The following is a 136,895-nucleotide window of genomic DNA, read 5'->3' on the forward strand; positions in this document are numbered from 1 at the left end:
CAGCAGCAGCATGTACTGTCGCGGCTCCAGCAGCCGCTGAATCTTGAAGCGGATCTCTAGGAAGTCGTGCGACACGTGCCGATACAGGCGGCACAGGGAGGTGTCCGCCGTGCCCTCGGCATCGTCTGGGCCGGGGGCTGTGGCCGGGGAGTCGGCCGGGGGTGGCTCCGGGGGCCCGTCCGGCCCGCGGTTCTGGAGAAAGAAGAGTTGGCCCGGAGGCGGCGGCTCCTCCGGGCTGACCGTCAGGCACACAGTCTCCTCCTTCACGTTCTTGGTGCCGTCCTTGCCAAAGAAGATGCACTCATCTACCACGCCCGTCACCACCACGTCCACGTGGAAGCCTGACGCTCCGCAGTCCCGGGCAGGGGGCGGAGGGGGCGCCGGCGGAGTGTCCTCCGGCCTGGCGGGCGCCGGGCTGTCACCCTCGCTGGCCTCATCCGCCCTGGCCAGCAGGAACTCCACGTTGCTGGGGAGAGCATCCCGCGAGGGGCTGATGAGCTGGTATAAGTCACATGTGATCTTGTCCTTGGCTCGAGCCCCAGGACCTGGGCTGCCAGGGTGGGCACAACCAGGCCTGCCCCCACCCCCACTGGGCAGGCTGCTGTCTGGTGCACGGGGCTCCCGGCCGTTGGAGATGCGGAAGGCGATGCGCACCTCCCCAGGGCCTGGCCAGGGCCGCTCTTCCTTGCGGAGGCCCTTGGTAGGAGGGCTGTCCCTCTGCGCTTCAAAGTGGGCCACAGCCTCAGCTACACGGCTGCAGTCCCCACCACCGGACCGCCGTTCAGATCCCACCCCCTTGGCCGGTCCACCTTGCTCGGCGGACACAAAGACTACAGGCGCTGGGGTGGTCGGTCGTGGGTAGCTCTGCAGGGCCAGGGCTGCCCGCTGTTCCACCAGGGCCACCATCTCGGCCACAGAGAGCAGGTCCACGTCCTCACCAGCTGAGGCAGGGCCCTCCTCAGTAGCAGGGGGGCCCTCCCGGCCCCCTGGGTCAGGAGGAGCCTTGGTGGGGTCAAGACAGCGCCTCCGCCGCTTGGCCTTGGAGCTATCGCTGCCCCAGTGTCCCTTGACCTTCATGGAGCTGGCCCGGCTGCCCCCACCACACTGGTGGGCCACAAAGAAGGCCACCTTCTCCTTTGTATTCCCGGGCTTGATGACATACCACGTGTCCAGGAGGACTCGACCCTCATCACCAGCAGCTGCTGCTGAGAGGAGTGGAGCGGGCTGGGAGGCAGGGACCTCGGTGGCCAAGGCGGGTGGTGTGTTCTCTGAGTGGGCAGGCCCATGATCTGGCTCGGCCCCGCCACCAGGCTCAGGGCAGGCTGATGGCTTGAGGGCCGCAGAAGGCGGGCGCGGCTGGTTCTGTGAGTAGGTGCCAAAGGGCCGGGGGCACCATAGCTGGAAGGGCAGGAGGCTTCCGCGGTCCATGCTGGGGGATGATGGCAGACAGGCTGGGCTTCACCGCATCTCAGGACCCAGGTGGTGGTGGGGGGCTCCACATGCCACCTGGAGACAGGAAGAGGAGGTTGGGGAGCTAGGGGGACAGCCTTTCTTCCCAGGACCACCCCAACCTCCACCTCTCCTTAGACCAAACCAGACCATCAAGAACTCTATTCCTGGCCGGGCGCGGTGGCTCACACCTGTAATCCCAGCACTTTGGGAGGCTGAGGCGGGCAGATCACGATCACCTGAGGTCAGGAGTTTGAGACTAGCCTGGCTAACATGGTGAAACCCCATCTCTATTAAAAATACAAAAATGTGCTGGGCGTGATGGTCCACGCCTGTAATCCAAGCTACTCGGGAGGCTGAGGCACGAGAATCGCTTGAACCTGGGAGTGGAGGTTGCAGCGAGACGAGATGGCACCAATACACTCCAGCCTGGATGACAAGAGCGAAACTCTGTCTCAAAATAAAAAAAAAAAAAGAACTCTATTTCCACTGCCATGCTCAGGTGAGCAGACAGAGGTTGCAGAGGGGATGAGAGATGCCCTTTTAACTTGCAGAGTACGACCCTAACTGGCAGCATGCTCCAACCCCATAGATCGTACCTCACTGCCCAACTGCCTTCGCCCACAATCCAGAGGACTTTAAACTGCCATAACTTTTACACTTAAGTGAAAGGACCACTGACAGACAAGGTCCTTTTTCTATTTGCTCACTCAGTAGCTCGTTCCTGAAAAGACAGAAATTCCCAGCCCCACCCACAACTATGGCTGCTTAAACCCACAGAGAGAGGAACAAAACGGGCTGGGATGGGGAAGAAAATCTGAGGTCAGATTCAGACAAGCACTTAAGAAATCGGCTTTTCTAGGCCGGGCGCGGTGGCTCACGCCTGTAATCCTAGCACTTTGGGAGGCCGAGGTGGACGGATCACGAGGTCAGGAGATCAAGACCATCTTGGCTAACACGGTGAAACCCCGTCTCTACTAAAAATAAAAAAAAAAATTAGTCGGGCGCGGTGGCGGGCGCCTGTAATCCCAGCTACTTAGGAGGCTGAGGCAGGAGAATGGCGTGAGCCTGGGAGGCGGAGCTTGCAGTGAGCCGAGATAGTGCCACTGCAGTCCGGCCTGGGCAAAAGAGCGAGACTCCGTCTCAAAAAAAAAAAAAAAAAAAAAAAGAAATCGGCTTTTCTTTTTTTTTAGGTGGTGGGGCTTAATGAGAATTTATTAAAGCTGTGTGTCCTCAGTCAGAAAAATGCACACTCTTGCAAAGACAGTACAGGTGATTCCCTAAAGCACAGCCATGGGCCCGTGGAGTAAGAGAGCCTAGGAGGAGTTCCAGGCTGCAGGGAGCAATGATGGCACCACTGCACTCCAACCTGGGTGACAGAGTGAGACCCTCTAAAAAACAGAGAACAAAGCCGGGTGTGGTGGCTTGTGCCTGTAATCTTAGCACTTTGGGAGGCTGAGGTGGGCAGATTGCTTGAGTCCAGGAGTTTGAGACCAGCCTGGGCAAAACCCATCTCTACGAAAAAAGATACAAAAATTAGCCGGGTGGGGCCGGGCGCGGTGGCTCAACCTTGTAATCCCAGCACTTTGGGAGGCCGAAGCGGGCGGATCACGAGGTCAGGAGATCGAGACCACGATGAAACCCCGTCTCTACTAAAAATACAAAAAAAAAAAAAAATTAGCCGGGCGTGGTGGCGGGCGCCTATAGTCCCAGCTACTCGGAGAGGCTGAGGCAGGAGAATGGCGTGAACCCGGGAGGCGGAGCTTGCAGTGAGCCGAGATTGTGCCACTGCACTCTAGCCTGGGCGACAGAGCGAGACTCCGTCTCAAAAAAAAAAAAAAAAAAAAATTAGCCGGGTGGGGTGGGGTGCACCTGTAGTCGCAGCTACTTGGGAGGCTGAGGTGGGAGGATCGCTTGAGGAGGTCGAGGCTGCAGTGAGCTGTGATGCTGTGATGATACCACTGCACTCCAGCCTGGGTGACTGAGAGAGAACCCATCTCGGGGGGGGCAGGGAAGAAAGAAAGAAAAAACGAGGGGGCCTGTTCTAGCCTAGCTTTCTCCTCAAGCTGCACACAGATAAACAGAGGCTCAGAGTGGGGAAGGGTGACATAGCTAAGATTACAGTGGGTCCAGAGCAAAAAGAGGCTCTCAACTTGATTTCTGGACTCTTCAATTTAGGGCTCTGTTAATGACTATTTTATTTTGGAATGACTTGATGTGAATGACCTAATCTGGAGGCAATCTTGCGCATAAGTCCGTTATGATCACTCTCACTGCAGTTTGAACCTACTAAGTAACATATGCCTCAATCTTTCTCTGGCTCATCTACCTCCAGACAGCTCAAAACCACAATGACCCTTTAATCCCTGAAACTTCCACATGCCTACAGGCCAGAGAGGTCAGCAAACTATGGCCCAGAAGCCAAATCCAGCTCGCTGTCTTTGTAAATAAAGTTTTATTGAAACATGCTCATTTGTTTATGGATGCTTTCATCTTCAACAGCAGAGCTGAATAGCAGAACAAAGACCACATGGCCTGCAAAGCTTAAAATACCCATTATCTGGCTCTTTATGGAAAAAGTTTGCCAACTCCTGTAGTACAGACTGTCCCTCTAAATTCAAGCAATTCCAGGCCGGGCGCGGTGGCTCACGCCTGTAATCCCAGCACTTTGGGAGGCCGACGCAGGCGGATCATCTGAGGTCAGGAATTCGAGATCAGCCTGGCTAACATGGCAAAACCCTGTCTCTACTAAAAATACAAAAATTAGCCAGGCGTGGTGGTGCGCGCCTGTAGTTCCATCTACTCAGGAGGCTGAGGCAGGAGAATAGCTTGAACCGGGAGGCGGAGGTTGCAGTGAGCTGAGATCTTGCCATTGCACTCCAGCCTGGGCGACAAGAGCTAAACTCCGTCTCAAAAAAAAAAAAAAAAGGAACACAAAACAAAATCCAGACAGCCTCCAAGCACTCACAAGTACCAGTAAACACAGAGAATCCCCATGTCAAGAATCTTTATCTCCACTCCATAATCCCCAATCCCACCTACCCCTCAAATACTTACAGTCCCTGCTGCAATCTCAGCCTCAGTGTTAAAAATATCACTCCACAGCCTCCAAAACCTATAGATGGCTGTTTACCAACCACCAATTCACATACATGTTGAGTATCTCAAATCTGAAAATCCAAAATGCTCCCAAATTCAGAACTTTTTGAGTGCCAAGATGACACTGATAGGATATGCTCATTAGAGCATTTCAGATTTTCAGACTTGGCATACTCAACTGATAAGTGTAATGCAAATACTCAAAATCCGAAGAAATCCAAAATCCGAAACACTTTTGGTCCCAAGATTTTCGGGTAAGGGATACTTGACCTGTATATCCAACTGCCCAGGGAGGCAGGCTAACACAGCAAAAGCCAGTCTCTACAGATGCCATCCTGCTACAACCTGGCCACCCCCTCAAGTCCCCTAATCAGTTCCAACCTTACCCCCAGCATCTCAATGTCCTCCCCCAAATATCGAAAACCTTTCAAATACTACTTTAAACCACCGAACCTAAAAATATCCTCTCCAGCACTGAAGGTCCGAATCTCAGTCAATCTCTCACAGATCCCAACACAGCAATTCCCCAACCTATGTCATAAACAACCACTCTCCCGGAATCCTATACTCCCCCCCCAACCCTCCTCCATTATCTCCTAATTCCACTAGAAGCCTCCAACAGCAGACGAACTCTTTGAAAACACAAAAGCTCCCTAACACTTTAAGATGAATCTTAAACCATAAAAATGTTTCACAAAGCCAAAAAAAAAAAAAAAAAACCAAAGAAACCTCACAAATGTTACAATAGCAGACATGTGCTTACTGCATGCTCGCTGCGAGCTTACTAGGTACTGCGCTAACAATTCCTAATCCTCCTCGGTCCCTAGGAAGCAGGTAGTGTTATTAATGCCTAGTTCCCGATGAGACACAGGTGAAATCTCCTGTCCGGGTTCAGACAGGTAGGAAGTCAAGACGCAAGCCCAGACATTCCAGCTCCAGGACTGGTACTCTTCGAGCTCTTTGCTTCTGTCTCTCCGGGAGCTCCCTAAATCCTATGCCCAACAAACACTCCAAAACACAAAGGGAACCCGATCCCGAAAACATAACGGAACCTTCCGCATTACAAACGAACCCAAACTCCAAGGTGCCCCTTAAGCGCAAGGGAACCCCAAAAGTATCCCCTAAACCCACGTTAAAACTTCCCCAAGCCCCAGAACATTTTGCAAATGGAAAAGGAACCCCCAAATCTTGTAACCGCCCCCCAAATAAACCTTCCAGACCCCTCAAGTGACCCTCGAAACCTATACACGCCCCCAAAGAGCCCTCACCCGCAGCCCCCCCAGGCGGCGGGAGAAGGCTGCAGCCCACACGCATGCGCGCGAAAGGTAAGAGGGCCCGCCCCCTCGCCCCTTCCCTCCCACCACCGCGCTGGCAGACAAGCAACTAGCTTCCCTCCGCCCCTTTGTTGACAGACGCGCGCGTGACGGTCTCAGCCAATGAGCGGCCGCCATTCGGGGCCGTGCCCATATAAGGCAGGCCTTGGCGAAAGGGCCCAACTTCGAAATAGGGAGGAGTAGGCGAGAGGTGACGGGAGTGGGTGGTGGGGTAGACACAGCCGGATGCAAGGGAGCGTGGAACAACTCCCAACGTCCAGCTAAACGGAACAAGGTCAGGGCAAAGGCCACGACACGCCAGGGGAGGCTTATTACACCACGTTCCCTCGAACAGAAGCCCTGATTGACGCTTGAGACTTAAAGGGCCAGGCAGACCGGGGATTAAGAACACCAAGGCGGAAGGAAGCAGGCGGAGAGATCAGAGTATCCAGCTTTGGTTGGGAACTATGGGGCCGGGCGGCGGGGGGGGGGGGGGTTATCCCGGATTCCGGAGGGGGGGGGGGGGGGGGAGGGGGCGGAACCGCGGCGGGCCGGGGGGGGGGGGGCGGGGCGGGGGGGGGGGGGGGGGGGGCGCTGAAGATTTCCGCGGGGGGAATTGGGCATCGGGATAACCCCACCCTGAAAAATAAATGGACAGAACCCTACGAAGGTTCCCACGGCAACTGAAAACAAGCCTCTAGGCCTGGCATTCATTCGGAGCTGCCAGTTCAGCCTTTCCAAACAGGCGCCCCAAACCTGCCTCACTCAGTACAAAAGAGCAGCCAGAAAAGTCCTGTTAAAGCACAGTCCTATAAACCTGAACCCGCCCCTATCCTGGTGAGAACCTGCCACGGTTTCCCAGTGCCCTCTGGAAAACACCCAGGTACCCCACCTGTCCAGTCGCATCCCTCCCCATTCCTCCGCCCCGCAGGCAATACCCCAATGCACCCTGGTGGGCACCTGATCTGGCATACATAGAATACTCAGGCCCCATCTGATCCCAGGTAGGAGTGATCGTCTCCACAGTATGGATGAAGAAACTGACGCAGGGCAGGTCTCCTGACCACAAGGTCACACAGAGCTGGAGTGTGAGCTGGGGCAGGGATATGAAGCCAGGGAATCTGATTTCCCAGTCACTGTGCCCTACTGTTTCACTATATATTCCCTGGGGTTTCAGCTCGACCACCCCTCCTCTAGGTAGCTGACACCCCCAATCCCCCTAGGCCAGGTCGGGCTTCACCCAGGGCATCCATGCGGTGGGCTCATTGCTATCTGTTCCTCAAAGTCACCCGGCTCTTGCCTTCCCTCGTCTCTGCATTTGCTGTTCCTACCAACTGCAATACATTCCCCCTCTGCAAGGCTCAATTCCTTACTTCATTCAGGTCTGTGTTCAAATGCAGTTTTAATAGAGAGGCCTTCTCCAACTCCCTTCCTGGAAATCACCCACCTGCCCAGAAGGGACCCTCCGGGTTCCCTCTTCCCTGCCTACTCTGGGTCATCATTGTCTGGGGTGGGTCTCTCTCCCCCACTGTGATCCTCCTGTGAAGGTTGGGGCAGGAAGGGGAGAAGGGCCTGAGACAGGATCTTCTAACTCCCCCCACACTGAGCCCAGCATAGGGCCCTACACTATGTCAGCCTTCAGCAGCTACTCCATGAAAATCTATTCATTGTAAAACATTGTGAACCAAAAATATGGAAAATCAAAAGATGGCAAAAAACTGGCTGGGAAAACACGAACCAAGAGACAAGTAGAGAAGTAACATTACCCCTTAAAAAAAAAAAAAGAAAGAAACTTGGCCAGGCACGGTGGCTCACATCTGTAATCCCAGCACTTTGGGAGGCAGAGGGGGGAAGATCCCTTGAGCTCAGGAGTCTGTGACCAGCCTGGGCAACACGGTGAAACCCCATTACTACAAAAAATACACAAATTAGCAGGGTGTGGTGGCGAGTGCCTGTAGTCCCAGGTAGGAGGCTGAGGTGGGAGGATTGCTTGAGCCCAGGAGGTAGAGGCTGCAGTGAGCTGAGATCGGGCCACTGCACTCCACTCTGGGTGACAGCATGAGACTGTCTTAAATTAAATTAAAAATAAATTAATTAAATAAATAAAAAACAAATAAACTGACAAAAGCAATGGATGATGACAAAACAAAATGACCCATTATTTACTTCTCTACATGAGTCCCTAGGGCTGGGCGAGGGAGGTGGAAGTGACCCATTATACACAAAAGTTCTCAATATACATGATCCAAATACTATGGCCTCCAAATAATAAAGCAAAAAACGACCATCTCTACACATGACAGCCATAAACTTATAAAATGACAAGGGAAAGTTTGTTAAATCCACAATTGATATGGGAAAACTTAACATATTTCTAAGAAAAGACTGCTTGGGAAAATTAGTAAGGACCTGAACCACGCAATCTACACCCTTGGTTGAACGCCCCCAACAATTAAATAATCCACATCTTTACATCCCTAGCATACATACATGGTGCATTTGCAAAAGCTTGTCTCTGACATTCACTGTGGTCCTGCATGCTGGCCATTGTTGGGCACTGGAACACACAGGTGACACTGAGCTCCCCAGGAATGGCTCATGGGAAAGGGGTCAGACATCCAAATAAACAGTCAGAACCAACATGAATATATTAGAAAATGATAATCACAACAGCAGTCAATACTCGAGCGCTCTACAAATATGAACTTGTTCTATCTCCTATTTTTAATTTCGTGTTGAAGATAAGGAAACTGAGGCAGAGAATGGCTAAGTAATTGCCCTCATTTACAGCTTCGTGGCAGAACTCTGTTTTTGTGAGTGTGTGTTTTGTTTTTTGTTGTTTTCTGAGATGGTCTCACTGTCACCCAGGCTGGAGTGCAATCTCACCTCACCGTGGCCTCAATCTTCTGGGCTCAAGTGATCCTCCCATCTCAGCTGCCTTCTTTTTTTTTTTTTTTTTTTTTTGAGACGGAGTCTTGCTCTGTTGCCCAGGCTGGAGTACAATGGTGCGATCTTGGCTCACTGCAATCACTGCAACCTCTGCCTCCCGGTTCAAGTGATTTGCTTGCCTAAGCCACCCAAGTAGCTGGGACTACAGGTGCGCGCCACCATGTCCAGCTAATTTTTTTTTTTTTTTTTTTTTTTTTTGAGATGGAGTCTTTCTCTGTCCCCCAGGCTGGAGTACAGTGGCGCAATCTCGGCTCACTGCAAGCTCCGCCTCCCGGGTTCACGCCATTCTCCTGCCTCAGCCTCCCGAGTAGCTGGGACTACAGGCGCCCGCCAACACGCCCGGCTAATTTTTTGTATTTTTAGTAGAGACGGGGTTTCACCGTGTTAGCCAGGATAGTCTCGATCTCCTGACCTCGTGATCCGCCCGCCTCGGCCTCCCAAAGTGCTGGGATTACAGGCTTGAGCCAGCGCCTGGCCGAATTTTTTTATTTTTAGTAGAGATGGGGTTTTGCCATGTTGGCCAGACTGGTCTCGAACTGACCTCAGGTGATCCACCCCACCTTGGCCTCCCAAAGTGTTGAGATTACAAGCGTGAGCCAATGCACCTGGCCTAATATTTGTATTTTTAGTAGAGACAGGGTTTCACCATGTTGATCAGGCTGGTATTGAACTCCTTACCTCAAGTGACCCACCTGCCTCAGCCTCCCAAAGTGCTAGGATTACAGGTGTGAGCCACTGCGCCCAGCCTTTTGAGGAGCTGAAACCACAGGCGTATACCACCACCCCCAGCTAATTTTTACATTTTTTTGTACAGATGAGGTCTCACTATGTTGCCTAGGCCAGTCTTGAACTCTTAAGCTCAAGCAGTCCTCCACCTTGGCCTCCCCAAGTGCTGGGACTACAGGCAGGAGCAACTACACCAAGTCAGAACTTAAAATCAAAGATCAGCTGACTCCAGAGCTCAAGGTCTAAACTACAATATAAACATCATCCTGGCTGGGCACAGTGGCTCACGCCTGTAATGTGGTGGCAGGCTCCTGTAATCCCAGCTACTCAGGAGCTTGAGGCAGGAGAATCGGAGAATTGCTTGAACCCAGGAGGCGTGGCTGCAATGAGCCGAGATTGCACCACTGCACTCCAGCCTGGGTGACAGAGCAAGACTCTCAGAAAAAAAAAAAAAAGAAGTGAAGGGGGGAGAAAAACAACAGAATAAACCAAACAAATAAGGAAAAATAGGCCAGGTGTGGTGGCTCACACCTGTAATCCCAGCACTTTGGGAAGCCGAGGCAGACAGATCGCTTAAGCCAATGAATTTGAGACCAGCCTGGGCAACATGGCAAAACCCTGTCTCTACTAAAAATACAAAAATTAGCCAGCATGTGCCTGCAGTCACAGCTACTCAGGAGGCTGAAGTGGGAGGATCGCTTGAGCCCAGAAGTGGAGGGTGCAGTGAGCTGAGATTGTGCCACTGCACTCCAGCCTGGGTGACAAAGCGAGACCCTGGCTCAAAAACACCAAAACAGAAATAATGATAAATGGTAAAGTGTAGATGTCTGACCCCACCCCACTTCCCCATCCCCACCCCTAGTCAGATGACCCTGCTCCCCATCACAGGGCCAGGGTCACACCCAGCACAAGGCACTTGCCCAGTTACATGGGAATTGGTGGCAGGACACCAGGGTTTCATTCCTGGTCCTGTTCCTTTTTTTTTTTTTTTTTGACAGGGTCTCACTCTGTCACCCAGGCTGGAGTGCAGTGGCACAATCTCGGCTCACTCGAACCTCTGCCTCGTGGGTTCACGAAATTCTCCTGCCTCAGCCTCCCAAGTAGCTGGGACTACAGGCGCCCGCCACCACACCTGGCTAATTTTTTATATTTTTAGTAGAGACGGAGTTTCACCATGTTAGCTAGGATGGTCTCGGTCTCCTGACCTCATGATCCGCCCAAAGTGCTGGGATTATAGGCCTGAGCCATCACGTCCACCACCCCCACCTTTTTTTTCTTTTTTTGAGATGGAGTCGTGCTGTTGCCCAAGCTGGAGTGCAGTAACACGATCTCGTCTCACTGTAACCTCCACCTCCCCTGCCTCAGCCTCCTGAGTAGCTGGGATTATAGGCACCTGCCACCATGCCCGGCTAATTTTTGTATTTTTAGTAGTAGAGACAGGATTTCACCATGTTGGCCAGGCTGGTCTTGAACTCCTGATCTCAGATGATCCACCCACTTCCCATAGTGCTGGGATTACAGGCATGATGCACTGCGCCCGGTCCCTGTTCCTTCTATGCCCTACCCTGCTGCTCCTTTGTCCAGAATCCTGACTCATCCGTATCTTACCCGTGGCTTTTTGGCCTTAGAGTCCACTGGGTCCCCTCCCTTTTAAGTTTTCCTTTCTGACTAATGCTCCCTGAAGGTAGGAATCATCCAAGCCCTGAGATCCTGGAAGCAGACAGGAACCAGACAGGGCCTACTGGATCCCAGCTTTCCCACTTCTGGCAGTATGATCTCAGGTAGGTTTTTCAGCCCCATGTGCCTCAGTTTCCCCCACTGTAAAATGGCAATAATGACAGCACCCACCCATGGGCTGGCTGACCATCCGCTGAAACAAACCCAGCAGAGCACCTGGTACCAGTTTGGCACTGAGGAGTAGCTCACGCCTGTAATCCCAGCACTTTGGGAGGCCGAGGCGGGTGGATCACAAGGTCAGGAGATCGAGACCATCCTGGCTAACATGGTGAAACCCCGTTTCTACTAAAAATACAAAAAATTAGCTGGGTGTGGTGGCGGGCGCCTGTAGTCCCAGCTACTCAGGAGGCTAAGGCAGGAGAATGGCGTGAACCCGGAAGGCGGAGCTTGCAGTGAGCCGAGATTGCACCACTGCACCCCAGCCTGGGCAACAGAGGTGGGCCCTGTCTCTAAGTAAATAAATGAATCAAACACTTGTGGATTACTTAAGGAATGAACGCTAATTTTCCAGAGGAGGAAACTAACGTCCAACGGGATCAAGTCACTTACCCTAGGTCACACAGCTGATGAGAGAAGAAGCCAGGACTCAAAGTTGGGCACTCTGGCTTTTTCATTTTATTTTTGTTTTGTTTTTTGTTTGAGATGATCTCACGCTGTCACCCAGGCTGGAGTGCAGTGGTGCTGTCACAGCTCAATAGAGCTTCAACCTCCTTGGCCGCCAAGCCCAACTAATTCTTCTTTTTTTTTTTAGACGCAGTCTCACTCTGTCACCCAGGCTAGAGTGCAGTGGCACGATCTCAGCTCACTGCAACCTCTGCCTCCCAGGTTCAAGCAATTCTTCTGCTTCAGCCTCCCGAGTAGCTGGGACTACAGGCGTGCGCCACCACGCCCAGTTAATTTTTGTATTTTTAGTAGAGACAGGGTTTCACCACGTTGGCCAGGCTGGTCTCGAACTCCTGATCTCAGGAGTTTAAGAAAAAAAAAAAGAAAACTTGTGCTTTTGGGAGTAAGACAGCTTTACCATAGCAGTTAGAAATACATCATTAAACGTGGTAAAAAAATACAATTTTTTTCGTTTCCTAGTACATGTCACAGGTTTTGAAATAAAGATGGTAAAAATACCATTTTGTATGAGTAAGCTTCAGACAAGCACAGGCTGAAAACAAATTTAAGGTTTTAAGAAAAGGCAAAATAACTTGGAAAGCAGACAAATGCTCTAAGACAAGTAAATGAAGGCAACGGAAAACAAAAAAGTGTCAGATCACCCCAGGGTGGCCAGATGTGACACATAGGATCGGGGACAAGTGAGAGATTGGCAACTTTTCCCCAAACCAACAGGTTTTCAGATAATTCAATGAGGGCTGGAGACAGAATGTTAAAAAATCCATGAAAGCAGTGACAAGCAGGCCAAGCTGGCATAAGGGGCTGAAAATGAATCCGGAATAGAGAAACCCAAACTTGAAAATGAGCACAAATGCCCGCATACTTGCAGAACTGCCCTACCATTATGACAACAGCGAGTTCCCCAATGGCAGGGTCGAGTCTGCACCCAATACAGGCGCTGGCGCATGGTAAATGCTCCTATTAACACTTGTGGGCTGGGCTTTGTGGCTCATGCCTGTAATCCCAGCACTTTGGAAGGCTGAAGTGGGAGGATCACTTGAGACCAGCCTGGGCAATAATAGCAAGACCCTGTCTCTACAAAAAAAAATTTCTTTTTTTTTTTTGTTCGAGACAGAGGCTTGCTCGTTACCCAGGCTGGGGTGCAGTGGTGCAATCTCAGGTCACTGCAACCTTCGCCTCCCAGGGTTCAAGTGATTCTTGTGCCTCAGCCTCCCGAGTAGCTGGGACTAGAAGCGCATGCCACCATGCCTGGCTAATTTGTATTTTTAGTAGAGATGGGGTTTCACCGTGTGGGCCAGGCTGGTCACAAGCTCCTGACCTCGTAGGCCTCCCAAAGTGCTGGGATTACAGGCATGAGGCCACTGAGCCCCATCAACAACAAAAAATTTTTTTTATTTAGCTGGGCATGGTGGCAAGCACCCGCAGTCCCAGATACTCTGGAGGCTGAGGCAGGAGGATCACTTGAGGCCAGAAGGTTGAGGCTGCAGTAAGCTGTGATTGCACCACTGTACTCCAGCCTGGGCAACAGAGACAGGCCCTGTCTCTAAATAAATAAATAGGATGGGCTTGGTGGCTCAACCCTGTAATTCTAGCGCTTTGGAAGGCTGAAGCGGGTAGATCACTTGAGCTCAGGAGATCGAGACCAGCCTTGGCAGCATGTATTTTTCATCTCTACAAAAATTACAAAAATTAGCCAGGTGTGGTGGCATGTCCCTGTAGTCCCAGCTATTTTGGAGGCTGAGGTGAGAGGATGGCTTAAGCTCAGGAGGTGGAAGTCACAGTGAGCCAAGACAGTGCCACTGCATTCCAGCCCGGGCAACAGAGCCAGACCCTGTCTCAAAAAATAAATGAACAAATAAATAAATAACTAAAATACTTGTAAGCCAGGTGCGGTGGCTCACGCCTGTAATCCCAGCAGTCTGGGCAGGTCGACAGCTTGAGTCTCGTTGTTCAGGACCAGCCTAGGCAACATGGCAAAACCCTGTCTCTACAAAAAATTTTTAAAAAACTAACCGGGCATGGTGGTGTGCGCCTGCAGTCCCAGCTACTTGGAAGGCTGAGGTGGGAGGATGGCTTGAGCCCAGGAGGTAGAGGTTGCAGTGAGCCTCTGTCGAGCAAGCCTCTGTCTCGAACAAAAAAAAAAAAAAAGAAATTTTTTTTTGTAGAGACAGGGTCTTGCTATTATTGCCCAGGCTGGTCTCAAACTCCTGGACTCAAGTGATCCTCCCACTTCAGCCTTCCAAAGTGCTGGGATTACAGGCATGAGCCACAAAGCCCAGCCCACAAGTGTATCTCTACAAAAAAGATACAAAAATTAGCTGTGTGTAGTGGCATGCAACTGTAGTCCCAGCTACTCAGGAGGCTGAGGTGAGAGGATCATTTGAGCCCGGGAAGTTGAGGCTGCAGTGAGCTGAGATTGCACCACCGCACTCCAGCCTGGGAGGCAGAGCAAGACTCCGTCTAAAAAAAAAAAAAAAAAAAAAAAGGCCAGGCACGGTGGCTCACACCTGTAATTCTAGCACTTTGGAAGGTTGAGGCGGGTGGATCACTTGAGGCCAGGAGTTTGGCACCAGCCTGGCCAACACGACGAAATCTCGTCTCTACTAAAAATATAAAAATTAGCGGGGCATAGAGGTGTACACCTGTAATCCCAGCTACTTGGGAGGCTGAGGCAGGAGAATTGCTTGAACCCAAGAGGCAGAGGGTGCAATGAGCCAAGATCATGCCACTGTACTCCAGCCTGGGCAACAAAAGGAGACTGTCTAAAAAAAAAAATTGTTTGTAGAGATGAATTTTCCCTGTGTTGCCCAGGCTGGTCCCAAACTCCTGAGTTCCACTGATCCTGCCACCCTGTTAATCCCAGCCTCCCACCTTGGCCTCCCAAAGTGCTAAGATTATAAGCATGAGCCACCTTGCCCAGCCTCAGTACCTTTTCTTGAAAGAATAAAAATCATAGAACAATCTCACACTTATTGGGAGCATAACACACCCCAGGCATTTTATATATGCCACCTCATCAGTTACCATGTCATCTCCTTACGAGAAGCTCAGAGTTTAAATGTGGTCCCATTTTTACATGAGCGTACTGAGGCTGACTGGGCACTGGGGCTCATGCCTGTAACCCCAGCACTTTGGGAGGCCGAGGCGGGTGGATCACTTGAGGTCAGGAGTTCAAGATCAGGCTGGGCAACGTGGTGAAACGCTGACTCTACAAAAATTAGGCAGGTGTGGTGACACACACTTGTAGTCCCAGCTACTCAGGAGGCTGAAGTGGGAGGATCCCTTGATCCTGGGAGGTGGAAGTTGCAGTGAGCCAAGATGACGCCCCTGCATGCCAGCCAGGGCAACAAAGTGAGACCCTGGTTCAAAACAAAAAAAAAAGGAAAAAAAAAGAGGTTGGAGCAGTGGCTCACGCCTGTAATCCCAACACTTTTGGAAGTGGAGGAGGGTGGATCACCTGAGGTCAGGAGTTCGAGACCAGTCTGGCCAAGATAGTGAAACTTCATCTCTACTAAAAATACAAAAATTAGCTGGGCGTGGTGACACAAGCCTGTAATCTCAGCTATGCAGGAGGCTGAGGCAGAAGACATCATTTGAACCCGGGAGGCGGAGATTGCAGTGAGCCGAGATCACACCACTGCCCTCCAGCCTGGACAAGAGTGAGACTCTGTCTCAAAAAAAAAAGGGGGGGAAAGAAAACTGAGGCCCAGAGTGGGAATGCAGCTTGGCCAAGGACACACAGCAACAGAAGCAGGGTTTTGACCCTGGGCCTCTCTGAAGCCAATATTTTCAACCGTAAGCTTACTATCACAGCCCATGAATTAAGCCCTGAAAGCTCACAATAAATAAACCAAACTGTTTCAAGGTGAATTTACAGAGTTGTCAAACTGCCCAGTGAGGCCTTAATAACCCAAAAGTTAAACGAACAAAAGCAAACTAACAACAACAACAAGAAAAACCTAGTTAGAAATATTTTCTCTTCACTGAAACACCTGGAGTAAGGCCAGACTGGGTATTTGGTGGGGACAGGAATGGGAATGGGGACACATTGAGTTTCTTTGTTCTTTTTTTTTTTTTTTGAGACAGTCTTACTCTGTCGCCCAGGCTGGAGTGCAGTGGCACAATCTTGGCTCACTGCAACCTCCACCTCCTGGGTTCAGGAGATTCTCCTGCCTCAGCCTCCTGAGTAGGTGGGACTACAGGCGCCTGCCACCACGCCCAGCTAATAGAGATGGGGTTTTGCCATGTTGGCCAGGCTGGTCTTGATCAAACTCTTGGCCTCGGGCAATCTGCCCGCGACGGCCTCCCAAAGTGTTGGGATTACAGGCATGAGCCACCATGCCCAGCCCACAGATTGAGTTTGTAAGCACCCTTTCCACAAGTCATAATTGAATTTAGGAGCCCAGAGGTGGAGGGCAGGGACATGGTGACAACATGAGAGAGAAAGGAGACAGCCTGACATCTTCCCTCTCGGTTCCTCTCTACTGCCTTCTCTTTCCCACTGACATTCAAAAACAACAACTCACATGTACTGAGCCCTTCCATAAGTATTGGAGTAAGGGCTCACAAAGTAAGTTCCACTACACTGCATTATCTTCCCAAAACTTCTCACCTTCCTAGGGTTACTGATCCCATTTTATAGGTGAGAAGAACCCAAAAGAAACTTTGCCCAGGGCCAGGCGTGGTGGCTCATGCCTGCAATCCCAACACTTTTGGAGTTTGAAGCAGGAAGACCCTTTAAGCCTAGGAATTTGAGACCAGCCTGGGCAACAAAGTAAGACCCGCATCTCTACAAAAATAAAAATAAAAAAAATTAGCCGTGTGTAATAAAAAATTAGTCCAGCTACTTGGGAGGCTGAGGTGGGAGGATCACCTGAGCCCAGGAGGTTGAGGCTGCAGTGAGTCATGATTGCGCCACTGCATTCCGGCCTGTCTGGGCAACAGAGCAAGACCCTGTCTTTAAAAAAATAAAAAGGCCGGGCGCGGTGGCTCATGCCTGTCATCCCAGCACTTTGGGATGCTGGGGCGGGCAGATCACCTGAGGTCGGGAGTTCGAGACCAGCCTGTCCAACATGCAGAAACCCTGTCTCTACTAAAAATACAAAATTAACTGGACGTGGTGGCACATGCCTGCAATCTCAGCTACTCAGGAGGCTGAGCAAGAGAATTGCTTGAACCCGGGAGGCGGAGGTTGCAGTGAGCCGAGATTGCACCATTGCACTCCGCCTGGGCAACAAGAGCGAAACTCCACCTCAAAAAAAAAAAGAACAAAACAAAAAAACCATAAAAATAAAAATAAAAATAGGGCCAGGTGCAGTGGCTCATGCCTGTTAATCCCAGCACGTTGGGAGGCCAAGGCGGGTGGATCACCTGAGGCCGGGAGTTCAAGACCAGCCTGACCAACATGCAGAAACCCTGTCTCTATTAAAACTACAAAAATTAGCCAGGGCGTGGTGGCACATGCCTGTAATCCCAACTACTCAGGAGGCTGAGGCAGGAGAATCGCTTGAACCTGGGAGGCGGAGGTTGCAGTGAGCCGAGATCGTGCCATTGCACTCCAGCCTGGGCAACAAGAGTGAAACTCTGTCTCAAAAAAAAAAAAAAATACTTAAAATTAAAAAAATAAAAATAGGCCAGACACTTGGCTCATGCCTATAATCCTAGCGCTCTGGGAGGCCGGGGCCAGTGGATCGCTTGAGGTCAGGAGTTCGAGACCAGCCTGGCCAACTGGTGAAGCCCCATCTCTACTAAAAATGCAAAAATTAGCCAGGCATAGTGGCGTAAGCCTGTAGTCCCAGCTACTCAGGAGACTGAGGCAGGAGAATTGCTTGAATCCGGGAGGCAGAAGCTACAGTGAGCCATACCACTGCACTGCAGCCTGGGTGACAGAGGGAGACTGTCTCTAAATAAATAAATAAATAAAAATAAAAGACTTGCCTAAGGTGATATAGCAAGTAAATGGCAGAACTAATATTCTAGACTGCTTTGTTCTCTGTCTCTACTCATCACATTGTATATTTCAGTATGGAGAGGGGACTAAATTATAGTGCTGAAAGCACAGATTCTGAGCTAGACTGCCAAGCTCGGAATCCTGAGTCTAGCAATTAATGCTGGATAGCCTTGGGAAAGTTGCTTAATTTCTCTGTACTTCTGCTTCCTTTCTGTAAAATGGAGAAAATAACAGCACCTACCCCTCAGGGGTGTTATCAGAATTAAATGAGTTAATGTGTACAAACAGCTAAGGACAGGGCCAGGCATTTTGTAAAACAATAAGCATTAGCTGTGATCCACAGTGGGGAGCCCCTACATGCTTCTGAGCTGGGGTGTGTGCCCAGATCAGTGTCAGCTTTTGAGAAAACGCCTCTGGGACTGGACTGGAAAGGAGGAAATCCATTAGCACCTGTAACCCAGTCACATTCCGGGGGCGGAGAACTTCCCACCAACAGCTCTGAGGCTGAAACTTCACAGCCCAGCTCTCCCACTAATAGTAACGATTTTAATGACTCCTTTTAACCCTGTTCTCAGAGGCATGCTTGCTGTTCCCATACTACAGATAAGGGCACTGAAGCTCACAGATTTGTCCATGGCACAAAGGGGTGGGAGAATAGGGGATGTGAATGCTGTACTTCTCATAGGGATAAACCATTACACTCTTCTTAATTCCACTGGGGAAGTGAGGGTGCGAAAGCCTGTCTCGATGGCCCTTTCTGGCCATATTATCCTACAATTCTGTGCCTGTCCAGCTTACCGGGAGTCTCTGGCGGGACTAGGGAAATTATCACTACATCCAGACCCCTAATTTCACGCTCCTTACCCCACCCTCAGTCCTGGAGCCTAAACCCACACTCTATCCTACCACTGATTTCTCCCTCCCACCTCCTCAACTTGCCTTCCTGCCCCCAATCCGATCCAGAGGCCCCAACCCATTGCGTCCACCGTTCGCCTGTCCGTTGGAGCTTCCAGACCCCCTCACTCATCCTAACCCTGATCCTCATACCCTCGCCGCAGGTTAACCCCCCATCGAAATCGACCCCTTCAGGGCCTCTACCTGGATGTCCAGCCCCGTCTCCAACTCGGGGCCCACTTCCCCAGCTCTGAGCCCCTTTACAACCAATTCCAAAGCTCCAATCCCACCCCACCTCCAAGACCCCTCCCCAAGCCACCATTCTTCTACTACTACCTCCGGCTCCCATTCCTCCCAATCCTCTCCCCCAGGCAATCTCCCTTCACCCAGCCCCTTCTTTCGCCCCTGCCTCTTCCCCCTCGTCACCCGGTCCCGAACCCCCGTCCCGACTCTCCAGCGCCCCCGGCCCGCGCCTGGGCTCTCACCATCGCCGCGCGCTGCATCTCCCTCGGCTACGCGGGTTTCCCCCACTCGCTCCTCTCCAGCCTCCCCTTCCGGGTTCTCGTCCCGAAGCCCGCTGGGAATTGAAGTCCGGGCAGCCACGGACTACATCCCCCAGAAGGCAGCACGGTCAAGCTTGGAGGTGGGGTGGGAAGCAAATCAGGCGGGCGGAGGAAAAGAACGACTCGAACTCCCGGGAGACAAAGCCGGGGAGGACTTGGCAGCGCAAGCGCAGGGCGCTTCCCCGCGGGGCGCGCTGGGAGATGGAGTGTAGCCAGGAGGGCTCCATTTTTGCCCGAGGCCCTTGGGAAGGGAATTGAGAATATTGCAATAGGGTGTTGGTGAGGGGTGGAGAGTTGGGAAAGAGCAAATTTATTGATTCATTTGTGCCGATCAACACAATAGCTAACAGGTCCTTGTACTTTTCCAAACTCCTTCCCATCCATCCCCTTCCTTCCTTTTTTTTTTTTTTTTTGAGACGGAGTCTTGCTCTGTCACCCAGGCTGGAGTGCAGTGGTGCAATCTCAGCTCACTGCAACCTCCGCCTCCTGGGTTCAAGCGATTCTCCTGCCTGAGCCTCCTGAGTAGCTGGGATTACAGGAGCCCGCCACCACGCCCGGCTAGTTTTTGTATTTTTAGTAAAAAAGGAGTTTCACCATGTTGGTCAGGCTGGTCTTGAACTCCTGACCTCGTGATCCACCCGCCTCGGCCTCCCAAAGTGTTGGGATTACAGGCGTGAGCCACCGCGCCCAGCCCGTCCCCTCCCTTCTTACCTCCTGATTTACAAATGAGAAAATTAAGCCTTAGGAGGAAGGAAAGTCCCATACATTAGGAGTTAGTCCACATCATAGAATAGCAGCTCCATATCGCTCGAGCCCAGGAGTTCGAGGCAGTGAGCTAGTGTTACACCACCGCCCTCCATGCAGTTCAGCCTGGGCGACAGAATGAGACCCTGCTGTCTCTTAAAAAAAAAGGCCGGGCGCAGTGGCTCACACCTGTAGTCACAGCACTTTGGGAGGCCGAGGCGGGCTGATCACAAGGTCAGGAGATCAAGACCATCCTGGCTAACACACTGAAACCCCATCTCTACTAAAAGTACAAAAAATTAGCCGGGCTTGGTGGCGGGTGCCTGTAGTCCCAGCTACTCGGGAGTCTGAGGCAAGAGAATGGCGTGAACCCAGGAGGTGGAGCTTGCAGTGAGCCGAGATCGCTCCACTGCACTCCAGCCTGGGAGACAGAGCGAGATTCCGTCTCAAAAAAAAAAAAAAAAAAGAAGCTCCACGAGGGCAGAGATCTTTGTGTACCTTGTTCAAGCACCTAGAACAGCGTAAACATGTGTTCAGTAAATATTTATTGCATCGGAACTATATGCCAGACACCCTGCAGACAACCCTAGTAAGAATTACAATCCCAAATTTATAAGGCAGAAAGAGATTAAGCCTCTTGTCGCTGGCAACACAGCCAAGAAAACGATTTGAACTGAAATGTATTGGATTTCAGGGCTTCTACTCTTGACTAGGTCGTTAGATCACCTCCCCTTAAGACATATTTTCCAGGCTGGGTGCGGTGGCTCATGCTTATAATCTCAGATGGGAGACTGGCTTTAGTCCAGGAGTTTAAGACCAAACTGGGCAACAAAGTGAGACCCTCGTCTCTACAAAAAAAACAAACAAACAAACAAACAAAACAAAAAAAACAGCTCAAATCTTTTATTATTTTTTTCTTTTTTTTTTTTTTTTTTGAGACAGAGTCTTGCTCTGTCGCCCAGGCTAGAGTGCAGTGGCGATACCAGCTCATTCAACTTCCGCCTCCCGGGTTCAAGTGATTCTCTTGCCTCAGCCTCTGGAGTAGTTGGGACTACAGGCGCGCCCCACCACGCCCGGCTAATTTTTGTATTTTTAGCAGAGACGGGGTTTCACCATTGGCCAGGCTGGTCTAGAACTCCTGACCTCAAGTGATCCGCCCGCCTCGTCCGCCCAAGAAGGCCCAATTCAAATGGCCCTCCTCTTTGAATCCTTTCCTAACATATTGTTCTCTGCATTAACCGAGTTCCCGTCTCACCAGATTCTCATGGTCTCGGAGGTTCTCATGGTCTTCTCAATTGCACTGGGAAGACAGTGGCTAAGTTCCCACCATCCAGCCTGGTGCTTCGCACACAGGAGGCCCTCATGAATCACGAACTGAAGGGAAAAGGTGGAAATGGGACACCATAGGGCCAGAAGGGACACAGGCGAGCTCTCTCTCTCTCTCTTCCTGAGAGTTGGCAGTTGGGGAAACCCAGCCTACGTGGGATGCAACGGCCCTGGACCACGGGGGTGGTGCAGGGGCGTGACCGCTTAAAAAGGCGGGTGGCTGAGCAGGCGCTGATTGGCCACCTAGCGGCTCACGCCGACCAAGGCCTCGTCAGAAGGCTCGAGGCCGAACTCACGCTGTGCAAGACGACGGGGCCCTTCCTGAGGCGCGCGTGCGCACGGCCACTTGCACCCTGCCCTTTCAACCCCGGCGTCTCGTGCCCAGCACACCTTGGCTGGAACTGGTGGGGGCGTGGCCTGGCCTCAGGAACGCACTCTTGCTCTGCGCCTCACGCCTTGCGCAGGATCCTCGCGCTGGGAGGATTCGCACCCAACCCCAAGCCCGGTTGGGAACGTGGTGTCCGAGACCGTCTGGGATCCCCGCGCGCACGGCCGGCTTCCCGGGACCCGCGCGAGACGCTGTCTGATCGGACTCCCTAGAGTGGGGCCCGGAGAAACCAGGACGGCGGGGGCAGCCTCACGCCATTTTGCACGCCCTGAGGCGGGTGCTGAAGGCCAAGGGGAATGGGGCGCGGGGCAGGGGGCCTCCCCCAGCACTAGCTGGGCTTAGGGGAACCCGGGATCCCCACAGGAGCCTCCCCTGGGGGGGCTCAGGGGAATAGAACATGCTCTGAGTGCAGGGCCACGGGCGACGGAATTTGGGTTTGAAGCCGGGGGAGCAGGTTTGAATTTGAGGAACGGAAAACTCTGTTTGTGTTGGGGATCCGGGCTCTCGAGTTCCGATCTGGGATCTCGGGATTTGTGTCTAGGGGTGACTAGTTCTGGAATCTGAAGAGCTCGGATTTTGTGACTGGAAGCTTTCTCCTTGGAATCCAGAGATCCCAATTTGGGGATCTGGAAGTCTTAGTTCTGAGTTACGATGTAACATTTTGAGAGTCTGGAGCCTGATTTGGGGCAATTGAAGCCTCAGTATAGATTTAGGGCCTAAATCCCAATGTAAAGTATGAAGCTTTAGAATCTGGAGTCGCAATTCAAGTCTTTGGAAGCACGTTTTAGGGCCTGGAGTGCCCACATTGAGTACGGGAGTTCCAGTTTTAGGGTCTGGGGTTTCAGAGTAGGACCCACATTCGAGATCTCAGTTTTAGGGTTGGGGCCACAATTTGAGGGACAGTTTGGGCATCTAAGAGGTCAATCTGGAGGAGTGAGGTTTGTTTCGTAGGGGCCTGGATTTCTTAGGATATAGGTTCATAGTGTTAACAGCTTGAGGTCTGTAATCTTAGTATTAGGATCATATTCGAAGATCAGAAGTTGACAGTTTGAGGGTCTAGGGTATCTCAATATTAGAATTTAGGGTTTGTAGGTTTGGGAGGGCTCCTTTTTTTTGTTTTTGAGACAAGGTCTCACTTTGTCACCCAGGCTGGAGTGCAGTGGTGCGATTTTAGCTCACTGCAGCCTTGACCTCCTGGGCTCAAACCATCCCCTCACCTCAGCCTCCCAAGTAGCTGGGACTACAAGCATGTGCCACTATACCCAGGTAATTTTTTTTTTTTTTTTGTAGACGTGGAGTTTTGTCATATTGCCAGGCTGGTCTCAAACTCCTGAGATCAAGCAATCCTCCCGCCGTGGCCTCCCAAAGTGCTAGGATTACAGGCGTGAGCCACTGTGCCTGGCTTTGGGAGGGCTCCAAAGTGAGGATTTAGATCCTCATTTTGGGACTCCAAAGTATTAGTTTTAGTGTCTTTTTTTTTTTTTTTTGAGACAGAGTCTCCCTATCTCACCCAGGCTGGAGTGCAGTGGTGCAATCTCAGCTAACTGCAGCCTCTGCCTCCCGGGTTCAAGTGATTCTCCTGTCTCAGCCTCCCAGGTAGCTGGGACTACAAGCGTGTGCCACCACACACAGCTAATTTTTGTATTTTCAGTAGAGATGGGTTTCACCATGTTGGCCAGGCTGGTCTCGAATTCCTGACCTCAAGTGATCCACCTGCCTTGGCCTCCCAAAGTGCTGAGATTACAGGCATGAGCCACCACCCCCGGCCGGTTTTAGTGTCTTAAAATCACAGTCTGTAGGTCTGAAGCCACACTTTTAAGGCCTGGTAGTCTCTGTTTCAGAGTCTGGCATCTCACTATTAACGTCTAAGTTCTGGGGTCAAAGTTTAGGGGTTTGCTGGTTTTAGTTTTAAGTCTGGATCATGATTTAAGGCCCAGATTTACAATTTGGAATTCACAGATTTGAGTTTAGAGGTTTAGGGGTTTGTTTTTGTTTTTGTTTTTTGAGACACAGTCTCACTCTGTTGTCCAGGCTGAAGTACAGTGACTTAATCCTGGCTCACTGCAACCTCCGCCTCCCGAGTTCAAGCGATTCTCCTGCCTCAGCCTCCCGAGTAGCTGGGATTACAGTCGTACACCACCACGCCCGGCTAATTTTTGTATTTTTAGTAGAGACGGGGTTTCACCATGTTGGCCAGGCTGGTCTCAAACTCCTGACCTCGAGTGATTTGCCTGCCTCAGCCTCCCAGAATGCTGGGATTACAGGCGTGAGCTACCACTCCTGGCCAAGGTTTAGCTGTTTAATTTGGGTCTCTGGGCCCATAATTTATTGGGGCTAGGGACTCTTATTTTGGAATCTCTGGGTGCTCAAAGGAGCATCATAGGGAAGATGAAGGGTGCCCATCAGGGTTCCTGCCCATCCTTCCTGCAATCCCAGAGGTCACTAATCCATTCTTTTTCTCTCTTTGCAGATGTTTGGTTCTAGCAGATACTTGGGTTCCTCTGAACAGCCCAGAGCTAATTCACTGGGTCCCAGTGACAGGTAAGGGCTTGCCCCATCTCTCTTATAACCCCAGCCACTCTCATTGAATAATAATAACAAAAACAGGCCGGGCGCCGTGGCTCACGCCTGTAATCCCAGCACTTTGGGAGGCCGAGGCGGGCGGATCACAAGATCAGGAGATCGAGACCATCCTGGCTAACACGGTGAAACCCTGTCTCTACTAAAAATACAAAAAATTAGCCGGGCGCGGTTGCAGGCGCCTGTAGTCCCAGCTACTTGGGAGGCTGAGGCAGGAGATTGGCGTGAATCCGGGAGGTGGAGCTTGCAGTGAGCCGAGATCACACCACTGCACTCCAGCCTGGGTGACAGAGCGAGACTCCATCTAAAAAAAAAAAAACAAAAAACCATTTGCTTAGCATTTGCCATTTGCTAGACTCTTTGCCAAACCTTTTGTTTGTATGATAACTGTTGATCCATACAACAATCTCATGAGGAAGTGTGTACAAAGATGCTTACCATTTTCCAGATGAGAGTACTCTGAGGTGATCGGCGAAGATCATTTCTTATTTATTTATTTATTTATTTATTTATTTATTTATTTATTTATTTATTTATTTATTTTTGAGACAGGGTTTCCCTCTCGTTGCCCAGGCTGGAGTGCAGTGGTGCGATCCCAGCTCACTGCAACCTCCGCCTCCTGAACTCAAGTGATTCTCCTGCCTCAGCCTCCTGAGTAGCTGGGACTACAGGCGCATGCCTCGATGCCTGGCTAATTTTTGTATTTTTTGTAAAGACAGGTTTTGCCATTTTCCCCAGGCTAGTCTTCAACTCCTGGCTTCAGATGATCTCTCTGTCTCAGCCTCCCAAAGTGCTGGGATTACAGGTGTAAGCCACCATGCCCGGCCCATTTCTTTTTTTATTTTTAGGGCAAAGATAACTTCTAAGGTCCTTGCAGCCTGTGACATTCTGAGTTTGTTTGTTTTCAGAGTTAGGGTCTCACCCTGTTGCCCACGCTAGAGTGCAGTGGTGGCATCATAGCTCACTATAGCCTCGGACTCCTGGGTTTGACCTGGGGCTTGATCCTCCTGCTTCAGCCTTCCGAACAGCTAAGATTACAGGCACATGCCACCACACCCAGCCAGTTTTTCTATTTGTTGTAGTGACAGGGTCTTGCTATGTTGCTCAGGCCTGTCTTGAACTTCTGGCCTCAAGTGATCCTCCTGTCTTATCCTCCCAAAGTGCTGGAATTACTAAGCCACCACGCCCAACTGACATTCTGAGTGTCTTTCTTTCTTTCCTTTTTTTTTTAAGACAGAGTCTGACTCTGATGCCCAGGCTGTAGAGTGCAGTGGTGCGATCTTGGCTCACTGCAACCTCCGCCTCCCAGGCTCAAGCGATTCTCCTGCCTTAGCCTCCCAAGTAGCTGGGATTACAGGTGCCCGCCACCATGCTCAGCTAAATTTTTTTTGTATTTTTAGTAGAGACAGGGTTTCACTGTCTTGGCCAGGCTGGTCTTGGACTCCTGACCTCGAGATCTGCCCGCTGGAGTGCAGTGGCGCGATCTCGGCTCGCTGCAAGCTCCACCTCCTGGATTCACGCCATTCTCCTGCCTCAGCCTCCCGCGTAGCTGGGACTACAGGCACCCGCCACCGTGCCTGGCTAATTTTTTGTATTTTTTTTAGTAGAGACGGGGTTTCACCATGTTAGCCAGAATGGTCTCAATCTCCTGACCTCGTGATCCGCCCGCCTCAGCCTCCCAAAATGCTGGGATTACAGGCGTGAGCCACTGCGCCCAGCCTTTTTTTTTTTTTGAGACGGAGTTTCACTCTTGCTGCCTAGGCTGGAGTGCAATGGCATGATCTCGGCTCTCTACAACCTCTGCCTCCCGGGTTCAAGCGATTCTCCTGCCTCAGCCTCCCAAGTAGCTGGGACTACAGGCGCATGCCACCACACCCAGCCAATTTTTGTATTTTTAGTAGAGATAGGATTTCACCATGTTGTTCAGGCTGGTCTCGAACTCCTGATCTCAGGTGATTCACCCACCTCGGCCTCCCAAAGTGCTGGGATTACAGGTGTGAGTCACCTCTTTCCTTTTTTTTTTTTTTTGAAACAAGGTCTTGCTCTGTCACCTAGGCTGGAATGTGGAATGCAGTGGTGCAATCCCAGCTGACTGCAGCCTCGACCTTCTGGGCTTAAACAATCTTCCCACCTCAGCCCCCTGAGTAGCTGGGACCATAGGCGTGCACCACCACGCCTGGCTAATTTTTGTATTTTTCGTAGAAATGGGTTTTTGCCATGTTGCCGAGGCTGGTCTCAAACTCCTGGGATCCAGTGATCCACTCAGCCTCCCAAAGTGCTGGGGTTACAGGCATGAGCCACCACGCCTGGCTCTTTCTTTTTAGACCGGGTCTTGCTCTGTTCCCCAGGCTGGAGTGCAGTGACAGGATCACAGTTCACTGCAGCTTTGACCTCCCAGACTGAAGCAGTCCTCCCACATCAGCCTCCCAAGTATGCAGGACCACAGGCACACGCCACTATGCTCAACTAATTAAAAAAAAAAAAAAATTGGCCAGGTGTGGTGGCTCACGCCTATAATCCCAGCACTTTGGGAGGCCAAGGTGGGCGGATCACCTGAGGCCAGGAGTTTGAGTCCAGCCTGGCCAACGTGGTGAAACTCCATCTCTACTAAAAATACAAAAATTAGCTGGGCATGGTATAATCCCAGCTACTTGGGAGGCTGAGACAGGAGAATCGCTTGAACCCAGGAGGCAGAGGTTGCAGTGAGCTGAGATCGTGCCATTGCACTCCAGCCTGGGCGACGAGAGAAACTCTGTCTCAAAAAAATATATATATATTGGACAGGGTCTCACTATGCTGCCTACACTGGTCTGAAAGTCCTAGGCTCAAGTGATCTTCCTGCCTCAGCCTCCAAAAGTGCTGGGATTACAGGCGTGAGCCTGGTGGCTTTCCTTTCTTTTATTCACGCATTCATTCATCTATCAAGCACCTACCAAGTGTAATGAATCTTATAGAGGGGATTTTCACAGCAGATTGGAGGTTGGATCAGATTTCTCCCTCCCTCCAAAGTCTGGATAAAGAAAAAATAAGGCCAAAGTTCGTGTTAACCTCTACCATCTCCCTCCGTGACTTTCCATCCAACTATCTCTTCATTAACTCCAAAATTAAGCATCTATGGAGTTATGTCCTGATAAACCCATGATAAATTGAAAATATTTTATGTCAAAAATGCATGGTTGATGGCTCAGGCCTGTAATCCCAACACTTGGCGAAGCCAAGGTGGGCTGATCACTTGAGGTCAGGAGTTTGAGACCAGCCTGGCCAACAGGGCAAAACCCCATCTCTACTAAAGATACAAAAATTAGCCAGGCATGGTGGTGACTGCCTATAATCCCAGCTACTCAGGTGGCGGAAGCAGGAGAATCACTTGAACCTGGGAGGCGGAGGTTGCAGTGAGCTGAGATCGTGCCACTGCACTCCAGCAACTGAGCAAGACTCAGTCTAAAAAAAGAAAAGAAAAGCATAGCTGATTGGGAGCTGTGGCCCAGTGTTGCTGCCCAGCACAGTAAGAGAAGTATGGCTTCTACTGAATTTGTATGGCTTTCACACCATCATAAAGTCGAAAAATGTTAAGTCCGACCATTGTAAGACGAGGACTGTGTGCTTTGTTTAGGTTCTCTACCTAGATACTATGCTCAGAAGAAGCACCATGACGAAAATGAAGAATGCCTATCCCGCTGCCCATTCCTCCTGGAATTTTAGACTTGCCCACAATTCATACTTTCATCCCCCTTTCTAGATGTGGGGGTCCTTGCATTGATAAAGACTCTTAGTTGCAATGAACGGAAACCTAGCAAAAACTGACTTAAGCATAAAAAGGGATTTATTGGATCATTTAAACAAAAAATTCAGGGATGTCGGCCTTGGCTGGTTCCAGGATGGAGGTTAAATGATGTTGCCAGGAATCTGCATCTCTTGGCTCTGGTATTGTCTGTTTTGGCTTCTGTCTCAAGCAGGTTCTCCCTTTGCTTTATTTATTTATTTTATCTTATTGTTTGTTTGTTTGAGATGGAGTCTCGCTCTGTCGCCCAGGCTGGAGTGCAGTGGCTTCATAGCTCAGTGCAACCTCCGCCTCCTGGGTTCAAGGGATTCTCCTGCCTCAGCCTCCCGAGTAGCTGAGATTACAGACATGTGCTACCAGGTCTGGCTAATTTTCTTGTAGTTTTAGTGAAAACGGGGTTTCACCATGTTGGTCAGGCTGGTCTCGAACCCCTGACCTCAAGTGATCTGCCTGTCTCGACCTCCCAAAGTGCTGGGATTACAGGCGTGAGTCATCGTGCCCAGCTGCAGGTTGTCCCTTTGGAAGGGCAAGATGGTTCTCAGCAGTTCCAGGTCCATATCTTGCCAACTCCGTATACCCAGAAGAGAAAGCCTCTTTCTAAGATTGATTGACTCTGATTGGCCAAACCTAGGATTACCACTCCAACCTTGAACCAATCACTGTGACTATTCTTGGCAGGACCTTGGTTTTGTGCTCCCTAGTGGAAGGGGAAGATAAGGTCAGCCCCTCTGAACCACATGGACTGAGAATGGAGGAGAAATTGTTGCTCAAAGGAAAATTAAGGTACTGTTAACAGAAAAGGGGAGATTGGATGTTGGTCAAGCAAAAACATAGCCCATTCTTAAACACCTCTTACCCCTAAAATCATTCTGACAGATGACTCTACACACACGCTTTCTTTTTTTTTTTTTTTTTGAGATGGAGCTTTGCTCTTGTTGCCCAAGCTGGAGTGCAGTGGCACAATCTCGGCTCACTGCAACCTCCGCCTCCAGGGTTCAAGTGATTCTCCTGCCTCAACCTCCTGAGTAGCTGGGATTGCAAGCGCATGCCACCACAGCCAGCTAATTTTTTGTATTTTTAGTAGAAACGGGGTTTCACCATGTTAGTCAGGCTGGTCTTGAACTCCTGACCTCAGGTCATCTGCCCACCTCGGCTTCCCAAGGTGCTGGGATGCAGGCATGAGCCACCGCACCCGGCCCCACACGCTTTCTTGAACTAACATTTCATGAACACTCCCTGTGTACCAGGCACTATATGAAACACATTCCAGACAAGATCAAGGTTTTCCTAGCCACCTCCATTTTGTAAAGGAGGAAGAAACAGGCACAGAGAAGTTAAAGCAGTTGCCCAAAATCACACAGCAAGTGGCGGAACTAGGATTTGAATCCCAGTCTTTCTGCTTCAAAAACTGGAGCTTATATATCAACCTTTATGCCACCTCCCAGGACTGTCCCCTACTTTGTTCCACTTTGGGGCAGCTCTGACTCTTACATCCCTACACACTATTAAAACAAATGAAGGGCTGGGCGCGGTGGCTCACGCCTGTAATCCCAGCACTTTGGGAGGCTGAAGTGGGCGGATCACGAGGTCGAGAGATCGAGATCACCCTGGCCATCATGGTGAAACCCCATCTCTACTAAAAATACAAAAAAAGCCGGACATGGTGGCAGGCGCCTGTAATCCCAGCTACTTGGGAGGCTGAGGCAGGAGAATCGCTTGAACCTGGGAGGCGGAGGTTGCAGTGAGCCAAGATCATGCCATGGCACTCCAGCCTGGGCGAAAAGAGTGAAACTGTGTCTCAAAAATAAATAAATAAATAAAACAAATGAAGGCCGGGCACGGTGGCTCACGCCTGTAATTCTGGCACTTTGGGAGGCCAAGGTGGGCGGATCACGAGGTCAGGAAATTGAGATCATCCTGGCCGACATGGTGAAACCCCGTCTCTACTAAAAATACAAAAAAATTAGCCAGGTGTGGTGGCACATGCCTGTAATCTCAGCTACTCAGGAGGCTGAGGCAGGAGAATCGCTTGAACCCAGGAGACAGAGGTTGCAGTGAGCTGAGATCGTGCCACTGCACTCCAGCCTGGACAACAAGGTGAGACTCCATCTCAATAATAATAATAACAATAATAATTAAGTAGGGTATGTTCAGGTTGATTAGCTCAGGGAAAAGGAAACTTGAGAATTAGGTTCATATGCCACTTCAGAAGTCTGAGATGATATCCCCAGACCTCTCAGTATTCATTAATTCAATAATTTTTTATTGAGCACCCACTAAGTGTTAAGCATTATTCCAGGACTTAAGGGATATAACCAGGGCAGCATTATGGCTTCTGTGGGCCCTATACAATTTTGCCTTCTTGATCCCCTTCCTCCATAGAAAAATATTAACGCAGGGTGCAGTGGCTCATGCCTGTAATCCCAGCACTTTGGAAGGCCAAGGCGGGGGGATCACGAGGTCAGGAGTTCGAGACCAGTGTGGCCAACATTGTGAAACCTGTCTCTACTAAAAATACAAAAATTAGGAGGTGTGGTGGTGGGCACCTTCAATCCCAGCTGCTTGGGTTGCTGATGCAGGAGAATTGCTTGAATCCGGGAGGCGGAGGTTTCAGTGAGCCGAGATCGCGCCACTGCACTCCAGCCTGGACAACAAGAGTGAGACTCTGTCTTGGGGGAAAAAAAAAAAAAAATATATATATATATATATATTAACAATTGCGGTTTATGATAGTATTGATATGAAGACATGTATACTACAGATGAGGTGATATTTATTTTTTGTTTTAATTTAAAAGGAATTAGAATATTTTCATGAGACCCTAAAAGTATCATGGGTTCCAAGTACTGTGCTTTCTGCATTTTATGGATAAATCGGCCTGGGACATAGCAATAAATAAGACAAAAACTCTTGCCCTGTGGCGTGTGCCTGTAATCTCAGCTACTTGGGAGGCTGAGGTAGCAGAATCACTCTAGCCCAGGAGGTGGAGGTTGCGGTGAGCCAAGAGCCCGCCACTGCACTCCGTCCTGGGCAACAGGGCAAGACTCTGCCTCAAAAACAAACCAACCCACCAACCAACCAACCAATTCTTGCCCTCATGGAGTTCATATTTATAATTAATAAATAAATAATGAAAGAAATGAGATTTCACAGCCTGTAGAATATAGAGAGACCCTGTCTCCAAAAAAATTTTTATTTTAAAATTTACTTTATTTTATTTATTTTTTATTTATTTATTTTTTGAGACAGAGCTTTTGCTCTTGTTGCCCAGGCTAAAGTGCAATGGCGCGATCTCAGTTGCTAACTGCAACCTCCACCTGCTGGGTTCAAGTGATTCTCCTGCCTCAGCCTCCCAAGTAGCTGAGATTACAGGCACCCGCCACCACACTTGGCTAATTTTTGTATTTTTAGTAGAGACAAGATTTCACCATGTTGATCAGGCTGGTCTTGAACTCCTGACCTCAGGTGATCCACCTGCCTCGGCCTCCCAAAGTGCTGGGATTATAGGTGTGAACCACCGCGCCCAGCTTAAAATTTATTTTTGAAAGTTTTTTGTAGAGTCAGGGTCTCACTATGTTGCCCAGGCTGGACTCAAACTCCTGGGCTCAAGGGGTCAACCTGCCTCGGCCTCCAAAGTGCTGGGATGACAGGTGTGAGCCACCATGCCCGGCCTCCTTTTACAAGCTTCTATAACACCAAGCAACACTTTTTTCTTTATCATGGCCAGCTTCATAGACATGTGACCTGGGCAGTCACATAGGCCCTGTGCTTAGGATGGTCCAATGTTTGGTTTAATGCTCTGCTCTCACCATCTTTTTGTTTTGTTTTGTTTTTGACACGGAGTTTTGCTCTTGTTGCCCAGGCTGGAGTGCAATGGCACGATCTCCGCTCACTGCAACCTCCGCTTCCCAGGTTCAAGCTATTCTTCTGCCTCAGCCTCCCTAGTAGCTGGGATTACAGGCATGTGCCACCACGCCTGGCTAATTGTGTATTTTTAGTAGAGACAGGGTTTCTCCATGTTGGTCAGGCTGGTCTCACACTCCTGACCTCAGGTGATCTGCCTGCCTCGGCCTCCCAAAGTGCTGAGATTGCAGGCATGAGCCACCTCACCTGACCTGCTCTCACCATTTTGAAATTCTCAATTTTTGAACAAGAGGCTCCACATTTTCGTTTACAATGGCCCCTGAACCCAGTAAATTATGTAGCTTTTTCTGGTCTTACTTGCAATTTTGTTTGTGTGACAATTTGATTAATTACTTTAGCCCCAACTGTACTGTAATCTCCAGAAGAAGGGGCTGTATTTGTTCTTGGTGTTTTTTGTTTTATTTTTCAAGACAGGATCTCATTCTTTTTTTTTTTTTTTTTTTTTTTTTTTTTTTGTGGGTCTCGGTGTTTGCCGGCTTGTGGGGGGGGGGGGGGGTTGTTGGTGGCCGCTGTTTGTTCTTTGTGGTTTGCCGTCTGGAGTGCAGTGGCGCGATCTCCGCTCACTGCAAGCTCTGCCTCCCGGGTTCACGCTATTCTCCTGCCTCAGCCTCTCCGAGTAGCTGGGACTACAGGCGCCCGCCACCACGCCCGGCTAATTTTTTGTATTTTTAGTAGAGACGGGGTTTCACCGTGGTCTCGATCTCCCGACCTCGTGATCCGCCCGCCTCGGCCTCCCAAAGTGCTGGGATTACAAGCGTGAGCCACCGCGCCCGGCCAATTTTTTTGTATTTTTAGTAGAGACGAGGTTTCACCGTGGTCTCGATCTCCTGACCTCATGATCCACCCGCCTCGGCCTCCCAAAGTGCTGGGATTACAAGCGTGAGCCACCACGCCCGGCCTAGGACAGGATCTCATTCTTTCACCCAGACTAGAGGATAATGGAGTGATCACGGCTCACTGCAACCTCAACCTCCGTGGCTGAAGTGATCCTCCTGCCTCAGCCCCCCAAGTAGCTGGGACTATAGGCACACACCACCGGCATGGTGGAGCGCATTTCTTTTTTTTTTTTTTCTTTTTTTTGAGACGGAGTCTCACTCTGTCGCCCAGGCTGGAGTGCAGTGGCGCGATCTCGGCTCACTGAAATCTCTGTCTCCTGGGTTCAAGCTGTTCTCCTGCCTCAGCCTCCCGAGTAGCTGGGACTACAGGTGCCAGCCACCACGCCTGGTCTAATTTTTGTATTTTTAGTAGAGATGGGGTTTCACCATTTTCACCAGGCTGATCTCGAACTCCTGACCTTGTGATCTGCATACCTCGGCCTCCCAAACTGCTGGGATTACAGGCGTGAACCACCGCACCCAGCTGGTGGAGCACACTTCTACAAAATATGAAAAAAATTAGCCAGCCAGCGATTCTCCTGTCTCAGCCTCCCAAGTAGCTGGGATTACAGGCTCCCACCACCATGCCCGGGGAATTTTTTGTATTTTTAGTAGAGACAGGGTTTCACCATGTTGGCCAGGATGGTCTCGAGCTCCTGAGCTCAAGTGATCCACCCACCTCAGCCTCCCCAAATGCTAGGATTACAGTCGTGAGCCACCATGCCCAGCCGAGACAACTTATTTCATGTCCTTTTTTATTAATTCACTTAGCAAATACACAGTGAGTCATCACAATATGCCAGACCCTGTTCTAGGTGCTAGGGGTACATTGGTACCCTCGACACAGGTGACAGCCTGGTGAAGTGATCAGAGGTGTGTGAGCACCGGGGTGAGGGGACCTTAGCAGAGCTACCTCACCCATCCTGTGGAATGATGATCAGTTGATGGGAGAGAGACAAAGAAGCAAAAGAGGACACCAGAATGGTCAGCTGGGGCAGGATGCAAATGATAAGCCACATTAGGAACTTTTCTTTCTTGAGATAGAGTCTCACTCTGTCACCCAGGCTGGAGTGCAGTGGTGTGATCTCAGCTCACTGCAACCTCCACCTACCGGGTTCAAGAGATTCTCCTGCCTCAGGCTCCCCAGTAGCTGGGATTACAGGTGCCTGCCACCACACCTGGCTAATTTTTGTATTTTTTATTATTATTTATTTATTTTTTTTTTTTTTGAGACGGAGTGTCACTTTGTCTCCCAGGCTGGAGTGCAGTGACGCAATCTTGGCTTACTGCAACCTCCACCTTCCGGCTTCAAGGGATTCGCCTGCCTCAGCCTCCCAAAGTGCTGAGATTACAGGCATCAGCCACTGCACCCACCCCACATTAGGAACTTAAACTTGATCCTTAACAATGGGATGGCACGGAGAGGTTTGAAGCAAGAGAGCGACATGGTCAGATTTGTGTTTCAGAAAGGTCACCCTGACTCTAGCAGAGAGTAGGGATGGAAGAGGCCAAATGGCAGGGTTGAGTGAACTATCAGGATGTTAACACATGGACTAGGGCAGGGTTGTGGGGTTAAAGAGAAGGCGACTGAAGAGGAGTGGGTAAGGTTTGGTGACTGACTGATGATAAGGGCTAAGGGAAAGTAACAAGTACGGATGATGCCTGGGATTCTGTCTTGGGTGTCCAGGGTGGGGTGCAGGCGGCCCTAAAATGAGTAACACAGACAGGAGGTTTGCGGGTTAGATGTGGAATTCAGTTTTGGATGTCCTAACCAAAACCAGCTCCTGTCCCCAAACAGGAATCAGAGGAACCAAAACCAGCTCCTGTCCCCAAACAAGAAGCAGAGAAAAAACCACACTAGCAAGCTGCAAGAGTTGGCACTGCTGCTGCCCATAGCCCTGAAGACGGGGACCAAGAAGCTCACAAAGGTACGGGGGCTAGAGGAGAGGGGCCAGATTTGGGAGGCAGGTCTTTAAGTAGCAGCAAGTGCGTCACCCTCTCCTGGGACATCTAGACAGATCCTTTCAGTGGCAGCATTCAAATGGGAATGGTGTTGCTCTGAATGGGAATTTCCGGGAGTCTGTGATCCCATAACTAGGTGCCTAGAGGATTCTTTTTTGCAAAGGAGAAACCGGGCTGGGGAAATAGAGATAGCACAAAGATCATTGTTCCAGGAATCAAATAGCCATGGGTTTGAGCCCTCTAGCTTCACAGCTGCAGAACTCTGGGCAGTTCCTCAGGCTACCCAGACTTTCTTTTTTTCTTTTTTCGTTTTCATTTTTTGAGAGGGAGTCTCGCTCTGTCGTTCAGGCTGGAGTGCAATCTCGGCTGATCGCAACCTCCACCTTCTGGGTTCAAGCAATTCTCCTGCCTCAGCCTCCCGAGTAGCTGGGATTACAGACGCCCACCACCACGCCCGGCTAATTTTTGTATTTTTAGTAGAGACAGTTTCACCATGTTGGCCAGGCTGGTATAAAACTCTTGACCTCGTTATCCTCCCACCTTGGCCTTCCAAAGTGCTAGGATTACACGCATGAGCCACTGTGCCCAGCCAACTTTCTAAGCTTCAGTTTTCTCAACTGTCAAAACGAGGGAAAAGAACTCTTGGAGCCGGACGCAGTGGCTCACGCCTGTAATCCCAGCACTTTGGGAGGCCGAGGTGGGCGGATAACCAGAGGTTAGGAGTTCGAGACCAGCAGTGCCAACATGGTGAAACAGCATCTCTACCAAAAAAGACAAAACTTGGGCAGGGTGCTGTGGCTCATGCCTGTAATCCCAGCACTTTGGGAGGCCGAGGTGGGCAGATCACGAGGTCAAGAGATCGCGACCATCCTGACCAACATGGGGAAACCCCATCTCTACTAAAAATACAAAAATTAGCTGGGCATGCTGGCACGTGCCTGTAGTCCCAGCTACTCAGGGGGCTGAGGCAGGAGAATCGCTGGAACCCGGGAGGCAGAGGTTGCAGTGAGCCCACATCATGCCACTGCACTCCAGCCTGGCAACAGTGCAAGACTCCATCTCAAAAAAAAATTAAATTAAAAAAAAAAAAGACAAAAGGTAGCCGGGTGTAGTGGTGGGTGCCTGTAGTCCCAGCTACTCAGGAGGCTGAGGCACGAGAATCACATGAACCTGGGAGGTGGAGGTTGCAGTGAGCCAAGATTGCACCACTGCACTCCTACCCAGAGACACTGTGAGACCAAAATGACAGTATAGCTATGACAGGCCCAGTGCATAGCATGCCTCAAGTAAATGTCAGTTTCCCCTCTAGCACCTTGTTTTGACCTATGGGTATCATCTCTATTAAGCAGGAATAGATAAGGTTTCCCTCTGTGTCCCCATAGGCTACTTCATAAATGCATATAGTGCTAAGCTAACACGTTGTGCCCAGTGGGACTACCTTAATATGAAATTCAGATCTTGAAGCCTTGGTAGGATGTTTTCCTGCTCTGTTTCCTCTCATTCATTCATCAACTCATTCATTCATCAGGCATTATGAAAGACTGTTGGATGCAGGCAGCTGTTCTGTTGCAATAGGGAGAGGCAAGGAAATTTGAGACTCAGCGCCCATCCCCTGGAAACTTAGAATCTGGTCAGGAAGATGAAGATTTGAATACAGGGGCCAGGCACGGTGGCTCACACCGGTAATCCCAGCACTTTGGGAGGCCGAGGTGGGTGGATCACCCACTCCTGAGGTCAGGAGTTCAGGACCAGCCTGGCCAACATGGTGAAACCCCATCTCTACTAAAAACACAAAAAAATTAGCTGGGCATTGTGGCGTGTGCCTGTAATCCCAGCAACTCAGGAGGCTGAGGCAGAAGAATTGCTTGAACCCAGAAGGCGGAGGTTTCAGTGAGCCGAGATCGTGCCACTGCACTCCAGCCTAGACAACAGAGCAAGAATCCATCTCAAAAAAAAAAAAAATTAGCTGGGTGTGATGACATGTGCCTATAATCCCAGCTGCTTGGGAGGCTGAGGCATGAGAATCACATGAGACTGGGAGGTGGAGGTTGCAGTGAACTGAGATCACACTACTGCACTCCAGCCTGGGCAGCAGAGCAAGACTCCGTCTCAAAGCAAAAAAAAAAAAAAAGATTTGGCTGGGCCCAGTGGGTCATGCCTGTAATCCCAGCACTTTGGGAGGCCGAGGTGGGTGGATCGCTTGAGGTCGGGAGTGTGAGACCAGCCTGACCAACATGGAGAAACTCTGTCTCTACTAAAAATACAAAAAATTAACCAGGCATGGTGGTGCGTGCCTGTAGTCCCAGCTACTCGGGAGGCTGAGGCAGGAGAATCACTTGAACTTGGAAGGCGGAGGTTGTAGTGAGCTGAGATCGCGCAGTTGCTCTCCAGCCTGGGCAACAAGAGTGAAACTCCGCCTAAAAAAAAAAAAAGATTTAAACACAGGAAAAACTGATCCCAGCTAGAGTGTGTGACTTGCCTGTAGAGAGGTTCAGAGGAGTGGGTGTTTGGGACAGATTTGCCTGACCCTGACCCTAACCCTGACCCTTATCCTGCCTACCACATCTGTCAACTACCAGGTCATGTGGATTCTCCTAAATCTCCCTCACTAGTAGGTACTTATATATATAAAGCACCTACTGCTATATTAAATCCCTGAGTTTCCTATGGTAACAAATCACCCCAGACTTCAGTGGCCTAAAACAACACAAATTTATTCTGCCTTTTTTTTTTTTTTTTTTTGAGATGGAGTCTCACTCTGTTGCCTAGGCTGGAGTGCAGTGGCGTGATCTCGGCTCACTGCAACCTCCACCTCCCAGGTTCAAGTGATTCTCCTGTCTCAGCCTCCCAAGTAGCTGGGACTACAGGCACAGGTCACCATGCCCAGCTAATTGTTTTTTTGTATTTTTAGTAGAGACAGGGTTTCACCATATTGGTCAGGCTGGTCTCAAATTCCTGACCTCAGGCGATCCACCCGCCTTGGCCTCCCAAAGTGCTGGGATTACAGGCGTTAGCCACCAAGGCCGGCCAAATTTATTCTCTTACGGTTCTGGAGTTCAAAAGTCCAATATCAGTCTCAGTGGCTTTTTCACTTGTTTGGTTATTTTGGGGTTTTTAGGTTTTGTTTTTGTTTTGTTTTGTTTTTGAGACAGGATCTCGCTTTCTCACCCAGGCTGCAGTGTAGTGGCTCGACCTCGGCTCACTGCAGCCTCTGCTTCCCAGGCTCAAGCAATCCTCCCACCTCAGCCTCCCAAGTAGCTGAGACTACAGGCTCATGCCACACTTGGCTAACTTTTTGTATTTTTGGTAGAGACAAGGTTTCGCCATGTTGCCCAGGCTAGTCTCAAACTCCTCACCTCAAGTGATCCGCCCACCTTAGGCCTCCCAAAGTTCAGGGATTACAGGCATAAGCCACTGCGCCTGGCCAGTCTCACTGGTTTAAAGTCAAGTTGTCAGCAGGGTTGGTTCCTCTTAGAAGCTCTAGAGAGTTTGTTTCCTTTCTCTTTGCCAACTTCTGGGGGCTGCCTGCATTCCTTGACTCATCATGGTCCCTCAAAGCCAGCATGGAAGCATCTTCAAACGTCTTTCCTGTCCTACCGCTTCTGTTGTCACATTGCCTTCCCTGCCTTTGACATTCCTGCCTCTATAAGATTATATGTGATTACACTGGGCCCACCCAGATAAACAGGAATAATCACGCCATCTCAAGATCCTTAACACGGCCAGTCACGGTAGCTCACGCCTATAATCTCAGCAGTTTGGGAGGCCGAGGCGGGTGGATCACCTGAAGTCAAGAGTTTGAGACCAGCCTAGCCAACATGGTGAAACCTCGTCTCTACTAAAAATACAACAAATTAGCCAGGAGTGGTGGCGCGTGCCTATAATCCCAGCTACTCAGGAGGCTGAGGAGGGAGAATCACTTGAACCCGGGAGGCAGAGGTTGCAGTGATCCGAGATCACACCATTGCACTCCAGCCTAGGCGACAGAGCAAGACTGTCTCAAAAAAAAAAAAAGTCCTTAACTCAATCGTATCTGCAAAGTCCTTTCTGCCATACAAGGCAACATATTCATAGGTTCTGGGGACTAGGACATGTACATCTTTGGAACTCTGGGGGGATGCATTATGCAGTCCACCATGGTGCTAAAAATATTTGAGGAATGTGAGTTTTTGGCATGAATAGGTGCTGGAATAGCCCTTGGGGAGCCAGAGATGACTATGACCCAGTCCCTGCCCTCGAGGAATGGCAGTCTCGTCAGGAGACTGGCAATATTTCATAAATGACCGGATGGCCACATCTCTTGGAATTTTCCCCAGGCCTCAGCCTACTTATTTACCATGTATCCTCTGCTGTCTTCAGAACCCCTCTTCTCCCGCCTCTTCATCCTTCCCTCAACTGCATCATGGGGTCCTGCTCCACAGACAACCCGCATCCCGGGGTCGTGGGACATGCTCAGTCCAGTGCTCCGTGCCATAGCGGGAGCTGTGATGAATTGCCTCTCCTGTGTTAGAGACTTGGGGTGCAGCTTCAATTCAGAGCGTCCTTCCTCACCACTCTGGCTGGTGAATTGCCCCCTGCCCCTCTGATCCTGTAGGTTCTCCCTCTGACCATGAACACCCCCAGCGTATCACTGCAATTACTTCCTTGTTTCCGACCTCCTTTAGGTGGAGTTCTGCGAGAGCCATAAAGGAGACATCTCTGTCCGCTTTGCCCACAGGGCCTAGCATAGAGCAGAGAGCAGTAACAACCGTTCCCAACTTACTGAGAGTTCCAGGTGTCAGACCTTGAGTGCTGAGTGTCTTGGATACATTTTTCTCATTTAACTCTCCCGCAAGGCTTGTGAGAGATGTATGGCTATGGTCATTTTTTGGTCTGAGGAAACTGAAGTGCAGAGAAGGGTCACATTGCCCACAGGCACAGAGTTGAGATGGAGAGAGAGAGAGAAAGAGAGAGGGAGGGATTCAGATGTGGCCAGGCACAGTGGCTCACGCCTGTAATACCAGCACTTTGGGAGGCTAAAGCAGGCAGATTGCTTGAGTTTAGGAGTTTGAGGCCAGCCTGGGCAATGTGGCAAAACTCTATCTCTACAAAAAATACAAAAATTAGCCAGCCGTGGTCCCCGCTACCCAGGAGGCTGAAGCAGGAGGATAGCTTGAGCCTGGGAAGTGAAGGTTGCAATGAGCCGAGATTGTACCACTGCACTCTAGCCTGAGCAACAGAGTGAGACCTCGTCTTTTTTTTTTTTTTTTTTTTTGAGACAGAGTCTCGCTCTGTAGCCCAGGCTAGAGTGCAGTGGCGCCATCTCGACTCACTGCAAGCTCTGCCTCCTAGGTTCACACCATTCTCCTGCCTCAGCCTCCCGAGTAGCTGGGACTATAGGTGCCCGCCACCACGCCCGGCCAATTAGTTTTTGTATTTTTAGTAGAGACGGGGTTTCACCATGTTAGCCAGGATGACCTCGATCTCCTGACTTCGTGATCTGCCTGCCTCGGCCTCCGAAAGTGCTGGGATTACAGGTGTGAGCCACCGCGCCTGGCCATGAGACCCCATCTTAAAAGAGATAGAGTCAGATGTATCTCACTCCAAAGGCTTTTGCCTTCAACCATTCTGTCACTCAAGGTTCAATAGATGTTTGTTGAATGACTGAATGAGCTCCCTTGGTTGGGACAGTTACAGGACCTGTTGATCTTACCTTCAGAAGGTCTTTGAGAGTTCAGACTCTGGTGTAGCCCCCAAGCTAACCTTTCTGAAGTTTCAATTACTGAGGCATCTGTCTTGAAATCTGGGATGATGCCCAATTACTTTCTACATAAAACCTTTATACTAGTAATAATAAATAACATTTATATATTACTTCGTGGTTTATAAGGACTTTTTCTTAGCAAGTGCCAACCATATGCTCCAAGCCTGGTATTAGAGATAATAACCTTAAAAAGACTGAGGCTGGCCAGGTGCAGTGGCTCACGCATGTAATGAGGCCGAGGCGGGCGGATCACTTGAGGTCGGTAGTTCGAGACCAACCTGGCCAACATGGTGAAACCTTGTCTCTACTAAAAATACAAAAATCAGCCAAGCGTGGTGGCACATTCCTGTAGCCCCAGCTACTTAGGAGGTTGAAGTGGGAGAATCGCTTGAACCCGGGAGTCAGAGGCTGCAGTGAGCTGAGATCGTACCACTGCACTTCAGACTGGGCAACAGACCGAGACTCCCTCTCAAAAAAAAAAAAAAAAGACCGAGGCCAGGTGTGGTGGCTCATGCCTATAATCCCAGGACTTTGGGAGGCCAAGGCGGGTGGATCACTTGAGCCCAGGAGTTTGAGACCAGCCTGAACAACATGGCAAAACCTCATCTCAATAAAAAATACAAAAAATTAGCTGGGCATGGTGGCATGCGCCTGTAGTCCCAGCTACTTGTGGGGCTGAGACGGGAGGATTGCTCGAGCCTGGGAGGTGGAGGTTGAAGTGAGCTGAGATGGTGCCACTCATCCTGGTGACATGTAAGACCCTGTCTCAAAAAAAAAAATAAAAAATATAACCAAAGTGGCTCGGGCCTGTAATCATTTTGGAGGCATCGTGCCTGGGAGGCGGAGCTTGCAGTGAGCCTAGATCACGCCACTGCACTCCAGCCTGGGCGACAGAACAAGACTCTGTCTCAAAAAAAAAAAAAAGCTAAAAAGACTATTGGCCGGGCATGGTGGCTCACACCTGGAATCCCAGCACTTTGGGAGACCAAGGCGGGCGGATCACAAGGTCAGGAGTTCGTGACCAGCCTAGCCAGCATAGTGAAACCCCGTCTTTACTAAAAATACAAAACATTAGCTGGGCCTGGTGGCCCGCACCTCTAGTCCCAGCTACTCAGGAGGCTGAGGCAGGAGAATTGCTTGAACCTGGCAGGCAGAAGTTGCAGTGAGCTGAGATCATGCCATTGCACTCCAGCCTGGGCAACATAGCGAGACTCTGTCTCAAAAAAAAAAAAAAGAAGAAAGAAAGAAAGGGTTGAGCACAACAGCCAGGGCTCGAGACAACGTGGGGCTGCTGGGGACCAGAGACACAGAGGCTCCAGGACCCCATTCCCCACCCACCCCAACAATTCTTCAGTCAGCAGAGACCTGTTCTGCTATCTAGCCCTCACTGCAGCCCAGTGAGACAGGGGCTGCAGCTACAGGCTGGAGTGCGGTGGCATAATCTCAGCTCACTGCAACCTTTGCTTCCTGGGTTCTAGTGATTCTCCTGCCTCAGCCTCCCGAGTAGCTGGGATTACAGGTGCGCCCAACCACACCCAGCTAATTTTTGTATTTTAGTAGAGATGGGGTTTCACCATGTTGGCCAGGCTGGTCTCGAACTCCTGACCTCAGGTCAGGTGATCCGGCCGCCTTGGCCTCCCAAAGTGCTGGGATTACAAGCATGAGCCACTGTGCCTGGCCAATATAGGCCGTTTTTGAATCCCTTGTTATACTCTTTTATTTATAATGCTTATCACACAGACTCTGCTGGGTGATTTCACATACCCCAATTTATTTAGTTCTAATGATAATCATCTGACCTGGAATTAATATCCTCACACAGATGAGAAGAACGAAGCTCAAAGAAATAAAAATGCCCTGTTGCCAATACACAGCGGGAAGTGGCAGATTGGCCCCAGGTTCTCCAAAACCAGTGTCCTCTCGGCTGGGTCACCTCTGTCTCTTAGATCACAGGGTTAGATTATAGCTTCCTTCTTTTCTTTTTTTTTTTTTTTTTTTTTTTTTTTTTTTTTTTTGAGACAGAGTCTCGCTCTGTCGCCCAGGCTGGACTGCAGTGGCATGATCTTGGCTCACTGCAACTTCCGCCTCCCGGGTTCACACCATTCTCCTGCCTCAGCCTCCCAAGTAGCTGCGACTACAGGCACCCACCACCGTGCCCAGCTAATTCTTTATCTTTTTAGTAGAGACAGGGTTTCACCATGTTAGCCAGGATGGTCTGGATCTCCTGACCTCGTGATCCTCCAGCCTCGGCCTCCCAAAGTGCTGGGATTACAGGTGTGAGCCACCACGCCCGGCCTATAGCTTCCTTCTGTGGACCACACTGAATCATTTCAGTGACTGACTGTGTTTTATACAACAGCTTCACATGAGTCCCTTCATCAGACCATGTTTCCTGATTTGGAGTTTGGAAGATTATTGCTGTTGTCTTATTTTTCTAGGGATCTAGTTTGATTCAAAAAGTACTTCCTGGTGTTCTTCCCTCACCATTTCCCCAGGATAACTCCTTCTACTCTTCAGATCTCAGTTTATTTATTTATTTGAGGCAGAGTCTCTCTCTGTTGCCCAGACTAGAGTGCAGTGGCATGACCTCGGCTCACTGTAACCTCCACCGCCTGGGTTCAGGTGATTCTCTTGCCTCAGCTTCCCAAGTAGCTGAGACTACAGGCGTGCACCACTACACCTGGCTAATTTTTGTATTTTTAGTAGAGACTGGGTTTTGCCATCTTGGCTGGGATGGTCTTGAACTCTTGACTCAAGTGATCCACCTGCCTCGGCCTCCCAAAATGCTGGGATTACAGGCACGAGCCACCACGCCCGGCCCAGATCTCAGTTTAAATGCTACTTATTCAGAGACACCTTTTCAGACACCCTAATTTTGGAACCCCTTGTTACACTCTTTTATTTGTAATGCTTATCACACAGTCGATCATTTTCGATGATTTGTGAGTTTATTAAGATGTGTTGCTCTCAGTAGATTGTAAGCTCCATGAAGTCGAACAAAAGCATGTCCAGTTTACCCTGACACACCTAGCCCCTAGTCAGTCGTAGTATCTTTTAGCTTTGTGACTCCAGTACCAACTCAGGAGGTATTTGGTGGCTGCATGGATGACGCCTGCAAGGCAGGAGGCATCCTTCTTGGTACTTTGGGGAGACTCATTCCTTCGACAATCCCTGGCTTAGTGACCTCTCAATTCTGTGTGCTTGGGATGGGAAACCAATTTGCTACAGTCTCACCCTTAACTAGTTCACGGTCAGTGGCAGAGAATAAACAATGATTATAAAACAGTGTGGCAAGTGCCTTGGTGGAGGTAGGCCCAGGGTGTCACAAGAGTGCAGGAGGGGGCCAGGTGAGGTGGCTCATGCCTGATCCCAGCATTTTGGGAGACTGAGGCGGGCGGATCATCTGAGGTCAAGAGTTCAAGACCAGCCTGACCAACATGGTGAAACCCCATCTCTACTAAAAATACAAAATTCCTCAGGCATGGTAGTGCATGCCTGTAATCCTAGCTTCTTGGGAGGCTAAGGCAGGAGAATCGAATCGCTTGAACCCGGGAAGTGGAGGTTGCAGTGAGCTGAGACTGCGCATTGCACTCCAGCCTGGGTGACAAGGGCAAACCTCTGTCTCAAAAAAAAAAAAAAAAAGAGTGCGGGAGGGAACAGCTGACCCATCCTGGGTGAGAGGGGCAGACAGGCGGCACTTCTGGAGGAGGAGACCACTGTGCAGAGGCTCAGAGGAGGAGAAGCCTGTGAGGGAGTTCATGGGGAGAAGAGGAGGGCTTTGCAGATAGAGAATACAGCATGAGCCAGGGGCCAGGAAAGACGCCAGTGAGTGTGCGCCAAAAACTGCACCAGGAGGCAGGCGGACCTGGATTGAGATTCCAGCTCTGCTGCTCCATCTCTGCAGCCTTTATTTGAGACAGTCTTGCTCTGTTGCCCAGGCTGGAATGCCATGGCACGATCTCAGCTCACTACAACCTCCACCTCTTGGGTTCAAGCGATTCTCCTGCTTCAGCCTCCTGAGTAGCTGGGACTACCGGCATGTACCACCATGCCTGGCTTATTTTTGTATTTTTATTAGAGACAGGGTTTTGCTCTGTTGGCCAGGCTGGTCTTGAACTCTTAACTTCAAGTGATCCATCTGCTTCGGCCTCCCAAAGTGCCGGGATTACAGGTGTGAACCACCGCGGCCAATCTCTGTAACCGTAGCAAGCCCCTTAGCACTTTGAGCCTCCGTTTCTGTAGTTGTAGCCCCTGTCTCACTGGGCTGCAGTGAGGGCTAGAGAGCAGAACAGGAAGGTCTCTGCCAACTGAAGAATTGTTGGGGTGGGTGGGGAATGGGGTCCTGGAGCCTCTGTGTCTCTGGTCCCCAGCAGCCTCACGTTGTCTCGAGCCCTGGCTATTGTGCTTAACCCTGTCTTTCTTTCTTTCTTTTTTTTTTTTTTTTGAGACAGAGTCTCGCTCTGTTTCCCAGGCTGGAGTGCAACGGCGTGATCTTGGCTCACTGCAACCTCCGCCTGACGGGTTCAAGCAATTCTCCTGCCTCAGCCTCCCGAGTAGCTGTCATTACAGGCATACGCCACCACACCCAGCTAATTTTTTGTATTTTTAGTAGAGACGGGGCTTCACCTTGCTGGCCAGGCTGGTCTCGAACTCCTGACCTCATGATCCGCCCATCTCAGACTCCCAAAGTGCTGGGATTACAGGCGTGAGCTTGGCCAACCCTGTCTTTCTTTTGAGGCAGAAGGAGATTCTGGTGCATGTCCTGCAGTACATTCAGTACCTCCAGAGAAACATCGATGCCGCCAAGGCCTTGTTCAAAGGCCACATCACCACTGGGGAAGGTGGACTTGCAGGTAAGTAGTTCCGCCAGTGTTTCCTGGTGCCTGCGATGTGCCAAGTGTTGTTCCAGCCATCAGGGATACCGAGTGACCCTTGTGTCAAGGCCTGGTATAGGGGACAAAGAGAGATATGCAAGATGCCTCAGAGAAGAGGGGCCTTGGAGCTGGGCCTTTAGGACTGTAGGAGTTGCAGGGAAGCCTAGCCAGGCAGAAGAAACAGGCCAGGCACAGTGGCTGACGCCTGTAATCCCAGCACTTTGGGAGGCCAAGGCGGGCGGATCACTTGAGGTCAGGAGTTCGAGACCAGCCTGGCCAACATGGCAAAACCCCATCTCTACTAAAAATACAAAACTTAGCTGGCGTGGTGGCGGGTGCCTGTAATCCCAGCTACTTGGGAGGTTGAGACAGGAGAATCACTTGAACCTGGGAGGTGGAGCTTGCTATGAGCCGAGATCACTCCACTGCACCCTAGCCTGGGTGACAGAGCAAGACTCTGTCTCAAATAATAATAATAATAATAATAATAAATATATAAATAAAATAAATCTGATCATGACCTTCCCCTGGCATAAAATCCCTCAGTAATTTTCATCTTCTTCACTTCCCTCCATAGCCAGGTGCTGGAAGCCCTTTGGGATCTCATCTCTGCCTTCCTAGTCCCTGCCGGACCTCCCTAGCCTCATCTTCTACCATTCTGCCAGCGTATTTTATTTATTTATTTGTGTTTTTTGTTTTTTTTTTTTGTTTTTTGTGTTTTTTTTGAGATGGAGTATCACTCTGTCACCCAGGCTGGAGTGCAATGCTGTGATCTCTGCTCACTGCAACCTCTGCCTCCTGGGTTCAAGCGATTCTCTTGCCTCGGCCTTCCAAGTAGCTGGGACCACAGGCATGTGCCACCACACCCGGCTAATTTTTGTATTTTTAGTAGAGATGGGGTTTCACCATATTGGCCAGGCTTATTTATTTATTTATTTATTTTTTTGAGACGAAGTATTCTGTCACCCAGGCTGGAGTGCAGTGACACCATCTCGGCTCACTGCAATCTCTGCCTGCCAGGCCTCTGCCAGTATATTTTACACTACAGTAACAGCGACAGCACCCAGCTCATCTAGCCTTAGGGGACTGGTATGTCCCAGGTGCTGTGGTATGTTTCTTTTTCTTTTTTTTTTTTTTTTTTTGAGGCGGAGTTTCGCTCTTGTTGTCCAGGCTGGAGTGCAGTGGCGTGATCTCAGCTCACCACAACCTCTGCCTCCCAGGTTCAAGTGATTCTCCTGCCTCAGCCTCCCGAGTAGCTGGGATTACAGGCACCCACCACCACACCCGGCTAATTTTTTTGTATTTTTAGTAGAGACGGTGTTTTGCTGTATTGGCCAGGCTGGTCTCGAACTCCTGACCTCAGGTGATCCACCCACCTCAGCCTCCCAAAGTGCTGGGATTACAGCTGTGAGCCACCACTCCCAGCCTCTTTTTTTTTGAGGCAGGGTCTCACTCTGTCACCCAGGCTGGAGTGCAGTGGCATGATCATGTCTCACTGTAACCTCAAACTCGCAGGACTCAGACTCCAGGGGTCAAGCAATCCTCCTGCCGCAGACTTCTAAGTAGCTTGTACTACAGGCACGTGCCACCAACATCCAGATAATGTCTTTTTTTTTTTGAGATGGAGTTTCTCTCTGTCGCCCAGGCTAGAGTGCAGTGGCGTGATCTCAGCTCACTGCAAGCTCCGCCTCCCGGGTTCAAGCCATTCTCCTGCCTCAGCCTCCCAAGTAGCTGGGACTACAGGCGCCCACCACCACACCCAGCTAATTTTTATATTTTTAGTAGAGACAGGATTTTGCCATGGTCGCCAAGCTGGTATCACCTCAAGTGATCCACCCGTCTCAGCCTCCTAAAGTGTTGGGATGACAGATGTGAGCCATCGTGCCTGGCTCTGGCTAATATTTTTGTTTGTTTTTTTGTAGAGACAGAGTCTCACTATGTTGCCCAAGCTGGTCTTAAACTCCTGGGCTCAAGCAATCCTCCCACCTTGGCCTCCCAAAGTGCTGGGATTATAGGAGTGGGCCACCAAGCCTGACTTGTTTCTATGTATTAACTCACATTTAATTGTCAGGACAAATACCGAAGGGAAAAGCTAATGTGGTCCCGTTTTGCAGGTGATGGAACTGAAGCCCAGAGAGGTTAAGGTCACAGAGATGAGCCTGAGTCAGGGCCTGGCTCAGAGCCCACACACATCATCTCCATGCCACGCAGACCTCCAATCACACCCAATGACTTGCCTGTCCCCACACACCCCGCGCGTGTCTTCTCATGCCTGCAAGCTCTTACTCAGATAGCTGCTGCTTCTTCTTCTTTTTTGTTTGTTTTGTTTTTTTTTTGAGGCGGAGTCTCGCTCTTTCACCCAGGCTGGAGTGAAGTGGCGCAATTTCGGATCACTGCAAGCTCCGCCCCCTGGGTTCAAGCGATCCTCCTGCCTCAGCCTCCCGAGTAACTGGGATTACAGGCACCCGCCACCATGCCCAGCTAATTTTTGTCCCTGACATGTAGTGTAGAGGACTGGTCATGAAGTGAGAGACTGGAGTCAGGGAGTTGAGGAAAGACACTGTTCGGAGTGATCTAGACGGGACAATTAGGCCCCAGCTAGCGCTGTAGCTGAGAATGTGGATAGAAGTGAGTAAACCTAGGAGATGTTAATGAGGAAGAATAGAGAGGCCAGAGGGAAAGGCCCCAGTGACCTTGGGGGGGTGGGGTAGGGGACCCTCACTGTGTTGAGGAAGGTGGGAGGAGGTACTGGTGTGGGCGGGGAGAGGGTGAAGCATCCTCAAGGTGCCCAGTCTGGGGAAGTGTTGATTCCGTTCTCCCACTGAGCCAAGGCCCAAAACAGCCCTGAAGAAACCTGAGTTCTTGCCCTCTACTTTCACAGTCCTGACTGAGCGGCCTTGGATAAGCCCTCAGTTTCCAAACTGTAAAGTCAGCCTGGGGGCCCACGCTGACCCAGGACTGAGGAGCATTGTCTGGAAGGCAGGAACTGCAGTTGGGTGCAGATGGGGTGGGGGATCTGATCTGTTTCCCTCTCCATCCCTGCAGGGCTGGATCAGAATCCAGCCTGGGGCCCAGCCAGGCGGAGGAGACACTCTACCCCCTCCAGCTCCCCAAGTTCTCAGAAGTCCCATCTCCAGGGAGCATGCCAGAAGCCTCGGAAGAAGAAGCTGACCCAGGCATCAGGTACAAGCTGTCGCTGGAGGCGGAACCAGAAGCCCAGGTCACCCGGGAGCAGGGCGTCTTCTCCAGGGATGTCCTTACTCTGGGGGCCTTCTCAGCACCCTGTGCCTGGGTTCAACTCCCAGCTCTTCCTTGTATTAGCACTGAGGCCTCACACCCAGAAACTTGGGGTTCACTGGTCTATGGCAGAACCTGGGCATCAGTATTTTTTTTTTTTTTTTTTTGAGACAGAGTCTCGCTCTGTCCACCAAGCTGGAGTGCAGTGGCACATCTCGGCTCACTGCCACCTCTGCCTCCCAGGTTGAAGCGATTCTCCTGCCTCAGCCTCCCAAGTTGAAGCGATTCTCCTGCCTCAGCCTCCCGAGTAGCTGGGATTACAGGCAAATGCCACCATGCTCAGCTAATTTTTATATTTTTAGTAGAGACAGCGTTTCGCCATGTTGGCCAGGCTGGTCTTGAACTCCTGACCTCAAGTAATCTGCCTGCCTCGGCCTCCCAAAGTGCTGGGATTACAAGCATGAGCCACTACGCCTGGCCAGTGTTTTTTAAAGGTCGCAAGATGATTCTGACATGTGGACAGGGGTTGAACAAACAGGCCTGTGATTGAGAATCTGGGCATACCCACACCAGGCCAGGCATAGCTTTGACATCGACAAGGACGTTTCCCACCTGAACCCTATTCTGGTGACAGGCAGGTGACTCCCAGGCCCCTCTGACATCTGAACCTCTGCTCCCCCAGAAAGCCAGACTCGGACCCCGAAGCCTCGCCGCTCCCTGGCCCTGAACAAGCCTGAGAAGCTGATGACCCTATCCCCAGACCAGAAAGGAAGCAGCACAGAGAGGATCACCACCCCTCCAAGGTGCCCTGATTTCTGCAGTCACCTGAGGCCTGCATCATCCTCACCTCCAGGTGACAGAAAAGGAGGACAGTCCCAGCTGATGCTGTTGGATCTGGCCGAGGACACCATCCACTGTGACATCTCAAGTGGGTCTCTTTCCTCACTCTAAACTTAGTCTTTCATTGAGATGCCACTTTGGGGGCACCTGCTGTGTCCCAGGCACAGTACCAGTAGTGGGGGCTGCAGCAGTGAATAGGAAACACCGCCTCTCACTTCTCAAGCTTGTGGCCTTGCCCTGGTGGTCTTCATCGCAGGCTGTGTCATGGCTGTAAGTGGGGGACGAGATCAGCATCATCGTCTTGTGTGGGCTTCCCATCACAGAACCGGGGAGGAGGGCAGGGCCTCTGCCTCAGGCCTCACTTGGATCTCCTGTGCCCCGGTCACTGCACTGGTTTGGAAAAGGTGTGGTGATGCTTTCAAGCAGAGAGCTAGGCCAGAGGGAGGGAGGTCGGAGCTCGAGGTTTTGAGGCCTCAAGTCATCTCTTTCCTCTATTTGTTCATTCAGCCTTTTCCTTTTTTTTTTTGAGATGGAGTCTTGCTCTGTCGCCCAGGCTGGAGTGCAGTGGTACAATCTCGGCTCACTGCAACCTCTGCCTCCTGGATTCAAGCGACTCTCCTGCCTCAGTCTCACGAGTAGCTGGGATTACAGGCACACACCACCACGTCCAGCTAATTTTTGTATTTTTAGTACAAACAGGGTTTTGCCATGTTGACCAGGCTGGTCTTGAACTCCTGATCTCAGATGATCGCCCACCTTGGCCTCCCAAAGTGCTGGGATTACAGGTGTGAGGCACTGTGCTGGGCCCATTAGAGTTTTTTGTTTGTTTGTTTTGAGACAAAGTCTTGCTCTGTTGCCCATGCTGGAGTGCAGTGGTGCAATCTTGGCTACTGCAACCTCCACCTCCCAGGTTCAAGCAATTCTCTGCCTCAACCTCCTGAGTAGCTGGGACAGGTGCCCACCCCCATGCCCGGCTAATTTTTGTATTTTTAGTAGAGACGGGGTTTCACCGTCTTGGCCAGGCTGGTCTTAAACTCCTGACCTCGTGATCCACCGCCTCAGCCTCCCAAAGTGCAGGGGTTACAGGTATGAGCCACTGTGCCTGGCCCCCATTACAGCTTCTGATGGGGATGTGGGATTCAAAAAACCCAGGGGTGATTTGGGGCATCCCTCACCCTCACACTGACGCAACACCCTGCATCCTGAGGTTTGGGCTAGGATTGGGGAGTGAGAGGGTGTGTGGCAGAAGCTGGCACCCCTTTGTCCCCTGCTTTTGGGCTTCCTGGAATTTGGCCCAGTCCCCAGGCATGGTCATCCTGATCTGCCCCTTAGGCTGCTGGTGCCAGGGCAGTGTCCAGGATGAGGCACCTTTCCCTGCGCTCCTGGCTCAGGAAGATGTGGCGAGGATCCATTTTCTCAACAAGACCCAGCCCCATCCCAGGTAAGGGAGTCCCCAGGGCACTGAGTGGGCGGTGCTGAGGGGTTTGGTCTGGCGTGGGTGAGGGGTAGTGGGAAGAGGGGCCAAGTCGCGTCCTCTGCCGGTGCCCCTTGAGCACGAATGGGGGCCCAGCTTTGTGCCTGCCACCGTGAGCTCACAGGAAAGCCTGACTTCCCATTTCCCGGACGTGGTCACAGCTTCCTCACCAGTCTCTTTGCCTCGCCTGTGGCCCTCCATCCCATCCTCATGTGCCCACATGGCTTTTCCAACACAGAGACCTTGACCACAGAGGTTGTGGCTTAAAGCCCTTCCTCAGTGCCTGCAGCATAGAGTCCAATATCTTTTTTGTTTATTTGTTTGTTTTTGAGACAGGGTCTCACTCTGTTGCCCAGGCCAGAGAGCAGTGGCACAATCATAGGTCACTGCAGCCTCAACCTTCAGGGCTCAGGCAGTCCTCCTGCCTCAGCTTCCTGAGTAGCTGGGACCACAGGTGCACACCAGCACGCCCAGCTAATTTTTTTATGTTTATTTTTTGTAGAAATGAGGTCCCCCTATGTTGCCTAGGCTGGTCTTGAACTCCTGGGCTCAAGCAATCCTCCCACCTCAGCCTCCCAAAGTGCTGGGATTACAGGTATGGGCCACTGCGCCCGGCCCTGATATTTTACCTGGCCTTTGAGACCTTCAGTGGCCCCCAACTCACCTTGTCAGCCCTCTCTCCAGCCCTTCACCCATGACTCTTACACTTCACACCACCACACATTCGCCATTCCCCAGAAGCCCTGCGCCAGCCCCTCTGAGCTTCTCACATTCCAGTACTTCTTCCTGGATAGCCTGCTTCCCTGTGCCCCTGGAAAACTGCCCATCCCTCAGGCTGAACCCACTGCTCTCCACTGGCTCATCCTCCTCCAACGCCCTCGGTCACAGCACTGCCCCGTCGTCTGCAGTGCCTGCTTATGGGCTGGGCTCTCCTCATGAGACTGTAAGCTCCCTGAGGATGGGAGCCTCAACTGACTGAGGTTTATGCCCCCAGCACTCCCCCAGGGGCCAGTGCAGAGTGCCAAAGGGGCCCCATAGCAGTTTCTAGCCCAGGGCCTGTGTATCTGACTCTGAAACTCCACCTTTTGCAGGCAGAAGCTGGTATTCTATGATTCCAGCGAGGATGTGGACAAAGGGTCCCTAGATGCTGACCCTTGGCTTCCTGCCTGGACCCCAGAGAACAGCCCCCAAGGTGACTGCAACTCTTGTCTCTCCTCCTTGTAGGCTGGTGTGGGCCTTCCCATACTTTCAGTCTGAGGATTTCTATGAAAGAGGGGAGGCAGGAAAGGGAATGGAGATCCCCTAAGCACAGGGAAGGCAAACACACAGTGCACCGGCCAGCTCTCCACCACCGCTGCCATGGAGACTTGCTAATCAATCACCACTCTTCCCTTGAGCCCAGACACTACCTCAGAATCATTCTGGGTCTTTTTGGTTTGTTTGTTTTATTTTATTTTATTTTATTTTATTATTATTTTTAAGACAGAGTCTCGCTGTCGCCCAGGCTGGAGTGCAGTGGCGCGATCTCGGCTCACTGCAGGCTCCACCCCCCCGGGGTTCACGCCATTCTCCTGCCTCAGCCTCCCGAGTAGCTGGGACTACAGGCGCCTGCCACCTCGCCCGGCTAATTTTTTGTATTTTTAGTAGAGACGGGGTTTCACTGTGTTAGCCAGGATGGTCTCCATCTCCTGACCTCCTAATCTGCCTGCCTCGGCCTCCCAAAGTGCTGGGATTACAGGCGTGAGCCACCGCGCCCAGCCTGTTTTATTTTTTGAGATAGGGTTTCACTCTGTTGTCCAGGCTGGAGTACAGTGGTGAAATCTCAGCTCACTTCAACCTCTGTCTCCTGGGTTCAAGTGATTCTCCTGCCTCAGCCTCCCGAGTAGCTGGGATTACAGGTGCCCACCACCATGACCGGCTAATTTCTGTATTTTTAGTAGAGATGCGGTTTCACCATGTTGGCCAGGCTGGTCTCAAACTCCTGACCTAAGGTGATCCGCCCGCCTCAGCCTCCCAAAGTGTTGGGATTACAGGCGTGAGCCACTGCGCCCAGCCAGCCAGGCTGGTCTTGAACTCCTGACCTCAAATGATCCGCCCACCTCGGCCTCCCAAAGTGGTGGGGTTACAGGCGTGAGCCATCGCAGCCGGCTGCCTCTTCATTTCTCCCATCAAGAATTCAAAATGAGAAGCTGAGATTCGCTTTCCGTAGCATCAGGCACTATCTCCTCAATGCCAGCTGCTGTGCTAGGGCAGAGGGTGATCTCTGGCCACACCCCTGAGTCTGCTGTTTCCTTTCCAGGGAGCCCACTGCTCCTGGGGCCTCCCCAGATTGATGTCTGGAGTGGAACAGGCCACCCAAGTGAGATCCTCAGGCTCAGCCCTGGCCTTTTCAGCTCCCCAGGGAAACTGCTGCCAGACGAGATCTTGGAGGATGACATGGAGTACCTGACCCAAGGTGAGGCCCAGGCCTGGCCCTGATGCTTAGTTCATTCGGGAAACATACGGTGCCCAGGCCTGCGCTGGGCCATCCTGGGTGCCCGGGGTGAATCCTGCCCTGGCCCTGCCTCAAGGAGCCCACAGCCTAGTGGGGGAGCAGCCAGAGGCTGGTGTGGTGCATGGGTGGCTTTAGAAGCCCATAGCAGGACTTGAGCTCACTCTGTGTGTTGGAGGTGACCCAGGGGAGTGGGCTGTGAGCGGGATTTGGACATAGGGTGGGAGATCCTGAAGAATGCCAGAGATGGGGACTCCGGCTAGCAGGGACAGTGTGGCCGAAGCTTGGCGGTGTGGGAGAAGCATTTCTGCTCTGGCTGCCCCTCTGGTCTCCCTCCCTAGCGGCTTTCTTTGAAGAAGTGTGCTTAGATTTGGAGTCTTCACCTTCAGCCCACATGCAGGAGGCTCCACAGGAAAAGGTAAACATCCTCTGCCCCTCGGTCCACAGACACATCCATCTGCCTTTCCACACACGCCACTCACGGCTTCATTCACTCATCCACTCTCTCACCCTTTCAGCCACCATCTACCCATCTGTCCTTCCACTCATGCTTCTCCTCATCCTTAAAACCACCCCCTGACCCTCTTTGCGTTCACCAGTGGCCACCAGATGCTGGCTCTGTGCTGGGCACGTGGAATGAATTGGACAAAAAGGATAAAAAAGGATAAAAGCTGCCAGGTGCCCGTAGAAAAGAAAACCCACATCATTTTATTTATTTATTTTATTTTATTTAGACTGAGTTTCCCTGTTGTCGCCCAGGCTGGGGTGCAGTGGCGCGATCTCGGCTCACTGTAACCTCCGCCTCCCGGGTTCAAACAATTCTCCTGCCTCAGCCCCCCTAGTAGCTGGGATTACAGGTGCCTGCCACCACACCCGGCTAATTTTTGTATTTTTAGTAGAGACGGGGTTTCACCATGTTGGCCAGGCTGGTCTCGAACTCCTGACCTCGAGTGATCCGCCCACCCCAGCCTCCCAGAGTGCTGGGATTACAGGTGTGAGCCACCGCGTCCAGTTTCCCACATCATTTTACAACTACTCTATGAAGCAGGGTCTCCTGTAGCCCCATTTTACAGATAAGGAAATTGAAATCAAAAGACTAGGCTGGGCGTGGTGGCTCACACCTGTAATCCCAGCACTTTGAGAGGCTGAAGTAGGCAGACCACCTGAGGTCAGGAGTTCGAGACCAGCCTGGCCAACATGGGGAAACCCCATCTCTACTAAAAATAGGAAAATTGTCTGGGTGTGGTGGCTCACGCCTGTAATCCCACTATTTTGGGAGGCTGAGGAGGGCAGATCACCTGAAGTCAGGAATTGGAGACCAACCAGTCTGGCCATCATGGCAAAATACCAACTCTACTAAAAATACAAAATTAGCCGGGTGTGGTGGTGCACACCTGTAATCCCAGTTACTCAGGAGGCTGAGGCAGGAGAATTGCTTAAACCTGGGAGGCGGAGGTTGCAGTGAGCCGAGATGGCACCATTGGACTGCAGCCTGGGCAACAAGAGTGAAACCCAGTCTCAAAAAAGAAAAAGAAAAAGAAATGATCAGGGTATGGCCAGGTGTGGTGGTTCATGCCTATAATTCCAGCACTTTGGGAGGCTGAGGCGGGCAGATCACCTGCGGTCAGGAGTTTGAAACTAGCCTGACCAATATGATGAAACCCCCCTCTACTAAAAATACAAAATTAGCTGGGCGTGGTGGTGGGCACTTGTAACCCCGGCTACTCAGGAGGCTGAGGCAGGAGAATCACTTGAACCCAAGAGGTGGAGTTTGGAGCCGAGATGGTGCCATTGCACTCCAGCCTGAGGGACAAGAGCAAGACTCCGTCTCAAAAAAAAAAAAAAAAAAAAAAAGAAAGAAAGAAAGAAAGACAGGGTCTTGCTTTGTTGCCCAGGCTGGAGTGCAGTGTCACCATCATAGATCAGTGCCTTGAACTCCTGGGCTCAAATGACCCTCCCACACCACCATGCCCAGCTGTTTTTTTAAATTATTTTAAAATTTAACTTAATTTCTTTCTTTTTTTTTTTTTGAGACAGAATCTCACTCTGTCGCCCAGGCTGGAGTGCAGTGATGCGATCTCGGCTCACCACAACCTCCACCTCCTGGATTTAAGCGATTCTTGTGCCTCAGCCTCCAGAGTAGCTGGGACTACAGGCACCCACCACCACACCTGGCTCATTTTTTAGTATTTTTAGACAAAGTTTCGCCATGTTGGCCAGGCTGGTTTTGAACTCCTGACCTCAGGTGATCCTCCTGCCTCAGCCTCCGAAAGTGCTGAGATTACAGGCATGAGCCACTGTGCCTGGCCTTTTTTTTTTTTTTTTAATTTTTTGTAGAACGAGGTCTCGCTATGTTGCCCAGGCTGGTCTGTAACTCTTGGCCTCAAGCAGTCCTCCTGCCTCAGCCTCCCAGAGTGTTGGGGTTACAGGCGTGAGCCACCACACCCTGCCAATCTGAGCTGCTGCTAATGCTCATGTTATGTCCTAGAAAAGCAGTATTGGGGGGATGAAGGGGCACCACTTGTCTCCCCTCCCATCTTTCTCCCTCATCATGCCCCAGGACACAGCCTCCAGGGCCCCCAAAGACCCTCCTGAGTCCCACAGCCTGCACCGGTCCTCAGTCTCGCTGGACCACTGCTACCTCTCGCTGAGTGGGAACAGCAAGGCGCCATCCAGCTCCAGGTCCAGCTCCAGCTCCAGCTCCAGCTCCAGCTCCAGCTCAGAGGACAGCGACTCGGAGCCCCTGTGGAAGCAGCGAGAGGTGAGAGACACGGCCACATGCCAGGGCTGGCAGGACCTCCTTCCTCTCTCACCACCCTCTCCCTCCCCCAGGATATGCAGGCCAACACTGTGGGCACCCCCGGCTCCAGCGAAGAGGACGAAGACACCACATGGACCCCCACCCGGCTGGCCTCACCCCTGCCGGCAGCCAAGAAAAAGGCCAGGAAGGGCCAAGTAGCCAGGGCCCCCGTGAAGCCCAAGGAGAAGAAGAAAGGTCCCTGCCCACCCCAGATGAAGAAGAAGTGCGTCAACGGCTTCATCATGTTCTGCAGGATGAACCGGAAGCAGTACATCCGGTGGGTAGAGGGTCGTCTTTGGCCCTGGGGAAGGCCCTGGCTTCGTTCTCCACCCGCAGCCTGGCTGTGCCGCTCCTCACAGCTGTCTGACACTTTTTCTTCCTCCGAGACCCCACAAACCCTTCGTGGACCACAGTTCTTCCCCAGAACTGAACCCGGCCCCATTGTATTGGACAGGGTCCATCCATTGTCAGCACTGAAACCCAATTCAGACTTTAGACTTCAGAAAAAAAGGAGTTTTTTTTTTTTTTGAGACAGTCTCACTCTATCACCCAGGCTGTAGTGCAGTGGCATAATCACAGCTCACTGCAACCTCTGCCTCCCAGATTCTCCTGCCTCAGCCTCCTGAGTAGCTGGGATTACAGGCGCGCCACCCGGCTAATTTTTGTATTTTTAGTAGAGACAGGGTTTCACCATGTTGGCCAGGCTGGTCTTGAATACCTCACCTCAAGTGATCTGCCTGCCTCGGCCTCTCAAATTGCTGGGATTACAGGTGTGAGCCATCAGGCCCAGCAAGAAAAGAAAATGAATTGGCTTATATAACCTAGAAAACAAGGGCAGGTATAGACTGCCTTGAGACGTAGCTGGTTTTAGGGCTCACACAGGCTGTCTGGAATCTTTGTCCTTTTCGCTCAGTTCCGCTGTCTTCCGGGCTGGCTTTATTCTCTGGCAGGTGGGGTCACCCCAGGAGGCACAGGCTCGGGTCCTGTCCCCCACCCAAGCGACCCCAGGGGGAGAAGAGGTCTCTAAGGTTTTAAGCAGAGTCCTTGGGACTGACTTTGGTAGATCTAGTGCCAACCCTGAACCAGTCACTGCCAGGCCTGGAGCCAGGGGATGGGGAGGCCCTCCCAAGCCACAGTGGAGAAGAGCTGGTTCCTTTACAGGAAGACCCAGATATGGGGGCCAGGAGCGGTGGCCACAGGTCCCCTGTACTCTCCTGGGACACCAGGTGCCCCCTTGTGAACAGCCACTGAGTCCAGCTCCCTCTGCCTCCTCAGCTCCAGAGGGTGGTCTTGGAGGCCTTGTAGACCCACAAGGCTAGGAAGGGTCCGAGTTCTCAGTCGGGGTGTCCTGCAGGCCTCCCCTTACCTCCTCCTCCTTCCTGTCCCAGATCCTGCCCTGGAACCGCTTCCACAGCTGCCACCAAGGAGCTGGCCCAGCTGTGGCGGGTGATGACCCAGCAGGAGCGGAGGCCATACTGGTGAGAGGCCCCGGCCCTGAGGTGTGGGTAGGGGGTCGAAGGGCCTCCCTACCCCAGAACCCTGCTCTGTCTCTGGAGCCTTGGGTGTCATGGCATGGGAGACTGCGCTGAAGAATTTGCGTGTTGCCCCTTCTTATGAAACCCTTGGGGGTGACACAGGTGTGGGGGTGACACAGGTGTAGGGTTGCCCCACCACAGCTAAGCTGGGGAACAGCTGAGCCCAGACATGGACCCCCTGTCTCAATTCCTTTGCTGTCTCTGCCACACGAATTTCTCGGGGCATGGTCTGATTTTCCTGTCACTTGGCCACCTCGACTCCCCTGAATCCTGTCCCCTCCACCTTCAAGGAGCTGCCACCTGCCCTGGCTCCTGACTTTGAACACATCCCAGAGCCCTTGGCTGAGTCCCGTCTCACAGATCGGGACTTGGTGGACCCAAGGCTCGCCCAATAGAGGCTAAAACAGTGGCCCAGGCCCCTGCGGGGGCCACAGGATTGGGGGTGGGACAGGGATGCCCGGGAGGCAAGTGAGGAAGCCGGGCCATCCTGCCACCGTCTCCCCAGCACCAAGGCTCGCAGGTTCAGCCGCCAGCACAACCGCATTGTGAAGCAGGACGGCTCCAGCAGCGAGGCTGAGGACTGGGAGACGCCCAAACCCTTCTACCAGCTGCTGGCCGAGAAGGCCTTGCCGCTTCCCCCGCACCTCCAGTAGAGAGGGCGGCCCCCTCGCCTCGCTGCCCTCACCCCTCATGGCAACTGCGGCTCTTGCTGGAAGCCAGGACCCATCGATGAATTTGTCCCTCCTGGGCCTCCAGCCCCTGAGAATGCAGGTCCCATGGGACTGGGGAGTTGGGGGGACACTGATTGGCCCCAACTGCTGGGCACGTTTGTCTGGAGCACCAGAGTCACCCGCAGCTGCCTTGATTCTCCCCCGGGCTTAGGAAGGAAACCCAAAATGAAATGCGGGGTGTTGGAAGGTGAAGTTTACCCACCCCTCTCCCCTTCCCTTCCCCACCCCAGAGCTACTTGGTTGCAACCCTGTTCATGCTCACCTCACCCTACTCCTCCCTCTCCTGTTCTATTTTTAGACTATTTATTGTTTTAAATAAAGCAAGTGGAACCTTTGTTACCAGCAAGAGAGACAAGGGCAAGCCCTCCTGCATCCCCTTGCTGCCCCGCTGGGGTGCTCCGTCCACCCTCATCTCGAGGCCTGTGACTTGTAAGAGGCCTCATTGCCACCCCGTCCCCAGCCACCCTGTGCATCTGAATGCAAACCCCTCTTCCCCCTCGGGAGGCAGCAATGGGAAGGCCGGGTCTCTAGGTGGGCTCTGTGTTCAGCGCTGCTTTGGACAGCTCCTGGAAGGCACCCCAAACCTCTGGTGGTGGTGTAATCCGGTAACTTTATTTTAATTGAAAATGGAGGCATAACATGTCCTAGAAAAATAAAGATTTAGGATACAAAGGAGACACAGCGACAGGGCTGCCCCCAGGGATGAGGGAATCTTTGGTCTGGGCCGGATATGAGGACAAGGGCTTGAGTCCAGGGGAGCTGGTGAGGAAGACCCCCACCTCCCCACAGCTGCCCCACCCCCCACCCCTGGCAGGAAATGCCACACTGGGGAGGGTCTCCAGTCTCAGGGGCGCGGGGCTGCCTGTCCTCCACCTTCGGATTCCAGGCAGTTGTGACAACACTGGCTATCGGCAGAGCTATTAATTGTGTTTCAGGGAGTGACGGGGAGAGGGCTCTGGGGGCTGGAAGTCCGGCCCTGGGGCAGGGTGTTCCGCTCACAGCTAGTACCAAGTAGAGGGGGCAGGGCCCCTGAGTCAGGACCCTGAGTCCCCCACGTATATGGCAGGGCACAGCATGGGGAGGGCTGTAACAGAGAGGCCTCCCATCCAGAGGGGGATGGAGACCTGGACAGGAGGTGGCCGGGGGTGCAACCCCCAGCACCACCAGGGCTTGGAGAGGCCACCCGGGCAGAAGGATGTGGTGACTGGGGTCTTCAGCAACCGTGTTTCTGGGGCTCCCCCCTCCCACTCCTGTCCCTGTGTCTTCAGCACCATTGTTGGGAGAGGCCACAGGGCCACAATGGGTCACAGTTCCAAGGGCTCCTCCACAGGCACTGACTGGAGCTGGGTCAGAACCTTGGCCTCAGCTTCCAACCCCTCGTCAACCTCACCCCCTGCGGTGGCCCCCAGAAGCAGCCCCTCAGGGTCGGGGTCCGGCAGCCTCAGCACGGTGTGGGGGGCCTGTGTCCCCAGCCCCTTTTCCGCCTCCAGCAGCCCTTCTGTTCCTGCGCTTAGTTCCAGCCCTGCTGACCAGACAGGCACAGCTGCGGGTGACAGCATCAGCCCCTCTGGTGGGGGCGCCGGGAAGTTGGGCAGGAGGCCAGAGGAGTCAGGGGAGAAAGGCAGGCTGGTGCTGGAGGTGGTGGCAGCAGCGGGGGGTGGCTGCTGTGCAGAAAGGGTGCCTAGGGCGTGAGCCTCTGGGAGCGCAGGGCTGGGGGCCACCGGGAGGCCTCCCTCAGGCACGGAGATGGCCGTCTCTGGCTTCAGTGGCAGGGCCAGGCCGGGGGCTGGTGGCAGGACCTGGGAGACGAGCATGCTGGTGGGGAAGGTGGCGGTGAGGATGATCTTGCCCTGCTGCACGGCCACACCCGTCACGATAGGGCTGCCAGACACAGGGTTGGCCAGGAGGAAGTTTCCTGTGGGCAGAGAGGGACCGAGCACGGGTGAGAGCCAGGAGAGCAGGCCAAGCCAGACAGAGGTGGAGACTGCGCAGCTGGAGGGCGGGCGGAGGGAGCCTTTCAGTGGGCCTTGGGGCACTGGGACTTGCCAGGGATGAGATGCCCCCCAGGAGCCCAGGAACAGCCCCTCCCTCTCTGAGATGACTGCACCCCTCCCCGGCTCTCACCCAGGCCTGAGGGAGGGAGATTGGGGTACCTGGGGAAGTGGCCGAAGGCAGCTGCAGGGCAGTCACGCCCACCCCGGAGTTGATGAGGTGCACGTTGGCAGGGCCTGCTGCAGCTGCCACCTTCACAGGGCTGCCTGGCCCGGCTGCCAACAGCTGCAGGGGCCCCACAGCCTGGGGCAGGGTCACCACCTGCGAGGTAGGCACTACCTGGGGCAGGTTCAATAGTGGGGAGGTGGGGCTCAGGCCCGTGGGGTACCCGGGGGGTGGGGAGAGCGGTACCACTTGTGGGGCAGCCACAGCAGGCACTGGCCCCGGGGGCAGAGGAAAGGTGGCAGCCGGCGGGGGGCCAGGCACCACTTGGGCCAGGGGCCCCGGGACCTCCTCTCCAAGGACTGGTCCCGGAGCAGCCACCTGGGCCCCTTTGGTCTCAGGGGCCTCCGACTGAGCCTCCTCCAGCCGCACCTCCCCTGTCTGAGGATCCAGGACCAGGGAGGTCTTGGCCTCGCTGGCCCCCTGAGGGCTGGGCTGCAGTGGAGGGGCACCCCCGCCCCCAGTGAGCAGCAGCGGGCCCAGGCTGGAGGCCTCGCCCAGGGCCAGGCCGTTGATGATGACGGGGCCCCCGTTGAGGAGCACTGCTGGGGAGCTGCTGGCTGCCAGAAAGCTCCCGTTCACCAGGATGGAGGAGGAGGCTGGGCATGGCGCGGGAGGGCTGGTCCCTGCCAAGAATAGGGAGCCCTGGGCAGCGGCCTCGGCGGAAACTGGGGCCGCCCCTCTCTCCAGGTCCTCAGGACTTCGGCTGGACTCGTCCTCAGTCGTGGGATTCCCATCAGACTCGCTGGCCGGAGAAATGGCTGTCAGCTGGGGTCCCTTAGCCTGTGGGGCCTCCCGCATAGCCAGCCGGCTGCTCCCCCACCTTTCCCTGGCCCAAGTTTCGGTGGGTCATTCCAGGGGTTATGAAGCCTCTCTCAGACCACCCCAAACTCCAGGGCCTTTTGCAAGCCCTGTGTGGACACCACTGAAGACAAGCGCTGGGGAGGGAAGAGGCCCTTGCTCTGCTCCTGCCTCGGCCTCGGGTCCCCGGAGGCTGAGCTCCCAGGTTGCCCTAAAAGTTCCTTGGTTGGGCGGAAGCCGGCGAGTGGCCTGGAGAGAGGGAGCAGCAGCCGCCAGCCCAGTTCCCGGTGCCCTCCCCGCGGGGCGTCAGAGAAGGGAGAGGCCGGCGCTCAGGGTGGGAGGGGAAGGGTTTGAGTTACAAGGAAACCGGAGCTGGGAAAGGTTCACGTTTCACAACAAAGGCAGACGACGGACCACGCCGTCCGGGCCCGGAGGGAGTGTGGGGGCGGGTGGATAAGAGTAACGGTCAGTGAAGAAAGGGGCTGGGAAGCAGCCCCTACGCAGAGTGGGGTGGCCACAGGCCCTGCCCCCTTTCCGCAGTCCCTCTAGTGCCCCCCGCAGTGTGGTTCCCCAGCACCGATGGGATTTGGGCAGGAGCTCGGAATGGAGCCGCTGGAAGAGACGCGTGCGGGGAGAGGACCCGGGCGGGTGCCTGTCCCGTCCACGCATAGTCCCCGCGCCCCGCGGGCGCCCGGGGTTGTGAGCGGGAGATGTCCGAGGACCTCGGCGCGCCGGCTCCAGCAGTGGGCACGGGGGAGGAGGGCTGGTGGACGGGATGTCCCCGGGAGAGCTGGACTTGCGTCGCCCGAGGCCCCTCACCTCTTGCAGGGCGCGCCGCCTCCGGCCCCGGTCCGGTCGCGCTGTCGCCGGTTCTTGAACCAGTTGCTGACCTGCGTGAGCGACAGGCCGGTGAGTGTGGCCAGGCGGCGCTTCTCGTCCGGCGTGGGGTAGCGGTTGCCGCGGTAGCAGGCCTTGAGGGCTGCGCGGGAGCGCTCCTTGAAGCAGTAGACTGTCTCCTCGCCGTCCCAGATGGTCTTGGGCAGCGGGAACTTCTTGCGCAGTCGATACTTGTCCACTGCGCCCAGCGCGCGGCCGCGGGCCCGCTCGGCCTCATGGTAGCGCGCGCGCAGGTAGAGGTCCTGCAGAAAGGCGTGGTGGGCGGCGGGGAAGGGGCGGCTCTCGAGTAGCCGGTAGAGCTCGGCGTACTCGCCCCGCTGGAAGGCCACCAGGGCCCGCGCGCGCAGCACCGGGTCGCTGCCACGTAGGCGCTCGGCCGGGGGCAGTGCGCCCAGGAAGCGGCTCAAGCGGCCGGCGTGGCCCGCCTGGAGCAGCGCCTCGCAGACGCACGCCACCTGCTCGGGCGAGAAGCGGAGGCCTGTGGACGGTTCGGAAGCGGCCTCGGGGGGCGACCCGGGGACGCCCGGGGATCCCGGGCCCTCAGCTCCCGCAGCCGCCTCGCCCGCCCCGGCCCCAGCCGCCGCCGCCGCCTCACCCTCGGCCGCCTGCAAAGTCTGCAAGAGCTGGCGCGCTTCCTCCTCCTCCTCTTCGGTCGCCGCCGCCGCCACCGCCTCCCCCCCGGCCGCTGGCCCCGCGCTCGGCTCCGCAGGCAAGGTAGCCATGTTTTGCAACTTTGGGAAGTTCCTCCCTCCTTCTCTTCCTCCCTCGGGCTTTCCCCAGCCCCCTCCCCCGCCGGTCCCCCCTTTTCGCCCCCACTCCCCGCTCTTCTCGATCTTCTCCCTGGCCGACCCTGCGCCCCACGCCGGGAAGGCGAGACCCAGCTCTCCACTCAGGTCTCTGTCCCCTTGTGTGTGTCCGTCCCCCTCCCGTCGGTCTGTGATTCTCCCTTTGTTTTCCCTCCGCCTCTGGCCGCGCTTTCTGCCTCCCCCCAGCGTGTGCTTCTGGCTCAGGGCCTCAGTTTCCCCATCGGGACAACGCAGAAGGTAACGGGCTGTCCAGGAAGGCTAAGGGCGCGAAGCCTCCGCCCCGAGACTGAGCTTCTGCACGCCTCCGTCTCCAGGGTCCTCTGCAGGCCCCCACATTCCCCATCTCGGCCTGCGCTCCGCCCCTCGGAATTCCCGGCTCCGCAGGGGGGGCGGGTCTGGCCGGGAGGAGGGGCGGGGAACGGGCTAGAAAGTTTGCAGCAACTTTTCTCAAGCTTGCGTCCCCGGAGCGGATGCGCGTGGCGTGCGCAGGCGCAGTGGAAGGAGGATGGCCGCGCGCGCTGCCAGCCCAGCCCCCCTCTTCTCGACGCTCGGTGGCACAGCTGGGCCACAGCTGGGCGGGGGCGGTGCCTCCGGGTGGCCCGCTCGCCCTCCTATTGGCCGGACGCCAAAGCCCCGCCCCGTGGCTTTTCCTCCCCCAACCCTGATTCGTCGGCTTCGCATCCCGCTAGCTCCTCCCAGACCTTCGGCCGCCTCCACTCGCCTTCGGATTGGCCCGCTGCGCAGCCTCCTGCCCACAACACAAACTGCGGACACTGTGGAGTCCAGAGCTTTGGGCAGATGGAGGGCCTTTTATTCGCGAGGGTCGGGGGTGGGGCTCTAGGTGGGGACAGACAATAAATAGCGAGGAATGTCGGGGTCTCAGTGCATCCAAAACGTGGATTGGGGTGTTGGGGGTCCTGCAGCCTGTCAGCGAGTTGGAGGACGAGGTCAATAAATATCCAAACCGCCGAAGCGGGCGGAGCCGGCTGGGGCTCCGGGAGCAGCGCAAGTGAGGAGGGGGGCGCGGGATCCCCGAAAAAGCGCGTTTGGCAAAAGCAAATTTCCCGAGTAAGCTGGCAGAGATCGCGCCAGACGCTCCCCAGAGCAGGGCGTCATGCACAAGAAAGATTTGCAGTTTGCGAACCGACAATAGGTGGGGGTGCGTGGAGGATGGAACACGGACGGCCCGGCTTGCTGCCTTCTCAGGCCTGCAATTTGCCCATCCACGTCAGGGCCTCAGCCTGGCCAAAAGAAAGAAGTGGTCTGTGATGCCCCCACCAACAGCAGCATTCCTGGCCACAAGGACCCTTCGAGCCCCGTTCCACGGCCGCGGACCCGGCCCCTCCCTCCCCGGCCGCTAGGGGGCGGGCCCGGATCACAGGACTGGAGCTGGGCGGAGACCCACGCTAGGAGCGGTGTGAACTGGAAGGCGGTGGGCGCGGCTTCTGTGCCGTGCCCCGGACGCTCAGTCTTCCAACGGGGCCCCGGAGTCGAAGACAGTTCTAGGGTTCAGGGAGCGCGGGCGGCTCCTGGGCGGCGCCAGACTGCGGTGAGTTGGCCGGCGTGGGCCACCAACCCAACGCAGCCCAGGGCGGCGGCACGAGACAGAGCAACGGCGAAGAGGAGCAGGAAAAGCGCCTCCGATAGGCCAGGCCTAGGGACCTGAGGGGAGAGGACGAGGTCAACACCTGGCACAGGCCTCTGATTGGCTCCTGTGACTCGCCCCGCCTACGCCTATAGGTGGGCCCGCACTCCTCCCTGCGCCCCGCCCCCGCCCCAACAGCCGACAGCTGTTTAGTCCACTCGCACGCCTCGAATCCCGTCCGAACTCGTCATTGGCTGCTTCCTAGCGGCCTGTGTTGATTGGCTGCCCGAGGATCCGCCCTCCCGCCGTGGGCCCAGCCCCGCAAATGCACAGCTAAGCGGGTGGCACGGGGCGGGTGGAGCGAGGGGCGAGACGGCGAAGGGGGGCGTGGGCAGCCGGACGTACCCTGGCAGGGAGCAGCAGGTGGCGGCGGTGCATGGGGCCTGGCCCCACCAGCGGGCACTTGCCCAGAGCCACGGCCGGGGGGCCATCTAGCTGGAGAGAGAAGGGACAGGTGACCCGATCGGAGCCCAGCCCAACCCTCAGCGGTGGGGCAAGAGACACCGAGGGGAATCGAGGCCGGGGAGGTTATCTAGGGAGATCCCGGAGGGAATCTGGTGACGCCTGAACGGAGGGAGATCTGGGGCTGAATGAAGGGCTTCTGCTCTCTAAAGTCGCAAAGACGTAGGGTGAGCCCTGTATCTGGACGGGGAGACCAGGAGCCAGAGAGGGGATCTGCAGAGTGGGCAGCAGGTCTGAGGCAGGGGAAAGAGAGGGGTCTTACATGGGAAGGTGGATCCGTGGCCCGGGGACTGGGGACCCCCGTGACAGCTGGAAGGAGAAGAGAGAGGCATAGGGCGCGTGGAGGGGCGAAGGAGGGCGGTGGCGCGGCGTGCCCCAGCGTGGATCCCTTCCCTCCTCCAGGTGTCTATACACGCCCCGCGGAGCAGACGGCCCACCTCCTCCCGGTCCTCCGGGGAAGGGGACACATGAGGGACTCGCCTGTGGCTCCCTCTGCCTGCAGCAACTCCATCCGCTCCTGCAACTGCCGGACGTGTGCCTCTAGGTCCCGGTTCCGAGCCTCTGCCTCGCGTAGTTGACTGTGGGGAGGTAAGGACGGTGAGTCCGTCCGGGCCGGAGGAGAGGGGCTGCCAAGGGTTGCCACGGGCCCCGCGCCCCGGCCCTGACCCCGACCTGGCGAAGTTCTGGTTGTCCGTGCGGATGGCCTCCATCTCCCGGCTCAAGCTCTGCCGGGTGAGCACCTCCTCCTCCAGGGCCTCCTGGAGCTCCCGCAGCGTCACCTCGGCCTCAGCCTCCACCGCAGGGATAGCCGCTGGAACTGCCACTTCAGCCTGTGTATGGGAACCAGGCTTAAGGCTGCCTGTGGCTCCCGGAGGACTCAGGACTTGGGCACTGGTTCCAGGCTAGGGATCCTTGCTTATCCCCTACTCCTCCGTCCCCTCAAAATTTCTGGAATCCCCATAGCTCCTGCAATGATCCAAGCCCCCTCCCTCCCCTACCTCCCTCAGCCCCATCCCTGAGTCTGGTCCTCTAAATCTACACAGGGACCAGAGCGCTGGTGCTCAAACGCTAACACAACCTATGTCCCTCTGCTGCTCAAAATCCCTCCAGCTCCCTAATGCCCTCATGACAAAAGGCCTTGCTGGGTTTTGTTTCCTGCTGGCCTCTCCAGCCTTCTCAGGAACGATTCCGCCAAACTACCTTTCAGGAAGAAATCAGGATTCCCACCTGCCCAAGGCCTTTGCCCTTGAGGCTCTCACCTGACCACGTGGCACCTTTCCTTCCAAGGCTGGTTTCTTCTTTTTTTTTTTTTTTTTTTTTGAGACGGAGTCTCGCTCTGTCGCCCAGGCTGGAGTGCAGTGGCGCAATCTCGGCTCACTGCAAGCTCCGCCTCCGGGGTTCACGCCATTCTCCTGCCTCAGCCTCTCCGAGTAGCTGGGACTACAGGCGCCCGCCACCACGCCCGGCTGATTTTTTTTTTTTGTTATTTTTAGTAGAGACGGGGTTTCACCGTGGTCTCGATCTCCTGACCTCGTGATCCGCCCACCTCGGCCTCCCAAAGTGCTGGGATTACAAGCGTGAGCCACCGCGCCCGGCCTATCCAAGGCTGGTTTCTCCTTCGGGAGCGCTCAGCTAAAAGATCAACTCCTCAGATCCCCAGCAACACACACACCCTTACTTAATGCCCCACTGTAACTACAGAGACCGTGTCATGTCTGAAGTAACCTCGTCTCTCCGTGGCTTCTGTCTGCTTCTGTTCAGGAAGTCCCTAGAGGGCTCTACAGTGCACGCCACCTGGGAAGCCCTCACCTTTTCTCTCCCGCTTGTCCGATGGACCCCCTCCCCTCCACCAACTTACTGTTTCATCCCGTGGGGACACCGAGGGCTCCAGGCTGGGCGCTTGCACGTGTGGCTCAAGCAGCTGCTCGGCCTCCAGTTCCATGGGTGTGGGGCCTGGGACCTCACTATCCCTGGGGAGAGGAGGAGGGAGTGGGGAGGGAGACAGAATGCTGATTCTCTGGTGGAGAACCAGAACTCCTGGCCTGTGGGTAGGGGCAGCTGCTTCAAAGACCTCCTGCTTTGAGGAAGGGGAGCAGCAGAGCAAAGAGAGTCCCAGGTAGGCCAATAACCCCTCCTCTGCTTAGGAAAAGCCCTGCCCCTCCCCTGGCCTTAGGCCCCTGGGAGCTGCTCTTTCTAAACCTGCAGGGACTTGGGGTCCAGACCCCCATGTTCTAGGGTCAGCTCATCTCCTCCCTTGACATGTGACCTCTGCAGACCCCTCTTCTTAGGGCCTCAGGACAGGGAGGCTGACCTGATGGAGAGACTGCTTGGCTCTGGCCACCTCCACAGATTTGGTCCTAAGACTGGGCATGGGACCCCAAGATGGCAACTTGACGTCAGCACACCCCACTCAGCTGTCGGAAGGGGACAGCTCCTCCCTGGGGTATGAAGTGGCTGTCCCCTCCAACCCAGCAGTCCCTCCTGTGGGAACATGGCTCAGGACCTAGCTATCCTGGACATGCGCCTGGGTTCTAATAGAGGATGGGTTCAATCCTGACCCACCGTTCAGGCCCCATAGCGGTTCAGAATCGCGCTGGAGTTCATTAACAATAAGGTATAGTATTTGTAATGTTGTCTAGTAATAAAAGCTGATTAGAAAACCAACTGTTCTCTTAGACAAAGTAGCATGAGGAAGAAAAAAAAAACAAACCTGTTCTCCAGTATTTAAACATGTGTCAGTGCACGTGTGAGCCAGGGACCACTGCTGTCTGGTGAGCTCACGAGATATCAACTTCCTTTTCCTTATCTGTATTTTCTAATTTACTTGTGATAAGCAATGCATTATTTGTGTAATTAATACTTTTTTTGAAACCAGGTCTCACTCTGTTGCCTAGGCTGGAATCTATCACGGCTTACTGAAGCCTCAAACTCCAGGCTCAAGCGATCCTCCTACTTCAGCCTCCTGAGTAGCTAGGACTGCAGGCACAGACCACCATGCCTGGCAAAATTTTTTCAATTTTTTGTAGAGACAGGGTCTCATTATGTTGCCCAGGCTGGTCTTGAACTCCTGGGCTGAAGCAATCCGTCCACTTCAGCCTCCCAAAGTGCTGGGATTCCAAGCGTGAGCCACCATGCCCAGCCTGTAAATACTTTTTTTTTTTTTTTGAGATGAAGTTTCGCTCTTGTTGCCCAGGCTGGAATGCAATGGCATGATCTCAGCTCACCACAACCGCCCCGTCCTGGGTTCTGATTCTCCTGCCTCAGCCTCCTGAGTAGCTGGGATTACAGGCATACGCCACCACGCCCGGCTAAATTTGTTTTTTAGTAGAGATGAGGTTTCTCCATGTTGGTCAGGCTGGTCTCGAACTCCTGACCTCTGGTGATCCACCCACCTCATCCTCCCAAAGCGCTGGGATTACAGGCGTGAGCCACCACACCCGGCCTAAATTAATACTTTTTTTTTTTTTTTTTTGAGATGGAGTCTTGCTCTGTCGCCCAGGCTGGAATGCAGTGGCATGATCTCGGCTCACTGCAAGCTCCGCCTCCCGGGTTCATGCCATTCTCCTGCCTCGCCTCCCGAGTAGCGGGGACTGCAGGCGCCCGCCACCATGCCCAGCTAATTTTTTTGTATTTTTAGTAGAGACAGGGTTTCACCATGTTAGTCAGGATGGTCTTGATCTCCTGACCTTGTGATCCACCTGCCTCGGCCTCCCAAAATGCTAGGATTACAGGCGTGAGGACCGCGCCCAGCCTAAATTAATACTTTTAAATGGCCTTATTGTTATATGGCTGATTCAAAGAATTTGCATTCTTTTACAACTGATTGTAAAAGTCTAAACTTCATATTTTCCAAGATTCTGAAGTCCTGTGGCTCTGTGTACTACAGACGTAAAAGTTGATGGTTGCAAGATTCTGGGAAGCCCAGTCTGTGACTCTGAGGTTTTAAAATTCAATCTAACATTTTGAAGTACATAGATCTGAAAATTTAAGGTCCTCCAACTCTGGCCTCTTAGGAGTCCTTGGTCCCAAAACAGTAAGGTTCCAAGACTGATCCTGCAACTCCATTGGCTGCCGAGGAGCAGGACCCAGGAAGCTCAAGCAGCCTCGGGGCCCCTGGAGGCCGTCCAGGGCAGTGCTTACCTGAGGGCCATGCAGGAGTAGGAGTAGCCCACGAAAGGCAGGTGGACCCCCAGCGGCGCACCTTCTTGAATGTCCGACAGTGTCTCCTGCGTAAGACACACAGATGTGACCAGCAGTCGTCAGGGAGGGCCCCTCACTGCTTTTTGATCTTGGCTTACATGTTTCTCCCAAACCAGCCCCAACTCAGGGCTTATCTAAAGTGGCCCCTCCAGCATTTTTTCTTTTTTTTTTTTTTTTGACATGGAGTCTCGCTCTGTTGCCCAGGCTGGAGTGCAGTGGCACAATCTCAGCTCACTGCAACCTCCGCCTCCCAGGTTCAGGCGATTCTCCTGCCTCAGCCTCCCGAGTAGCTGAGATTACAGGCGCCCTCTACCACGCCTGGCTAATTTTTTATATTGTTGGTAGAGCCGGGGGTTTCGCCATGCTGGCCAGGCTGGTCTCCATCTCCTGATCTCAAGTGATCCACCCATCTCGGCTGTTCTAGTCCCAAACTCGGCTCAAGCAGTCCTCCAACCTCAGCCTCCCACAGTGCTGGGATTACAAATATAAGCCACTGTACCCAGCCCACTTCTTTTTTTTTTTTTAGATGGAGTCTTGCTGTCTCCCAGCCTAGAGTGCAGTGGCACGATCCCAGCCCACTGCTAACTCTGCCTCCCAGGTTTAATCAAGTGATTCTCCTGCCTCAGCCTCCTGAGTAGCTGGCATTACAGGCAAACGCTTGGCACCAAGCCTGGCTAAGTTTTGTATTTTTAGTAGACACAATATTTCACCATGTTGGCCAGGCTGGTCTTGAACTCCTGACCTCCAGTGATCTGCCTGCCTCAGCCTCCCAAAGTTCTGGGATTATAGGAGTGAACCACCTTGCCCAACCTTTTTGTTTCTTTTTTTTTTTTTCTGAGACGGAGTCTCACTCTGTCACCCAGACTGGAGTGCAGTGGCACGATCTTGGCTCACTACAAACTCTGCCTCCCAGGTTCAAGCAATTCTCCTGCCTCAGCTTCCCCAGTAGCTGGGATTACAGGCACCCACGACCACGCCCAGCTAATTTTCTTGTATTTTTAGTAGAGAAGGGGTTTCACCGTGTTGGCCAGGCTAGTCTCAAAACTCCTGATCCTATGACCCGCCGGCCTTGGACTCCCAAAGTGCTGGGATTACAGGCATGAGCCACAGCACCCGGCCGCAGCCCAGCCTATTTTTTTTTTTTTTTTTTTTTTTTTGAGACGGAGTCTCACTCTGTCGCCCAGGCTGGAGTGCAGTGGCGTGATCTCAGCTCGCTGCAAACTCCGCCTCCCGGGTTCACGCCATTCTCCTGCCTCAGCCTCCTGAGTAGCTGGGACTACAGGCGCCTGCCACCATGCCTGGCTAGTTTTTTGTATTTTTAGTAGAGATGGGGTTTCACCGTGTTAGCCAGGATGGTCTCGATCTCCTGACCTTGTGATCCGCCTGCCTCAGCCTCCCAAAGTGCTGGGATTACAGGCGTGGGCCACCGCGCCCAGCCAGCCCAGCCTATTTTTTAATTTCAATTTATCTTATTTTTGAGACAGAGTCGCTCTCTGTTGCCCAGGCTGGAGTGCAGTGGCACAATCACAGCTCACTGCAGCCTTGACCTCCTGGGCCCAAGCCCACATCGGCCTCCCTAGTAGCTGAGTATACAGGCATGTGCCACCACGCCCAGCCAATTTTTAAAACATTTTTGTAGAGATGGGGTCTCACCACGTTGCTCAGGCTGGTCTCAAACTCCTGGGCTCAAACAACCCACCCGCTTCGGCCTCCCAAATTGCTGGGGTTACAGGCGTGAGCCACCGTGCCTGGCCCCACCATTTTTTCTTGTATCCTGTTGCTTCCCTTCAGGGCACCTGCCACACTCTCCATAATTCTCTAATTCTCTAGACTGCAAGTGGATGAGGGCAGGGACCAGAGCTCATCTGGTCTGTGCTGGATCCCCAGTATTGTTCAGCAAAAGGGTACAGAGCCGAGCAAGCATGCCACGACAGCTTGTTACATGGCGAAAAGAGACCGCCTAAGGGAGGAGGAGTCCTCTCCTGCTTCTCATCCCTCCAAGTCTCAGCTCAGATAGCTCCCCACTCCAGGAAGCCCTCCAGGACCTTCCTTGCTGAGTCAGGAGCCCCCCACCCCCTGCACTCCATTGTCTCAGCCCTGATCACTCTGGGGCCTCACTGTCTGAAGACTGGTCTGTGTTCCCCTACTGGACTGTAAGTCTAGGTCACTGCTGAGTCCTCAGCACTAGATGGGCACAGAGCAAGTGCTCGGGGGAATGAGTGATTCAGGACCCCAGGAGGTAGGCACTGTCCTTACTCCAACTTTATGGAGGGAGCATGGGGAGGTTCCCGCAGCCGAGCAGGGGCCACAGGTACCTACCCCGCCCCCGCTCACCATGGCAGTGAGCCCGTCCTCCACCAAGTCGAAGTTGCATGTGTCGGTGGCACCTTCGAAATCCGGTGTAAAGGGGGGCACGCTGTCTCGGAGACCATCCCAGTCGAGGCCAGAGAAGAAGGGATGTGTCCGGAAGTCGCCTGCTCCACCCCGGCCCAGCCGTGTCTCCGGGGGACACAGCAGCCTCTGAATGAAGTCTCGAGCCTCCTCGGGGACCCCTTCTTCCGCCAGCGGCAGAGAGAGGTGCTCCTGCTCAGAGGGAGAGGAGGCGATAGCCTGGGAGCGCCTACCGGGAGAGGCCAGGGCTCCCTGGGGCCGTGCTCACCTTGTAGTGGACGATCTTGCCATAGGTCTCCGCCGTGGAATCCGCGTAGAAGGGCGTCTGCCCATAGAACATTTCATAGGCGAATACACCCAGCGCCCACCAGTCACACTCGGGCCCGTAGCTGCCTGTCCCGGGCCCACTGCCCACAGCCTGCAGGATCTCGGGGGACAGGTAGTCTGGGGTGCCCACAGCCACTAGCGACCGCACCTGGACCAAAAGGAACAGAGCCAGGCTTGGGCCCACAACTCTGGGCCCACCAGCTCTGGGCCCTCCTTCCAACCACTCCCCAAATGCTTAGCCCCTCCCTCTGCCTGGTCTAATGCTCCGCCACACAGATGCACACTTAAGCCTGGGTCACCACCTCTTTCCCACTCCAAATCCAGTCCCGCTCCCACACTCATCAGCAGCCCGAGTTGCTCTGTGGCCAGGGCACTGGCTCACCGTTCCATCTGCCCGCAGCTTGAGGCAAGAGCCGAAGTCGGCCAGGCGGATGTGGCCGCAGCGGTCCAGCAGGATGTTGTCGGGTTTGATGTCCCTGCACCAAGGAAAGGAGAAGGGTGGGGTAAGTGAACCTCCCTTCTGTGGTCCCACCAGGCTCCGCCCCTCTGGACAGTGCCACTTGGGGCCCCACTTCCGCCCCTGTAGGGATTCTACAGTTCTGGACCGTAATCCCAGGCACCCCCCAGTGGGCCCCAACCAAGGAGGTCCCTCCCTAGGCCTTGGCCTCTCTGGGCTCTGACCTTCCAAGGACCTGGCCAGGGAACAAGCTTGCTATCCCCTCGCCCTAGCCCTCGGCCATGCCGCGCCCACCTGTGCACGTAGCCAAGCCTGTGCACGGAGTCTATGGCCATGACAATCTCCGCCAGGTAGAAGCGCGCCATCTCGGCCGGAATCCGCTCCCCAAACTTGCTCAGCAGTGTCAGCAGGTCCCCGCCCACGTAATACTCCATGACCAGGTACTGAGAAGGGGTTTGTCATGGGTGGTTGGTAGTCCCCTGAGGCCCTGATCCATCACGGATGGCCGGGACAACCCTTCCCAGAGACACCCCATCCCTGGGCAGAGACCTGCAGCCCCAGCCCAGAGATAACCATAGAGATCTGCCGGGTCAAATCAGAGACCACCTGCGGCCCCTGCCCCCTACCCCTCGAAAAAAAACACAAACAAAAAAACTTTCCTGGGATGTCACTGGGCAGATTCACTCCCCCTGAGATGTTCTGGGAAAGAGAACCCAGAGGCCCACCCAACGCCCAGAGAATAGGTCCCAGACACTACCTCCCTAGGCAGTGGCCCCGTTAGAATTCCTGAAGACCTATCCCATTCCAGGTAAGAGACTCCCCGCAACAGAGACGTCTTTATAGGAGTCCCCCAAATCAGCCCAGAAACGGGCAGTGAGGGACACCATCCCCGTCCCAGATAGGGAAGGCCCCTCATCCACCTGACACACCCTCTTACCGCACACAGACTCTCCCACAGACGTTTCCAGGCAGCACCCCCAATTCTAGAGCTTCCTCTCCCCACCTCCTCGTCCAGTGACAGCACGGGCTCTGTCCCTCTTCCTAGTCACCCCGGCCCGGAGCTCACCAGGTAGTTCTCATCCTGGAAGGCGAAGTGCAGCTGCGTGATCCACCGCCGGTCCCCATTCACCAACACGTCCCTCTCCTCACGGAAGCACGACACCTGCAGGGCACCCGGAGCAGCTGCAGCCGGAGACGGGGCGCGGATCCTCAAAGCCCCCCACGCCCACCCAGCCCCTCACCTCGCCCCTCTTCAGCATGTCCCACTTGTTCATGATCTTCATGGCATACACCTGGCCCGTCTGCTTCATCTTCACTACCGCTACCTGAAGTCGAGATAGGCAGGTAGAGTGGAGACGGCGGGAAAACAGAAGGGCTCGCCCAGACCCAACTCCACCCTCTTCTGCACCCAGCCGTGGCCCCGCCCACCTTCCACACCACGCCCATTGGTCCCAAGCCCCGCCTCCAGCCCAGCCCTAGGTTCTAAGGCTCAGTCATTCATCAATTTCTAAGGCCCCGCCCCAACCCCTATGCCCCGCCCACCACAAGTCAAGTCAGGCTCCCGCCCGGTTCGGCTTACCTCGCTGAACGCCCCGCGTCCGATCACCTTCAGAATCTCGAAGTCGTCCCTCTGCAGTCGGACCTCCTTAAGCCTCACCACGATGGGCTCCGCTGGGGGCGTGGTGGGGGAAAAGAACCGAGGGTCACCAGAAAGGGCACTAGAGACAAGGGGAAAAGCCCCACCCTCTGTCTCCCCTTCTCTCTGCCTCTCAGCTTCACCCTAGGACTGTCTGCTTCCCAAGGGCTTCCCCACATAAACACTGTGTAAGGTTCTGGGGACCAAAACTGCCCTCCCGTAGAGGTGAGATGCCTGAGAAGCCCTTTGTGGGACAGGGCATTGGCCCAGAGGGCTCCAAGGGTGTGCAGGATGGTGAGAGTGGGGTAACGAGGTCTGCAGAAGGGCAGACCCTAAAGAACAAGGGGAGAAGGAAATAAGACCCAGTTCTTCCACCTTCCTGGAGTTCCAGCCCTCCACCCTGACTCCAGGTGACAGTTCAGGTGCAGCCAGGGCCCCACCCCCATGTTCTCATGTAGAATGTCCTAGATAATGGCCCAGACGTGGGGTTGTATCCAGTACCTCTAGATTCAGATGCAGGTGGTTCTTGAACCACACTTTAGGAAACCCTGGATTTGGGGCTGGGGGAAGGAACAGGACAGGGAGACAAAGCCAGCATGGTCACACATCCCAGACTCAAGTGCTCCGGTCCAGCCCATCTCTCAGTCCTCCAGGAGGAGTGCTTTAGTCCTACGCCTTATTTACAGATGACAATCAGGCCTCTGGGAAGTCAAGGTCCTATGACTAGGAATGTTAAACAGGGCAGCCTGGGTAGGGGACCAGCTGGGGTGGAGGCTTGTGGCTCAGGGACTGTGGGGACAAGAAGGCCTGGACTCCTGGGGGGTGGAAGAAGTGGAGGCAGGATGGAGAGAGGGATGGGTGTAGGAGGGGAGGGAAGGAGAGGACACAGTGGGTTCTGGAGGAAAGAGAGGGGTTCCGGGGGGGTTCCGGGAGAGTGGGCCAGCAGGGACAAACCAGCCAGGGCTGAGGACGGGGGAGGGAGGAGAGAGCCAAGACACTGAGCCCTTTTAAGGCAGCAGGAACCCTGGCCCCCTCCCCCGCCCCAGGCCTGGCAGGGGAGGGGCCGCAAGATGCAGCTCGGGCCACAAAAGGAGTGCTCCTCCCGGGAGCGCCAGACCCCTACCCCGCCCGGTCTCAGTTTACCCTGCCAGCCCCACATCCTCTGCTAAAGGGAGGCCAGGAGAGTCATTAGGGGCTGTGGGAGGTTGGGAGAAGGTTTTTCCAGAGGCTGAGTGGCCTGGCCCCTCTTGGCCTCCACCTTCCCATCTGTGAAATGGGAGGAGGAGGGAGAAGAACCAAGCCTGGGTCAGAAAGAGATGGACACAAGAAGCAGGGGAAGGTGGAGAAACAGGAAACAAGTGTCACACACTTTGTCACACACAGGCCAAAGACCAAGCACCAGTCGCTGAGGGCCAGAGGGGCAGGGTGCTGGGAATGAAAGAAACCAGTGACCAGTGAGCCCGAGTCCTGGGCTTGGGGAGGAGGTGGGCAGACAAGGCAGCTGGCAGAAGCGGAAGCATCCTCCTTCCAGCCCTGGCCCAAGGCCCTGGAAAGCCCTTGCAAGAAGGGGTTTTGTGGGACAGCTGGAAGGTTGGAGGCCCTGGGCCAGGAGAACTAAAGGACGCAGGGACCCGGGGTGGCGGGAATGGTGGCTGACCCACACGGCTCATAGGGACCGAGACTTTGGGGCTGGGGGTGGGGGTGGGCGCAGAACCTACAAAAGGAGGAGGCACACCCAGAAGAACCCAAAGTTGTCCCTCCTGGATCACAGAGGAGGGGGCGTTGGTGGTGCCTGTCTGCAAAGCTGGTTCTCCCCCAGCGCCCGGGTGAGTCACTGCCCTCCCAGCGCCTGGGCACCTGTTGGGGCAGCTGGAGAGGCTGGCGCCGAACACCTGCCTGTCGGCTGCGCCCCTGGCAGCTGCCCCATGCTGGCCCTCTTGGCTTGCCCCAGTCCGCAGGAAACCAGGGGAGAGGGCCATAGAGCCCACTTTTGGGGGGAGGGTCCTAGGAAAGGGAGCTCCCAGCATGACCCTGACCCTGACTCTGACCCTGAGGCGGGGTGCAGAGAGGCCATGGGAGGCTGTTGGCAGCCTAGCCTGCTGTGACTCCTAAGCCATGGCTCTGAGTCATAGCCACCCTGGCCTCTGCTGACCTTACTCTGCCCCTCCAGGGTGGTGGCATAGGGCAAAGAAATGTTGCCCCAGGACCCAGGTCCACACTGAGCCCCAGGATGGGAGGATCTCCACATGCCCATCCTGCCATCCTGCCCCCCCCAACAGCCAGGCCTTTGTGCCCAGACCTGTCTCCTGCCCCACCCCCACCCCATCTGCAGGAGCCCCGAGGGCAGGCACTCACCCCACTGCAAGAAGTCGGCCACGTACTTGTCCTGGGCCAGTTCGGAGGCGCCCAGCTCCTGGTGGACGCCCAGGAGAAGGTCGAGCAGGGGCTCCAGCCCCAGGAAGCCGGGGTCCAACACCAGCTGCTGGAGCCGCCTCAGCCGCACCTCGGCTGACATGTTGGACAGGCAACACCATGGCCCCTCCCCGGGCCGGGGGCTCGGGGTCCTCCTGTCACAGGGCCTGGCAGCCCCTGTCCAGGCCCTGGAGCCCTGGCTGCATGTCTGCCTGTCCCTGGCTGTCCCCTGGGCCTCTCTGGCCACTTCTCTCTGCTGCCGAGGCCTCCTCCCCTTCTCCCCACCCCTTGGTCCAGCCCCCCTCCCGCCTCCCAGCCTTAACCCCTCACAAGCCAGCCCCCCAAACTCCCTCCTTCCAGGGCCCTTCAGAACCCTTCAGTGCTAGAGTAGGGGGAACAGATGGAGAATCTCAGCTGTCACATTGTCACCCCAATAAAAAGGTAGAGCACAGAGGAAGCCACAAGTGTGATGAATTCCAAGAGGAACCTGCCCATTGCTGAAACGGGGCCAATTGAGGCTGAGTGACCCAGTAGCAACCACCCCCTTGCTCCCGACAAGCTCCAGAGCTGGAGGCTGGAGGCTGGGGGCTGGGGCTGGGGCTGGGTGGGAGAAAGGGGCTGAGGCCTGGGAAGGGGGCGGGAGGCCAGGGCAGCTTCTTGGGTGACTCAGAGATGGATTCCGACTCGGACAGTTAAATTTAGCCCTCAGGCTCTCTGCTTTATACTGGCTTTTTTTTTTTTTTTTCCAGGAGGTGGGGAAGGGGTGGTGAGGAGAGGACCAGGAGGGGGCACCCTCAGAGCCTGAACAGGGGTGACCTGCTGCTCAAAGCCTGGGGGAGGAAAGTGGTGGAGCCAAGCCCTCCCCGGGCAAACGAGACCCCAAAATAGCTCCTTGGCCCCTGGCCGGGGAGCCACATTCCTGCCCAGGCTGGGATTAGAAACAGAAACATTTCGGGGGGTGGAGGGTGGCGCGGGAAGACACACTCCATGCGGCTCCGAGAGCCAAGAGGGATCTGAGCTCTTCTTTCCAGGGTGGACAGTTCTCCAGAGTGGAAGGGCCAGGCCTGAGAAACTAGGAGGCAAGGACCGAGGAGTCCCAGCTGGGCAGGGCCTGGGAAAGACGGTTCTGGGCAGTTCTGACAATTTAAAAAACACCCACTGAGGACTTTGATGAGGGCCCTGGCTGCGGGCGGGAGGCTCTTCTTCCCAAGAGGGTCCTGCTCCAGCCGCTGGTGTGGGTCACCAGTTGTGTGACTCGCAGGTCCGTTCCCTCCCTGGGCTCTGGCTTTTCCTGCTATGAAAAGGGGTGGGAGGCGCTGGGCTGGAAGCAGGCCTGCACTCCTCCTCTGGGGAAAGCGGACTGCCTAGAACCACAGAGCACACACACAGGTCCTCTACATCACCTCCTCTGAAGGGGACAGAGCCGCTGAGAAAACAGGGAACTTTAGTATAAATAAGAGGTCCTGCGGGACAGGGAGGAACCTGAGGGGCTTCCATAATTTAACACTCTTCAAAAGCACAGACAATAGCAAGGGCGGCTGGAGTGGGGGCCGGGCGAGGGCTGGACCACCCCTGTCCCTGCCCACTCAACTGAGGGGCACACTGCAGACCTGGGGCTCTTGTGGCAGGGGTGGGGAGTCTCTCCCCAGGAGTGACCAGTCACATGCTGGGGACAGGGATGAGGGTAACACTGATGTTTCAGAGGAAGAGGTCATTGTACTTGGCAGTGGGTGGGGGACAAGGCTCAGGCCACAAGGGCCATTACATCGCCCCAGTGTCCGGGCCAGTCTGGGGGGCCCCCAAATTTTGTGCAGGTGGGGGGACTGGAGCAGTCCATCCGTCATGGTTAGTCTTGTTAATACGTTGATCCGTGAGGTCAGCGGGGAGGGTTATGGCTAGGAGGCTGGGGGCATGGGGTGGGGGGGCCCGATATCCATGGCTTCACACCACTGTGCCACTCGGGGAGTTGCCTGGTTGGGAGGAGATGCCCTGGGGAAGATGAGAGGGAGAGATGGGAGGGGTTAGAGACAACCTGGGCTTCAGCCAGTGTCAAGGGGAGGGAGCCAGCCCAGAGTCCCCAAAGCTGCTACCACCCTGGCCTTGCCCTTGGGTCCGCCCCAGACCCCCCAGAGGTCACTGCTCTAGGCTGGGAACTTGCATCTTAGCTAGCTTCCTGTCCTGGCAGTCAGCACTTCCATTCAATAATCAAAGTCCTTGGTGGATCCTGAGTGAGACGATGGGATAAGGGTAAGGGTGGGAGGGGAGGGGGAAACTGGAGCTCCCTTCTAACTTGGGAGGGACCCTGAGGTGCTGGGGAAAGAACTCAGGGACAGTCCTACCTCTACCACTGACTTGCTGGGTGACCTGGGCCAACTTCCTTCCCCTGTCTGGGCCTCGGTCTCCTCGTCTGTGAACTAGGGAGACAGAGGGGTGTCTTTTAGGACTCAACCAGACTCCCCAAATCCCACCGCTCTTGCCTCCGAGGCACTCATACTGTGCTCTCAAGTTCTAGGGACTCAAGACTCTATGATTCCAAAACCGAGGATCTGAGGAACCAAGCCACGGCCTCCAGGACCCTGGGCAACTGAGTCTAAGCCCTAAGAAGCTGAGACACCCAAGACGAGCTCTGAACTTACAAGGTGCCAGGCCTGCTTCGCCTACTATGACCTTCCCAACGCCACAGCCCACCCAGGAGGCAAGCGCATCCACCCACTGCCCATCCTACAGGCTCTGTTCTAAGAGGTGATGAGTTGGAGGTCAGAGGGGGCAGTGACTTGTCCGGGGTCACAGAGGGAGTAGGACTGGAACCCAGGCCTGGGATTCCCAGCCTGTGCCTTCAGCAGGAGGCTCGGATCCTGAGTCCCAGACCCAGGCTAGCAGCCACGCCCACAGACTTGAGCTCGCCCCTAGAGTTTTGGCCTGAAGTACTCAAAAATTTTCACCATTTAAAAAACAGATGTTCAATAGAAATAGATTTTGGTTCAAGTGACAGGCAGTAAGACCTGGCCATGTGGGGCCCATCTGCTGCTCTTCAGACGGCCAGCCTTGGACGTTCCAACTCCCAGCTGGCTTTCACACCCACCCCTCTTTCTGCTGCCTGCTGCCTAGGGCTAGACCCCCTCACTCTAAGATCTGAGAAGTCTTGTTCTGAGACACTAAGATTTCCCTGGCTTCCCCTCACCCCACGGAGATAGAGGCTGTGAAAGCAACAAAGCCCTCTCTCTGCCAACGCCTGCCTCTTCCCACCAAGGGTCCTGCCAGGTCCCCGGCAGGCTGGCATGGGGCCACTCACCGCCTTGCCCGGCCGGGCCCAGGTGCAGATGAGGCCCTCCTGGCAGGCAGTGATGATGCAGTCCTCCAGGAACAGGAGGACTGTGAGCCGCTCCTGGGCGATCTTCTTGCACACAAGGGGCTCCAGCAGGGGCACCTCATGGATGCGCGGGCACAGCGCGGTCCCCAGCACCTTGGCGGGGTCCAGGCGACTGCGGGGAACAGGGCCGCTGGGCTTCTCCCCACCGCTGCTGCTGCCGCCACTGCCACCCCGGCTGATGTTGCCCAGGCTGTGGTAGCGCTTGTGCTCCTTCTCGGCCCCCCGGTCCCGCCGCTCCTGCAGTGTGAGCGTAGCGAAGCGGCCGATGCTGAATGGTGTGCCAGGCTCTGCCGCCACACCCGGGCCGCCCGCCTTGCCCCCGCCCGCCGGGTGCGGGAGACTGTTGGAGCGAGACAGCGAGCGAGGCAGGGGGCCTGGGCCAGGCTCGCCACCCCTCGAGCTGCTGGCGGCCGGTGGCGTGGTGCCAGGTGTGCCAGGGAGGGTGCGGGTGCGGGCCAGGGGCGGGTGCGGGTAGAGCACGTCTTCAGTGAGGTCCCACAGACAGAACTGCGTGTCCTGGCCTGCCGAGCCAAAGCGGTAAGTAATGGAGCCAGCCTTGGGCAGTGGAGACAGCGGGGCGCCCCCGGCCGAGCCTGTGCCTGCAGCCTCGGGCTCCTCCTCCTCCTCCTCGCCGCTCCGCTCCCCATCAGCACCGGCTGCTGTCGCCGCCTCCTCTGCCCGTGTGGTGTAGGGGTCAAAGGCCACAGCGTTGACCCAGGACTTGTGGCCATGGCCTCGAGCCACCACGCGGCCCTCGGTGAAGGACCACACGGTGACCAGGTCATCTTCGCCACCCGTCACCACGTAACGGCCGTCGGGGCTCCAGCACACACACAGCAGGCCCCCAAAGTAGCTCTTCATGAGCCCGCGCAGGAGCATGGAGTCGAAGTGGAAGACACGCAGGCAGCCGTCCTGGCTCACACAGGCCAGGTGCCGGCCATCGGGCGAGAAGGCGAACTCGTTGAGGGGCCCCTCACCCACCGCCCACTTGGCCAGCGGGTTGCGGGGTGCCTTGCTCTTGGCAGCATAGACAGAGAAGCCCTCGCCCTGCTTCAGCAGGCTGTACTGGGGCGGGGCCGAGGCGCAGGGGTGGCTGACGTTGTACAGGTACAGGTGGCCACTGGCGTGTGATGCCAGGAACAGGCTCTCCGACTCCGGCAGCCACTTCAGATACGTCACCTTGGTCTTGTCGATCAGCCGCTGCCAGGGGAGACAGGGTGGGGTTGGGAGAAGGCAGTAAAACCCAGGCAGACCTTCTCCCCCACCCAAAGTCCCCAAGAAGGCCGTTGGACATGGCCCCGCTCACACAGCAGGTGCCACACCAGGCCCAGGTCCTCCGCAGAGAGAAGCTCCCAAACTGGGGAAGACAGATGGACACCAGGTCATGGAAACATGGGGAAACAGAGGCTGCTGCAAGGTGGCCACAGGGTGCTCCAAGGAGCCTCGATGTCCCATCTTTGGCGAGGGGACAGTCCTGCTTGCCATAGAATTGTCCTGTATCTCGGGGTCCTCAAGCTCCGGGCCATGGAACAGTAGTGGTCCGTGGCCTGTTAGGAACAAGGCCACGCAGCAGGAGGTGAGTGGTGGGCGAGCAGGCATTACAGCCTGAGCCCGGCCTCCTACCAGAGCAGTGCACCATTCGATCCTCATAAGAGCGCGAACCCCACCATGAACTGCGCATGCGAGGGATCTAGGTGTGTGCTCCTTATTAGAATCTAATACCTGATGATCAGAGGCGGAACGGTTTCATCCCAAAACCATCCCCCCAACAGTCCATGGAAAAACTGTCTTCCATAAGACCAGTCCCTGGTGCCAAAAAGGTTGGGGACCGCTGTATCTGCCTAACCCTCCCCCGATCTTTACTATGTCAGGCTTCAAGTAGGAAATTTCTTCACAGAAAGCCAGCTCCCCAAAGGAAGCAATCTTTGTTTGGTTCGCTGTTCTTTAAAGCAGTGCACACAGAAAGCAGCTTGAAGGTAATTCCTGGACAAATGAGTGACAACCCCCCATCCCGCTAGGTGCTTAGACAAAAAACCTCGGCATCTGCCCCTCTTTTCCTCATCCAATCCTTCCACAAATCCTATGAGCTCGACCTTCAAAACACAACCAGAAGCGGCTGGGCGCGGTGGCTCACGCCTGTAATCCCAGCACTTTGGGAGGCTGAGGCGGGCGGATCACAAAGGCAGGAGTTCCAGACCAGCCTAGCCAATATGGTGAAATACAAGTAGAGATACAAAATCTCTACTAAAAATATAAAAATTAGCCAGGCATGGTGGTGGGCGCCTGTAGTCCCAGCTACTCAGGAGGCTGAGGCAGAATTGCTTGAACCTGGGAGGTGGAGGTTGCAGTGAGCGGAGATCATGCCACTGTACTCCAGCCTGGGCGACAGAGCGAGACTCCATCTCAAAAGAAAAAAAAAAAGAAAAAATACACCCAGAATCCGACCTCCTCTCAGCATCCCATTCAACCACCCCAAGCCTGCAATGCTGTGTGACTGGCCTCAGGCTCCAATGCCTGGGCCTGTCTGTCCTCTGCAGCCGCCACAGCGATGTTCTGTGAAGTATCAGCCAGCACCTGGCACCGTCTTGCTCTGAACACTTCGCAGCCTCTCTCATGCAGGGTTCCAGAGCCCGAGGCCCTAATGCTCTCAGGCAGCCAGCGTATGCAACTAAGGAGCTGCTCTCCCGGGATGAGGCGCCTCCATCTCTTGGGAGAACTGAGCAAATAATCACTCCAGTCACTTCTGCCTTCCAGGGCTCAGGTGAGCCCCAGTGAGAAAGGCTCCTCCACAGGCTTCCAACTAAGAGTAAGGCAAAGTCTCTCCGTGACCTTCCAGACTCTCCATGACCTTCCAGACTCTCCATGAACCGGCCCCTCTGTTATTTCTTGGAACTCATCTACCATCCTCTCTCCCTCAGTAACTGCACTGGCCACACGGCTTCTGTTCAATCCTGCACTTGTCCTAGCTGGCCCCGCTACTCAGAATGTCCTTCTTGGCTGGGTGCGGTGGCTCACGCCTATAATCCCAGCGCTTTGGGAGGCCAAAGCAGAATAGCTTGAGCCCAGGAGTTCGAAACCAGCCTGGGCAACATAAAGAGACCCCATCTCTACAAAAAATACAAAAGTTAGCCAGCTGTGGTGGTGCACACCTGTAGTCCCAGCTACTCAAGAGGCTAATGTGGGAGGATTGCTTGAGCCTGGGAGGCGGAGGTTGCAGTGAACCAAGATCGTACCACTGCACTCCAGCACGAACAACAGAGTGAGACCCTATCTCAGAAAAAAAAAAAAATGCCCTTCCCCAGGCAACTCTTCTCACCTGCCTCCTTCAGGTCTTTATTTCAATATCACCTCTTAGTAAGGGCTTTCCTGACCACCCTACTAAACTCTCCAAGCTTCCCTCAGCCTCTTCCCCACTGCTTCTTCTAAACAGGCCTTAATCACCTGCTGACACAGGAAGACTTAACTTGATTAACTGTCTGTCTCCCCAGCTAGACTGAAAGCTCCAAAAGGGCAGGGCCTCCTGTCCAGGGCCCTGAGATGTGATATCCCTAGTGCTGGGAATGGTGCCTGGCACAGAACGGATGCTCAAAAACTATTTGTGAATGGATGAGCTAATGAATTTTTAATCCACTGACTGTTCCGTTCACTCCCTTCAGCCATTCACTCATTCTGAGAATATTTATGGAACACCTCCTCTGGACCAGAGAGAATGAGACAGAAGCCAAGAGCAGTCCCTGCCCGCGGATAAGGTCGTTTACTGGTATCTCCTCATAGGCCAAGTTGGCCCAGGACTGAGCAATCTCCATGTATGATTCTACAACAGCGGTCCTGCAAGGTAGGAACTGGAATCCCATTTTGCAGAGGAGAAGTGAGGCTCAGAGAATGGTCACCTTCCCAAAGTCACACGGTGAGTAAACGGTGCAGCAGGGCTTTGAATCCAAAGCCTCCAGAGCCCAGAACTCAAACAGCAAGGGCATCAACTAAGTCCTGACTTATTTACTAGCCTCAATTCTGTAATCTGCAAAACGGGCAGCACACTTCTGTATCCACTGGTTGATGAAAACTCAAGGAATGGCCGGGCGCAGTGGCTCACGCCTGTAATCCCACCACTTTGGGAGGCCAAGGTGGGCGGATCACGAGGTCAGGAGATCAAGACCATCCTGACTAACACGGTGAAACCCCGTCTCTACTAAAAATACACAAAATTAGCCGGGCGTGGCGGCGGGCGCCTGAAGTCCCAGGTACTCAGGAGGCTGAGGCAGGAGAATGGCATGAACCCGGGAGGCGGAGCTTGCAGTGAGCGGAGATCGTGCCACACTCCAGTCTGGGTGACAGGGCGAGACTCCATCTCAAAATAAATAAATAAAAGAAAGAAAGAAAGAAAACTCAAGGAGTAAAGTATTCAGCACAGGAGTAACACAGCATAGGGCCTGGGTACAGTAAGTGCAGCCGTCATTAGCTGCTGTCACCCCATTCTCCATCTCTCCCTGGTCCTGCCCCTCTCAGGCCTACACTGTTCCCCAGGCAGCTGCATTCTAATGGCATATAGTGGGTAGGTGAGAAGGCAAAGAAGTTGGGGGCTCTGGGGGCTGCAATCACCTCCTCATTGAACAGCTTGCTGGTGTCCTTTTTGATGAGATCCAGGTACTGCACCTGACCCGCTGAGAAGCCCACCAGCAGCGAGATGGTCTCAGTGGCAGCAGTGAACTGGTTGAAATCATGGCAGGTGGGCTGGGTGCCCTTGTAGATCCGCTTGTCAATTGGCTTGTTGAGGTCAATGGACTTGAGGGGTGGGAGAAAAGGAGTTAATGGTGTATGCCACTGAGGGGAAGGAAGAGGATGTTGAGGTTGGGGGAAACCACTAAGAGGAAGCAGGGTTAGAACCCAGAGGGAAGTGGGGAGGTGAGTAGGTGGATTGGGAAGGAGGGGGCAACCACAGACGGGAAGGGGACCCAAATCACAGACAGAGTAGCAAAAAAGATGGTAAGGATCCCCCTTGACCACAGTGTCTCCCCAAAGTTGGGTCACCTCTAATTCAGAGACACCCTTGTCCACATCATCAGGGTTCTGCGTCCACACAGTTCCTAAGCTCCAATTCCTTTTAGCCTCACCACTCCATCCGATAACCTCAGCAACTCCCTTGGGACCTAGTACCACAATATTCCAAGACCCCCAAACCTCGAGGTCACCCAAATTCCCAGGACTCTAAAGACTAACATCCTAGTATTCTCTTCACTTCGGAGTCGCTAAACCGCCACAGTTCTGGGACCCGTCAAACCTCATGGTCTCCCACATTTTAGGTCCATTTATTACCTCGGGGCTCTGAAGGATCCCCATCATTTCTGGGACCACCATAAAAGGCCAGGGTTCTCACCACATCGCTTTAGAGATGTCCTGAATCCCACCTGCAGATTCCCCTGCCAGGGCCTCTCATCCCCTTGAGACCTCCCATCAGCTTCCAGACGTTCATCTCCTCCAGGACCCTCATGACTTCCAGACCCCAATTTTCTCTAGAATCCCATCCAGCTTCTGGATCCCCTATTACCTTCAAGGCCCCCATCACTTCTAGACTTCTCCTCATTCCTGGGCTCAATCTCAAGACCCCTCTCCAACACCTCCAGGCTGCAATACTGGGTTCTCCATCACCTCTGGGCTTGCATCACCTCATGATTCCCCACTACCTGCAGAATGCCTGCCACCCCAGAACCCGGGGGATCCCACCTCATCTCAGATACCCCATCATGTCCAACAGTCACCATCCCAGAACTCCTACGCATGACGGGGGTAAAGGGGATTTCCCCCATCACCTCCAAGATGCCTGCCCAGCACCCCGCGGGCCTCTCATCACATTTCAGAATCCTGTACTCCCTCCAATGCTGTCGCCCTATGATGTCCATCACATTTAGGATGCCTATCTCAGGGCCCCATGTCAATTCGGGGACCCTCCTATCAGTTCTCTGGAACCTCCATCCTTTCAGCACCCAGGGCCCCACGATACAGGCCGCTCACCCGTTGGCTCCCACGGCGGCAGCAGCCTGGGTAGAAATAGAGCTCACGGCCCAAGTTGAAGCAGACGCGGTCTCCCCCCGAGCCCAGCCCCGCGGGCGTGGCGGGCGGCTCCCCGGCCCCGGCGCTGTCTGGCTCCCCGAGGCGCACGAGGCTGAGGCGCACGGCGGGCAGCGCGGGCCCGGGTCCAGGGCCTGCGGGCGGCGGGGACGACGCGGGGCCTGCAGCGCCGGGACCGGTGGCGGAGGCAGGGCCGGGCGGGGGCTGCGGTGGCTGAGGCGGCACCGGGGTCTGGGCGGAAGCCGGACCCGACCTGCGAGCGGCGCCGTCGCCCGGGAGCAGCTTGTAGAAACCCTCGCGCGTGCGGAACTGCGACTTAATCTCCGCGCAGTCCCCCATGGCGGCGCCGGGGCCCGAGCCGCCCTCTGCGCCGCCCGCCGCCATCTTGGGCGCCCCCCGGGCCCAGCCGCTGCTGGACTGCCGCCCGCAGCCGGGCCCCCTGCCGGAAGCCGCGGGCCCGCACCGGAAAAGGTGGGGTCGTCGCCCGGGCAACGCCTCTTCGATTGGCACCCAGGTCCGGAGGCGGGACGAAACCCCGCGGTCGCTCGGGTAACGGTCCTGGGTCTGTGGGCGGGGCGAGAAGGTGGGCGCGGCCTTTGTGCCTCTGACCGACTTGTGGTTGGCTGCGGGGGCGGAGCCCGCAATGGAAAGAGGCGTGGCCAGTTAGAAAGCTCAAGTCCTTAGCAACCGCGCCCTGGGAACCGTTTGCCTAGCAACGGAGGGACCCCCCGCCCCCCGCCCAACCAAAGAAGCCCTCATCCGTAGTCCAGCCTTCCCATGAAGTCACGGCCGACCCCAAGGGACCCTGGTCTCTCCTTAGACGCCCAATATACACTCCCCTGACCTCCAGTGTTTCCCACTGGCATATTCAAATCCCTGAACGACCACAGCATCTGCTACCATTCTTCCCCACCCTTGGTGACCCACCAAATCCCTGTGTCCCCACGCAACTCAAAGGACTTCCTCTGACCCACTATTGATTAATGCTAACTCCAAACATCCTTCATATTTTCCACCAACCTCCAGTGTATATTTCCATGATTTTCTTATTTTCAACAACCTCACTTGTCCTCCAAAACCTACCTCTGATTCCCAAATTGTATTGATTCCCACGGTGCCCCAGTGTCCCAGTGATCCATTCCTAACCCAAAGTCTCCCCCTGATCCCAACAGCTCCTACTCATAGCCAGTGCTCCCCATGTCTGCTGAAGCCACCCAGCCCCATCATAGATCTTTCTAGTCTCATGTAGTTAATGGCCTCTAGATTTCTCCCTAGAGTGTCCCAAGAGCATCTCACAATTAAAAAAAAATCCTGGCCGGGCGCGGTGGCTCACGCCTGTAATCCTAGCACTTTGGGAGGCCGAGGCGGGTGGATCACGAGGTCAGGAGATCGAGACCATCCTGGCTAACACGGTGAAACCCCGTCTCTACTAAAAATACAAAAAATTAGCCGGGCGTGGTGGCGGGCGCCTGTAGTCCCAGCTACTCGGGAGGCTGAGGCAGGAGAATGGCGTGAACCCGGGAGGCGGAGCTTGCAGTGAGCCAAGATTGTGCCACTGCACTCCAGCCTGGGGGACAGAGCCAGACTCAGTCTCTCTGAAAAAAAAAAAAAAAAGAAAAGAAAAGAAAGAAAAAAGAATCCTACAATGAAATTGATATCTTACACCAAATCCTTCCCCTCTCTTGCATCCCTACCTTAGGGCTAGCTCTGCCGTCCACTCAGTCAACCAGGCCACAGACCTGGGTGTCTTCCTAGATGTGTACCATTTATCTTCACTCTGCCCCCGCTTACAGCCTCCAAGTCTTTCGCATTTGACCACCTGGAATTCCTCTTTCTCAGTTCCTTGTTATCCGCAGTCCTGATCCAAGCTTCTCCTCTATCCAAGCCCTTCCCCCACCCCCACATCAACCGTGTCTCCCAGATTTCTGTCTCACCCCCACTTCCACCTTTCATTTGGCATGTAGAGAGGTTTTTTGTTTGTTTGTTTTTGTTTGAGACAGAGTCTCGCCCTGTCACCCAGGCTGGAGTGCAATGGCTCCATCTCGGCTCAGAGACAGGGTTTCACCATGTTGGCCAGTCTGGTCTCGAACTCCTGACCTCAGGTGATCCACCCACCTCGGTCTCCCCAAGTGCTGGGAGTACAGGCATGAGCCACTGCACCTGGCTTTTTTTTTTTTTTTTTTTTTTTTTGAGACAGAGTCTCGCTCTTGTCGTGTGGGCTGGAGTGCAATGGCACGATTTTGGCTCACTGCAACCTCCACCTCCTGGGTTCAGGTGATTCTCCTGCCTTATCCTCCTGAGTGGCTGGGATTGCAGGCACCTGCCACCACACCCAGCTACTTTTTTGTAGTATTAGTAGAGACGGGGTTTCACCATGTTGGCCAGGCTGGTCTCAAACTCCTGACCTCAGGTGATCCGCCCACCTTGGCCTCCCTAAGTGCTGGGATTACAGGTGTGACCCACTGCACTCGGCCTAGAGAGGTCTTTCTAAAGCATGAATATGATCAGGGCCCTCCCCTGCTCAAAACCCATCTGTAGTTCCCTAGTGCTCTCAGGGCAAAGTTAAGCCCCAAGTGATCTGGCCCCTGCCAACCTCTTTTCAATCTCATATCTCACCACTAACTCCTCACACTATCTACCACCTAAAATGAGGCTTGAAAAACTACCCCAACATATCACTCTCTTGTCCTTGGGTCTTTGTACATTCTGTTCCCTATTCTTGGAATGCCTTTCCCCATTCTTTTCTTGACCCTTCAAGAGTTGGCTCGGGAGCTCTGTCAGTCCTCTGGCCTTCCTCATTTGGGCTGTCACTGTCTGGAGATGAGTTTCTCTTCCTATAGTGCTGTGAGGCCCAGGAAGACAGGACTGCGGCTGTCTGTGTCCCCAGCACAGGGGTGGGCTGACAAGAGGTATTTCAATAATGGTTTGATGGCTAGGTAAATGAATAAATAAAACAGGTGGGGCTGGTCACGGTGGCTCACAGCTGTATCCTAACACTTTGGGAGGCCAAGACAGGCAGATTGCTTGATGCCAGGAGTTCAAAACCAGCTTGGGCAACATATACCCCATCTCATAGTGAGACTTCGAAAATTAAAAAATTTAGCTGGGCATGGTGGGCTGTGCCTGCAGTCCTAGTTACTCAGGACCCTGTCTCTACAAAAAATACAAAAATTAGTGTATGCGGTGACGTGCACCTGTGGTCTCAGCTACTCAGGAGGCTGAGATGGGAGGACTGCTTGAGCCCAGGAGGTAAAGGCTGCAGGGAGCTGTGATTGTGCCACTGTACTCTAACCTGGGTGACAGAATGAGACCCTGTCTCAAACAACAACAACAACACCAAAAAAAAAACCAAACAGGTGGGAGAGACTCTGCTAGGCAATGTCTGTGCCCTCTGCAGGGCCCAACAGCCCTGGCTTGGAGTCCATGTCAACAGATGTGGTGAACAAATGAATGAATGGCTCATCCATAATGCTGTGCAGGAATTTTATTTGAAGAAGTTGCCTTTCTTTTCTATGCCTGCCCTCTGGGGACAGGAAGCAAATAGTGAAAATATAATCCCTGCTAACTACCTCTAAGGGGAAATTTGCTATCTACCTGCTTGGGGAAAATGGCTAGAGGGCAGGCCTCAGTCATCTGTCTCCTCGCCCTCCTCCTCCTCTTCCTCGCCCTCCTCCTCCTCCTCTGTGGTTCCCAGGGCTTGCTCCTGGGCTGCTTTCAGAGCCTGCTCCTCTTCCACTGTGGGGTCACTCATCTCCATGATCTCTGGGCCACTGGGGTACTCTTGTTGAATGGGGGCTGGCAGGGCCGGGTTGAAGCTCTCGGGGCTGTACTTGTGACCCCAGCCGATGTAGATGTTCTCAAACTTTCTGGAGAGGCAGTGAGACACTGTGAAATTCTCCCTCAAAGGCCCCAGACTTGATTTTCTTTTTTGAGATGGAGTCTCAATCTGTTGCCTAGGCTGGAGTGCAGTGGTGCGATCTTGACTTACTGCAACCTCCACCTCCCAGGTTCAAGCGATTCTCCTGCCTCAGCCCCCGTGTAGCTGGGACTAAAGGCACGCGTCACCACACCCAGCTAATTTTTGTATTTTTAGTAGAGACGGGGTTTCACCATGTTGGCCAGTCTGGTCTGGAACTCCTGACCTCATGATCCGCCCGCCTCAGCCTCCCAAAGTGCTGGGATTACAGACGTGAGCCACTGCACCTGGCCAGCCTTGACTTTCTTTAAGGGTAGGACCCAGCGTGTGCATAACATGACTGCAAAGTTTTGAATGGCAGGGTGAAATGTGCTCACTGGGTTTCTCTGTATTACCCAGGCTGGATGCAAACTCCACCTCCTGGGTTCACTGCAAAATCTGCCTCCTGGATTCAAGTGATTCTCCCACCTCAGCTTCCCAAGTAGCTGGGACTATAGGCACACAACACCTCGCCCAGCTAATTTTTTTTTTTTTTTTTTTTTTGAGACGGAGTCTTGCTCTGTCGCCCAGGCTGGAGTGCAGTGGCGCAATCTCGGCTCACTGCAAACTCCGCCTCCCGGGTTCACGCCATTCTCCTGCCTCAGCCTCTCCGAGTAGCTGGGACTACAGGCGCCCGCCACCACGCCCGGCTAATTTTTTGTATTTTTAGTAGAGACGGGGTTTCACCGTGGTCTCGATCTCCTGACCTCGTGATCCGCCCGCCTCGGCCTCCCAAAGTGCTGGGATTACAAGCGTGAGCCACCGCGCCCGGCCCGCCCAGCTAATTTTTGTATTTTTAGTAGAGACGGGGTTTCACCATGTTAGCCAGGCTGGTCTCAAACTCCTGACCTCAAGTGATCTGCCTGCCTCAGCCTCCCAAAGTGCTGGGATCACAGGCATAAGCCACCATGCCTGGCCTAATTTTTGTATTTTTAGTAGAGAGGGGGTTTCACCATTTTGGCCAGGCTGGTCTCGAACTCCTGACATCAAGTGATCTGCCGCCTCCACCTCCCAAAGTTTAAAAAATTAGCCAGTTGCAGTAGCACGTGCCTGTGGTTCCAGCTACTAGGGAGGCTGAAGTGGGAGGATTGCTGGAGCCCAGGAGTTTGAGGCTGCAGTAAGTTGTGATCATGCCACTGCACTCCAGCCTGAGTGACAGAGTGAGAATGTATCTCAAAATAAATCAAGAAATAAGTAACTAGGCCGGGCGCGGTGGCTCACGCCTATAATCCCAGCACTTTGGGAGGCCGAGGTGGGTGGATCACGAGGTCAGGAGATCGAGACCATCCTAGCTGACATGATGAAACCCCGTGTCTACTAAAAATACAAAAACAAAATTAGCGGGGCGTGGTGGCGGGCGCCTGTAGTCCCAGCTGCTGGGGAGGCTGAGGCAGGAGAATGGAGTGAACCCTGGGAGGCGGAGCTTGTAGTGAGCCAAGATCGCGCCACTGCACTCCAGCCTGGGTGACAGAGCGAGACTCCGTCTCAAAAAAAAAAAAAGAAATAAGTAACTAAAGATAACAAAAAAATTAAATTATATATGTGACTCATATTTTATTTATGTAAGACATAATTTTATGTTGGATATCAATTTATTTATATTTGACATTTTATTTATGTCCCACATAAATAAAATTGTCTAGGTGCTGGGGACACAGCAGTAAACAAACTAGACAAAAATCCCTGCCAGGTGCGGTGGTTCGGGCCTATAATCCCAGCACTTTAGGAGGCCGATGTGGGAGGATCAACTGAGGTCAGGGGCTCGAGACCACCCTGGTGAAACCACATCTCTACAAAAAATACAAAAATTAGCTGGGCGTGGTAGTGGGCACCTGTAGTCCCAGCTACTCAGGAGGCTGGGGCATGAGAATTACTTGAACCCAAGAGGTGAATGTTGCAGTGAGCTGAGATCACACCACTGTACTCCAGCCTGGGTGACAGAGCGAGACTCCATTTCAAAAAAAAAAAAAAAAAATCCCTGGGTTGTGCCTACATTCTGCTAAGAGGAGACTGATAATGAACAAGGAGGTAAGTGCCCAGGCCTAACCCAGCCAATCCAGCCTTTCTGCAGAATTTTAACTAGAGAAGGAAGAGGAATCGATGGGAGGAAAGGGAGGGGACTAAGAGGTAGGGAGAGAGGGAGACAGAGACCGATAAAGAGGCAGACAGAGCCGAGCATGGTGGCCCACGCCTGTAATCCCTGCACTTTGAGAGGCCCAGGTGGGTGGATCACCTGGTCAGGAGTTCGAGACCAGCCTGGCCAACATGGTGAAACCCCATCTCTACTAAAAATACAAAAATTAGCTGGGCATGGTAGTGCATGACTGTAATCGCAGCTACCAGGGGGGCTGAGGCAGGAGGACGGCTTGAACCCGGGAGGCGGAGGTTGCAGTGAATTGAGATCACGCCACTAAACTCCAGCCTGGGCAACAAAATAAGACTACATCTCAAAAAAAAAGAAAAAAGAAAAAAATTTAAAAATGAGGCCAGACACAGTGGCTCACGTCTGTAATCCTAGTATGTTGGGAGGCTGAGGTGGGAGGATTGCTTGTGGCCAGGAGGTGGAGGCTTCAGTGAGCCATGATCACGCCACTGCACTCCAGCCTGGGTGACAGAGAGAGACCCTATCTCAAAAATAAATAAATAAATAAATAAATAAATAAATAAAAAAGAAAGAAAGAAAGAAAAGGCCAGGCGCAGTGGCTCATGCCTGTAATCCCAGCACTTTGGGAGGCTGAGGCGGGCGGATCACGAGGTCAGGAGATTGAGACCATCCTGGCTAACACGGTGAAACCCCGTCTCTACTAAAAATACAAAAAAACTTAGCCGGGTACGGTGGCGGGCGCCTGTAGTCCCAGCTACTCGGGAGGCTGAGGCAGGAGAATGGCGTGAACCTGGGAGGCGGAGCTTGCAGTGAGCCGAGATCGCGCCACTGCACTCTGGCCTGGGCGAGAGAGCAAGACTCCGTCTCAAAAAAAAAAAAAAAAAAAGAAAAGAAAAGAAAAACAAAAAACAATGGAACAATGGGTGGACACATATTGGGTGGGGGACAGAAGACAGAAGAGCTTTGGGTGGGTGGGGGCAGAGGATGGATGGACAAGTGGAGCCTCAAGTTTGGATCATTTGCTTTCAGAGGAATGTTGGCATATTGGGGTATGGCCTGAAGAAGGGAGTTGGCAAAAGCAAACGTGCCTCTTCCCAGCTTCCAGAGAAGGAAAAAATAAATGCCAGGAATGTGTTAAAGTATCCAGATTACATGCAATCCCACCACGGCTGTGATTCATACAGGAGCGAATACAGTTCCAGTTCACGTTGAGATTAAAAAGGAAATTCTAGGAAAAATTGTCATGCCATCTGGTGGACAAAGCTGGTAGGTGCGCCCACCTCCAGCTGCAAACCCCCTGTCACGCGGCAGGGCAGAGGGCTGCCAGGTGCCTGGGGGGCAAGGCTGAAGGACTGTGGGGAGTGTGTAGCTGGGTGGGAGGATGTGGGAGTGACTTTGGCTTGCCATTCTTGTTTAGTTTTTGAGACAAGGTCTTGCTCTGTCGCCCAGACTGGAGTGCAGTGGTGCGATCACAGCTCACTGCAACCTCGATCTTCTGGGCTCAAGCAATCCTTCTGCCTCAGCCCCCTGAGTAGCTGGGACTCTGTAGTGCGTGCCACCATGCCTGGCTGATTTTTAATTTTTTTTTAATTTTTTTTTTTGTACAGATAGGGCCTTACTATGTTCCCCTGGCTGGTCTCAAGCTCCTGGGCTCAAGCAATCCTCCCACCTTGGCAACCCAGAGTGCTGGGATTACAGGCATGAGCCAGTGCACCTGGCCCAAGCTTGCCATTCTTTTTGGAACAACTGGTGGTGGGAGGGAAGGTTTCTGCCCCATAGAGAGAAGAGCCTTCCAACTGGAAGAACAGGCCGGGCACGGTGGCTCATGCCTGTAATCCCAGCATTTTGTGAGGCCGAGGTGGGCAGATCACTAGAGGTCAGGAGTCTGAGACCAGCCTGGCCAACATAGTAAAATCTCGTCTCCACTAAAATACAAAAATTAGCCAGGCATAGTGGCATGCATCTGTAGTCCCAGCTACTAGGGAAGCTGAGGGAGGAGAATCACTTGAACCTGGGAGGCGGAAGTTTCAGTGAGCTGAAATCGGGCTACTGCACTGTCGCCCAGCCTGGGTGACAGAGCGAGACTCCATCTCAAACAAAACAAAACAAAACAAAACAAAACAAAACAAAACAAAACAAAACAAAACAAAACCACAAACAAAAAGACTGGAAGAACTGTCCAGGGAACCCCAGGGAAGGAGTTAGCTCCTCCAGAGAGGGATTCTGCCCCTGTCATCAGGGGGCTGGAGATCCAGGTTCGTATCCTGCACCTGCTGTGTGACCATAGCCAGTCCCTCCCACTCTCTTATTCTCCTTGCTCTCATCATGATTCATCACTAAGACCCGTCCTAGTGGGCTGGTATTTCCCACTTTAGCCCTGGTGAAACTCCTAGGAGCTATGAGGGCGTTAGTCCTAGGGGCTTCTGGAAGGGGGCCCTCCCCATCTCTGCCCACCCTGGCGAGTTGCCCAGCCCAACCAGGCCTTGAAGAAGTCCTGAGGGATTCTCCTGCTGGGAGGGGCTGCGGGAAGACCTACTTGCCACTGGCATAGGCATAGGCCCCGGGCCAGAGGTTGGAGCGCACAACGGCCACTGAGTACTGCGGGCAGAGGCTGCAGGACAGGCGGGTGGTCCAGGGTGCCAGGTGCATGATTTCTGTGGTGGAGAGGCAGCAGAGGGGGGCAGCAGGGTCAGGGAGGCCCCCGGGCCCTGCACTGCACCCTGGAGGAAGGCAGGCAGCAGTGAGGGAGGCCTGGAGGGGCATGAGGGGAACTACAGCCACCAACAGCCCAGGCTGCAGTGTTTGAACCCTGGCTGCAGACCACACACACACACACACACACACACACACACACACACACACACACACACTCTCTCTCTCTCTCTCTCTCTCTCGCTCTTTTTTTTTTGGAGACAGAGTCTTATTGCTCTGTCACTCAGGCGGCAGTGCAGTGGTGTGAGCTCGGCTCACTGCAACCTCTGCCTCCTGGGTTCAAGCGACTCTCCTTCCTCAGCCTCCCGAGTAGCTGGGATTACAGGCATGCGCCACCATGCCTGGCTAATTTTTCTATTTTTAGAAGAGACAGGGTTTCACCATGTTGGCCAAGCTGGTCTCAAACTCCTGACCTCAGGTGATCCACCCACCTCAGCCCCCCAAAGTGCTGGGATTACAGGCGTGAGCCACCTCGCCTGGCCTGGACCACTCTTTCTCTGTGTGGCCCCAGGAAGCCAGTTCACCTGTCTGAGCCTCAGTGGCTGCACCCAGGAAATGGGGAGACTCATGTGGCCTCTGTTGCAGGGTGGCAGTGAAGCCTGGTGACAAGGTCTGCAGCACACCTGCTGCAGTGCCTGGCGCCCAGCAGGGCCCCCAGACTGGGGAGCCATTGTGATTCCACTCCCGAGTTGGTCATCAGTTTGGACCAGGGTGCAGAGGGCAGGGCACAAGCTGGCAGGATCTGGCTTCAAATCCAGGACCTGTCCCCTGGCCCACTCCCAGCCTCTCTCTCCACTTCCCTGCGGGTGCCTGAGACCCCAACCTTACAAAATTCCTGTCCATTCATCCAAAATCCAGCTCCAGGTTGGGCACAGTGGCTCATGCCTGTAATCCCAGCACTTTGGGAGGCCGAGTAAGGTGGATCACTTGAGGCCAGGAGTTCGAGATCAGCCTGGCCAACATGGTGAAACCCCATCTCTACTAAAAATACAAAAGTTATCTGGGCGTGGTGGCACACGCCTGTAATCCAGCTACTCAGGAGGCCGAGACGGGAGAATTGCATGAACCTGAGAGGTTGAGGTTGCAGTGAGCCAAGATTGCACCACTACACCCTAGCTTGGGCGACAGAGCTAGAATCCATCTGAAAACAACAACAACACACACACGCACATGCACACGCACACACCCAGCTCCAGTCTTTAGGCAGGGTTCCCCAACTACATCCCCCTCCCTCCAGGCGCAAACTCGAAAGGCCATATCCTAATGTTTGGGCCATTGCCACGTGCCTATGGACACGTTCCCAGAACCTCCTGATGGGGCAACTATGATTACACCCGTTTTTTAGCTGAGAGAGCCTCTGAGGCTGGGAGGGAAGGACCAGGGAGATGGACCCTAGCAGTCCAGCCACACCTCCCTTTCTTCCCAGCCCTCTCCAGCCAGTGGTGTACAGGCTGAGAGGGCTTCCTTACCTGCATCTTCCGAAAGTGGCGTTAGCAGTGGGGGACCAACCTCCTGCTCCACCTCCTCTGGCCCCTCATCTGCCTTCTCTTCCTCCTCCTCCAGGTCCTCCTCCTCCTCCTCTGTCTTCTGCAAAGGGTTCACCCAAGTGCAGCGGCCCTGGGGGTGGGGGGAAGCTCAGGTGATGGCCCCAGTGCACGGAGCCCAGGCTGCATCCTGTGGGGGAGGTGAAGGGCCAACAGGACTGAAGCATAGCCTTGTCCTCAGAGACCCAGGCACAGGCAAGACGGCAAGATTTAGCCGCACAGTTAAGGGGAGGTGCGAAACGGGCCAACAGAACTGCTGTGTTGAGGTGAGGACTCCTGACTGTGTGACCCCATTCATGCATTCATTCACTCATTGATTCTTCTTTTTTTGTTTTTTTTTTTTTTTGAGATGTACTTTTACTCTGTGGCCCAGGCTGGAGTGCAGTGGCACAATCTTGGCTTACTGCAACCTCTGCTTCCCGGTTTAAGTGATTCTCCTGCCTCAGCCTCCTGAGTAGCTGGGATTACAGGTGCCTGACACCACGCCCAGCTAATTTTTGTATTTTTTAGTAGAGATGGGGTTTCGCCATGTTGGCCAGGCTGGTCTCGAACTCCTGACCTCAAGTGATACACCCGCCTTGGCCTCCCAAAGTGCTGGGATTACAGGCGCCAGCCATTGCACCTGGCCCACTGATTGATTTTTTTTGTTTTGTTTTGTTTTGTTTTGAGACAGAGTCTCGCTCTGTTGCCCGGGCTGAAGTGCAGTGGCTCACTGCAAGCTCTGCCTCCTGGGTTCACGCCATTCTCCTGCCTCAGCCTCCCAAGCAGTGGCTCATGCCTGTAATCCCAGCACTTTGGGAGGCCGAGGTGGGCGGATCACAAGGTCAGGAGATCGAGACCATCCTGGCTAACACGGTGAAACCCCATCTCTACTAAAACCACAAAAAAATTAGCCGGCATGAGGCCGGGCGCGGTGGCTCACGCTTGTAATCCCAGCACTTTGGGAGGCCGAGGCGGGCGGATCACGAGGTCAGAAGATCGAGACCACGGTGAAACCCCGTCTCTACTAAAAATACAAAAAATTGGCTGGGCGAGGTGGCGGGCGCCTGTAGTCCCAGCTACTCGGGAGGCTGAGGCAGGAGAATGGCGTGAACCCAGGAGGCGGAGCTTGCAGTGAGCCGAGATCACGCCACTGCACGCCAGCCTAGGCAATAGAGCGAGACTCTGTCTCAGAAAAAAAAAAAAAGAAGAAGAAGAAAGAAAGAAAGAAAAAATGCCTCTCTCCCCAAAGGTTTCTGATGGGATTATCCACCAATATCTGTTGAACCAATGAATGGATGGATGAATGAACGAATGAATATTCGTTGCCTAGCAGAGAGTAAGAGCTTGACTTCAGTATTGCAGGGTCATGCGCGAGCCCCCTGCTCCTGCCATTTGTGAGAGGCGGGAGTCCCGACACTCACCTGCGGCAGGATGTGCTGTGTGTGATGCACCCAGTTGGCCATGGAGTCGACCAGCTCCAGCACGGGGATGCCCTCGAAGTCGGGGTTCTCCTCGTAGGAGTCACGCCCAGCACCACCTTCCTCCTCCTCGTCGCCCTCCTCCTCGCTAAACTGGTAGAAGCCCAGCGGGCTGACCTGTGTAGCGGCCGAGATGCGGGCGATCTGGGCCCGCAGGTAGTTGGCCTCGTTGCCCGGGAAGGGCGGGTAGCTGACGACCGGCGTGTCCAGGTAGCCTGTGAAGAACTTCTTGATCTTTCGGGCGTTTACGATCTGGGCCGGAGTGACGTGGGGCAGCCGCGTCCACGGCAGGCCCGGCTCGTTGCACACAAAGTACAGGTACTTGTTGGCGCCTGAGCGGCTCTCCTCCTTGGGGATCACGGGTGGCGGCTTCCATACGGGCTTAGGGACGATGTCCACGGCCTTCTCCTCGTCCTCCTCGCCCTCCTCCTCGCCGTGCGCCTCCATGACCTCGGCACCTTCCGTCATCTCCTCCACCTCCTCCTCCTCCTCTGCCTCCTCCTCGCCCTCCCGGAATTCCACCTCGGCCACCAGGTAGCTGCGGTTGATTCCCAGGATCTTGCCCCAGAAGCGACAGGTGTGGATGGGCTGCTGCTCCACCAGCTGTTTCATGGCCAGGAAAATGCGGAAGCTCTCGTCTGAGCTCAGGCCGATGCCGGCCTGCTCGAAGTAGAAGGCAGTCTCCATGATGTTGGGCACTGGTGTCTCCCCCTGCGCAAGGTAGGGTGGAGGGCAGAGGGGAGAAGGCTGAAGCTCTGCTCCCTAGCCTACCTCTTCCAGACTCTTCTAGACTCAAGAGAGCTAAAAGAGGCGGGGTGCAGTGGCTCACGCCTGTAATCTCAGCACTTTGAAAGGCGGAGGCCGGCTGATCACTTGAGGTCAATAATTGGAGTCCAGCCTGGCCAACATGGTGAAACTGTCACTACTAAAAATACAAAAATTAGCCAGCCATACAAGCAGGCGCCTGTAATCCCAGCTACCCAGGAGGCTGAGGCAGGAGAATCACTTGAACTGGGGAGGCAGAGGTTGCAGTGAGCTGAGATTGCTCCACTGCACTCCAGCCTGAGCAACAAAGTGAGACACGGTCTCAAAAAATAAAAAGAGGCCTGATGTGGTGGCTCCTGCCTGAAATCCCAGCACTTAGGGAGGCCAAGGCAGGCAGATCACCTGAGGTCAGGAGTCTGAGACCAGCCTGGCCAACATGGTGAAACCCTGTCTCTACAAAAAATACAAAAATTAGGCAGGCGTGGTGGCAGGCACCTGTAATCCTAGCTACTTGGGAGGCTGAGGCAGGAGGATCACTTGGACCTGAGAGGCGGAGGTTGCAGTGAGCCAAGATCACACCACTGCACTCCAGCCTGGGTGACAGAGTGAGACTCCGTCTCAAAAAAAAAAAAAAGAAACCTAAAAGATTCTGTAACTCAGCTGCTCAGGCCACTCGTGCTGGCCAGTGAGATGTAGGGAAAGCCCTTGGACAGGATGTCCCTGATGGAGAAGAAAAGGGAAAACCACACCAGGAGAAAATCTTTTGCCTTTTGTCATTCCCTATTCTTCCTGCCTGGAATGGAGATATAAGATCTGGAGCCACAGCAGCTATCTTGGGACCATGAGGCAACACATGGGAGACAAAGTACTACACCCTTAATGGCGGTGGAGATGAACGGTGGAAATTGCCTGGTCCCCAGTAGCATTGCTCAGCTGCCTTACCCACCCTGACCTTCTTGCTCCTGTAACAAAGAAGCCACTTTTATTCATGATTTCTGTGACTTGAGGCCCAATGCACTCCTAACACGTACTCCATGTTTCACAGAAAGTTAAGGGAGAAGACAGGTCTTGAACGGAGGAGTCAGTGATGTTAGAGGATGGTAATAAGTCCTGTCCTCACTGCCTCCATCTATACCATCTGCTTGATTCACACAGCCAGAGGATGGGTGGGGTGGAGGAGAAGAAGAAAAGAAGGAGAGGAGGAGGAGGAGAAAAAAGAGGAAGAAGGAAACAAAGAGAAAGAGAGAGAGAGAGAGGCTCAGAAAGGGACTGAGGGCAAGCAGGCTGAAACTAGAAGCCAGCAAAGTTTATGGCTGGGTGCAGTGGCTCATGCCTGTAATCCCAGTATTTTGGAAGGCAAAGGCAGGGAAATCACAAGGTCAGGAGATCAAGACCATCCTGGCTAACATGGTGAAACCCCGTCTCTACTAAAAATACAAAAAATTGGCCGGGCGCGGTGGCTCACGCTTGTAATCCCAGCACTTTGGGAGGCCGAGGCGGGCGGATCACGAGGTCAGGAGATCGAGACCACAGTGAAACCCCGTCTCTACTAAAAATACAAAAAAAAAAATTAGCCGGGCGTGGTGGCGGGCGCCTGTAGTCCCAGCTACTCGGAGAGGCTGAGGCAGGAGAATGGCGTGAACCCAGGAGGCAGAGCTTGCAGTGAGCCGAGATTGCGCCACTGCACTCCAGCCTGGGTGACAGAGCGAGACTCCGTCTCAAAAAAAAAAAAAAAAAAAAAAAAAAAAAAAAAAAAATACAAAAAATTAGCCGGGCGTGGTGGCGGGAGCCTGTAGTCCCAGCTACTAGGAAGGCTGAGGCAGGAGAATGACATGAACCTGGGAGGTGGAGCTTGCAGTGAGTGGTGGAGATCACACTACTACACTCTAGCCTGGGTGACAGAGTAAGACTCTCTCTCTCAAAAAAAAAAAAAAAGAAGCCAGCAAAGTTTTGGCTCAGAAGCCCGAGGAAGAAGTGTAATGTACATCTGCACCAGCCACAGACCAATGCTCTTCCCTCTCCCAGGGAAATGCCTGCCAGCCCCTATCCATGTGGCCACAAGGCTGTCCCCAACACTTTATTATTCAACCAGTCCCCAAATCTTTATTATTTATTTATTTATTATCATTATTTTTGAGACAGAGTCTTGCTCTGTCACCCAGGCTGGAGTGCAGTGATCTGATCTCGGCTCACTGCAAACTCCACTCCTGGGTTCAAGCCATTCTCCTGCCTCAGCCTCCCCAGTACCTGGGATTATAGGCATGCACCACCACGCCCAGCTAATTTTTGTATTTTTAGTAGAGATGGGGTTTCACCATGTTGGCCAGGCTGGTCTCGAACTCCTGACCTTGTGATCCACCCGTCTCGGCCTCCCAAAGTGCTAGGATTACAGGCCTGAGCCACTGCGCCCAGCATATTAGTATTACTATTTTTAAATTATTATTATTATTATTATTATTATTATTTTTGAGACAGAGTCTTGCTCTGTCACCCAGGCTGCAGTGCAGCAGTGCAATCTCAGCTCACTGCAAACTCTGCCTCCCGGGTTCACGCCATTCTCCCGCCTCAGCCTCCTGAGTAGCTTGGACTACAGGCACCTGCCACCATGCCCGGCTAATTTTGTTTTTGTATTTTTAGTAGGGACAGGGTTTCACCGTGTTAGCCAGGATAGGTCTCGATCTCCTGACCTCGTGATCCGCCTGCCTCGGCCTCCCAAAGTGCTGGGATTACAGGCATGAGCCACCACGCCTGGCCAAGAATAGTCAAAACTTTTTTTTGTTTTTTGTTTTTTTGTTTTTTTTTTTTGAGACGGAGTCTTGCTCTGTCACCCAGGCTGGAGTGCAGTGGCGCTATCTCCCCTCACTGCAAGCTCCTCCTCCTGGGTTCATGCCATTCTCCTGCCTCAGCCTCCCGAGTAGCTGGGACTACAGGTGCCTGCCACCACGCCCGGCTAATTTTTTGTATTCTTAGTAGAGATGGGGTTTCACTGTGTTAGCCAGGATGTTCTCCATCTCCTGACCTCATGATCCACCTGCCTCGGCCTCTCCAAGTGCTGGGATTACAGGTGTGAGCCACCGCGCCCAGCTAGTCAAAACTTTTCAAAACAGAGGTTCAGTGATGGGGAGACTTATGCTACCAAAACAGCAACATCTGCCATGCAGCTGCTGTCAGCAGTAAACAGGAGAGTCCTAGAGCAGGAAGCCATTCACAGAGCAAAGGCCGAGAGCAGAGACTTCTGCAGGACCCTGTGTGGGGAACAGATGGTGCAGGTGGCATTTCAAAGCAGTGGGGGGTGGGAAGGAATGGTTTATTGCATAAATGCCATTCAAGATCCTGGCTAGCTGTCTGGAAGACAGAAAATGAGAGAAATAAGTGCCTTGCCTTGCACTAGACAGAAAAAGAAATACAAAATGCTGAATCATGCATTTTTTATGAGTCATTTCCCAGAAGCATGTACAGGCCACAAAAGCCCCCAGTTTTGCCCTTCCACAGACCCCTTATTAAGAACTCCAGCTCTTGACTGGGAGTAGTGGCTCACGCCTGTAATCCTAATACTTTGGGAGGCCAAGGCAGGAGGATGGCTTGAGGCCAAGAGTTCAAGACCAACCTGGCCAACATAGCAAGACCCCCATCTCAATTATTTTTATTTATTTATTTTTATTTATTTATTTATTTATTTATTTTGAGACGGAGTCTTGCTCTGTCGCCCTGGCTGGAGTGCAGTGGTGCGATCTTGGCTCACTGCAAGCTCCGCCTCCCCGGTTCACGTCATTCTCCTCCCTTAGCCTCCCAAGTAGCTGGGACTGCAGGTGCCCGCAGCCACGCCTGGCTAATATTTTTTTTTTTTTTTTGTGAGACGGAGTCTCGCTCTGTCGCCCAGGCTGGAGTGCAGTGGCGTAATCTCGGCTCACTGCAAGCTCTGCCTCCCGGGTTCACGCCATTCTCCTGCCTCAGCCTCCCGAGTAGCTGGGATTACAGGCATGCACCACCACGCCCGGCTAATTTTTTGTATTTTTAGTAGAGACGGGGTTTCACCGTGTTAGCCAGGATGGTCTCGATCTCCTGACCTCGTGATCCGCCCGCCTCGGCCTCCCAAAGTGCTGGGATTACAGGCTTGAGCCACCGAGCCCGGCCTAACTTTTTGTATTTTTAGTAGAGACGGGGTTTCACCATGTTAGCCAGGATGGTCTTGATCTCCTGACCTCGTGATCCGCCCGCCTTGGCCTCCCAAAGTGCTGGGATTACAGGCGTGAGCCACCGCGCCTGGCAGAAAAAACTATACATATATATATATATATATATATATATAATAAAAATTAAAAAAATAAAAAGCAGAGCTGACAGCCTTTCCTTTGCTTCAGACTGTTCAACGGTGCTCCAGTGGCCTCAGGAGAAAGCCCATGCCCTTTGCCTTGTGTTCAAGGCCGCCTGTGACCTGGTCCTGCCTCCTCCACTGGGGGCACCCATGAGACTGAAGTTGTTTTTGTTTTTGTTTTGTTTTGTTTTGATACAGAGTCTCTTGTTGCCCAGGCTGGAGTGCAGTGGTGCCATTGGCTCACTTCAACCTCCTCCCTTGGGTTCAAGTGATTCTCCTGTCTCAGCCTCCTGAGTAGCTGGGATTACAGGAGCCCGCCACCACGCCCAGCTAATTTTTGTATTTTTAGTAGAGACGGGGATTCGCTGTATTGGCCAGGCTGGTCTCGAACTCCTGACCTCTTGATCCACCCACCTCGGCCTCCCAAAGTGCTGGGATTACAGACGTAAGCCACCCCATCCTGCCAAGACTGAAGTTGTTTTGTGACTGGATTGTCCAGTGCTGTCTTTCGCCTCCAGGCCTTGGCACAGGCTGTGCCGTAAGTATGCTTGGGCCCCCAGTGACCCTGATGCCCGCCTCTCCTGACTGGCTCACTCACCACTTCCTCCTCCATCTCCTGTTCGCCTTCGGTGCCGCCTCCGCTCCGGGTGAACAGCGCCTTCTGTTTCTCTGCCATCTTGTAGATGGGCTGCATCTCGGGGTCGTCCCGCAGCGTGTCCAGCTTGGGGTGGAACCACTCCCACTGCGTGGTGCGGTTCAGAGACTCCAGGACAGACAAGGGGTCCTCGGGCCGCTGGTTCAGGATCTTGGTCAGCAGATTCACCAGGTGCTGGTACCTGCCTCCCGCAGGAGGAGTGGGAGGAGAGGGACGTCACTCACTCAGCTCACTGAGCCGGCTCCCATGTGCCTGGCCCTGTGCCTGGTGCTGGGGACACAGTAGGGAACAGAAAAGGTCCCTGCCCAGGTGTAGCTGACATTTATTTATTTATTTATTTATTTTATTTTATTTTATTTTATTTTTTTGAGACGGAGTCTCACTCTGTTGCCCAGGCTGGAGTGCAGTGGCGCAATCTCGGCTCGCTGCAAGCTCCGCCTCCCGGGTTCATGCCATTCTCCTGCCTCAGCCTCTCCGAGTAGCTGGGACTACAGGCGCCCGCCACCACGCCCGGCTAATTTTTTTGTATTTTTAGTAGAGACGGGGTTTTACCATGTTAACCAGGATGGTCTCGATCTCCTGACCTCGTGATCCGCCCGCCTCGGCCTCCCAAAGTGCTGGGATTACAAGCGTGAGCCACTGCGCCCGGCCTATTTATTTATTTTTTGAGATGGAGTCTTGCTCTGTTGCTCAGGCTGGAGTGCAGTGGTTCATCTCAGCTCACTGCAACCTCTGCCTCCCGGGTTCAAGCAATTCTCCTGCCTCAGCCTCCTGAGTAGCTGGGATTATAGGCGCCCGCCACCACGCCTGGTTAATTTTTGTATTTTTAGTAGAGACGGGGTTTCACCATGTTGGTCAGGCTGGTCTCGAACTCCCGACCTTGTGATCTGCCCACCTTAGCCTCCCAAAGTGTTGGGATTACAGGCGTGAGCCACTGCACCTGGCCGACATTCATTTGTTTTTTTTGAGACAGAGTCTCGCTCTGTCACCCACGCTGGAGTGCAGTGGCGCGATCTCGGCTCACTGCAAGCTCCGCCTCCCGGGTTCACGCCATTCTCCTGCCTCAGCCTCTCCGAGTAGCTGGGACTACAGGCGCCCGCCACCACGCCCGGCTAATTTTTTTGTATTTTTAGTAGAGACGGGGTTCCACTGTGGTCTCGATCTCCTGACCTCGTGATCCGCCCGCCCCGACCTCCCAAAGCGCTGGGATTACAAGCGTGAGCCACCGCGCCTGGCCAACTGGCTGACATTCTTATGATGGAAACTGACACTAATCAAACAAGCAAAATATATACAGTGTGTCAGGCATGGGGTGGTAATTTTTAGGGTGACACATAAAGTACTGAATGGGGCCTGGGGGTGCCAGGGATGGGAGAGGGTTTGCAATTTTATTTTTTTTATTTATTTTTCAGAGGCGGTCTCGCTCTGTTGCCCAGGCTGGAGTGCAGTGGCATGACCTCGGCTCGCTGCAGTCTCTGTCTCCTGGGTTCAAGCGATTTTCCTGCCTCAGCCTCCCAAGTAGCTGGGATTACAGGCATGCACCACCAAGTCCCGCTAATTTTTTTGTATTTTTTGTAGAGACAGGATTTCGCCATGGTGGCCAGGCTGGTCTCAAACTCCTGACCTCAGGTGATCCGCCTTCCTCAGCCTCCCAGTGTTGGGATTACAGGCGTGAGCCACCGCACCTGGCCAACATTTATATTATTATTATTATTATTATTATTATTATCATTATTATTTTGAGACAGAGTTTTGCTTTGTTGCCCAGGCTGGAGTGCAGTGATGTCAGCTCGGCTCACCACAACCTCTGCCTCCTGGGTTCCTGGGTTCAAGGGATTCTCCTGCCTCGGCCTCCTGAGTAGCTGGGACTACAGGCACGCACCACCATCCCCAGCTAATTTTTGTATTTTTAGTAGAGATGGGGGTTTCACTTTGTTGGCCAGGCTGGTCTCGAACTCCTGACCTCAGGTGATCTGCCCATCTTGGCCTCCTAAAGTGCTGGGTTAACAGGTGTGAACCACCATGCCTGGCCAACATTTGTATTTTTTGTATTTCTTTTTTTTTTTTTGAGACAGGGTCTCACTTTGTCACCCAGGCTGGAGTGCAGTGGCTTGGTCTTGGCTCACTGCAACCTCTGGTTCCCAGGTTCAAGTGATTCTCCCACCTCAGCCTCCCCAGTAGCTGGGATTACACGTGTGCCACCATGCCTGGCTAATTTTTGCACTTTTTGTAGACATGGGGTTTTGCCATGTTGCCCAGGCTGGTCTCAAACTCCTGGACTCAAGTGATCTGCCTGCCTCAGCCTCCCAAACTGCTGGAATTACAGGCGTGAGCCACCGGGCCCGGCTACAGTCAGCCTTTGAAACCAAGTTGGTCTGATTTCCAAGCATGTATGTGTCACCTTTTGCTGTGCGGAAGCTGTTTTGCTGGCAGTCTTGGGTGTGGTGTTGGGCCATCATGGAAATTGGGAAGGGTAAGAAGAGGTGAGATTTTCGCTAGGTCTTCTCAGGAAGACAGCCTGAAGCTCTGAAGAGCTGGCACTTGGGAAATAGCCAGAGGTTAATTCCGACTAGATTCTAGGATCCGAGGAAGGAGCAGGTAGTGACTAGAAGTGAAGTTTGGACAGTGGGCAGGGGCTGAACCATACAAGGCCTTTTGTTTGTTGGTTTGTTTGAGACGGAGTCTCGCTCTGTTGCTCAGGCTGGAGTGCATTGGCATGATCTTGGCTCACTGTAGCCTCTGCCTCCCGGTTCAAGTGATTCTCCTGCCTCAGCCTCCCGAGTAGCTGAGATCACAGGTGTGCGCCACCACGCCTGGCTAACTTTTCGTATTTTTAGTAGAGACAGGGTTTTGCCATGTTGGCCAGGCTGGTCTTGAACTCCTGACTTCGAGTGATCTGTCTGCCTCGGCCTCCCAAAGTGCTGGGATTACAGGCATGAGCAAGGCCTTACATGTCTCAGGCCAGGAGCCTTGAAGGCTGTGGTGAGGAGTCTGAGCTTCCCCCTGTGGGCAGTGGGGAGCCATAGCAGGTTCTGAGCATTGGAGGGACAGGGCCAGCTTTGTGCTTTAATAAGAACCATTACTTCATCAACCTAATTTCTCCCGCTCTCCCTCTTCCTCCCTTGGTTCCAGACATACCAGCCCCTCCTTACTGCTCCTCAAAAACGGCAAGCCTCAGAGCCTTTGCATTTGCCGTGTGCTCTGCCTGGCTCACTCTTCCTCCGGTTATCTGCAAGATGCTCTCCCTCGACTTCTTCAGAGCCCTAATCAAATGTCACCTCCTTGGACAGGCCTTCACTGACCCACACAATTTATTTTTTTGAGATGGAGTCTCGCTCTGTTGCCCAGGCTGGAGTGCAGTGGCACGATCTCAGCTCACCGCAACCTCTGCCTCCTGGGTTCAAGCGATTCTCCTGCCTCAACCTCCTGAGGAGCTGGGATTACAGGCCCACGCTACCATGCCCTGATAATTTTTGTATTTTTTAGTAGAGACAGGGTTTCGCCATGTTGGCAAGGCTGGTCTCGAACTCCTGAGCTCAGGTGATCCGCCCGTCTTGGCCTCCTAAAGTGCTGGGATAACAGGCGTGAGCCACTGCGCCTGGCTGGACCCCCACTATTTCATGTGTTCCCTAGCCCTCTTAGCCTCCCTTATTTTTCACCTGAGCCCTTAGCTTCAGTTTATCACTTTTTCTGTTTCTTGTCCACTCCCCTAGAATGAGAGCGTCCTGGGTATCTAATGGAGGCTGAGAGCAGTGTATTGTGACTGCAGCTAAGTGGCTTTGGCAAGTATCTTCCTCAGGCAGGGAGGTTTAGTTGCAGGATAAGAGGGTCTCGGGAGGGCTGGGCACGGTGGTTCAAGCCTGCAATCCCAGCACTTTGGGAGGCCGAGGTGGGCGGATCACTTGAGGTCGAGTTTGAGACTAGCCTGGGCAACATGGTGAAACCTTGTCTCTACTAAAAATACAAAAATTAGCTGGGTGAGGTGGAGCACACCTGTAACCCCAGCTACTCGGGAGGCTGAAGCAGGAGAATCACTTGAACTCGGGAGGGAAAGGTTGCCCTAAGCCAAGACCACGCCACTGTGCTTCAGTCTGGGCGACAGGGTGAGACTATGTATGGGGGGGAAAAAAAGCAAGAGGGCTTCGGGAGCCAAATCACGTGTTCTGGAATCCTGACTCTGTCATATCCTAGCTGTGTAGTTTTGGGTAAGCGACCCAACTTCTCTGTGTCTCGGTCTCCTCCTCTGTAAAGTAGGATGAGCTGATGTGCTCATCTCCGGTGAGAACTAGGTGTGAGTGGTGCAGTGCCGGCACATGTCTGGGAAGTGAATGCTAGCTGTTGTTGGCATTGATTCCGACTCTGAGCTGAATTAGAGGCCGGGAGCAGTCACTGGTTTTCCATGAGGGACCATCCCCTGTCTGGATGACTGAGGCAGGGACTTGGGGTGGGGCCCCTCCCCGCCTGGGTCCCCCACCCGCCCCACTCCTAGCCCCTGCTCACAGGCTGAGGTCGCAATTGATGCTGGTCTGCAGCAGGTAGGCCTTGGCGTTCTGCACGGCAAGCTCCAGAGGCTCAGGCTCAGGCACCTCGGCACTGTAGTGTGGGAAGCCCAGCTCAGAGGGTGAGAACTGAAGGGCAGGGTCCTCCCTTATGTAGGGCCCGTGCTGTGCACCTTCGGAGAACTGGTCTGTCTGGTAGAGGTTGAACTGGCCCAAGGGGTTGACTGGGGGCTCCTGGAAGGTGGGGTCCAGTTGCTGGAACAGGCTGCTTTGGCCCTGCTGGAGCTGCTGCAGCATTAGGCTGGTGGTGAGCTCGGCGGCCTGCATCCTGCTTTCATCAGAGTAAGGCTGGGGCTGGAACTCTGAGGGAAAGCCCCTGTTCACGGATGGGTACTCCATGCCACCCATCCGGGCTTCCTCAGCCTGGAAGGCGTGGGGCATCAGCAAGTTCTCCTGTTGGGACAGGCTGCCCCTCTGTGACCAACCCGCGGCGTTTCGCTGGGCGTCTGGAGGTATCTGTTGCCCCTCCTCGGGGTCCGCTGCCAGGGCCTGAGCTTGGTCCCGACTGCGCCGCCTCTGGGAGGCCTGAGAAGTCCTCCGGCCCGGGGGCTGCTGGGCAGGGCGCTCACGGTAGGGCGGCAGGTCTCCCATGGTTGGCCAGGAGGTACAGACCTCTAGGAGAAAGCCTTGCAGACAAGGAGGCCAAGCGAGCCACCTGTCGACACCGCCGGTTTCTGAGCACCGGGAGAGGGGGCAGTTACCCAGGGAGGGCGCGAGGAGCGGGGGGAGCGGGCCAGGGTGGGTTCCGCGCAGGCTCTGGGCGCGCACTCCCGATCCCGCGCAGCGCCACGCGGACGTCGCGCCAGACTCCAGACGGCACCCGCGCCCCAGGCCCGCCATCCCTTTTTTTTTTTCCTTTTCAGTAACTTGCCCAAGTTCATATCTTTTATTTTTTTTTTTTAAAGCAAAGCACCCGCAGGTCAAGCCCCATCCCCCAGCCCCGCGTCCCCGTCCCACCCCCCTTCTCCCTGGAGCCCCGTCAGCTGTTCCCCTTGGCCTCGGGTTCCCTGGCGTCCTCAGCAACCGGGCTGGGGGTCTTCACAGCATCTTCTCCAATAGGTGCGAGGGTCTGGGGGCTCCGCTCTTCCTTCAACGTCAGCCCACCCGCTGCCGTCTCCTGGTGACCAGGGAAGGAAAGGGGGGCCAGGTGGAGGGCGCGGTCCCCTCCAAGCTCCCCTTCAGGCCCTGCCCCCTGATGCCCGCCCCCACCACCCCCAACCTTCACCCTGGCCCAGATCCGGCTTCCTCCTTCGCAGCGGAGGCTGCTCTCCCTACCTTGGGTAGGGGACCTTCGAGACTAGAGTCCAACAGCGCGGCCTCCGTCAGCCCCGAGTCGTCATCCATGCTGATGAAAATGCCCGGGGTCTCGCACTCAGGCCCCTCCTCCCGGAAATCCATGGCTTCCTCAGACGGGGGAGGGCCCGGCCGGGCCGAGGGAGAGGGAGAGGAGGAAGAGGGGGCTCCCACTCCTCCCGGCTTCAGCTTCTGCTCCTCCTCCAGCTGCCGCTTTAAAGCCTTCTCCTGGGCCAGCCTCAGGCCGATGAGGTCCTGAGGGGGCCGGGGTGCTGGGGCCGGGGCCAAGGCCAGGGGTTCCAGGTCATCCTGGGGATAGGGAGGGCCACACAGAAGCTCAGAGGTGGGTGGCTCAGAGGACGGCCGGAAAGAGAAGGAACCACCCTGAGGTGGTCTTTGAATTCTTCACCAAGAGCATGGGGAGGAAGGAGCAGTTGTCCCCCAGACCTTCAACTCCCAGCAGAAGCATCCCCTGGGAGACGGGTGGCCCAGAGGCAGGGGTGGCCTGAGTCTCTCGGGGTCGGGAGGAGGCCATGGTGAGCCTTGCTGGCTTGGATATGGGGTGGGAGTCTGGGGATCCAGATGGGTGGGCTACAGGGCCCTCACCTCCTCCAGGGGCCCCGCAGGCGCCTCCTTGGCCTCTGGCTCCTGCTTGCCGCTGGCCTCCAAGATGGTCATGATGGAGTTAGGGATGTGAGCTTGCTGGGTGGAGAGCACGAAGGGGGCGCTGGGGGCAGCTCTGGCACAGAGACCCCACTTGCACACCTCAGGTCTGGGGGTCCTAACCCTCCAGAGCTCCCAGCAGTGCAGGGCCTTCTTGTGTCCGCCTCCATGCAGTCCCCACCAACCGGAGGGACCCAGGGGGCCACGCACCACACACCCGGGGTGGGGGGAAGGGGTACCTGGTGGGGGGTGAAGGAGCGGACATGGGCCAGCAGGGGCTCCCGGAGCTCCGGGCACTTGTCAAAGACGGCTCCCAGCTGCTGGGGCGGCAGCTGCAGGATGACCTGGAAGCTCTGGGGCTTGGTGCGCTGGCAGCACTTGATGAAGCCCTCCCACACCTTGGGGTACTTCCACACCTGAACCAGGGAGGGAGGGAGCCGTCGGGAGAGGCACACAGGCAGCGCCCCCAGCCTTGACACTGGGAGAAAGACCTTGCCAAGACCATGCCCAAATTCCACCATCCAAGATTCCTCTGGATGGGCCACAAGCAGCCCTGACCTCCCTCCAGAGGCCTTTGTCTTCCCGATCCAGGTGGCTGGACCATGAGGGCAACTTGGGAAGGGGGTGGAAGAAAACTCAACCGCCTTTTACCAGAGCTCCCCCTGGGCCAGGCCCAGGCTAAGTGCTGCGGGAGCACTTCTCATGACATTCTCACGGCAGCCTCCAGGGGGCGAAATTACCCCTGCTAAACAGCAGAGGTCCGTGCCGGTGCCGGGACCTGTCCTGGGTCACATGTACATTCTCACGGCAGCCTCCAGGGGGCGACATTAGCCCTGCGGGGTTTGTGTTTTTGTGTTCCATCTTTTTTTTTTTTTTTCCGACATGGTCTTACTCTGCCGCCCAGGCTAGAGTGCAGTGAGTGGCGCGTTTCTTCCTCACTGCAGCCCCAAACTCCCGGGCTCAAGTAGTCCTCCTGCCTCGGCCTCCCAAAGAATTGGCCTTACAGGTGTGAACCATCACACCTGGCCTTATCGTGGTATTTCTAAAGCCCAAATTTCTAGCACCTCTTAAAAAACTGGGCCATTTTTCAGCTCTGGGATGCATCCTGGCCGGGCACACAGCAGTGGAGGGTGAGGAGCAGCCATGCCTCTCCCGGGTGCACACACCTTGAGGGTTACCACAGCTCCTACCACCCAGCTGCCCTCCCTCATCACCTGGGAGCTGGCCCAGTCATAGACCCTGGAGCACTGCTATTTTCTTGGCAGGAGGCAGAGCAGAGCCTGCTCTGTCCTCCACCGGGCTCCCTCCGGGGTCAGGCGGGGGAAGGGGAGGGCAAGCAGGCTAGAAGCTGCTATCTGCAGCCTGGGGGCGGGGTGGCCAGGGGTGGGTTACCTGCTTCATGATGAGGCGGGACAGGATGTTCATGACGAAGCCCCCCAGGCGGGGGTACATGGTCAGGGACTGGATGACGGTCCTCATGAGCAGCATGGGCAGGGGGCTCTGCTCCATCAGCTGCTGCATCACCACGGCCAGCACCTCTGACGTGTACACGTTCCGCTCCGCAAAGCACAGGTTGGTGGCTGCGAGGAGGCGGAGAGTGGGCCTGTCCTCTCTGCCCAGCTGCCCCCTGGGAGGTGGGAGTCCCGGCCCTGCTGTCTGCCCATGTGAGGGGAAGACTTCTAAAGCCCTGATTCTAAAGCCCCTGCGGGAGACAGAAAACTGCCCCCACCCAGCAGAAGGCACACTGCAGCCCTGCCCTTGGAAAACCTGCAGGCTTGGTTCAAGGGAGAAGACATCCAACTCCAGGAAGCCCCAAACATGGGTGGAACAGGGAACCCATGGCCCCTCACTTTAAGAATGACCTTGGGAAAGATGTGTTGCCAAGCCCTGGGGGAGTGGCAGGGCCCCCCACCCCTGCTAGGGAGGGAAGGCAGCTATTGGCTTCCACCAGCCCCTCCAGAGAGAACAGCAGCCCACAGACCAGCTCGTCAGGGGGCCAAGGGACTGCCCACCCAGTCCTGACAAGGATACAGGGCTTGCGCTCGTGCTGGGAAGATGGGGGGTGCCAGGCTAAGGGCTGTGTGGGGGATATGGGCACAATCAGTAGAGTAATAGTGAAGGGAGGGACAAGAGGAGGCTGGGGCAGGGGCATACGATGAGCCCCCAGCTCAACACCCAGTGCCAGTACCAGTAGGACCCAGAGGGTTGGCACAGCACGAGCACCCAAGGAAGACAGGCCCTGGGGTCTGTTCCCCCCGTGGGTGGCTGTGCCCCAATCCACTATGCTAATGGGAGGCCCCAGGAGCTGCCTTTGAAGCCCTTCCCCAAACACCACTTGCCATGTGAGTGTCAACCAGGAAGTCTTTATTGAGCCAGAAGAGCACCCCAACTCCCCAAATCCTTGAGAGGCTAATGGAGAACAGGGGTAGGGTCTCTAAGGGAGGGGGGGTGTAGACAGGTGGGGAGGAGGCTGAATGGGCAGAGCAGAGAGTGGAGGCGAGGACCTGCCAGAAACCGAGGAAGCCCCAGCTCCTCCTCAGGGCCAGGCGGTCACTGGTCCCGCCCGCTCAGCCACCTAAAGGCTCCGGAATCACCCCTCCCCTCCTCCTTCCCTGTCGGCTTTGCCCCAGCCTCCCACCTGGGCCTCCCCCGAGCCTCCGATCCATTCTCCACACAGCAGCCTGAAGGGTGTTTTGGAAAGCTCAGACCTGACTCGCCTCCCAGAGACCCTCAAGAAACAAGGTTAAATTCCCACGGCGGCCTGCAAGACTCCTGTGGGCAGGCCCCAGGGGCACCTTTCCTGATGGCGACAGCCTGACCTCCTCTCTTGACCAGGCCCTCTCCTTCGTCCCCTAGGTCCAGAACCAGCCGGCGAGCACCTCCCTCGGTCCCTGCAGTCTCCTGCTGTTGCCACCTACTCATCCTTCCTTGGTCTCAGCCTGAGTGTCCCCTTTTTCGGGAAGTCTTCCCTGATGTCCCACACCCAGGCTGGGTTACGTGGCCCCTCTGGGCTGCCCAGTCCCAGGCCACTCCTCTCAGTTGTTACTGGCCAGGGACTTCTTGTCTCTTTCCCTGGACTGTAAGCCCTGGAAGGACAGGGCTAGGGCTGTCCTTCCTGTGTCCCCAGCACTACCCAGGATGGATATGGGTGAGCAGAGGTGCTGAGTTTTCTTAATGCTGGACTACCAGGAGTGGGTCTAGTTATAGACAAGCTCCCCAGAGGAACAGGGTGGTCTATGGGGGAGTGAACAGTGCACAACAAAAGGACCAGACTTTGTGATCTGGAGCTTAGAGTGCAACCAGGAAGACTGCTGGTGCCCGAGAAGGAGAAAAACGTGGGTTGGGTGCTGGGGACACCAGCTGGAGGGTTGTCTAGCCTGCAGCATGCACGCCTGGGCGTGTTGGAAGAAAAGGGTGGGGTGGTGTAGGGTAGGCCCTGCTGAACCCTCCAGGGGCCTCACTCCTGGTGGCCTGTGTGGCCTCTGGCAAGGCCCTTTCTCCTGGGCAGAGGATCCTCAGGGGCCTGGCTCTTGGTGGCCTGTGTGGCCTCCGAAAAGGCCCTTTCTTCTGGGCCTACGATCCTCAGGGCTTCTAATTTGGGTCCACAAATGGCCTTGGGGTGTGTGTATGTGTGAACCCCCTCAAACTGTATGCAAATAATATGAGCATACTGTCCTGGGTAAATGGGCTAGAACTTTCCTCAGATCACGAAAGGGGTCGAGGAATGTGAAGACCACAGCCCTGGCATATGAGCCTGGAGATCTTTCCTCCCTGCTGGTTTCCCATGAGTGGCCTTGGTGCCTCCTGGGTTTTAATGTGGGTTTGACATTTCCATAAGCTCCTCTCTTGACCTTAAACGTTTCTCAGAGAACTTGCAGAGGAAGGTTAGGAAGTAAGTCACTGAAAAGCTGTTTCAAGCTAGAACACGAAAGTAAGCAGCACAGAGAGGAAGCCCCTTCCCGTCTGAGGGTGAGAAGAGAAATCAAAGGACAGCAGTCTTCTGAGCAGAGAGGGCGACAGTGAGGTGTCCAGCTCCGTGGGACAGGATGGCTCCTGGCCCAGAAACCTTGCTCAGGACGGGTGGAGGGGCGGGCAGTCTCAGGGGAGGTGGTCCTCAGACGCGGAACCGGCGGAGCTGCGATTCCCACCCAGGTCCGTTTCACTTCAGATTCTGTTTTTTCTACCACACCACTTAGCTTCTGCGCGGCCCTGAGTAAGTCACCTAACCTCTCTGGAGCCTCCATTTCCTGTCTACACAATGGAAGTGAACATACTCACCAAGTGGCGGACCAGCAGGCTCAGGCCTGTAGGCGTTCAGGGAGAGCCCAGCGCAGAGTGCTCAGTGAGTGGGGGCCATCGTGAGCCGGCCAGTTCGTCACCAACCCTGCTGCCCTGGAAGCAAGCTCTCCTGCCTCATCTACCCTGGCCCACAAGTGCCCTGGAGCCCTGGGTCTGCCCTGCTGCTGCGCCTCTACTACTCACGGTGTGCCCTGCTTCCTTCTGTTCCTCGGGGCTAGGGGTGGGGCTACCCCTGACTGCTTTAGGCCCACTCTGTGCCAGCGCACAGCAGGTACATCAGAGTGCCTTAGACAGAGGCAGAAAAAGGTGGGTTGTAAAGGGTAAAACCTGAAAGGAAGGAAGGAGGAGGAGGGAGGGAGGGAGGGAAGAGAAGGCAGGATAAGGAGGGAGGGAGGGAGGTGGCTCTCCAGAGCTCTGAGGTGGGGCTGTGAGTGACACAGTCTTTGACTTGGCAGATTCCAGTGGGGGCATGTGGGTGACTGAGGTCCTGCCCTGGCGTCACAGGGGCCAGGCCATTGGAGTGGGGGGGAAGCGCCTCACCTTTGATGATGGATTTCATGTCGCACTTCACGGAGTCGATGTTGTGTAATGCGATCAGGAGCTCTCCAGGGTTCAGCGGGGACAAGGCTGAGTTTCCCTCACCTGCAGTGGGTGGGAGGAAGGGTGGGGGAAGATAGTGCGGACGCGTAAGTGAAGAGATGGGTCTAAGTTCCCCAGATCCGGGGAGCTGCGAGCAAAGATGAGATGCCCTCTGCTTTCGGGGCTGGAACAGGGGAAGTGACTGACAACCTAAAAAGGGGACACTGAAGGCAGCAGCAGCCCTCAGGCAGCCTGAGGTTGCCACTGTGTGCTCCTCCCCATCCTGGGCTCCCATCCTGGGTAGTGTGGGGCACGGCTGGGTCTCTCTGCCTCTGGGCTGTGCATCCCCGAGGGCAGGGTAGGACCACCTCATTGTGTGGTCCCCAACACAGACTCCAAAGCGGCACAGGGGCTCGTGGGCATTTGCAGCACAAGACAAGATGGAGCCAGGCTACAGGCTTCCAAAAAGTGGCCGGAGCCTTCTGCTGTGTGGGACCTGGGGGAGTGGAGAGGAGGAGGCTGGTGGAGTGGCTCTTTGCTGCTACTATTTTGATGGTTCCAGAGCCACCTGTGTGTGTGTTTTAAACCACCAGGGTCTGCGTGGAACAGACATCCTCCATTTTTTCTCTGGCACCAACCACCGGGGTAAGGGTGAAGAATCCCTTGCTAGTTTTTCTAAGTTGAAAGTTTTCCTTTTCTTTTCTTTTTTTGAGACAGAGTCTCGCTCTGTCGCCCAGGCTGGAGTGCAGTGGCGCCATCTCTGCTCACTGCAAGCTCCGCCTCCCGGGTTCACGCCATTCTCCTGCCTCAGCCTCCCAAGTAGCTGGGACTACAGGCGCCCGCCGCCACGCCTGGCTAATTTTTTGTATTTTTAGTAGAGATGGGGTTTCACTGTGTTAGCCAGGATGGTCTTGATCTCCTGACCTTGTGATCCACCCGCCTCAGCCTCCCAAAGTGCTGGGATTACAGGTGTGAGCCACTGTGCCCGGCCTCAAGTTTTCTTTTTGACTGTGTCAAAACGAAATGCCCCTGGCCCACAGCTTGAGGGATTCAGGCAAGATCTGAGGAGGGGCCAGACTGGAGCCGGGCCTGAGAGGGGCTGGTGTGTGGCCAGATCCTAAAAGGGAAGACGCTGCTGGAGCCTCCACCCCCAGCTCCACGGTCTTGCCCCTGCTGTGAATGAAAACATCATACAAACATCCCGGAGGGTGGCCTGGGAGCTCCGGGACACATGGAGATGTCCAGTACAGCTGGTGTCCCAGGGAGCAGGACGTGTCCTCTCTCCCTGAGGGGGGACGCCTGCACCTTGCCTCCTGCCCCAGCACCTGGAGTGGGTGGGCCTCTTGATGGGGAGGAGGCTGCATCACCTACCATGCTGGGTGCCCAGCAGGCGGTTGAAGACTTCCTTCACCACGATGGGGTTGAGTTTGATGAGTTTAGGCAGGGCCTGGATCACCTCTTTCTACAGGGAGAAGGTGGTGGGGTGGGGGTTGAGTCAGGTACACCCTCATTTCCCTTCTAGACAAGCCACCCCTTCTGCTTGCCCTGGGGAGCTGAGGGCAAGCTCTGGCTCACTGAGCCCCTCCTACCCTCACCACACCCTCAGGGCGGAGCTTTCTCCCCAGCTCTCACCCCATCTGAGCCCCCTGCATGTCACATGTGTGTGCCCCCAAGAGGCATCCTGATCCTTGTCTGACAGAGGAGAAAAGCGAGTCTCCAAGGGGGAAGGGACCTGCATGAGGTAGAGGAGGAAGCAGCAGAGCCACTGGCACCCGGGTGCCCATGCAAATGAGGCCAGGAGCTGCTCTGCATTTCCAGGGTACCCAGGTGTCAGCGGCTTCCATGACTTCTGACCACAGGAAAGGTGCCTTCTGCCCTCTGCTATGTGCCTCTGGCTCAACTGCTGCCGAAGCAACGTGCTGCCCTGCCCCTCCCAGTCCCACATGTCCCAGGTAGCAGGGACAGACGGGCCTCCAGCTCCATACCTTCTCCAGCCCATTGAGCACCGGGATGAGGAAGCGGACGTCTGGCAGTCGCTTGTGGTAGAGATCCCGGACCCGCTTCACCAGCTCCGGGGAGGGTGGCACTGCATGGAAGCAGCAGGAGGCACCGAGTTGGAGGCGGAAGGGAGCGTGGGGAAGGGTGGGCACCCAGGAAGGAGAAGCAGGCGGGTGTGCGGGAAGGGATGGCAACTTCACCCTTGGCTGCTCACGTGCAATTAGCACCACACTGTTCCAAATGGAGAAACTAAGGCCCTGGGACAGGCACAGACCCACGAGGTACGACCATCTGGGGACCCAGGAGCTCGGATCCCCAGGGCCAGGGAAGGCTAAGGAAAGGGAGGAAAGCCATGAAAGGTGGGGGTCTCCAGGGTCACCTTTGTCTGTGAGGCTATGCAGACATCGCGTGACCAGTGTCTCTGCCCCCTTGGGACAATTTTCCACCAGCAGGAGCAGCTCCGGGGAGTTCATGCCCATTCCTCGGATCTAGAGGCAGAGACAGGGATGACCAGACCCAGGGTGAGAGCTTAGGGGAGGCTCAGGTGTTGCCGGCAGGGTGGCTGCGGGGCATGCTGGGGCCTAGAGTGAGACTGGTGACAGGGTTTGGAGGGCGGGGGAAAGGTGGGGAAGGGCAGGAGGGTCAGAGGAACCTTGGCTTCTCCCTGCAGCCTCTCCGGACATGGGCCTGCTCCAGCTCCCAGCCCTGGCGGGGCTGTCCTCCTGCAGGCCACTCCTCTGTGGCTCAGACTTGACCTGACCTCGAATGCCCACCCTGGGCTTCACTCACTGGTGAAGATGTTTCTGGCTCCACCCACCCACTTTGTGACTTGGTTTCTCACGCGCAGCTGGCTTGGCTGCGAGCCCAGACCAGGCTCCACCTGCTGCTGCGTCCTGAGCCTGCCCCGCGGTGAACACCAAACAGGAGCCAGGGTCGGGCTCCACCTTCGCCCAGTAACGTTTATGCTTCTGACTAAAACTGTCTCTGCCCTCGAGAAGCTCACAGCCCCGCCAGATCACTTTTCCGCAAAGTGAGATCACTTTTCCACAGTTGGCCCACCTTGAGAATGGGGATAAAAATCTGTTTCCTTCTGACTACAAGCCTGTTATCCCCATTTTCCAGGAAAGGGCCCCACTGAACCCAAATGGCAGATAGGTGGGGATTAACATACAGTTCTCTCTCCAGTTTATCATGAAAATGTTCTGTAATCCAAAAATGTCAGGGGCAGAAAGAAAAAAGGTGGTTTCAAATCCTGCTGCAAACTGGAAGAGCAGACCTTCTAATCTCAGGTGCTAGTTTGTCACTGAGCTGCTTCTCATGTGGGCAGCCCTGTACCTCCAGAGAGAGGGGCGGGAAGGACTTATGTTTATGTAATGACAGCTAGAGAGTCCCATTAGCAACACCGGGAAGGCCAGCTCATCAATTGACAGTAACACAGAGGTTTATGTGCCTGAGTTCATGGACTCCTTGCATCAGCATGGAGGGACTGGAATGTCTTCCCCGTTTTTACTGACGGGCCCAAGGTCGCAGTGAGAAAGCAAGAAGTGAACGTGAGCCCAGGTCTATCAGCTCCAGGCTCCTAACTGCTGGGCCACTTGACGTTTCCTCAGGAGTGACACACAGACCACCCACAAGCTACACAGCCTGGGTCGGCCCGGGGTCACCACCCTTCGGGCTTGGCACACTCTGAGGTGGAGCAGGTTGGGGAAGAGCTGGAGCTGGGGACACAGCCCTGCCCATGGGTGGGCAGGGCCTGGTGGGCTCAGGGGCCTCACCGGCTGCTCAATGACCCTCAGCACCGTCCGCTTGATGTCGGCGATGGCTTCAGTGTACACGGCCGCCAGCTCATGGATCAGCTTGTGGTTCTGAGGCAGGAGGGCCAGGTAGAGGTAGAGACACTGCTTCACTGTCTCCTCCGTCCAGGGTGCCGCCACCTCTGACAGGGCAGGAGTGGGCATCAGATTGGCCCACACTCTTCTCCAACCCCCTCGGACCCTCAGGAACTGTCCCTTCTTGGGCAGTGGAGCCGGGGAGGGCAGAGACAGGAGCCGGGGCTGGGGTGCTAATTGCTCTAGGGCAGGGAAATGGGGGGGACCAGGACGTCCCACCTCCAGCCTCCCCTGACTGCCAATACACAAGGCAACTAGAAGGATCTTTCTAAAGTGCGATCCTGACCCTGTCCCTCTCCGGCTCCAAGCCCAGCCACGCCTGCCCTGCGGCCTCAGAACAAACCCCCAGCTCCCTGCCTCGCACTGTCTGCCAGGTGTTGTATGGGGTGGCCCCGGCCCATTGCAGCCCTGCTGCCCTCCATGTTGGTCACACACCCCTTCTAACAGTCCCGAGGGCCCTGGTCTCTTTGCCTTTGCATCCACCTTCCTCTTTGCCTGGTCCATGGCACCTACTCAGCTTCTGGGCCTCCCGAAGGCTGTGCATCTCCTGGGAATGCTTCCTGGCACCTGGGCCGGGCCTCCCGTGCTGCCCTATCATGGCCCCAAGCCTTCCCATTTAATGGTCCATTTACTCGGGGTCTGAGTCTACCTGTCTGTAATCCTGGGGGACTCAGGGCTCTGCTGAGGGAACCGGCCTGAGATGGCCCTGCCTGGTCCTTCCTTGGGCCCCACCGATGGCTGGCTCTCCTTGTCCTCCAGATCTCTCTCCCTGACCCCCCAGGCTGGGCCAGATGCCCCCTACCCTGACTCCCACAGCCCCCAGGTGGCTGTCTCAGTTCTGCCCATTCCCGTCATTGGTGTCTGAGTGGCTTCCCCACTCATCCCCTCTGCTCGCAGGGCCCAGAGTGCGGACACAGCAGCGCTCAATATGCATCTGATGACCTGCGCCCAACCTGTGTCCTTGTCAGCTCCAAACAGCACAGACGGTGGGTTGGGGTGCACCAGGAGCTGCAGGTAGTTGAGGGCAAATTTCTCCACATACTCCCGCAGCTGCTCCTTCTCATACATGCGTTTGATGAACAGCAGGGCCTGGGAGCGCACCTGAGGAGGAAGATGGAGAAGGGCAGGGTCAGGGAAGAGGTAAGAGGAAGAACAGCTATTCCTGCAAGCATGGCAACACTCATGTGAAAACAAGCCCGAGGCTAAGAAGGGGCAGCCCAGCTGTTACCAGGGCCCAGGGCTGGTCCCCGGCGCAGGAGGCACATATCCTGGCCAGGGCCGGACCCGCAGCACCACCTCACTGCCTGCCTCTCCAGCCCATCTGCCTATCACTGCTCCTTGCCTTGCTCACTAAGCTCCAAGCAGAGGGAGAGCTCCTCAGTTCCTTAAAAGTGCCACTCCCTGCCAAGTCTCCCTAGAACGCCTACTGCCAGCTAAACCGTTTCACTCAGATATCATCTGCCGGGAGCTGTGAGGGCAGGGTCTGGGCCTGGGCACTCTGACCCCAGCAGCAACACATGGCCAGGGCCAGGGCCAGGGCCAGGGCCAGGGGTGTGCGATGAAGGTCTGCTGAATGAATTAAAACGCTACTGGGCAAGGGCTGGGGCAAAAGGCTGCAGGCAACGATGGGTCAAGGGCACTCTCAATCACAGCACGTGCACATCTGTGCCCTCTGTCTAGAGCACACCCAGCTACTGATTTTTCAGGTCTCAGCGTACATGTCCCCTCCTTGAAGGAAGCCTTCCTTGAAACACCTCCCCTGCCCACCCCACAACCAGATGGTCGGCCCCTCCATCCCCAGGGCAGCCACACACTGCTCTGCTCAGCTGCTGAGCACGCTGTGTCCTCACTGCTGGCTGAAGCCACACAGGCTCCCCTGCTGGGCTGGGCAATGCCCTCAGGCCCCGGCACAGGACTGGGCTGCACGAGGAGCCTGTGCTGGCCACCACACGTGGACAAAGAGCGAGAGTGGGACTGCCCTTCCCAGGAGGGCAAGCGCACGTGTGTGTGTACACACTACAGGCAGACTCAGGCACAGTAACCCTGGTTTCTAGGCAGCTTGATGCCACTGAAAATGAAAATAAAACAGACAGAAACCCGGCAATAGCTGAAAAACCACTGAAAGAAGGGAATGGGCCCAGAGAAACTTGCAAGGGAGTGTGGAAGAGGTTGGGCTGGTTCCTCAGGATAGAGGTGGCCTCTGCAAGCTGCAGGCTGAGGGCAGCCAGGAAGTGGAGGAGGGGATCACCTTGTCCTTCTCATGTGAGCTGAGGTCGAGGAGGACATGCAGGTACTGGAACTGGCGGGACGGGCGCTTGAAGATCAGGTCTCGAAGCGTGGACATGCCCAGATAGGTGCGACTCTGCAGCAAGAGGAAACGGACCCGAGCTCAGCCCACCTGGGTGTGCCTCTGGGCTCTGTCTCTCCTGCCTGCCTCTGATCAGGTACCTGGACAAAAGGGCCCGGTCCCTCATGAAACCCCCAGCCACAAGGTTTAGGCTGTGTGCCCTTCAGACCCCTCAGGGCGGGGCCCTGTCCCCTGCCCCAGGCTGCAGTGACCAGGGCCTGTCCTCACCTCATCCTCGCAGTACTTGCGGACCACCTCCAGGGCACTCTCTGTGATGAGTGGCGCCTCCAGCACAACCTTGGTGAAGATCCTGCCAGAGATGGAGGGAGGGCCATGGCTGCAGAGGAAGAGGCCGCCTGGCTCCCAGGCCCTGCTGAACTGTAGGAGCTCAGGGCCAGCAGGCCCTCCCTCAGGGGCTGCTTGTTCAAGCCCCTGGTTATAAAGCTTTGGAGGTGAACAGACCAGGGTTCAAAAGCTGGCGGCTGGATGATCTGGGCAGAGACTGCACCTCTCTGAAACTCATTTCTTCCTTTTGTCAAACAGGGATTCCTAACTTTATTCATTGAACATAAGAATGGGAGGGAATGATGGCGGGTGGAGAAGGGTGTGGGTATTTTAGATATGGTGGCCTCAAAAGGCCGCTTCGAAGTTACAGTTCAGTACACTGGCGGATGAGAAGGAGCCAACCACACATAGAGGTGAGGGAAGAGCATTCCAGGTGGATAGAACAAGAAGCACCAGCGCCCTGAATTTGGCACGTTTGAGGAACAGACAGAAGGCCAATGTGGCTAATGTTCGGGGGGTAAAGCCAAAGTGATTGGGTCACATAAGGCCTCACTGGTCACAGTAAGGAGGCTGTGTTTTATCCCAAGAGCAATGGAGAACCATGGAAGGTTCCTTGTGGGGAAGTAATAAAAGGATTTATATAATAAAATGTTCCTGGAGCTGTGTGGAGGACAGATGAGTACGCTGGAGGCCACGGATAGGGAGGAAGCTACAGAACCGACTCAGGTAGTGAATGGGGTATAGAGAAGTCTATCTCCAGGCCCATGGGTGAGCGCTGTTATTTACAGATGGGAAAATGGCACAGAGGGGGAGTGACAAAGCCACTCAGAGCAAGCTTAGAGGAAGTGGCAGAGGTGGGGAACAGCTCAGGGAGTGCGACCTGGAGCCCACATGCAAAACTACAACCTTGAACGTGCCTCCAGAGGGGGTGGAGGAGAGAAGACTTGGGATGGGTTCGAGGAAGACTGACTTGGGGGGTGATGAAGAGGGAGGTGGTCACAATCAGAAAGAGAGGGTGGCACCAGGAGAGGGAGCCTCTCAGGGACAGGAGGGTGCAGGGTCAGCCCCCTCACCCATCCTTCTGGTCTGGTTTCTCCTGCAGGCCAGAGAGCAGGCGGATGAGGCAGTCCTCATACTTGTCCAGGGAGCCCGAGGCACCTGCAGCCAGGTAGGCGTTGTACTCCTGGTAGAGCCAGGCGAAGGCCAGATCCAGGCGGGCCCGCACATCCTCCAGGATGAAGGACAAGACCTCCGCCTTCAGGCCTGAGTTGAACTGTGTCACCAGGCTGGCCAGGATCTTTATGCGGACCTGGTGGGAGGGTGAGCCAGCATGTCAGTGTAGGGTGGGCAATCCAGGGACTCCGCAATCGTGCCCTTCAACTCCCCCCACCCAGACGCAGGAACTCTCAGAGCAGACAAGGAGTGAAGTGAGGAAGGCCAGCCAAGGACCCTTATGCCCAGGAAGGTCCTGTTTGTGTGGCAGGGGGTGGGGGTACCAGGGTGGGGATCGATCATCACAGAATAAAAATGAGTTTCTAGGAGCAGCACCCATGTACTTAAGTGCACAGAAAAAGATCCTCAAAGATTCCCCTCATTTGTCCCTTTGTCACCTTTGAAGAGAGGGATGGGGTGCAGGTGATGGCCACGGAAGAGTACTGGATCTGGATTCCCCGGAAATATTTTTCAGCTCAGGGAGTATGTTTCTATACTACTGGCTAATCAAAAATTAACTTCACAGAATGGGGAAAAAGTCACTTTTCCCCATTCTTTGAAGGTAACAGTGCCAGCAAGTGGCAGAATCAGGACAGAGAACCAGGTATATTTCTAAAGCTAAATAGTAACAGTAAGAACGTTAACAACCATGAAGAACCAAGACCACGAGAGCAGCCCTCACTTGCAGAGGCCTCCCAGCACCCGCCCTGTGCACGTGAGTGCCTGTGCTCATTGCACATATCCTACTCATCACCTGGGAGGAGCTGCCACTACTGTCTCTGTTTTATGGAGGATGGGAGTGATCTGGAGAAGCGGCTGTGGGCAGCAGAGCTGGGGTCCACAGCCAGGGAGGTTTGACGCCAGGGCCAGACTCTTCGCTGGTTGTGAGGTGGATGCTTGGGTAGAGGGACTGGAAGGATGGGGTGGGGGCTAGCAGGGGCACACCTGGGCTGCCCCGCTGCAGGCCACAGCCTTCTCAGCCCGAAGGATCCGCTTCACAGCGCCCAGCTTCATGGCTTCCACCTGGGCATCGGTAAGGGGCTTCAGCACGTCGCTGAGACGGAAAATTTTCTTGCGCCCACCGGCGCCTGCCAGCCTGCGTGGAAGAGCAGTGAGAGAGATGCAGTAACCCAGACTGCAGCGTGGGCCTGTCTGGTGACTCTCCCAACTTCAAGGACTCGGTAGGCAACAGAGATGGCCCCCATCCCCATGCTGCCTCTCCAGTTCCTCTGTGTCTCTGAGGCACAGCGCGGTGGTGGGTAAGAGGAAGGAAGAGGATGTTATTTTGGTTTTACAGAGGGCATCTTACGGAAGGCTTCTGTGAGTGGGGATCTGAACGGAGGCTGGGACAAGATACACAAATGTCTGGGGGACCAGCTCTCCAGGCAAAGGCCCTTAGGTGGGAACAGGCTTGTGGGCACGAGTGGAGGAGGGGTGAGGGTAGCAGAAGAGAGCTCGGAGGGTAGCAGATCCCGCTCAGCTGTGTTAGTAAGACTTGGGGCTGGGCACGGTGGCTCACGCCTGTAATCCCAACACTTTGGGAGGCCGAGGCAGGCGGATCACGAGGTCAGGAGATCGAGACCATCCTGGCTAACACGGTGAAACCCCGTCTCTACTAAAAATACAAAAAATTAGCTGGGCGTGGTGGCGGGCGCCTGTAGTCCCAGCTACTTGGGAGGCTGAGGCAGGAGAATGGCATGAACCCGGGAGGCGGAGCTTGCAGTGAGCTGAGATCGCACCACTGCACTCCAGCCTGGGAGACAGAGTGAGACTCTGACTCGAGAAAAAAAAAAAAAAAAAACTTGGGTGGCCAGGACTGGCTGGATTTTGTGGTGTGTAAGGGAGGTAATAATGGGGACAATGATGGTGACAGCCAGCAGCATTTACTACACATCAGGAACCATGCGAAATGTTTGACAATCACAATCACTTCTCACTCGAGTTATCTAGTTATCTAACCATCACCATCACCACAAACTAATTTAATTATTCTTTGATCCTTATGAGAAAGATACTATCGTTATTCCAATTTTAGACATAAAAAAGGGTTTTTTTTTTTTTACAGGAAAGAAAACAGCAAAGGCTTAGTGGTTATGGCACTGACTCGGGAGTCAGAGAGAACATAGTCCAGACTTCCTTCTGTCTGCCTCTCACTTACTTACACACACACACACACACACACACACAAAACCTAGTCCAGACTTCCTTCTGTCTGCCTCTCACTTACACACACACACACACACACACACACACACACACACACACACACACACATGAGCTGAGAACCAGACCTTCAGGGCAGGGCTGCTGTCCTGCCCTAGCACCCAGAAGAGGACTCACCGGGGCTGAGTGACAGGTATAATGGGCTCTGGCCTCCTCTTGGCCTGTGGTGCCTCTTCCTCCAGAGGGGACATGGAGCTCAGGGAACCCACCACCGAGATGGCTTGGCCCTGGGCTGACAGGCGCCGCTTGATCAGGACGCTCTCCGTCTTCACCACCTTCTCCTCCTTGGGCTCCTCCTTGCACTGTTTGGTCTGCTCTACACCTGAGGGGGAGGCAGCAAACGGACACCCAGTGCGTCAGACCCACCTGCTCCAACCCAAGGACCTCCTGTGTGCCTGGCTCTGTTCTGAGCCTTGTACACACAAAACCTTGTTTAAATCCACACAACACTGTCCTGGAGTGGGTATTCTTTTTATCCCCACTTTTCAATACAACTGAGGCTTAAACTAGAAATGCCATTCATTGCTGGGGAGAGCAGCAAATGGTACAGCCACTTTGGAGACATGATGAGCAGTTTTTGTTTTTTGTTTTTGTTTTTTAGACTGGATGTCACTCTGTCACCCAAGCTGGAGTACAGTGGTGCAATCAGGGCTCACTGCAGTCTTGACCTCCTGGGCTCAAGCAATCCTCCTGCCTCAGCCTCTCAGCCTCTCAACTAGCTGGGACTACAGGCGCAGGCCAACATACCTAGCTAATTTTTGTATTTTTTTGTAGAGACGAGGTCTCCATATGTTGCCCAGCTTAGTCTTGAACTCCTGGGCTCAAGCGATCCTCCCGCCTCGGACTTCCAAAGTGCTGGGATTACAGGTATAAGCCACTGTGCCCAGCCCTCAGCTGTTTTTTTTAGAGACGGAGTCTCGCTCCATCGCCACGGCTGGAGTGCAGTGGCTTGATCCTGACTCGCTGCAGCCTCCACCTCCTGGGTCCAAGCCATTTTCCCACCTCAGCTTCCGGAGTAGCTGGGATTATAGACGCCCACCGCCACGCCCAGCTAATTTTTAAATTTTCAGTAGAGACAGGGTTTCGCCACGTTGGCCAGGTTGGTCTCGAACTGCTGACCTCAGGTGATCCACCCGCCTCAGCCTCCCAAAGTGCTGGGACTACAGGTGTGAGCCACCATACCCAGCCTGTAGCAGTTTTTAATAGCACTGATCACACCCTATGACCTAACGGTTCCACTCCTTGGTATATGCTCAAGACAGATGACAGCATGTGTACATGCAGAGAGTTGGACACAAATATTCACAGCAGCTTTATTCCCAATGGCCAAAAACTGGAAAGAAGCCACAGGTCCATCAATACCGGTGTGGATAAACAAATGATTGTATATTCATATAACAGAATACTACTGAGCAATAAAAAACCAACTAGTACCTCACACGACAACATGGAAGAATCTCAAAAATGTACAGCAGGCTGGGCGTGGTGGCTCACGCCTGTAATCCCAGCGCTTTAATAGGCCGAGGAGAGTGGATCACCTGAGGTCAGGAGTTCGAGACCAGCCTGGCCAACATGGTGAAACCCCATCTCTACTTAAAAAAAAAGAAAACAGCAAAAAACAAAAAATTAGCCGCGCATGGTGGCGGCGGGTGCCTGTAATCCCAACTACTCAGGAGGCTGATGCAGGAGAATCGCTTGAATCCAGGAGACAGAGGTTGCAGTGAAACAAGAAAGTGTCGCTGCACTCCAGCCTGGGCCACAAGAGCAAAACTCTGTCTCAAAAAAATAAATAAATAAAAATAAACAAAAAAACACAAAAAACCATATGGCAAGCCAGAGAAACCAGACTTTGTGATCCTATTTAGTTTAGTTAAAGAATAGGTAAAACTAGGGGCGGGCGCAGTGGCTCACGCCTGAAATCCCAGCACTTTGGGAGGCCAAGACGGACGGATCACAAGGTCAGGAGATCGAGACCATTCTGGCTAACATGGTGAAACCTCGTTTCTACTAAAAATACAATAAAATTAGCTAGGCACGGTGCCGGGCACCTGTAATTCCAGCTACTCAGGAGGCTGAGCCAGGAAAATGGCGTGAACCCGGGAGGCGGAGCTTGCAGTGAGCTGAGATCGTGCCACTGCACTGCACTCCAGCCTGGGCAACAGAGCGAGAATCTGTCTCAAAAAATAAAAATAAAAAATTAAAAAATTAAAAAGAATAGGTAAAACTAGTCTATGGAGGCAGAAATCAGAACACTGGTTATCTCTGGAGTTCGATGCCCTGAGGCATCCCTGGAAGAACAAGGAGGAAATTTCTACAGTGGCAATGGTCTATAAATCCGAAACTTTTTGAGTCTCAACAAAACACAAGTGTAAAATTCCACACCTGGCCTCGTGTGATAGATGGCAGTCAAAACATCATTTCATGAACAAAATTATTAAGAAATATTACAGGTCCAGCGTGGTGGCTCACGCCTGTAATCCCAGCACTTTGGGAGGCAGAGGTGGGCGGATCACCAGGTCAGGAGATCGAGACCATCCTTGCTAACGCGGTGAAACCCCGTCTCTACTAAAAATACAAAAAACTAGGGCCAGGTGCAGTGGCTCACGCCTGTAATCCCAGCACTTTGGGAGGCCAAGGTGGGTGGATCACAAGATCAGGAGATGGAGACCATCCCAGCTAAGACGGTGAAACCCCCGTCTCTACTAAAAATACAAAAATTGGCCAGGCACAGTGGCTCACACCTGTAATCCTAGCATTGTGGGAGGCTGAGGCGGGTGGATCACGAGGTCAGGAGATCGAGACCATCCTGGCTAACACAATGAAACCCCGTCTCTACTAAAAACACAAAAAATTAGCCGGCCATGGTGGCGGGCACCTGTAGTCCCAGCTACTCGGGAGGCTGAGGCAGGAGAATGGCGTGAACCTGAGAAGCGGAGCTTGCAGTGAGCTGAGATCGCGCCTCTGCACTCCAGCCTGGGTGACAGAGTGAGACTCCGTCTCAAAAAAATAAAAACACAAAATACAAAAATTAGCCGGGTGTGCTGGCACACACTTGTAGTCCCAGTTACTTGGGAGGCTGAGGCAGGAGAATCGCTTGAACCCGGGAGGTGGAGGTTGCAGTGAGCCAAGATCACGCCATTGCACTCCAACCTGGGTGACAACAGCAAGACTGTGTCTCAAAAAACAAAACAAAACAAAAAAACTAGCCGGGCGTGGTGGCACGCACCTGTAGTCTCAGCTACTCGGGAGGCTGAGGCAGGAGAATCGTTTGAACCTGGGAGGCAGAGGTTGCAGTAAGCCGAGATTGTGCCACTGCACTCCAGCCTGGGCAACAGAACGAGACTCTGTCTCAAAAAAAAAAAAAAAAAAAAAATCATATATAATTACCTTTGAGCCAAGTATGTAAGAAACATAAATGAATTTCATGTTTAGACTTGGGTCCCATCCCTAAGATACCTCATTATGTATATGCAAATATTCCAAATCCAAAGGTCTGAAATCTGAAACACTTCTGGTCCCAAGCATTTTGGATAAGGGATATTTAACCTGTATCTTGATCTGGGTGATGGTTACACTGGTGTGTTCACTTTGTGAAAATTGACTAAGGTGTATAATTAAGAGTTCTGCATTTCACTTACGTGTATTACACATTAATAGTACTGTTAAAACGGGGTAAAACTATGAAGCTCAGAGGTTAACTAACTTGACCAAAGTCATACAGCTATTAAGTGGATGAGATCTGATTCAACTCAAACCTCAAACCCAGGTCTGTTGGATTCCAAAGCCCAGGACTTAAAAACACTAAGCCATCTATCTGTGGTACCTGTCATTATCTACACCTTAGCTCCCACGTGATTTTCAACTGCACCGCGAGAAATTGCTCTTCCAGTAAGGAGAACCCAGAAGCCACAAGTGCCAATCCCTGGCCCAGGTTAGGGCCAGGACACACTCACCTGGTCCCAGTCCGGCAGCTGTCATCTGTGTGGCCATGAGCCGAGCCAGGTGCTTGATCTGGGCTTCCGTGCCTGCTGACTCCACGGGGGTGTAGATGGCCTGGAAGGAGGCTGGCATGGCCTCGGGCAGGTACACCATGCTGATGAGGACCTGTGGGATGCCCAGTAAGAGAGCCTCTCCTTAATCAACAAGCATTCTTTCCATGCCCATGCCAATACTGGGGAAATGGCAGTGCCTAAGACCGACTTGGGCCTGCTCTCCTGGAGCTCAGCCTCTTGGGGAAGTCACAGAGAAAACAAATAATTACACAGTGTAGTGCTTGAGAGAGGAACATGAAGGGCACTGTGAGCCACAGCAGGAGCCAGACAAGGCAAGGGCTCCCTGGGCAAGAAGCACCTAGGCTGAGAACTGAGGGGAGGGCAGGAGTCAGCATAATACAGGACAAGGTTTTGCGGTGGGAGGGGTGTGTATTCCCCGTAGAGAAACACCACGGGAGAAGGCTAAGAAGCAGCAGAGCTGGCACTCCGTCCAGAGGACCAAAGAGGCCAGGTGCAGTGGGTCATGCCTGCAATCCCAGCACTTTGAGAGGCTAAGGCAGGTAGATCACTTGAGGTCAGGAGTCCAAGACCAGCCTGGACAACATGGTGAAACCCCGTCTCTACTAAAAATACAAAAAAATTAGTCGGGCGTGGTGGCGGGCGCCTGTAGTCCCAGCTACTCAGACAGGCTGAGGCAGGAGAATGGCGTGAACCCGGGAGGCGGAGCTTGCAGTGAGCCGAGATTGCGCCACTGCACTCCAGCCTGGGCGACAGAGCGAGACTCCATCTCAAAAAAAAAAAAAAAGAGGCACATTACACACATATAGTATTTTATACTACAAATAGCAGGCATTTTTATAAATGTTGATGAGCAACTTCATGGCAAAACTGAAAAGGTCAATTCCTAGTGTGTGATAAGACAAAAGGTAGAATGGCCAGGCACGGTGGCTCATGCCTGTAATCCCAGCACTTTGGGAGGCCATGGTGGGTGGATCACCAGAGGTCAGGAGTTCGAGACCAGCATGACCAACATGGTGAAACCCTGTCTCTACTAAAAACACAAAAATTAGCCAGGCGCAGTGGTGGGCGCTGGTAATCCCAGCTATTCGGGAGGCTGAGGCAACAGAATCGCTTGAACCCGGGAGGCGGAGATTACAGTGAGCTGAGATCGCGCCACTGCACTCCAGCCTGGGTGACAAAGCGAGACTCTGCCTCAAAGAAAAAAAAAAAAAAAGACAAAAGGTAGAACAAGTTAACAGAAGCTAGATCAAAGATGGCCGACTAAGGCAAGTGGAACTTAAATTTTACTTGAAGGAAGCTGGAGCCAGGTAGCAAGTGAGGGTTGGGCTTCAGGTGAAAAGGGTGGGCCTGGCCCAGGGTAAGTGCTGCAGGGGTGGAAAAGAGGGCAAGGATTAGGGAGAGAAGGAAAAGAGGTTCACTCCCAGGTTTCTGGTTTGGGAACTGGGAGGGGCCTGGAGAGGAGCGTGGGGAGAAAGTGGAAAAGTGTAGTTCTGCCACATGAGTCTGAGGTGCTCCTGGGACGTCCAAATGGAGGATGATCAGAAGCGGGTTGCATACCCAGGCCTGAGGCTCACTGATGTAGTCTGGATATTTGTTCCTTCCCAAATCTCATGTTGAATTATAATCCCTGATGCAGGAGGTGGAGCCTGGTGGGGGGTGTTTGGATTGTGGGGGCGGATCCCTCATGGCTTGGTGCTGTCTTCAGGATAGCGAGTTCTCACAAGATCTGGTCATTTAAAAGTGTGTGGCACCTCCCTGCCCCCCAACACTCCCTCTCTCTTGCTCCTGCTCTGCCACGTGAGATGGCTGCGCCCCCTTCACCTTTCACTATGATTGGAAGCTTCCTGAGGTTTCCCCAGAAGCTAAGCAGATGCCAGCACCACACTTCCTGTACAGCCTGCAGAACTGTAAGCCAATTAAATCCCTTTTCTTTATTAATTAGGAGGGTACTCTGGACGGGGTGGATGGTGTGAAGTGGAGGCAGGTGAAAGACCAAGGAGATCCTTCCTTCCTGCCCAGGGGGAAAACTCTCCCCACCCATCCTCACCAGATTAGCCACATTATCAGGCGTCAGCAGAGGCTGCAGGAACTCAGCTGTGATGTCCGTGTCTGACTGGCCGGAGATCTGCGCCGAGGCCTTCGAGGTCCCCGATGGGCCTGGCTCCAAGTCCTTGTCCTCATCATCCTCCCCTAGGTTGGGCTCTGGGACAAAGGAAAAGAACAAGATGCTAGCTATAGAGAGAGCAGTAGGCCCTCTATCCTCCCGGGGTGCCCAGGTAGTCCCTGCCTCTAGTCAGCCTCAGCAAACAGGAGCAAACAGCGGATGAAGATCCAGGCTGCAGCTCTGCCTCTGGAGCCAAAGCACTTTATGACCCTGGGCAACTACCTGACTCATCCTGGGCCTCAGTTCTCCTGATCTGGGAAATGGGAGTAAGCAACACCCCTGCAGCTTATCATGCTAAGCTCTAAGAAGAGATTATTATTATTACTATTTTTTGAGACAGTCTTGCTCTGTCACTGAGGCTGCAGTACAATGGCATGATTTCGGCTCACTGCAACCTCTGCCTCCCAGGTTCAAGTGATTCTCCTGCCTCAGCCTCCCAAGTAACTGAGATTACAGGTATGCGCCACCAGGCCCAGCTAATTTTTTTGTATTTTTAGTAGAGATCTTGGCTCACCGCAACCTCTGCCCCCGGTTCAAGCAATTCTCCTGCCTCAGCCTCCCAAGTAGCAGAAACTACAGGCGCGCACCATCACGCATGGCTAATTTTTGTATTTTTAGTAGAGACAGGGTTTCACCATGTTAGCCAGGCTAATTTCAAACTCCTGACCTCAGGTCATCCGCCCAACTCGGCCTCCCAAAATGCTGGGATTACAGGCATGAGCCACTGTGCCTGGCAATTTCCCCCCAACCTTTTTTTTTTTTTGAGACACAGTTTCACTCTTGTCACCCAGGCTGGGAGTGCAATGGCATGATCTCGGCTTAATGCAACTTTCGCCTCCCGGGTTCAAGTGATTCTCCTGCCTCAGCCTCCGGAATAGCTGGGATTACAGGCATGCACCACCACACCCAGCTAATTTTTGTATTATTAGTAGAGAGGGGGTTTTTCCATGTTGGCCAGGCTGGTGTCGAACTCCTAACCTCAGGTAATTCATATGCCTTGGCCTCCCAAAGTGCTGGGATTACAGGCGTGAGCCACTGTGCCCAGCCTAATTCCTTATTTTTTAAAATGAAAAAATAAATCTTTCATAAATGCTCTAGAAAAAAAGTGTGATTAAAAAAAAAAATCTTAAAGATAAGAAAAGCCATAGTTGACACTATTGATAAATAATACAACCACTAGAAAATTACTTCAGAAAGAAAATTCTCTGATAACTAAAACAAAGGAATGAAAGAAGAGCTCCACACTCTACATAAAGCACTTCTGGCAGAAAACATAAGGAAGTGTTCACACCTGGGGAGTGGTTACTTCCTGGGAGAGGGATAAGAGGGAGACTATTTTCATTTTATTCCTTTCTGTAAAATTTAAATAATGCATAATTTATTAAATGTATATTTTGATAATTCTATTGTAATTTATATAGCATACTAAATAATGTAATTTATTTTTATAATTATTTTATAATTTTTTAAAATTAGAGACAGGGTTTTGCCGTGTTGCCTGGGTTGGCCTTGAACTCCGGCCTCAAGTGACCTGCCCGCCTCAGCTTCCCAAAGTGCTGGGAATACAGGTGTGAGCCACTGTGCCTGGCCCACATAATATAATCTATAATATAATCTTAGTAAATACAAATTCAGCATAGTTTAAGGTAAATAATGAAACATTTCAGCATGGTCTGCCTGCCCCACCCCACCAGCCCCTCTCACCCAGCTTCATCTTCTTGAGTGTAGAGTCCGAGTCATCGCGGGGCCGCTTGCGGGTGTCCTTGCTGCTCGGCATGTTGCGGGCGATTTCGGCCTGAGGTGTGCCCAGGTCCACCAGCAGGGTGGTGATCTGGGCCTGGAACTCCAAGGAAGCCGGGTGCTTCAGCACACTCAACAGGTGCAGCTTCAGATTCTTACGCACGCTGCTCACCTGCGATTTGGCCAGCGTCGGGGGCAGGTTGGCTGTGAGGAAAGTGGCAGGAGCTGTGTCTTGTGGACAGATCTCACGGCATGCTGCCAGTCTTAATTCTCAGCCCCAAACTTGGGCAGTGGTCTTGCAGGCATCTACTAGAAAAGTTCCTTCACCCTCAGATCTAAAGTGTGGCTTTCCGCCTTACAAGCTGATGCTTAAAACCCTGGGAGTCTCCATCAGTCAATCTTAAAACAAAGAGAAAAACTCACCCTCTCTTTTAGTAAACACATACAGTTTTGTCTTCCTCCATCTCTGGTCTGGAAATTCACATATGCTTCGCTTGGGGAGGGTTATAATCACCACTTTCGCCTCCAGAAACTCCCAACTGAACTGCTGCAACAGCTCACTGCTGGTCTCCCTGCTACTAGCATGACTTTCTAATGGTCACCCTGATAAGCGAGCCTCCCCTGTTCCACAGTGAAAAAGGATGCCTGTAATTCTGCCTGCCTAGCATCCACTGCCCCTTCCTCAGCCAACACAACCACTCTCCGTTGAGGGAAACCCCCCTTCTCCAGTCTCCTTCCGAGTGGGCATGAGACATGGGGCCATTGAGAACACCACATTCCCTCGGCCACTGTAATTGGCTCAGAGACTGGCTCATAATCTCTGCTCAGCCAATCAGAAACAATGACCGTCAGCCCTTGGACTTCTGCTGGAATGGTTGGGAAGGAGACACTCTCTTTCCCATGGTGTTGCTAAGTGAACGGAATGGGAGCCATGAACTATGGGGGGCTATCCTAAGGAAAGGGCCAGAGAGTGAAACTAAAATGGAGAAACAAAGAGCTGAGAGATGGAGAAATGCAGATCCACGACCTGTATGCATTCATGCCCCAACCCCAGACTTCTCGGTTTCATTTCACAAAACAGAGAAAATGGTATGAGTCTCTGTGTACCCATCAACATTCGCTAATCTTGGAACATCTATCCTCCCTTTTGGTGGGGGGAGAGGACTGGAATATTTGAAAGTATTTCATAGACATCATGTCATTTCACCCCCACATACCTCAATATTAAAGCCAGTCCTGAATCAAATTTCTGTCACATGCCAAAAGATTTCTGTCTAATGTAGAGAATCTCAGGCCTGCCAGACTAGCGCTCGGGGTCCACCACCGAGCTACATTTCTTTAAGAATGAGCAGGCTGAGGCCGGGTGCAGTGGCTCACGCCTGTAATCCCAGCACTTTGGGAGGCCAAGGCAAGCGAATCACGAGGTCAAGAGATAGAGATCATCCTGGCCAACACGGTGAAACCCCGTCTCTACTAAAAGTAAAAAATTAGCTAGGTGTGGTGGTACGTCCTGTGATCCCAGCTACTCGGGAAGCTGAGGCAGGAGAATCACTTGAACCCAGGAGGTGGAAGTTGCAGTGAGCCAAGATTGCGCCACTGCACTCCAGCCTGGTGACAGAGCGAGACTCCATCTCAAAGAATAAAAAAAGAAAGAGCACACTGGCCAGTGAAGACAAGGCAGGGGGAGGACAATGACCTACCATGCAGAGTTTCATAGGCCTGGATCACCTCAGACATGAACATGGGTCTCTGGCGGGCGATATTGGCGAGGGAGCCCAGCGCTGTGGTCAGGTTGATGGAGGAGATGGCAGGGTGCACCATGAACTTAAGCAGCTGCTCCAAGGCTGCCTTGCCCTCTTCCCATAGCACGTCTAAGAGACAGAGAGGAGAACCAGTCAGTGGGATCCTTTTTCCCAGGCCTCTGGAGACAGCAGCTTTTGGGACTAAACAGAAGGACAGATCCTGGTACCTGGATGTCTATGAATGGTGGGAAAAACAGAAAATGTGGTGGCTGATTAGTTCCATGAGACTATTAATGAGTATAAAAATTTAGTTATAAGGGGCTGGGCGCAGTGGCTCATGCCTGTAATCCCAGCACTTTGGGAGGCCAAGGCAGGCAGATCACTTGAGGTCAGGAGTTCAAGACCAGCCTGGCCAACATGGTAAAACTCCGCCTCTACTAAAAAATACAAAAAATTAGCCCAGGTGTGGAGGCCCGTGCCTGTAATCCCAGCCACTTGGGAAGCTGAGGCAGGAAAATCGCTTGAACCCAGGAGGCAGAGGTTGCAGTGAGCCGAGATCACTCCACTGCACTCCAGCCTGGGCGACAGAGTGAGACTCCATATTTAAAAAAAAAAAAAAAAAATTTAGTTATAAAGATGTTCAAAGCATGGGCTTGCAAAAGTGAAAGACTAGAATACATGTGTATATACACACAACTCAAAGTCCCTTGTGACACCACTCCCCTCAATACAGTCCCCAAAATTAATGCTTAAAACTTTGTTGGATATCTTTCCAGATCTTTCCTATACAGAAACATAATGAATGCCATAAATTTTTTTTTAACTTAAAAAATTTTAATGGGTATACAGTAGGTGTAAATAATTATGGGGTACATGAGATTTTGATACAGGCATGCAATGCATAATTATCACATCAGGGTAAATGGGGTCTCCATCACAAGCATTTATCTGTTTTGTTACACACAATCCAACTATACTATTACAATTATTTTAAAATGTACGATTATTTTTTAGTATAGTTACCCTGCTGTGCTATCAAATACTAGATCTTTTTTTTTTCCCTGAGATGGGGGTCTCACTCTGTCGCCCAGAGTGGAAAGCAGTGGCACGATCTCGGCTCACTGCAACCTCCGCCACCCAGACTCAGGTGGTCCTCTCAACTCAGCCTCCTGAGTTGCTGAGACCACAGGCACATGCCACCATGCCTGGCTATCAAATACTAGATCTTATTTGTTCTAACTATTTTTTGTACCCATTAACCATTCCCACTTCCTCCCCAACCGCCCATTACCCTTTTCAGCCTCTGGTAACCATCATTCTACTGTCTGTCTCCATGAGTTCAATTGTTTTCATTTCTAGCTCTCACAAATAAGTGAGAACACGCAAAGTTGTCTTGCGGTGCCTGGCTTATTTCACTTAATGACTTCCACTTCCACCCATGTTGTTGCAAATGACAGGACCTCCTCCTTTTTTATGGCTGAATAGTACTCAATTGTGTATGAGTACCACATTTTCTTTATCTATTAATCTGTTGATGAACATTTAGTTTGCTCCGAAGTCTTGGCTATTGTGACTAGTGCTGCAATAAATATGGGAATGTGGGTATCTTTTTGATACAGTGATTTCCTTTATTTCAGTTACATATCCAGCAGTGGGATTGCTGAATTATATGGTAGCTCAATTTTTAATTTTTTGAGGAACCTTCAAACTCCAAACAATTTTTTTTTTTTTTTTTTAGACAGAGTCTCGCTCTGTCGCCCAGGCTGGAGTGCAGTGGCGCAATCTCGGCTCACTGCAAGCTCCGCCTCCCGGGTTCACGCCATTCTCCTGCCTCAGCCTCTCTGAGTAGCTGGGACTACAGGTGCCCGCCACCACGCCCGGCTAATATTTTTGTATTTTTTTAGTAGAGACGGGGTTTCACCATGGTCTCGATCTCCTGACCTCGTGATCCGCCTGCCTCGGCCTCCCAAAGTGCTGGGATTACAAGCGTGAGCCACTGCGCCCGGCCAAAACTCCAAACAATTTTTAGGCTGTAGTGAGTGACATTCTCACCAACAGTGTACAAGTGTTTCCCTTTCTCCACATC

At 54.0% G+C, this 136,895-nt stretch overlaps 7 protein-coding genes across 21 annotated transcripts in view; 1 reads left to right on the forward strand and 6 right to left on the reverse strand.

Annotated features, from left to right (window-relative positions):
- Positions 1-21,546, reverse strand: part of FBXO46 (F-box protein 46) — a 22,974-nt gene extending 1,428 nt beyond the window's left edge. The window contains exons 1-2 of one of the 3 annotated variants that reach the window (XM_058428860.1): positions 21,304-21,546; positions 1-1,506 (exon numbers count right to left, since the gene is read on the reverse strand). The exon at positions 1-1,506 is cut by the window's left edge and continues 1,428 nt beyond it. In XM_058428860.1, the coding sequence (XP_058284843.1) occupies positions 1-1,428 (1,428 nt within the window). In that variant the 5' untranslated portion in view covers positions 1,429-1,506; positions 21,304-21,546. Of the gene's footprint in view, positions 1,507-3,321; positions 5,707-19,226; positions 19,287-21,303 lie in introns of those variants that run through there. The other 2 variants (XM_032176716.2, XM_032176717.2) reach the window with 2 other exon arrangements.
- Positions 21,547-24,232: 2,686 nt separating this feature from the next.
- MEIOSIN (meiosis initiator) lies at positions 24,233-59,055 on the forward strand. Of its 2 annotated transcripts, none has more exons than XM_032178529.2 (14): positions 24,233-24,303; positions 28,802-28,906; positions 34,721-34,850; positions 45,369-45,480; positions 48,547-48,684; positions 49,421-49,666; positions 50,911-51,019; positions 52,144-52,244; positions 53,352-53,507; positions 53,885-53,961; positions 56,104-56,304; positions 56,376-56,620; positions 57,732-57,821; positions 58,384-59,055. In XM_032178529.2, exons 1-14 carry the CDS (start codon positions 24,233-24,235, stop codon positions 58,529-58,531), a joined length of 1,929 nt encoding a protein of 642 aa, XP_032034420.1. In that variant the 3' UTR covers positions 58,532-59,055. The 2 variants fall into 2 exon arrangements, with proteins under 2 accessions (XP_032034420.1, XP_058284860.1); XM_058428877.1 differs by lacking the exon at positions 24,233-24,303 and adding an exon at positions 28,187-28,266.
- Positions 59,056-59,199: 144 nt separating this feature from the next.
- SIX5 (SIX homeobox 5) lies at positions 59,200-63,805 on the reverse strand. The gene is made up of 3 exons (XM_032178530.2): positions 62,444-63,805; positions 60,763-61,568; positions 59,200-60,524 (listed from the first exon to the last, which is right to left on the reverse strand). The coding sequence occupies exons 1-3, from the start codon at positions 63,241-63,243 to the stop codon at positions 59,914-59,916; spliced, it is 2,217 nt and encodes a 738-aa protein (XP_032034421.1). The 5' UTR covers positions 63,244-63,805; the 3' UTR covers positions 59,200-59,913.
- A 311-nt stretch (positions 63,806-64,116) lies between these two features.
- Positions 64,117-77,097, reverse strand: DMPK (DM1 protein kinase). 8 transcript variants are annotated; one of them, XM_032178538.2, is made up of 16 exons: positions 76,801-76,860; positions 74,947-75,005; positions 74,389-74,480; positions 74,051-74,134; positions 73,876-73,971; positions 73,104-73,252; positions 72,735-72,828; positions 72,294-72,500; positions 71,954-72,217; positions 69,575-69,660; positions 67,293-67,404; positions 66,107-66,264; positions 65,915-66,012; positions 65,697-65,743; positions 65,318-65,403; positions 64,117-64,989 (listed from the first exon to the last, which is right to left on the reverse strand). In XM_032178538.2, exons 4-16 carry the CDS (start codon positions 74,117-74,119, stop codon positions 64,830-64,832), a joined length of 1,626 nt encoding a protein of 541 aa, XP_032034429.1. In that variant the 5' UTR covers positions 74,120-74,134; positions 74,389-74,480; positions 74,947-75,005; positions 76,801-76,860; the 3' UTR covers positions 64,117-64,829. The 8 variants fall into 8 exon arrangements, with proteins under 8 accessions (XP_032034429.1, XP_032034427.1, XP_032034428.1 ...); XM_032178536.2 differs by lacking the exon at positions 74,947-75,005 and having other exon boundaries at positions 71,969-72,217; positions 76,801-77,095; XM_032178537.2 differs by lacking the exon at positions 74,947-75,005 and having other exon boundaries at positions 65,318-65,407; positions 71,969-72,217; positions 76,801-77,095.
- Positions 77,098-77,246: 149 nt separating this feature from the next.
- Positions 77,247-86,842, reverse strand: DMWD (DM1 locus, WD repeat containing). 4 transcript variants are annotated; one of them, XM_058428473.1, is made up of 6 exons: positions 86,237-86,841; positions 84,827-85,009; positions 80,150-81,427; positions 79,197-79,271; positions 79,016-79,081; positions 78,285-78,846 (listed from the first exon to the last, which is right to left on the reverse strand). In XM_058428473.1, the coding sequence occupies exons 1-5, from the start codon at positions 86,675-86,677 to the stop codon at positions 79,043-79,045; spliced, it is 2,016 nt and encodes a 671-aa protein (XP_058284456.1). In that variant the 5' UTR covers positions 86,678-86,841; the 3' UTR covers positions 78,285-78,846; positions 79,016-79,042. The 4 variants fall into 4 exon arrangements, with proteins under 4 accessions (XP_058284455.1, XP_058284456.1, XP_032034423.1 ...); XM_058428472.1 differs by lacking the exons at positions 78,285-78,846; positions 79,016-79,081 and adding an exon at positions 77,247-78,221; XM_032178532.2 differs by lacking the exon at positions 79,016-79,081 and having other exon boundaries at positions 86,237-86,840.
- A 2,920-nt stretch (positions 86,843-89,762) lies between these two features.
- On the reverse strand, positions 89,763-109,266 carry RSPH6A (radial spoke head 6 homolog A). Of its 2 annotated transcripts, XM_032178544.2 has the most exons (6): positions 108,304-109,266; positions 103,747-103,984; positions 98,012-98,779; positions 96,534-96,681; positions 94,889-95,006; positions 89,763-90,159 (listed from the first exon to the last, which is right to left on the reverse strand). In XM_032178544.2, the coding sequence occupies exons 1-6, from the start codon at positions 109,200-109,202 to the stop codon at positions 89,919-89,921; spliced, it is 2,412 nt and encodes an 803-aa protein (XP_032034435.1). In that variant the 5' UTR covers positions 109,203-109,266; the 3' UTR covers positions 89,763-89,918. The 2 variants fall into 2 exon arrangements, with proteins under 2 accessions (XP_032034435.1, XP_032034436.1); XM_032178545.2 differs by lacking the exons at positions 89,763-90,159; positions 94,889-95,006 and having other exon boundaries at positions 96,633-96,738.
- A 69-nt stretch (positions 109,267-109,335) lies between these two features.
- The window catches only part of SYMPK (symplekin scaffold protein), a 45,284-nt gene continuing 17,724 nt past the window's right edge, over positions 109,336-136,895 (reverse strand). The window contains exons 8-27 of the mRNA XM_032178542.2: positions 134,768-134,938; positions 133,032-133,271; positions 131,211-131,365; positions 129,104-129,254; positions 125,268-125,472; positions 123,873-124,023; positions 122,789-123,024; positions 121,659-121,740; positions 121,332-121,445; positions 120,037-120,184; positions 118,970-119,130; positions 117,574-117,682; positions 117,182-117,282; positions 116,568-116,658; positions 115,158-115,259; positions 111,711-111,898; positions 110,558-110,734; positions 110,262-110,357; positions 109,638-109,964; positions 109,336-109,479 (exon numbers count right to left, since the gene is read on the reverse strand). Of these exons, the coding sequence (XP_032034433.1) occupies positions 109,342-109,479; positions 109,638-109,964; positions 110,262-110,357; positions 110,558-110,734; positions 111,711-111,898; positions 115,158-115,259; positions 116,568-116,658; positions 117,182-117,282; positions 117,574-117,682; positions 118,970-119,130; positions 120,037-120,184; positions 121,332-121,445; positions 121,659-121,740; positions 122,789-123,024; positions 123,873-124,023; positions 125,268-125,472; positions 129,104-129,254; positions 131,211-131,365; positions 133,032-133,271; positions 134,768-134,938 (3,143 nt within the window). The 3' untranslated portion in view covers positions 109,336-109,341. The remainder of the gene's footprint in view (positions 109,480-109,637; positions 109,965-110,261; positions 110,358-110,557; positions 110,735-111,710; positions 111,899-115,157; positions 115,260-116,567; positions 116,659-117,181; positions 117,283-117,573; positions 117,683-118,969; positions 119,131-120,036; positions 120,185-121,331; positions 121,446-121,658; positions 121,741-122,788; positions 123,025-123,872; positions 124,024-125,267; positions 125,473-129,103; positions 129,255-131,210; positions 131,366-133,031; positions 133,272-134,767; positions 134,939-136,895) is intronic.

This window comes from Hylobates moloch, unplaced genomic scaffold (genome assembly GCF_009828535.3).
Source record: "Hylobates moloch isolate HMO894 unplaced genomic scaffold, HMol_V3 SCAFFOLD_15, whole genome shotgun sequence".
NCBI lineage: Eukaryota > Metazoa > Chordata > Mammalia > Primates > Hylobatidae > Hylobates > Hylobates moloch.

Coding starts and splice junctions, on each gene's coding strand:
- DMPK (XM_032178534.2), bottom strand. CDS start 76,960: ATGTCAGCCGAGGTGCGGCTGAGGCGGCTCCAGCAGCTGGTGTTGGAC. Junction 74,481..76,800: donor GGCCGACTTCTTGCAGTGGG/GTGAGTGCCTGC, acceptor CCACGCCCCCAG/CGGAGCCCATCGTGGTGAGG. Junction 66,013..66,106: donor GACAACCAGAACTTCGCCAG/GTCGGGGTCAGG, acceptor ACCTCCCCACAG/TCAACTACGCGAGGCAGAGG.
- DMWD (XM_058428472.1), bottom strand. CDS start 86,677: ATGGCGGCGGGCGGCGCAGAGGGCGGCTCGGGCCCCGGCGCCGCCATG. Junction 79,272..80,149: donor GGGCCCGGCCGGGCAAGGCG/GTGAGTGGCCCC, acceptor CTGTCTCCCTAG/TTCACAGACGAGGAGACCGA. Junction 78,222..79,196: donor CCAGCAAGTCAGTGGTAGAG/GTAGGACTGTCC, acceptor CTGTGGTTCTAG/GCAGTCCGCTTTCCCCAGAG.
- SIX5 (XM_032178530.2), bottom strand. CDS start 63,243: ATGGCTACCTTGCCTGCGGAGCCGAGCGCGGGGCCAGCGGCCGGGGGG. Junction 61,569..62,443: donor GGCGGCGCGCCCTGCAAGAG/GTGAGGGGCCTC, acceptor TTCTCCGGCCAG/CGAGTCTGATGGGAATCCCA. Junction 60,525..60,762: donor GCCTTCGGCCACTTCCCCAG/GTACCCCAATCT, acceptor CTCTGCCCACAG/GAAACTTCCTCCTGGCCAAC.
- MEIOSIN (XM_032178529.2), top strand. CDS start 24,233: ATGTTTGGTTCTAGCAGATACTTGGGTTCCTCTGAACAGCCCAGAGCT. Junction 45,481..48,546: donor TGGGGAAGGTGGACTTGCAG/GTAAGTAGTTCC, acceptor CCATCCCTGCAG/GGCTGGATCAGAATCCAGCC. Junction 56,621..57,731: donor AACCGGAAGCAGTACATCCG/GTGGGTAGAGGG, acceptor TTCCTGTCCCAG/ATCCTGCCCTGGAACCGCTT.
- RSPH6A (XM_032178544.2), bottom strand. CDS start 109,202: ATGGCGGGCCTGGGGCGCGGGTGCCGTCTGGAGTCTGGCGCGACGTCC. Junction 103,985..108,303: donor ATCAATTGCGACCTCAGCCT/GTGAGCAGGGGC, acceptor TGCGGGAGGCAG/GTACCAGCACCTGGTGAATC. Junction 98,780..103,746: donor AGGAGATGGAGGAGGAAGTG/GTGAGTGAGCCA, acceptor TACCTTGCGCAG/GGGGAGACACCAGTGCCCAA.